Raw genomic sequence first — 144,179 nt, 5'->3', positions numbered from 1 at the left:
GAATCAGAGTGAGCCATACAGCATGGAGTGATGACAGCCAGGAGAAGAGTACAAGGATGCAGGAATGGTAGGCACTGTCAGCGGCTTCAGAGAGAATAAAAAGATGACTAAGAAGACCTGGTACTTAGGGGATCAGTATTTACTGAAGCAAAGGTTTTTACTGTGGTTTGATCAAATGGTCATCTAGGGAATATCCAGTCATGCACGAGTAATAGAGCTGTCAGAGGGATAAAAGTCACTGGATTCTAGAAGACTGGTCAGCTGAGCAGCAAGAAAACCCTACTGCGTGGTAGGAGTCGCATGCTCCAACAAACATCACTGTACAGGCAGACTGTCCATTAGCGAGGCCCGAGGCAACTCACCAAACAGCCTGCTCTGCACGCTGAGTACTGAGCTGGCTGTCCGACCACAGTACAAGGATAGCAACCCTCTGCAGTAGATATCCTTTCACTTCTTTTCAAATTGTGTGTTTTTTTTTCTTTTCTCTAATACAATGTTTATACAGTGTGTGTGTGCGGGGGATAATCAGAAGTTTTACGTATTTGTAGATTGGAACTCATACAGCTTTGGTGACTTGCCCAGGGCCCCAGAACTAGGAAATGGCTGTATTGGTGAGGCCAGGAAAGCTCCCAAGTCAGCAATTACTCTGCCCCCACTGATCCCTTCTGTTTTAGGAGGGTTTTCCCAAAGCCCTGGGTTTCCTTCCTGCTATCGTGCCTGACTAAACTAAATTAAAATCAAACTACATTAAACTAAATGGCTTAAACATAGATCTGTCCTGAGTTGAGAAATGTCAGGTAGGGACACTCTTTACTGACTGGACATCAACTGTCTATAAAAAGAGGAGAAGGGGGAAGAGCAGGGGAAGTGTGGGGGGAAAGAAACCAAGATTTTTATAGTAAGTTCCATTATTTAAGGTCACAAGGATATTTACCTTTTTGCCTATTAATAAAATGGCAGGAAAAGGACAATGATACCAGTCACTCAACTTATTTCCAAGCTGGTAGGTAAGAGTTGGACAATTCGAAGAGAAAATTCTAGAAAATAAGAACCTCTAAGAAATTCCGGGGAAAAAAATAGTTATAAAAGAGGCAATGTGACTACTGAGTGGTGACTTCCCATTGTGGGCTGCTAGAACTAGAACCATCTAGGTGCCAATGAAATTCTCATAAGAGAGCAAGTAACATATGTCACTTTGTTGCACATTTTCCTAATTTAGATGAAAGCAATATTAGCAGTAGGATGTAAAAGCTAAATCCACCAAAACCAGGTATCCTTCAGAGCTAAAAGGAGAGATTTAGGAATCTCAAGGTAAAAGTGGTAGGCAATGCCACTGAAATTAAAAAGAGAATTTTAAAAAAAGTCTATAGACCAAGACTAGAAGATGATTATGTAAAGAATCTTGATACTGAAGCTTATGTAGAAAAAGAAGAGCCAAAGAAGGGATGGTCTGAAAGGGCTGATATCCAAGATCTATAAAGAACTTCTCAAACTCAACACCCAAAAAACAGGTAATCAAGTCAAAAAAATGGGCAGAAGACATGAACAGACACTTCTCCAATGAAGACATATAAATGGCTAACAGACACATGAAAAAATGTTCATCATCACTAGCCATCAGGGAAATTCAAATCAAAACCACACTGAGACACAACCTTACACCAGTTAGAATGGCAAAAATTAACAAGGCAAGAAACAACAAATGTTGGAGAGGATGTGGAGCAAGGGGAACCCTCTTACACTGTTGGTGGGAATGCAAGTTGGTACAGCCGCTTGGGAAAACAGCATGGAGAGTCCTTAAGAAATTAAAAATAGAGCTACCTTATGACCCTGCAATTGCACTACTGGGTATTTACTCCAAAGATACAGATGTAGTGAAAAGAAGGGCCATCTGTACCCCAATGTTCATAGCAGCAATGTCCACAATTGCCAAACTGTGGAAAGAGCTGAGATGCCCTTCAACAGATGAATGGATAAAGATGTGGTCCATATATACAATGAAATATTACTCAGCCATAAGAAAGGATGAATACCCAATTTTTGCATCAACATGGATGGAACTGGAGGAGATTATGCTGAGTGAAATAAGTCAAGCAGAGAAAGTAAATTATCACTTACTTGTGGAACATAAGGAATAGCATGGAGGACATTAGGAGAAGGAAGGGAAATGTGAAGAGGGGAAACCGGAGGGGGAGATGAACCATGAGAGACTGTGGACTCTGAGAAACAGGTTTTAGAGGGGAAGAGGGTGGGGATGGGTGAACCTGGTGATGAGTATTAAGGAGGGCATGTATTGCATGGAGCACTGGGTGTTATATGTAAACAATGAATCTTGGAACACTACATAAAAAATTAATGATGCACTGTATGGCGACTAACATAACATAATTAAAAAAAAGAAGAAGAAATGTGGTCTGAGACATGGTAAGAAAATAAGGAGAGAGGGAGACCAGAAAGATTCAAAACTATCAGTGACTGCTCTCAGGTTAAGGGCTGTTGATTCAAAATACGCCTTGGGATTTGGCAGGAAGGGAATACTCAACCTCAGTGAAAACTTTCAGTGAAGTGGTGGGGAGAAAACCAAACTAAATAAGAGTGAACAATAAGTGGAAATGAATGGAGTGGCCACACCAGGATAGCACCATCTTTTAAGATGTTTGTTCCTGATAGGAAGGCAGAGAGAGAGAGAGAAGAGAAAAGAAAAGCTGAATCGAAAAAAGCTATTTTATAATTGGGAGAAGTGAGCATTGGGGAGGGGATCTGAGGAGAAGGGAGAGCTGAGAAAATGAAGTTTTGGAAAAGGTGGGTGGGCAAAGGGCCCAGTGTAGATGGGGAGGGGTTGGCCCTGGACAGAAGTAGGGGTGTCCCTGCGATAGAGGTAAGAATTGACCAGCATTGTAGCAGGTCATGTTAGAGGTTGGAGCTGCTGCCAGATACTTTCTCTGTGACTGAGGAGCCCGTTTTCACTGAATGGGACTAATGTAGAGGTTAGTGAGGGCCTCACAGAGAGAAGAAAAGCTTTGGATCACTACTGTGGTCAGAGAGAGGGTGTGCGATGCATGTATTGAAATAAATCAGATGATAGATGGGAAAAGCTTCAACTAAGGTAGTGATAGGATAGAGCTAGAGAGGAGAAGGCACTTTAGGAGGACAGGTGTGAGGCAGAGTAGACAGGTTCTGCTGGCCCTATCAGATGTCTGTGCTGTGACTCAGGACACTCAAGGAGGGCTCAAAGTCAATGTTTCTCAAACTTCGAGTCTCGACCCACTAGTTGGGCTGTGAAATCAATTAAGCCTAGAAAAGAACATTTTTGTAAATGAAATAAAATAGGCCAAAAAATATCAGAGTGCATTTACCATAGTAAGGGTAAGTACGTTTCATGACATTTCAGTTATAAATGTAAATGTGTGCCGGGTGGCTAATAATGGGTCAGTAAAGGGTGTCCCTACCTGACATTTCTCAACTCAGGACAGATCTATGTTTAAGCCATTTAGTTTAATGTAGTTTGATTTTAATTTAGTTTAGTCAGGCACGATAGCAGGATGGAAATCCAGGGCTTTGGGAAAACTCTCTTAAAACAGAAGGGATCAGTGGGGGCAGAATAATTGCTGTGACTTGGGAGCTTTCCTGGCCTCACCAATACAGCCATTTCCTAGTTCTGGGGCCCTGGGCAAGTCACCAAAGCTGTATGAGTTCCAATCTACAAATACGTAAAACTTCTGATTATCCCCCGCACACACACACTGTATAAACATTGTATTAGAGAAAAGAAAAAAAAAAACACCACACAATTTGAAAAGAAGTGAAAGGATATCTACTGCAGAGGGTTGCTATCCTTGTACTGTGGTCGGACAGCCAGCTCAGTACTCAGCGTGCAGAGCGGGCTGTTTGGTGAGTTGCCTCGGGCCTCGCTAATGGACAGTCTGCCTGTACAGTGATGTTTGTTGGAGCATGCGACTCCTACCACGCAGTAGGGTTTTCTTGCTGCTCAGCTGACCAGTCTTCTAGAATCCAGTGACTTTTATCCCTCTGACAGCTCTATTACTCGTGCATGACTGGATATTCCCTAGATGACCATTTGATCAAACCACAGTAAAAACCTTTGCTTCAGTAAATACTGATCCCCTAAGTACCAGGTCTTCTTAGTCATCTTTTTATTCTCTCTGAAGCCGCTGACAGTGCCTACCATCCCCAAACTCTTACCCTGACTGTTGTGACTATGGGTTGGAGTCAAAAACTTAAAAACCTACTGCTTAATGTGGAAGACTGAGCAGAAGTTGACATCCGAAGTCAACAATAAGAATATCCGACAATGGGACACCTGGGTGGCTCAGTTGGTTAAGCCGCTGCCTTTGGCTCAGGTCATGATCCCGGGGTCCTTGGATCGAGTCCTGCATCAGGTTCCTTGCTCAGCAGGGAACCTGCTTTTCTCGCTGCCTCTGCCTGCCTCTCTGCCTGCTTGTGTGTACTCTCTTTCTCTCTCTCTCTCTGGCAAATGAATAAAATCTTAAAAAAAATTTTTTTTAAAAATCCGACAAGGAGAAATTTTAGAGGTTAAAGTCAAATATAATCTGAGATTTCTGATTCTTTTTGTATCTCTATTGAGCTCACAGAAATCTAATTTGATGGCTTTAGCTTTGATATCATATGACTAATGTATAATCAGCTGTCTGTTTTGCTTAACTATTGGTCTAACTAGAATTCCTTTTTTAACTGTACCAATCCATGACACTGTTATAAATTAAATTTATTTCTTGGTTTTAGGGACCATTGAGTGGAATTAAACCATACCAGAAATAATTAACCCAAAAGGTACTCATTCTGAAATTTCAAAAAACAATTCTGCTCTCAGAATGACAGGATTAGTTTCACTGATGACATTTTGGGTTTTAAGTGTTAGCCCAGTTTTGAGTATCTCTGATATGCACAGTTCAATGTAGGTTTATTTAGTCTTTGACAAAGACATTGGTCGGATTTTTTAAAAGAAATTCTTTTGAAGCAGAAAATTGACTCAATGTAGATTTTTCACTCTGTTACACATATTAAACTACATTGATTTGGGTGATGGAAAGAGGCAGAAAGAAATGGAGAGGTGTGGGAGAAGAGGCCAATAAGGTTATAAATTTCAAATGACAAAGAGACAAGAGAATATTACCCACCCTTTATTGTCAGAGAAATGGAGTTTTACTCATGCACTTGAAAGCTGAGGGTGGGGTTGCCAGTGAATGCCAAGAGAAATTCTCCTCCAAATGGAGATGAATGGTTCTAGAGGAGACATGAGAGTGGTATGAAGGTAGCTGCAGCCCTAAACAATCCAGTAAGGAAAACACACACACACACACACACCCCACACTCTAGAGTTAAACTGACCTGGCTTCAAATCCCAGCTCACTCACTTACTAACTAGGATCTTAGGCAAATCATTTAACCTCTCAGTAAGTTAGTATCCTCATCAGTTAGTATCTTGGGAAGATAATAATAGACTTCTAAAGGTTATTCTTAGGTGTAAATGAGACAATTCCTGTCAGTACTCAGAGGGCAATGTAGTAAGTACTAGTTCAATGTCATGATTGCATTAGTTTCCTAGGACTGTTCTAACAAAGTACTACAAACTGTGTGACTTAGGACAACAGAAATGTATTATCTCACAGTTTTAGAGGCTAGAAGTCTTAAATCGAGGTGTTGGAAGGGCTACATCCCTGTGAAATCTCTAGAGGAAGGATCCTTCCTCTTCTAGTTTCTGGGAGCCCCAGACGTTGTTTGGCTTATGTCAGCATTGCCCCTGATTTCACACAGCATTTTCCCTGTGTCGCTTCACATAGTCTATCCTCTGGGCACGTCTGTTTCTGTGTACCATTTTCCCGTATTTATAAGACACCAGTCCTATTGATTAGGGCTTACCCTAATGACCTTATTTTAAATTGATTACCTCTGTAAAGACCCAATCTCCAAATAAGGTCACATCCTTATGGTACCGGAGGTTAGGACTTCAACTTATCATTTTGAGGAGAAGACAATCAACCCATAACAATTATTTACTAAGCTATTTTGCTAGAGATATTTTACAAGAGATATCCTGTAAAGGCAAATTGCCACAGACTTATGCAGCCAGGCCTGCAAAAGTATATCCTGTAGAAAAAGAGCACGTACCTCTATTCTGAACCATTTGTTACTCCTGTAACAATCTCAGTTATGCTCATCACAACTGGAAGAGAATTGCTCTTCAGTGGAATTTAAATGAGTATAAATTACACACTTACTAATCAAATTGAATTCTTTTCAACCAATTTCTTTTGTTTTCTCCTTAAATGTTTTTAATGAGTAATATGGACTTTTTGTTGTGCAGTTTTCTCTGCCATAACCCTCATTCTAAACCCATTCTCATCAAGAAAATATAATACCCAAATACTATATATTCATCTCTACTTCATAGGCTTTACAAAATGACATATTTTTATCCAAAGCTGCAACATGCTATGAAGATTTGATCTCCCAACACTGCAGTCATGGGTACACCTATAAAAGCCTTCATATTAAGTTACATAAGAAATAAAATAGGAATATTTGAGGATAAAATGAAGGCCAGTAGAAGACATAGTACATTTATTTACTTGTTTATTTTAGGACTTATTTATTTATTTGAGAGAGAGAGAGCGTGCACATACAAGCAGGGGGAGAGGCAGAGGGAGAGAGAGAGAATCCCCACCCCACTCCTTCCTGAGCAAGGAGCCCAACAACACAGGGCTTAATCTCAAGACCCTGAGAGCATGACCTGAGCTGAAATCAAGAGTTGGACGCTTAACAAACTGAGCCACCCAGGTGCCCCAACACCTTTATTTTTTATGTCAGGCTGTACTGATCCACATTCATTCAAATGTGTCAGTGACTTCTTTTAAAAGAACATGTAGCACAGAAAAAAATATTCATATGCTAATGTGAAGAGAAGAATCAAATAGAGACAAGAAATTAGTTAACTATCTTACAATTTTTTTTGTAATTTCATTTTTTCAGTGTTCCAAGATTCATTTTTTATGCACCACACCCAGTGCTCCATGCAATATGCGCCCTCCATAATACCCATCACCATGCTCACCCAACCCCCCACTCCCCTCCCCTCCAACACCCTCAGCTTGTTTCTCAGAGTCCACAGTCTCTAATGGTTTGTCTCCCCCTCTGATTTCCAACTCACTTCTCCTCTCCATTTCCCAATGTCCTCCATGTTATTCCTTATGCTCCACAAGTAAGGAAACCATATGATAATTGGCTCTCTCTGCTTGACTTATTTCACTCAGCATAATCTCCTCCAGTCCTGTCCATGTTGATACAAAAGTTGGGTATTCATCCTTTCTGATGGAGGCATAATATTCCATTGTATATATGGACCATATATTTTTTTAATATTTTATTTATTTATTTGACACAGAGTGAGAGAGAGAAAGAGGGAGAGAGAGAGTATGAGAGGGGAAAGGGTCAGAGGGAGAAGCAGACTCCCCACACAGCAGGGAGCCCAATGCGGGACTCTATCCTAGGGCTCCAGGATAATGACCTGAGCTGAAGGCAGTTGTTTAACCAACTGAGCCACCCAGGCACCCAACTATTTTACAATTTAACAAGATGAAATTTCAGGCACCAAATGTTTTTTTCCCTCTAAAAAGTACTAGCCAAATGTAACTTCTTGATAGTGCCCCCTACAAAAAAGAAGAAAGAATCCAAGTGTAAACCTACCTCTATTTGTACCATGCAAGTGATCATGAAAATGAAATTACCAATCAAACCTTCATAGAGCAAATCACATTTTCCCTTTGATTCCAACAAATAATTCAGAGATGATTTGTTTTAATTTTTAATTTGTCTTCAGCAGTAGCCAATGCTCATTATAACTATGGTTTGTGTTTACCTCAGTTTTCTCAAGTAGTTAGATGAAAACAATACTATACTCATTAAGGATACATCTGGCCTCAACCGAGGGCCTGCAGTCCTTGCTCATGGGTACAGTAATGGATCAAGGCCACAAGATGGCACTATAAGCAATGGGCTATTGGCGCTTACTTTCATCAGCGTCTACTCTAAAAACTCTTCCAATCTAAGTGGCTCTGAAGTAAACTGAAAACCTCTGAGACTGCAACACAGAAGGAGGATGAGGAAAGATTACATAAATGGAAAGAAAGTAGTTATGATGATTACACAGAAAACACACTCCAGGTGTTCCACTACACCTAAGAAGCCACTTTAAAGACTCCTACTATTTACTGTAATGAACTAGTTACTTGAAAAATGAAACATAAATTCATGAAGGTTTTGTTATTTGATGGGCTAAAGAAAACTTTTTCATAGGTTCTAAGTTACTTAGTCTTTCTTATTTTTAAATACATGGCCCCAGTGAATTTATAGTTGAAGTGCAAGACAGACCAAAAACTAAGAATTGCTAGTTCACTGGATATAACCATAAAATAAACAAGTTTAGTCATCAAGTCTGTGTAATCTGATTGTTTCAGTCAACTAAGCAAGGCAACTGACATTGACAGCTTAGAAAAGTGACCTTCCAGATAAAATATTCTGAAGCCGACGAGGGACTCTTAATCAGAAGGGCATGATAAAGCCAACTCCCAAAGTAGCATCAATTAGTGAAACAAATTAGCAACATATCTTCTCTTAATACACTGGCACTCATATTTCCTTCTTAGAAATTCTTTTACTTAGCAGCTATTCAGTTGTTGCAGGGCTTAGAGAAAAAAAGGAGTTTTTATACAAATTTGAAATGTGCCAATCACTAGAAATGATCTACTCTAATTTGAGAGTGCCTTAATACTATGCTGATTTTAGACTGGGGCTGAGTGGAAGAGTAAAAAAGATGCAGAGCAAAAAAGCAAAAAATTGCTTGCTAATCTAAAAAGATTATAAGAGTAGGGCAAATGAAAAGTTAGATAGTCCATATATAAAAATCTGGAATTACTAATTTTCTTGTGAACTCAATAGCATATTGCTGCAGGTATGTAAGAATGGCATAGGCACGCTTTTTAAAATTTGGATATAATTAAATTATAACATTGTATTAGTTATAGCTGTATAACATAATGGTTCCATATTTGTATATATTACATGTACACTTTTTATAAAAGATGTCATTTATCTATTTGACAGAGAGTGAGAGAAAGAGTCAGAGAGCACAAGCAGGGGAAACAGCAGAGGGGGGCAGGAAAAGCAGGCTCCCCACCGAGCAGGCAGCCTGATGTGGCACTCCAGCCAGAGACCCTGAGATCATGACCTAAGCCATAGACAGACGCTTAACCGACTAAGCTACCAGGCTCTCCATTACATGGACACTTTTAATTGAGTCAAAGCAAACCCAGAAAGAAAGCAAATCAAGGCTATACCTGTGCCTCCTTTGAGCATTTTCAAATTATGGAGTTTTATTCTTAATGCTTTTATTGCTGGTTCCACATTAATTTGCACCCACTTACATGTTTCAGTCCCCAATTAAATCAAAAGTTCCTTGGCCTTAGTAATCTATCTAATTCTTTTGTCCCCAAAGTCATAAAAATAATAATATAATAAAGCTTACCATTTATTACATTCTTATGAGACTCTAGGCATTGTGATAAATAGATATCCTTTCACATAAACCTTGCCAAAAAAATCCCATAAGATTAGTACTCATGCTTTCCCTGTTAAAAAAGAGGAAACAAAGGTAATTTTCCAAGTTTACACAACTACTGAGTCAAAGAGCCAAGCTTTGAATTCAAGAATACTTTACGCCAAAGCCCTGGCTTACCTTGTAGAGCGGAGGTAGAGGTGTGATGCTTGGCAGTGTGTTCCCTGAGGTCTACCCGACTCTAGAGTTGCCCGGCTTTTTGGTCTTGGCACATTACATAGGCATTCTGTGTCCCAATTTAGTTGTTATTAACCACCTTGCAGTTCATACAGTAGAAATTCAAAAACTCTTACTAAGAGCCTTCCAACTACCCTCAGGTACCTCTAAACTGCACAAATAGCCCCTTTTGTGAAATACACTCCAGTTGCTCGAATAAACTAGTAAGTGTACTGGCATTTGATAAGCTGAAATTAAGTACATATTTGATTTTCAGGAGCTCTCCTCCATGGCTTCTGATATGGGACACTGTGTTGTGCCTATTAGCCATTCAGGCTATGGTAGTTCAAGTAGTGCTTTCTTTCTTCAAAAAATCTACATGTCAAGCAGGATTGGCAGCTAAAATGAATGGTGTAGATGAATAGTAAGCCTTTTGGGGAAAATAATCGCTAAGAGTATTGAATTTTAACATTACTAAACCTTATTAATGGATTGCCACAGTTTGTTCCCAAACCAGTTTATGCTACATGGCCAAGAAGAGAGAAAGGAATGGGAGTGTATTACTTTGGTGGTAAGAGCTTGACTCCCCAGCTCCCTGAATGTCTCAACGTGCAAGATGCTGCAGACATATCCAGGGCATGGTGCAAGTTTGGGGCCTGGAAACCTATACTCCTGCATCTATCTGCTCCCATTAGCTGTGTTTGCTTACCACATGCCAGTTGTATTTGTTCCCAAACCTGTCTGGGTTAGTTGCACTTACTGTTAAGTTCAAATATGCTTTTTATAACATAAGCCAAAAAAAAAAAAACAACCAAGAAAAATTAATTATTTTATTTTTTCTAGGAAAATTAAGGGAAGAGCCAAAGAGTTTGATAAAGTTGTGTCATCAATAAGAGCTCTCAAGTTACATGTGGGTAAACCAGCTGTAAAAAATCAGAGAAAAATCATAAAAGCCTATAAGGATTCTCAATTTCTTTAGGTTTCTTCACAAGTTCCTCTTACCTCTAGCTCTATTTTAATCAAACCAAGTGATCAATCATAGATAAAACATTATGGGTGTTGTTTAAATAAGGAAAACAAAGTGTTCCTCTGGTTAGTGGGTCCACAAAGGAAACACGTACCCAACAAGATGAGATTACCAAATGAATGTTCATTAATATTTTAAATTAAAACAAAATGTTTAAGAGGCAAAGAATTATTTCAGTCAATTTGGGGCTTAACTAACCAATTACCAGTCCTGATCATATCAGATAAGAAGCCTTCTTATATATGATTGTGATCCTATTTTTTTATCTAGTACAATCATATCTTTTAGATTATACGGAATATACAATAACTTTAAATTGACATGATTTTACTGAAAGAACTATAGTTTGATCTAAATCTTGGAAACATGTTAACTCTGAAAGCTGAATATAATACTTAGCGTCTAATTTTAGCATCTAATTTTTTCAACAAACATTCCTAAATCTACATCCTTCTGAGTGTTTACAAACAAAGGCAGATCTACCCATTGATATCTGCGTACACTGTAAAATCTCAAGGATTCCATGAAGACCCTCTGTCCGCTAGGCTTACAGGTGTCTACAGTGCTATAGTGCATACTATTGTCTTTACTGCTTTCTGACAGCAGATTTTCCTACAGTGAGTACCAAGGACACAGAAGCCACTAACCCTCATGGGGAAGAAGAGGGAAAGGGACAAAGAACAAGGGCCTCAAAAAGTGTCAATTATATACTCCAAGTTTCATCATCTTCCCTGATGCTCGATAAAATCAAGTATTTTCCCAAGTATTCCACATCACAGAACTTACAGAATCAGTACTCTGAGGAATAGCCAGTAATGAACTGTTTACTGTTTGAACCAAATTTTCCCTATCTCCAAGTGCAATGATACATAGCAAACTGGGTAATCGCATAAAGCAGAGATGTTATATACAAAGGTGTCTAACACAGTGAACCGCTCTGTAAATGTTAGTTTCACGTCCCTGCAGGAGCTATTTTTCTCATCAGAAATAAACAGATGTTTTATTTGACTGGTGGGTGAACAGAAAATGGAGGGGGAAAGAAAGAAGATAGACTGTTGTCTCTAGAATTATTTTGTTTGGAAATAAATATTCTATGTGTAACTATTGTATTAAAAAGATAAGGTCTACTTTCTTCTTATAGAAATTTAGAAGAACTTTCCCTGTTGTGTTTTAATTTTTATCATTGATTATATGTTTTCATTTTTTCCTTAATACTTTGTGTCATTGCAAAAAGAATCAGACAATACTCTTTCACTAGCTTTTCAATGGCTCTAGAACATTCCCTCAGAGTAGTTAATGCTTTTTCCTCCATTGTCACAGTCCATCCATTGAAAGCTGAGCAGCTGTGCAAAACTAGTCACTAGTGAGAGGGGTAAGTACAAACATAATTTCTAGTGAGTTAAACATGAGAAGTCACTGGGTGCCACCACTGCCACACACCAGATCTTGCGAGGAGAAGTTTTCTCATCTCTTTAAGTTCTGTGAGAATCTTTACTCTAAAGCTCTAACTAATTAAAGCAAATCAGATCTGGAGACATAAATAAAACATTGATTTTGAGCCTTCTATGATTATCCCAGGAACTTGAGAATGTCACCTCTACCCAAACTGGGCCTCCGGGAGTCACCTCTCAATGCCTCCATGGATCTGCTGGACTCTGAGGCTGGCACAAATAAGAAACTCTTGGATCTACCCAGTGAAACTTCTCAGAAAAAGGAGTTTGCTACTAAATAAAGGAGTGTAAGCTATTATCATCCACCTTGGAACTTCAGTGGTTTCCTTAAAGTTAATTTTCTGAGATGCCATCCAAAAAATGTATCCATTCCATTATTGCTTTTAAACCCTGTAGATTGAAAGCAAGTCCCTCTCTCTCTGGATTTCTAGACCAATGAGCTGGGCCAGCTTCCCGGGCATTCGACCCGTGGAGTCACAGAGCATCCCATGCTTAGAAGAGTCCTGAGCTTGGTTTAAGACTCCCTACTGTCACAGGCTTAAAATTCTTAATACTTCTTTTTTTTTTAATTTTTAAAGATTTTATTTATTTATTTGACAGAGAGACAGACAGCGAGAGAGGAAACACAAGCAGGGCGAGTGGGAGAGGGAGAAGTAGGCTTCCGGCTGAGCAGGGAGCCCAATGCAGGACTCAATCCCAGGACCCTGGGATCATGACCTGAGATGAAGACAGATGCCTAACGACTGAGCCACCCAGGTGACCCTAAAAAATTCTTAATACTTTTTAAACTAGGGGTCCAGCATTTTCATTCTGCACTGGGCCCTACACATTCTATTCTACACATTCTATTGTTGGTCCTGCCACGGAGTCTGAACTGTCCAGGCCTATTCCCATGTGGGAGCCCATGTTCTCTTAATGTCTATGGCTCTGGGAGTAAGACAAGAATTAGTGCTGGAAGTCAAAAGGGTAAGTCAAGCGAGGTTCACAGAGAGCAGCTATGGAGAAAGCTATTCTTACAACAAATGAGCGGGCGAGAGATATATTGAAGTTAGAGTCTCTGATATTTTCTTGAGGTCTTCGGTAGCCCTGTTATTTTTCCCTTGCTCAATACTAACCAAAGTCTTCCAGATACACCCAGGATAGTGTGTTCTCTGTAGATAAAAACGCACCACTTATGCTTATAAAATTTCAGTATGATAGAGAGGACGGGGAAATAGGCTTTCCTGCTGAACTTTGGTGAGCTCAGAGTCTGATTCAGTTGTTTTGTGCAACATGCTATTAAATGGCCCTCAGTATCCATCAGACAGTCTAACGCAATCAATAGCTTTAGTACTTCTATTACATCAGAAAATACAGAAGAAGGACAATTGAAGCAATTCACTTTGCTTCAAGAAAGATACACTGCAGCTCACTAGAGACGTGGAATGCTGTTTCCTAAAGCAGTTGTCAATCCTGGATGTGGTTATGAGAAAAAGCTACTAGTCATAGCACAGAATGAATGAAGTTCAGAGGAGTACTCCACCCAAGGCGAAATCTCCCTATCACACCCCAAGGTAAGCTATAAATAAGAAAGGAAATGAAAGCTCATTTCCTCTGTAAAACAGGATTTTTTTTTTCCTATGTGTTCCTTCACGCACAAATCAAGGATTTCTGCCATTTACACAGTGGGGAAATGGATCCACTAACTGACCCACTACAGCCCAAATCCTAATAATAGTACTGATGCATTAACAACATTCTTCATTATGTTGACGAATTTCCCCACCTCGAGAGAGCAGCTTTCCTGGTTGGCAGATCACACAATGTTTTATCTCCTTGAATAGTGTTATTTGTCTTGTACCATTCTCAGTAAGTTACTGTCCCTGGTCTGAAATTCCTTCAACCTGAGACCTAGGAGCATCTGTCTCAGTACTAGGAGTCACTAGGATATTCCAGCCCCCTCCCATGCCAGAAAGATGGTGGATCAATGACACATTCTGGTCAAGACTGAATGTAGTCAGAAATTACTGCCATTCCAAGCAGCACACAGCCCTTATATTTCCCAAAATCTACACGAAAAAAAGAACCGTAGAGAACTTCCAGCTCATCGCCACATCTGGCAATGAGACTTCTATTCATATCCTAATATTTCCCATCAGTTGTCTCAAATCCTTTATGGAACAAGATGGAGAAGAAGAGAGGGAAGAGAGAGAGAAAATGTCAACTTTGTGACATTTTGTTCCAACCTAAAAAGTACACTACTACCGTTTCAGCTTTGAAAGTTTGTGTTAATATATTATATTTATAAGCAAAACAGACATTCTTTCTCTGGTAAACTTCATCCCATCACCAATGGAGATAGTGAAGATGGGGGTAACTTAATGTAGTACAAACAACTTATGGTTAGTAGCCATGCACTCACCTCAGAAGGAAACATGAATTATTCCAATCAAATAACAGTTAATGAGAATTCACTTGTGTCTTGAGTTTTCTGCATCCCAGATGTTGCAATTCCACCTTTAAAGTCACAATGGTGACACTTTTGCCTTTGAAATCATGTGGTTGATCAACAACAAAACTTATGGTTTTTACCGTAGAAATTTAGAGCAGTGATTTTCAGAGTTATAAGTTTCTGACAAGATAGTTTGAAAAAATATTTAGAACATAACAGAGCCTTATATTTGGAAATGAAAATATATGTATTGTTTCTATAAAACAAACTGTAAAAAGGGTCATTCAGTAATACCTTCTTGGTCAATCAAGACAGGACTCTCGTAGATTCTTAGGAGGGCATGAGTTTTTTCAAGTGCTGCAAAACATCTACTTAAAATAAAAGCATTATCTTCTTCCTGTAAGTTTCCTGAGTTTCCTTTTCAATTGACTAGGTATTAGAGATGTGGGAGAAGGATCTGGGCCATAATAAAATCTCTTATTGTCAGCTTCAGACTGTGCAAGAGACCCTAATTAAATTTCTAACTCTTCTGTAAATAGCACATTACACTTAGAGTAAAACTTATTTTTAATAATGCTTTTGGGGAGTATCTGATAACTCTTTGGAGACTTCCCAGTTATAACAGACTAAACAATATTTTACTGCTTTTTCCCGAAATTTAAAATAATATGCCTAAATAATCTTCATAAAAATAGTACAGTTAGAACGAACTGGCTGGCTCAGGCGGTTGAGTGCTCGACTCCTGATCTCAGGGTTGTGAGTTTGAGCACCATACTGGGTGTAGAGATTACTTAAAAATAAAAGATTTAAAAAAATAATATGAAAAAGCTATAGATCGATCTTATTTATCAAGTGGGAACCAAACCCAGCAATATATCAAAACAATACACCACCAAACAAGATTCATTTCGGACATAAAAGCAATACAGACCCAAAGTTTACAAGTTTCCAAACAGCATATAAATAAAGTGGAAAGTAAAAATTGCCCAGAATTGGGATGGGGGCTAAAGGTAGGACAAGATTACAGGGTGTCTTAACGACTTTAATTCTGACAAAATGCCTGCAATCAAAAACACTTGAAACACAATGTTTTATGTAGTGAGATGATAAAGAGAAGCTATTAAAATATTCCTACCACTCATACTATTTATATATCATACTATGTGCCTCCTACTTACTCAAAACACATTTTCACCAATATTTTCTATTTCTTAGAGTTGTTAAGACTACACTCCATATAGTTTTACTCCAGAGGTTTATTTTCTCTTAAATACATTGTGTTAACTATCTAAAATCAATGATCACAGTAGATAGTTAAATAGTTGTAACCCCTTTTAAGTTTCTTAAGCCAAGTAGACTACTGATTTGCATACCAATTTTTTGAAGATTCCTCAATTTGACATAATATAACATTGCTCTATCCAAATATCAGCTTGAGAGTGTCAAAACTATGCCAGTCTAGAATCTCACCGAGTATTTTGATGTGATTCCAGCACGACTGAGATTGTCAAAGAACATGACAATATGTACTTTACTTCAATACTGGCTGGAGAACAGAGATTCTTTTTTTTTTTTTAAGTCTCCTTTTTTTTCCATTCTCAGCTCTTATAGCTGAAATATATAGATGATTTTCCACAAATCCTTTTCGCTATGGAAGCAGAAACACTGTAGACTCCTACATCTGTGAGAAGACAGACAAAGAGCACTTGGGAGACATTACACGACTGACATACTAATTGCTTCTGGGGACATTCTTTAATCAGGATTTTCCTGCCCATAAAATGAGGTTCCCCATGTGGTGCTGCTCACCAGAGTGCCAGAGGTGAATGGGACCGTCACTGTGGTCTGACCCTATGTACATTGGCAGCCAAACATGAGCATGGCACAGAGTAAAGCCCAGGATTGGTTGGAGTTTGAAGATACAGATTCAACTCTTAGCTCTGTCATTTTCTAACTGTGTAACCTGGGGCAAATAATTTTAAGTCTCTGAACTTCTCTCTCTCTCTTTTTAGTTGTAAAGTGAAAGTTTGAAGAAAATAATTTCTCAAATGTCTTTGTTTTCTATGATTTTCACACATTCAGAGCAGATGTTTCTTAATTTTCCATGAGGATTTATCAGGTAAGAGATAAGATTCTTATGTTGCCTTTACCTCTTTAACAACTCATTGTTCATCATACATGAAGAACTGTGATTTCATTGTTATGATCTTCAATTTCCCACTGATCAGTTAGCTGTACACTGTGATATAGTAAATGGCATAATTTCTACAATTAACCCAAAGGGTACTCTTTGCTCTGAGCGCTCCTCCTTCTAGTGGGAATAGTCAATGCACTGTTTACAAAAAATGGCAAGCCAAGCAGGAGAGGAAAGCACACTGAAGTCCCAATTCCACTATTAATTTCTTGCTAGATGAGACAGACTGCAGTTATCTCATCTGTAATAAAAAATCTAACAACTGTCTTACCTATCTCATAAGAATATTGACAGAATCATATAGGTTAAATATGTGTGAAGATTAAAGCCTCTGCAAATGTAAACTCTGCTGTTATTATAATGATTGATGCTGCCAATAACTTCTAAGATGGTAAATGGAAAGAACTGGCATGTATCCTGCCATCTTCCAGTTGACTGTCTTGCCAAATATAGCACCAGACCACAGGTCTATCTGTTGGACAAGCTCCCTGCCTTTAGTCCCCATAACAAGTTCAGTACAAACATTTTACATCATTGAACCATGAAGAGCAGAGAGTATTTTTCCAAAGTATTTTTCTGGGAATAATTATGAAGGATCATCTTCCAGGTGAATGGCTGTGACCTTGTACTTCCAACACAAATAGAACTATGTTTTCTATACTGGTCCTAGTGAAGATGTAATTTCAAGGAGAATGACTTACTACTCTGTGCATGGCAGGGGGGAACAATAACCCTTGCTTAACCCAGTGATCTGTGCATAATCTCCCCCCTGGCAACAATTTGAAGACAAGAAATGAAGAAACAGTTTGGTTTCCAGTTTACTTCTACTTAAGAAATCCATGCTGCAAACCAGAGGTTTGCCATAATTTTTACAGTTTTGCTTTCATCTGGATGGGTCTTCAAAGCTAAAGCAACAGAAACTCCCATGACAACAAACCACAAGAATCAGAACTAAATCTTAAAACAGTGGACATTCTGGATCTAGAATAAAATGAATTTATAGTCAGCCTTAAAGAGACAGTAATTCCCATCACCTTATCTCAGAAGTTAAAAGAATAGTAACAGCAAACTCCCATTATGTCTCATGACTATCCAAATCATCAATGTCAAATTGCTAAGTTGAGGCTTTAAAATAAATCTAGAGCCAAACACAAAAAGGAGCAATGGACACTAAAGATTCATCCGAGGACTGTGATTCTCCGTCTTCATGACGGGAGGAATAATTCACAGCTTATTCTAAAGGCTCATTCTGGGTTTGGAAATAGAAAGTTGGACAAAATACCTAGAATAAATTTCAGTTACACTCAGCCACAAGCACTACTGAGAAATCATGACAAACAAAATTGATGTCAGTATTAAAGGATTTGCAGGATTAATTAGAAACACATTGGTTTTTCGTTTTGGGGGGTTTTTTTGTTTGTTTTTTTGTTTTAAGAGACAGAAAGAAAACAGATATGGATAGGTTTGGGAAATGAAGTAAACCAAATAGTCAAGCACTAAAGATGGAGTGAAGACTTCCCAGATGCCATGGTGGACATAATTACCCAGTGCTACAAACTAGGTGGCAGCTTTAAAGAAAAGGTATTGATTTTCCAGTCACTTATATGCTATAGAAAGTGACCCTTCCAAAACACCGAACACACTTTTCAGACAGACAAGCATGTTCCAGCCTTCTGATAGTGTCAATTAATTCTGAGGAATCATTTTAAATTCTCTCCAGTGAGAGAGTTTTGTTACTGCATTTAGTTTCATTTAAATCCCTTTCAAAGAACTGTGTCTAATAGACTTTCAGAGCATCTCTGGGCAGCTCTAACTTACATAACCTCATTTTTCAAAAGTGCTCATTACTTTCTCCCCCTCTTAACATGCTCTCACTCCAGCTCAGGGCCTCCCCGGGGGAACTTTGCTGCCTGCTTTGGTAATATAGTAGTGCCTACCTTTGAGACTTTTTCTCATTTCTAAATGGAGTGTGCAGAATATGAAAGTGGGGGGAGACAATGCTCCTATTGTTGCTGATTGGCAATGGAATCAGAATCTGCCAGTGCAAATAACCTACAATCATATCTAGCCAGGATATTATCCAGGGCACATGTGGGAGAAATAAAAGGAAATAATGGAAAATGACGAAAAGAAATGGCTTCATTTCTACCTCTGATACAGGAAAAAAAAAAAGGAAAAGAAAAAATAAATATCCAAGTATATTTTTTAAAAAATACATTATTTAAAATAAAAATTATAAAGTATGCTACCAAGTCATCTTATGTTCTATTTGAGTTCTCCAAGAATATAATGTAGCTTCATTTAAACCGCATACTCCATAATCCTGCTAAACAACAACAACAAAAAAAAAACAGCCCTCTAAGCTAGAGATAATTCAGTGGAACACCTCACTTCTCTGCTCAGTGAAACTGAACACTATTTGCAAATTCTGACTTGCAAAAAGCAAAAGAAAGCTACAGTCAGACTTATCCTCACTTCCTTTTCATCCTCAAGGGGAAAAAATACATTAAAAACCATAAATGTAAAATGTTTTATTTGTCAGTGAAACACGAAAATGGAATAAAAGGAAAATATTAAATCATCTACTTTATAGTTATACATATATGAAGCCATCATTATTTGTTAATAATTCCTAATTCCTTAGCCTGTTAGTATTTTTATTTTTCTTAGGGACATAAAACTCAAACTTGGTTACAGATATTTATAAAAGGCCAGAATGCCTCCAGCAACGTAATTTAGAAATTACATTTTACTCAGTCATACACTCTCCCTGAAATTTATTAAATATGCAGAATCTCACATTTTATTTAACCAACCATGGATGTACATCAGGAGTATTCATGAGTTTCCAAAGTGAAGATGACATAATAGGAAAATAACAAACATCTGCCAAGCATTCCAACACGCCATAAGAAGATGGGCAGGCAGAGACAACGCCCAAATCTGTCATTTACAAACCAAGTGATCCTGGACACATTATTAAAGTCTTTCACATTTAGTTTTCCCATCCATAAAATGAGGATGATAATAATTATGCACAGGGTTTTTGGAGATTAAATGGTTAAGTGAGATAATGTATGCAGAACACTTATCACAGAGTAAACAATAAATGGTTTTCTTTATTCTTGTTTTCTTTCTAAGAAAAAAAAAAAAAACATGGAGAGATACTCCATGCTCTTTTATGTCTAAAATGTACTTTTCCTTTAGCAAAGATAATGCAAAATTATGTGTGCCCATATAGCGGGGCAGGTCTAATATGTCACTGAGGAACAGACAGTTGTCCTATCAAGAATTCACCCTCCAGGCATAATCAAAAAACCATACTCCAAATGTGGCTATTACAAGTGCTCCAGAGAGTTTCGCCTGCCATTAATAGCACAGTGCTTTGCCAATGTTAAAAATGGACTTTCACTGGTGAGATTAATAGCTTATTAATCAGTACAATGGATATTAGATATGGATGGTAATTACTGAAATTAGTGGTATGCAGGATATGTGCATTGGTAATAATATTCTAGAGACATCCCCCTGACCCTTGTATTAATAAGGTATAAAAATCTAGCAAGTTCCTAATGTGTATCCATAGGGATGGAACCTGAGGCTATCCAATCCTGCCATTTGGTCAAAGGATTCTGGTTGTCTGATGTCCACCACAAGAGCAACAAGATTCTGCTTCTGAGATTCCGAGATACGGAGATATTCTGAGATTCTGAGATATTCAGGTGTTTTGACCATCTAACATTAAGAGAACTTAGACTTCATAAAGCTTATTGAACAGTGTCTGAACTATTTGATCTGACTTGCCAGTAAGTTTTTGTTTGAATAAATGTCTTTATAAGCAGCACAATTTGGTCTGAGATCACCTTTCATTAAAATCAAGTAGGGGGGCACCTGGGTGGCTCAGTTGGTTAAGCAACTGCCTTTGGCTCAGGTCATGATCCTGGAGTCTCAGGATCAAGTCCTGCATCGGGCTCCCTGCTCGGCAGGAAGTCTGCTTCTCCCTCCCTCCCTCCCTCCCTCCCTCTGCTTCTCCCTCTCTCAAATAAATAAATAAAATCTTAAAAAAAAATTAAGTAGGAAAGTTATAGGATAGGGAGTAGTCAACTCCTACTTACTGCAAACTTCTTGGCAATCATTATGATGTACCCAGGTGCTATTATGAACAACCTAACAATTGTGTGTGGCCCAACTGGCTTAGGTCAGTTTGCTTCAGGTTAGTCTTTTTTACTTTTTCTCCTTTTCAAGATATATGTATTTATTTTAGAGAGAGAGAGAATGTGTGTGTGTGAGTGGGGGTAGGGGCAGAGGGAGAGACTCTCCAAGCAGACTCCCCTCTGAGTGCAGAGCCCCAAGCAGGGCTTGATTTCACAACCCATGAGATTATGACCTGAGCTGAAACCGAGAGCTGGACATTTAACCAACTGAGCCACCCAGGTGCCCTAGTCTTTTCTCAAATCAAAAAAATATATTAACTTAGATCAATGGTTAATTCATTCCTTATGGAATGCATACACACATAGGATAAATCAAAGGAGTGGAAATAAAGTGAAATTAGAAATCAAAAGAACACAATTTTTAAAAATTTTAATATTGAAGCTGGTAAAGTTTCAGTGAGTTGATATCTGGCTATTGGCATCATAAAGTAACACCATTTTCTAGAGAGGAAAATAGGTCAAATTTATCATGAGCCATAAAAATAAATGTTCCACCTATAACCACATGAAAGGATGTTGACGTCATTAGCTATCAGGATAAGGCAAATCAAAACTGCTGTGAAATACTCCTCTGTACCCACTAGGATGACTATAATCAAAAAGACTGATAATGACAAGTATTGGCAAGGATAGGGAGAAATTAGAACACTCATACATTGCTGGTGGAAATGGAAAATAGTGCAGCCATTTTGGAAAACAACCTGGTGGTTCCCCAAAAGGTTAAACATTAGAACTACCATATGACCCAGCAATTCCACTCTTAGGTACATATCCAAGAAGAATGAAAATCAGTGGCGGGAGGGATATTGGGGAGAGTATATGCTATGGGGAGTGCTAAGAATTGTGTAAGACTGATGATCCACAGCCCTGTACCCCTGAAGCAAATAATACATTATTTGTTAATTTTAAAAAATGAAAATCTGTATATGAATGTTCACAGCAGCATTATTCGTAATAGTCAAGAAGTAGAAGCAACCCAAATGTCCATCAACTGAGGAGGAATGGGTAAATAAAATGTGGTGTATCCATATAATGGAATAATACTCAGCCAACAAAAGAAATGAAGAAGCACTGATACATGCCGCAACATGGGTGAATCTTGGAAACATTATGCTAAGTGAAAGAAGCCTGTCACTGAAGACCATGTATTGTATTATTCCATTTTTACAAATTGCCCAAATAGGCAAATCCATAAAGAGAGAAAGTACATAGGTGGTTGCCTAAAACTGAGAGGGCTGGGGGCAAATGAGAATGACTGCTAAAGGGTATGGGGTTTCTTTTGGGGATGAGAATTTTCTCAGATTGAGTGCAGTTATAGTTACATGTCTCTACAAATAATCCTAAAACCCACTTAATTGTATGCTTTAAATAAAAGCACTCTATGGCATGCAATTATACCACAACATGGCCATCGTAAAAATTAGTAATGTTCAATCTCTTTGACCCAGTAACCCTAAACATCAGTTTGAACCGTAGAAAATTACCAGTATTTTTGACCTACAAAACAGCAACTTAATATAGCTATCCTAAGATGGAATCCAAGGTTTATTTATAAAGAAGTTCATTCATTATAATTTTATTAGGACATGATTTTTTAAAGATTTATTTATTTTAGAGAGAGAGAAAGCCCACATGAGCAGGCACAGAAGCAGAGGGAGAGGGAGAGAAGGAGTCCTCAAGCAGACTCCCCATTGAGTGTGGAGCCCACAAGGGGCTCGATCCTAAGACCCTAAGATCATGACCTGAGCTGAAATCAAGAGCAGGCCACTCAACCAACTGAGCCACCCAGGAGCCCAGAACATAATTTTGGAAAAAACCTAAATGCTGAGGGGGAAAAAAAAGATTAAATAAACTATTGTATAATTACAGGGTAGAACATAATGCAAACACATAAATTACCTCCTCGAAGAAGTGACAAAATACCAGTTGTGCTACATGATACAAATTTGGAAATATATCTTCATTATAGGCAAAAAAATTAAATATAAGGAAACACACCAAGAATATTAACAGAATTATTTCTGAAAGTGAGGATTATGGGTGATTTTAGTTTTCCCTTTATTGCTGTACTTTGCAAATTTTCTATAATAGACTTGCATTATTCTTATAATTCAAAAATAATCTTTCACAAAAGGAAAGGAAAATAAAACAAGAAAAACTAAGATGTCTAATTCAAAGATAGCCGAATGTACTTGGAATTCTACTAAATTTCACTTTTAACCAAAAGAATTTGACTTAAGTTTTCAAAATTCCTATTCAAGTATTTCAGCCTGTAAGGTGAAAAGAAGAAACCCTGCTGTTTTTTTCAGACAATAACACTAAACTAGTTATTCAAAGATTAGTCTTAATCTGTCTTAATTTGAAAGCTTTGCTAACCAAGAATCCACAACACCCTGTTCTAATTCTTTAGAAATAAGTCTTCCTGCTGTCAAGTGCTTATTTATTTCTTTTTTTTAAAGTGCTTATTTATTTCTGATCTGCAATTGCATATCATCCTCCTTTGTCCAAGCTATGTATAAATCAGAGATAGAGTTTATATGACAGCTTTTTTGTCATTTTGCACTTTTAGAAATGACTTGACTAATAAGAGTACTTCATATCCTGCCAGCTAGTAAAAGCCATAGATGTATCATCAGTCCCTGAAAATCAGAATGTACTGAACTCCTCTCAGCGCCTGACCTTTCCTTCCCAGATGCCCCAGAGTCCTGTCCATCCAGTCTATATCTCCACAGCCTGGCAGTGTCTATTTTAAGGTCATCAAGGCTCTTAACACCCCCAGTTCAGTTGAAGGTAGTTTGATACCATAATGCTAGTGTGATACTCATGAGAAGATACAGCCCAAAGACACTTGAGGTAAATGCAATGAAAAGACAATACTTTCTTGTACTTCAAGTTTAGCACCTAAGGCAGCCTAGAGGGACACACACTTTACGTGAACACCTGGAGTTCAGAGAAAAACAGAAAGAGATTCAATTGAAGAGTCCATCACAATTTATCATAGTTATTTGAGAAGGAGCTCTGGATCAAATCTTGCTCCCTAGTAAAAGATACTATTTTATGGTGAGCCCTTTTGATATTACCTAACCTTAATAAAGCACACTCATATAAGTAGAAGCTACAGAAAAAATTGTTGAATTATCTAATTTATAAAAATTGTACATCTAATCGCTACTTAAAGTTATGTTATATACTTACATATTTACTTCATTTATTGTCTGTTTTTACCATAAGAATTAAACTCGGAGAGGAGGAATTTTTGTCCTTCTTATTCTTGAGTTTAACTCCAGTATTGGGAACCGTGCCTCAAACATAGTGCCTGTTAAGTAGAAGCTCAGTCAGTAGTGAGTGAATGGTTCCTCCACACAATGGAACACTATTCAGCTGCTAAAAATGATGTTTAGATCGATGATCACTCAAAATCCTCTCCATCCTGCATTGGAACAGTTACTACCATGTAAATTATTTAGTTCATTTATTTCATGTTTCTGCTCTTTCATGTTCTTGCTAAATGCAAACTACCCTCCAAGGTTTTGCAAAGTACATGGAAAGACATAGAAAGAAAGATGCTGCATCTAAGCACTTATCATTTCCTTGGTAACTCTTAGAAATATAAAAAGAGGAACTAAGAAAGCAGGAAATTACAAATGCCAGCATTACCAGCCATCTGATGACATCAGAATTTCTGCAAGGGGCCTGCAAACGTACATGCATACCAAGCATTATTTGCATCTGAAATATAAAATGCACCTGGTAGGCACTGCCCTTCATTTTGTCAATTGTTGTATTACTGATTTTTTTTTTTTTACTGCCTGATTATTTGGTCACTATATATTTTCTAAATTGTTAGTCAAAATCCAGCTGCAATCATTAGGGACATGCGAAAAAATATTACACTATAAAATACTAGAACCACTATTAAGAACAAACAATAATCACTTTTGGAATTGTGACTTCTTACATCTGAGATGTCAGACTTGGACTTAAACCTTTGAAAAGGATAAAGATGAAGAGACTTTTGTGCAGTTAGATATGAATATAAGTCAAGCACAAGACCAAATCTGGGACAGAATGACCATTTTTTGTTGAATGTGAACCCTAAGATGGTCCCAACAGGTAGACCTGCTTTCTTACCCTGAAGTTAGACTGCGTAAGGAAGAGGCAGAGAATAGAGCTAAAAGTCCACAAGGATAACCTGAGTTCTGACAGGGTCTGTGTTGGTAATGGTTTTCCTGTAGATCTTGTTTGTTTCTGAACCTCTCAATAAGATATAATCCAGGGAATACATAGAATGTGAACAAATGAGCCTCTGAAGCTCTTGTAGTTTCACAGTGATCATATGGGAACTGAGTAATAGCTCTTAAAAGGCAAACAGTGCAGTGACTAGCCAACTGAAATACAGATAAAGTATTGTGATCAAAGAGTTAGGAGATTTCATCCAGAATTTTCTAGGACTGAATTTTATTAATCAAGTATAACTTGAAATCAAGAGCCTTCTGCGAGGACTTCTAAAACTTTTTTGCTAAACACTGATGATGATGATGATGATGATGATGATGATTAGAAAGAGGGGGAGAGAGAGATCATGGAGGGAGGGGCAAAGGGAGAGGGAGAGAGAGAATCTCAAGCAGACTCCCCACAGAGCACAAGCCTGACATGGGGCTCAATTTCACAACCCTGAGATCATAACCTGAGCCAAAATCCAAGAGTCAGATGCTTAACCAACTGAGCCACCCAGGGACCCCTAAACACTGATTTTTAATTATAATTTCATTGCCACATGATTCTAACTTAATTGGAATATAGGTAGAAACGGGATAAAATGACATAAGAACAAAAAAACCACTTCTTACAATTAGTTAATTCACAGCTCATTTAGCATTTCAGTATCCAAAAGACAATAGAGCATTCATAGAAAGCACATGAACTTACCTGGCGGAATTGCAATAGTATTAGCCATGCATACAAGATATTTTTCAAAATAATAACTATTTGAAAAGTACTTGTTGAAAAGTACCTTTGTATAGAAACTAACTCTTCAAAAGATGACAGAAAAAAACTTGTCTGTCTTGCTTCCCTTAAGCTGATTTTATTAAACTGACTAGCTGTTTGGGGATTGGCTATTATGGCAGAACTAAAGCTTGCAGCCATACCTAAAGACTTAAAAAAAAAAATCAATCCTATGCCAGTCAAATTCCATGCAAGTCACACATCTGTGAGCTGCATTCAGTCTTCTGGGACCCCCAATTTGTCACTCCTATCAGCAAGACATATTTAATTTCCCTCTTCCTCACCAAAATGAATTGTAATACCTTTTGCAACTTTGACATCTCACCAGGATCCTAAACATTAGCTTTGCACAATCAGGAACAGCTTAAAAGTGTAAAGCCAGGAGCTTATCAAATCCTTCCCAGTTCTCGGCTGGAAGTCTCAGGCCTGCTGTAAATAACAAAACTCCAGATTCTGCAAGTCTCATTAACATCAATCGGTGCACCATCCTCAACACCAACTGGCAGGGCAGCATCTTCCATAACGAATTCCTGGAATGTGGCCAGTCCCAGGAAGCAAAGCTTGGCTAGCTGCATCCCAGCTCGGCAGGGTGTCTGGTCATGCTGGCATGAAGGAGAGCAGCAGGGTAGCTGAACATTCTGAATTAGGAGCTGGGGAGTGGTGACCGCACACTAAAGAAACCCTGTAGAGATTAGCTAAAGAACTTCAAGCTACAACTGCTTATGTGTCAGCTGTTGGAAAGTGAACACAATAGACATAGTCTTTATGCAACACTGCAATAAGAAATAGCTCCTTTGGGGACCAGGTGTGGGTAACCTGGGAAAGGCAGGTGAGAGCCCATGTTCATTTCCATAGTCCAGGTTTCATCTGGCCTGCCCTTACACCTTGATAGATCATCAGTGTTTGCTCCCATCCAGGTCTCATTTTATTCTGCAAAATAATGCCTCTCTTCACTCACCGAAGAATACCAAAGCGATAAATTAATTGGATGCAAGCAGCATAATCATACCACCTAAATCAGCTAGCTTACACATATCACTGAAGAACAGGGACATTTGCTAGAAACCCACGAAGTGAACCAGGGAATTCCAATCATCTCCTTTGTATGATCTGTCTTTGTGTGCACTTCCAATGTGATTTACAGAACTAGTAATTTGTCAGTATGTAATTTAAATTATTAATATGTGCTTATGGTAGACTATTATTTCACTCAAAACTCTAACCACTGCTGATAAAATTGCTGCTATTGTGCTAGAATTTTAAGGAGTATGATGATTTTAAAGTCATTAAAAGTGAAATTTTTACGTAGGGTCTGGATGACTCTCTGTCAGGTGAAGATTCCTGCATTGGATGAAGGCAGGGTTGGTGGGAATTATTTTGATGACCTTTCCAGGCTTTTCCATCAACTTTATGTGATACAGCACAGCCACTGAAATATAGGCATTGAATTTTCAAGAAACACAGTATGATCTTATGCACAATTGCGTTAGATACATAAATAATCCAGAAATGAATATACTACATTTAATTTTCAGTTTATCCTGGGCAAATAACTTACTGATTCTCATATTGTAAAACGTTTGGAATTATATCAAACACAACACAGCTGATACTCTCCAGAAGTTGACATTTTAAGATATCAGGATCTACAAATCATATTACGCTAAATGTGCAATAAATTTCCCACTATCCATACAAACGGTGGCATAGCCGTTATATGTATAAAGTAAAATCACAAATAAGGTTCAAATGATTTTAGTCTTACTTTGAAACAGATGACAACATTTCATGAAGTTCATTTACTGGCAAGTGCTACCTTAAGCACTTTACATCTCTATCTGTTTTATTCCTCACCACAATGCTATTATGGAGGTTCTCAGGCTAAGAAAAATCGAGCAACTTGCTCAAGGTCACTCAGCTAAGAAGCAGCAGGGCAAAGACTTGAATCTGCTTTGGAGACTATCTGATTTGGAGTCCCCTACCTAGCACTGAGTTAGGGCCTTCCCGTCCCCTTCCTTGTTCCCTTACTTGCAGGCCATACTGAAAGTTATGTTGCTTAAGTTAATACTGGTGAGTGTGGGAGGAGGTTGTCTGAAGCCGGCTGGCAGACTGAGGAAAACTAATTTGAGTTTTAAAATGGGGACTGAACAAAGTTGGCAGCGCTCTGCAAAAGAGAGGTATAGGCAAGCTACTACTATTGTAAATCGGTTTAGTATTCCCAAAAGCTATCTGTAACTTGGAATGAGAGCTATAAAACTTTTCTTGCCCTTTGACTCTGTAATTTCAGTCTTTGGAATATACCCCAAGGAAATAACACAAAAGAAAAAGGTAATTTGTTCAAGATGTTCATTCAGGGGCTATTTTGAATTAGTGAAAAACTGCAAATAACTCAAATTTCCAGTAATAGAACAGTGACTAAGCAAACAAGGTTATGTAGAAAAAGAAAAAAAACCTTCATAATCTCTAATAATGGCAAATGTAGACTACAGTCACATATGGACACATATATGTAAGAAATAACTCTAAAAAGTAGAATACAAATTAGCATAAGCATAGTCTTATGCTGAGACTTTTCTTTTTTCCTTGTGCCAAGTAAAATACTCTGTGCATTAACAATCACACGAGAGAAGTGTAAATATATAAAGATACATATGCCTCATTTCATTGTTGTAACTCCAATAGTGGAACTGGTATATAGGCTGTCCTTAATAAAAATGTATAGACCACTTATATAGAGCTAGTTTTTGAACTGAGACCAGACTGTATCTGGCATGTATTAATGTGCTATCAGTGAGAGCTAATTTTTATGAGGACTTACTATGTGCTAGGTGCTCTTCCAAGTTCTCTCCCTGTATTCTTTCATATAATCCCCCTATAGCTCATGAGAAAAGTATTACTACTATCATCTCTCTTCCAAGAGGAGGAAATTGGAGCACAGAACAGCTAAGCAACTTGCCCAAGGTCACAAAGGCTATGGTAGAGATGGATTTTCAACCAGGGTAGACTGTTGCTATGACCTATATGCAGCCATTATGCCACAACATCTCCTCTTATTTGAAAGAACTTTCTATATCTTGTTCTTTCCTATTAATCATTTCTAGATTTTGTTTTCTGCTTTTCTTCTTCACCACTTCTGTTTTGTCTATAATATATAGAATCCTCGCAGGAAAGAACAATAACCAGATATAGAAGCTGAAGTAAAATACTCTCCATCTAGTGTCACCTGCATGAACATAATCAACTTGCCTGAACTGGTAACACTTCATCCAAGAAGTAAAACTAGAGTAGGGTTTTTAAATCAGGTGAGGGAATTGTAGAGGCTTAAAAATAAAATGCTATTGTGGGCACATGGGATAATTGCAAACGAGAAAAATATAACACATGGAGGAAATGTGATACTCAAACAATGTTGAATCTAAGAAATAAGTTGCCTGAGGATAAGTGACAAATATAAAAGAACATTTAAATCTCTTGGGAAAAATGGTAATTTAAAAATAAAAATCTATGGTTTATATTTACCTAGTATCTTATATTTTACAAAGTATTTGTAATTTATGATCATATTTAATTCTCATGCTGTAAATGGTGAATAGTATAGTTGATAGGGAAAAAACAGAGAGTCACAAGATTAAGTGTCTCACCCAAACCAGGCCCATTTGTCCACAGTGGGGCCGGACCTCCGTCCCAGCCCTCATTCTCAGTAGAGCTAAACACTGATGCTGTTCAAGACAAAGCCAGGTGCAGAAAATCATTCAGAGCCCATGGAGCCCTAGGCCATAAGTATATAACCACTAAGAGAAGTCCAGAAAACAAATCTAACATAAGCACAATCAGAGATGAGAATTAAATATATAACAGGATCCTTTCAAATGAAGGAGGCAGAGTAAAGACAGGACTACCATGTATCATCTAAACTGTTTGGGAAATGTGGGCAGGTGGTTGTGTGTTTGGAAAAACACAAAACTCGAATCCTATTATCTGAATCCTTATAAAAGGCACATTATTATAAGAGTCTCACATTTGGTGTAAAATAACATTTTTGCTTTATCAGTACATTCCATGGAAGCATTTGCAGAGTGAATGAGGCAGCCTCCATTGCATACATCCCTAAACGCCCTCACCTTCACCCAACTCTGTCTTATGGAAGCCTAGGCTTTCTTGAAAGATCAGAGCAAATGCTGCCTGTCCTTGAAGCCTCTTCAGGTTCTTCAGGTGAGAAACTTTCCCTTTCCCAGGCATTCATAGCATGTTCTAGGTCATCTTATTGATGATCTTGCCTTCTGCCTTGTTCAGCGCCAGGATGACGTAACACACTTGGGATTTATCTTTGTGCTTCCTACAGCCCCAACACAAGTGCCTTCACACTAGTTTTTCACTGAATCGGTGAGACATTGTCTGAGGTCCTATCAAGCTCTCCCCCATAGCCTCATGAGATGCTTACTACTACACTTATTATTATTATCATCTCTCTTCCAAGAGCAGGAAATTGGAGCACAGAACAGCTAAGCAACTTGCCCAAGGTCACACAGGCTATGGCAGAGAAGGAATTTCAACCAGGGTAGACTGTTGCTGTGCCTATATGCAGCCACTATGCCACATGTCTTCTCTTACTTGAAAGAAGTCTCTCTTTCAAGACATAAACTGCAAAGATTTATAAACCTTTTCTGGGATTTGGGATACTCAAATTTAACTACAGGTATGACCTCAGTAAAGGACTCTCTTCACTTAAAAATCTTGTCTCCTTATAATCATATTTTACTCTGACCTTTTGTACCAGAACATTTGCATTCATTTAATGCATTAGTAATTAGCACTAGCAAATAGCAAGCTCACATCCAGAAGGTTAAATTATAAAGCGTCTTTTTTAATCAAATAGGTATATGGCAGTCATCAAACTTAAACTAATTTGAGATTTGCTTTTACACAAATTTCGTAAATATTCCACCAGATTTTATGCAATATGAAGGTAAGAGCTTCAAAGCCAGAAAGAACTCCAGCTTTTTGAAGAGTGTCTCTTTTAATATGAGCTGGTGAATAAACTGTGGTGAAAGAACTTAAAATTTCAGAACAAAAATACACCACTTCTACTAAAGTCATCTGCTCTTTGGGGACAAAAAATAATGTTTTTTTAATTAGTAATTTAGAATAATGATTAAATAACATTCACTTTATTGAGATTTTTATATAAGAACTGAGAAAACAATTCTTCATAGTAGTTCTGAAAACACAAGAGCAAGTGTTGAGTTTCTGAAACACAATCATCTTCCTAATTCCCTATCTTCCCTTGGGCCATGTGTGGTGGTGGTGTGAGCCTCAATTAAAAAGCTTGCTTATAAGGAAGATAAAGACCAAGGAAAGAATACTACTGAGGCTTGCACTGAAAAGTAAACTAAGAAAAAGATGAAGTAATTATTTTCAATTTTACCACATTCTATAAAATATCCAAAATTTCTATTACATTTTGTGTAACATGAGAAAAAGCTCTTTGATCCATGAATAGGTTAATCTAACAACTATTCACACAAGTCTTGTCCTTTTCAGGGAGAATAGCAATCAATGATCAAGAAGCATACAAGTCACAAAAGGCACGAAAACTTACTTTTTCATCATCTTCAGTAAATGGAGCACCTTCAGGAATCTTATTTATCGCTTGGGCCACACCAATAATCTCACCATCACTACTTCGGATAGGCATGCACAATAGTGACTTTGTCTTGTATCCAGTTAGCTTGTCAATTTCATCATTGAATCTTCGATCCTAAAAATAAGACAGAGAGGGCATTAAATGCATGTGTGTTGTTGTCAGGCAGAAGGAGAGAGAAGTGTATTTCTGTGTATGATGTTTTATCGCCAGGAATTTTACCCGATGAATTTTTAATAACAATACCAGATTTGATTTCATGTTGAAGTCACCAAAGGAACATAAATGAAAATAAATCACTACCATAGTTGTTAAACATGGTCAATGATGAAAAAAACTTTAAACGCTCAAAGTTAGAGAAGGGGCAAGTGTTTGTTTTTTGGATTTTTTTTTTTTTTGAGAGAGAGGGTATACACACTTGAGAGCAGGGGGAGGGGCAGAGGGAGAGAGAGAAAATCTTAAGTAGGCTCTATGCCCATCATGGGGACCATCGCAGAGCACAACACGGGTCTTGATCTCAGGACTCTGAGATCATGACCTGAGACAAAATCAAGAGTTGTTTGCTTACCCAACTGAGCCACCCAGGTGCCCCCCAGGGGGAAGTGTTTTTAGTGGAACTCCACACTATGCTATTAATTCAAATCTGTTATTTCAATAGACAACTGATTATGAAGTATCATAAAATAAAAAGACCATAAATTCATATTAAGTGCTATGAAAAAACATGCAGAAAAGCACCACTTTACTTCTGGTCAAAATGTCCTATGAGAAAAGAACGTATGAGCTTACAATGATACTATTAAAAAAACAAAAACAAAAACAAAAAAACAGTGTCATAAGAAGGAGGAGAGAAAAGGCTTCTTTATAGAATGTCAGCTTAAAAAATGTAGAAGGAATGGTAAATTATATATTATCTATTTCACAACTACCAATATAATAACATATACAAGCAAGGATCACCAATGGATGCTAATACCACTGTGTGAAATGTTATTGTTAAACAGAATATTTACAAAGTCTCAGGGTACCACTCCAATGATTCCCTCTTAAATTCAAAGAGAAAATGATGTCTTTATAGTAAAGACATAGGGTGCACACCATGTTAAACAAGTAATCAAACTTAACATTACCACTAATGAGCCAAAATGTTATCATATGCCTCCTGATGGAATGCAATGTGATGAGGACATCATCAAAAACATGGAGTGTTCTTGTCAAATGTGTAACATTTCCTGACCACTCAGAAAAGAAAACTAAGAAAAATCAGATTATTGGTCATTTTATCAGAAGCCTGACTTGAACTCTTCAAAAATGTCAATATTGAGGATGCCTGAGTGGCTCAGATGGTTAAGTATCTGCCTTCGGCTCAGGTCATGATCTCCAGGCTCCTGGGATCAAGCCCTACATTGGGCTCCCAGCTCAGCGGGGAGCCTGCTTCTCCCTCTCCCTCTGCCTCTGCCTCTCCCCCTGCTTGTGCTCTCTTTGCCTCTCTCCCTCTCTCTCAAATGAATAAATATAATCTTTTTTAAAAAATCAATATCATGAAAGACAAAAATTTTTAATATATAAATAAAATAGGGCCATGGGAGCTGTGCTGGTTTAGAGAAGACTTAAGAGACCTGAAATCTAAATAAAATGTGTGATCCTTCATTGAAAATTATTATGCAATTTCTGGGTGTGGAGGGGTGACAATTAGAGAAAGTTGAACATGTTCAGCGGTATTGTTCTATGAACATATTCAGCGGTATTGTTCTATCAACATAAACTTTCATAGGTGTCATAGTGGTATTGTAATTAAGTAGGAGAATGTTCTTTTTTTAGGGTATACATGCTATAGTATTTTGGTGTGAAATGTCATAATGCTTTCAACTTACTTTCAAATGGTTAAGAAAGAGAAAGAAAGGAGGGAGGAAGAAAGGAGATTGAGAGAGAGAGAGAGAGAAAGAAGAGACTGGCTCTTGAAAAAGGTAACAGAGGGTCTTTGCCCAGCAGGGACCCTGCTTCTCCCTCTCCCTCTGTCTACTTCCTTGCCAACTTGTGCTCTCTCTCCGTGTGTCAAGTAAATAAATTTTAAAAAAAGAAACGAAAAGAAAAGCTAACAGGGACTAAAAATGTTCCAAGGAAGATGATAAACTAGATTCTGGCTCACTACTTCAAGCAAGGGGCTGAGTGGAGTGAAGCTTCTCCCAAGGACTTCAATATTCTTTCTGAAAAGAGACTTAAAAAGCAACAAAGTCCCATTGTCTACTACCATCTAGAGCTACGAATCTCATCTAAGAGTGGACAGGGTGACAGCCTAAAAACCAAACACTGTTGGCCTTCTGATGAGTTATCTCTCTATTATATCATCTTTGTTATCTTCAGTATCACAAGGACAGGAGCCCTTAACTCCATACTAAGACCTGGTTTTGGTCTGGGGACTCGTGGAAGCTACCCTAACCTTAGTCAGGGAGGGAAGAGCCCTGAAGGAAAGAGGGAAATCAAAACCCAGATTAACCAAATCTCCTGCTCAAAATGAGCCTGCAACCAAACTCTCAGAAAAACACAAATTTGTATTAATTTCTTAGAAATTCACTGAGGAACAATTATGCACCAAGCTATGAGCTAGGAGATAGAGCAGGAAGCAAAAGAGGCATCATCCCTGCCTTCACAGAACCTGCAATCTAGTAGTTGAGGCAGATGACATATAAATGTATAATCATGTGTTGTAGTAAGTGATACTAGGAAACGAGCAGGGTGTCATGAGAGAGACTTAATAGGAGGTACCTATGTCTATGGTGTATCTGAAAATAGGACAAGTAAGCTATAGCTTGCATCATGAGTAGGGATTAGCCAAAGAAAGTTGGGAAGAAGTTTCCAGGAAGTTAGAACAGTGCACATGAAGGTCCCGAAGAAGGAAAAAACTTAGTAAGTTCCCCCAACTCCAATGTCAGTGTGGCAAAAGCACAAGGAGTCAAAGGGAGAAAGGAGGGAGGCAGAGGCCAGATGGTAGCAAGCCTTACAGTTTGGAAAGGAGTTATAACATTAACCCTAAATACAGTGGAACATCATTGAAGATCTTGAATCAGAGGATGATATGACTCATTATCCAGCAATTAGCATGCCCTGAAATCACTTATTAGTTTACTTGTTCTCCCTCTGTTAGTATATAAGATCTAAGACAGCAGAGATTTTGTCTTGTTTCCTGCTTCCTACTGGCATATCATAGGTGCTACATAATAGTTTTTTTTTTAGTCATAGGAATTTTTTTTAGGATTGTACTGCAATTATGCAAAATATAGAAAAGTTGGAAAGGACCTAAGGCTCCACATTTCATTGCTTAGTGTATATTTAGAATACTTTTGCACATGTGCAGAAAAGAAATACACAAATGTTGACTGCAACATCAATTATGAAAAGAAAAATGAAATACCATTTCAATTTTGGTCAATAGAAAAATAAATAAATTATGATCTCTTGTTCTGATATCATACTATGCAACAATTTTAATGAGTAAACTAAAGCTGCTTATATTAACATGAACAAATATAAAAAACATGTTAAGTAAAATAACCTGTAATCTTATACCATCTATATAATACCACTAATATTTAAAAACAATACTAAACACTATGTATGGGTTCAAATACGTACCAAAAGTATAAAGCATACATGAGAATAATTAACTCTAAATTTATTTAAGTGGTTACCCCTGGGAAGGAAGGGGGAATAGCGTCAGGGAGGGGTATAGAGTAGGTTTTAACTCTACCAACAATTTTCTTTCTTTAGAAAAAAAATTGTGAAGCAAATATAATACAATGTGAAAATTTTATAAACCTAGAGGGTCTATTTCCATCTAAGTGTTTCAATATTTTATAATAAAAAGTTTAAAACCATGTTTAAAAAATTAAGAACTTTGTGGAAGATAATACAGGATTGGAATATGAGAAACCAATTAGGAAACTTCAATGGTCCAGGCAAGTCAAGAGGATGGTCTGGGTTAAGAGAAAGGCAATGGGGGTGCCTGGGTGGCTCAGTGGGTTGAAGCCTCTGCCTTCGGCTCAGGTCATGATCCCAGGGTCCCGGGATCGAGCCCCGTATAGGGCTCTCTGCTCGGCAGGGAGCCTGTTTCCTCCTCTCTCTCTCGGCCTGTCTCTCTGCCTACTTGTGATCTCTGTCTGTCCAATAAATAAATAAAAAATCTTTAAAAAAAAAAGAGAAAGGCAATGAAGGTAAGACAGATAGGTTGGAAGTTGAGTCTACAGTACTTTCTGATAGATTAGTTGAGGTTGGGAGGGCTAGAAAAAGAAGATGTATCTCTCATTTTAATTTGAGAAACTATATTGACTCATTTAAGAAATGAAATTTAAGAATTTAAGAAATGAAACAGATGAACGTAGGGAAAAAAGAGAGAGGCAAACCATAAAACAGACCCTTAACTATAGAGAACAACCTGAGGGTTGCTGGAGGGGTGGGTGGAGGGTGGGCTAAATGAGTGATGGGTATTAACGAAGGCACTTGTGATGAGCGCTGGGTGTTATATGCAAGTGACGAATCACTAAATTCTACTCCTGAAACTACTATTCAGGAGTAGAATACTCCTATACACTATACACTATATGCTAACTAACTACAATTTAAATAAAAAATTTAAACAAAAAAAAATTGAGAAACTATGGATGAAAGTGCCATTTACTGGAATGGAGGAGATGCAGATTAAGGTGAAAGTCTACATATAGAAACTCAAGAAGGTTGATGAATCAGTTTATTAAGCAAGGTGATGTGCATCTTGTGACCTCGATCACAAGCTGCGTGTGAGAATTACCTGAGAAGATTTTCAAAAGACCAGAGCCTGGGCTCCATTATAAACTGAATCAATGAAATTAGGCATTGGCATTTTTTAAACGTTTATGGGTGATTCTCATATGAGAACAACCGGCCTGAATCATAAGGAGATTAGTTACTAGTGAGATCAATAAAATTCATTGATAGGGAGAGGCCTAAGATGGGAAGAACTGAGGAGAGCACCACACATTCTAGTGGTTGCATATCAGATGGGATGGACTGTGTTAGACTGGACTTAAAAACCCACTCTGGAGTAGACATGGCCCATCTGTTCTTACCTTTGTGATAATTTGTGTCTCTGGAGAAGGGCCTCATGCGCCCAAGTCCAACTCTGTGTAGACCAGCCACAAAGACTGTGGGGTATTCAATGTCAAATATCCAAAGCCCCATGAGAACAATAGACATGGAGATGCTTCAGCATGACTGGGGGCACAAAAATATTAATAACCTTCCTACCACCTCTCCAACTCTCTGTATCCATCTGATAAACTTCTAACGCAAGACGAAAAAATAATTATGTTGACACACGTGGTGTTAATCTTCCAATTTAAAAGCTGTGCTGAAAGATTTATCTCATTAGGTTTTAGTGTTTAAAAAAAAAGTAATTCATCTTAAAATATGCTTTGTCCAAGTCTTCATTACACTATTTATGGGATAATTCTCACAAATTAACTCAAAAACTTGATAGAAGCCATCTAATGGGAGGTGAGAAGAGCTGATATAATTGTACACTTTCTTAATGTATATTAATCTCTAGACTAATTTCCTAATTTTAAAAAAATGAAGAAAGTTGAGCACAAAACTGAGGTATAAATTAATTGTAAGAGAAGAAGAAAACTAGGGAAATAATTAGTTAAAGAAACATATTACTCTGATGTGATATAGGGAAGGGAAGTTTAAAAACAGAAGACAGCAAAAAAAAATAGATTTCACTTGCCAAGCAATGACCACAAATGAGTGTAGTAGTAAGGGAAACATAAGATGTTTTGGAAGATGTAGCTGCAGGCCACCTTTAGTGTAAGGTCAGAAAAAATCCTCCAAAGAAAGTGAAATGTTTAAGCTGACACCCAAAGAATCAATGTCTCAGAAAGAGAAAATAGTACCCAAAATGCAAAGCAATAGAAAACTGGTAAGTTTGAGGAATTGAAAGAAGTTGAAGATGGCTCTCAAATGAAGAGTCTGAGATGGGACAGGAAAAACCGGCTGGAAACGCATGAAGGGGTGCCTAGTGACCTGGTTTAGAATTAATAATTTATCACAGGAAGAGGAGGGCACTGGAGGCTTTTAAGAAAGTGGATGGGAGTGATATAACTGGTTCTTCACTTTAGAAATACCACTCTGGCTTACATGTGAAGAATGGATTGGAAGCAGCAGATCTAGGTGAGAGACAAATGATGGTGGGGGTGATGGGAATGGACTGAGTTGAAAGATATTTAGGTGGTAGAATCAGTAGGACTTGCTGATTAACTTGATGAAAGGTTGTAAAGAGTAAAAAATTACTCCATATGTTAGGTACAGGTACCTGGGTGAGTGGCAGAGTGATTCACTGAGTGAGAAACACAGGAAAGGACAGATTCGGAGGTGGGAATAGGCGTTCCCTTGTATACATTTTGAGGTTTAGTTGAGTATAGGTCATCCACTTGGTGGTATTTCCCCCAAAGTAGTTTAAGAGATAAATAATATATATATATTTTTTTCTTTTTAAATTTCAGGAAAAGTACTTAGAATGGAAAGTAGAGATTGTTTAGGTAAGAGATCAATAACTTTTAACCTGAGGTCTTCAGAAGTTCATCCCACTCAATAGCAAAGACCGCCAAGTAAGGAGGAAACAGGACCAATAAGATAGAAACACTGGCCTATTTACTGCTGAAAATAGCAACTTGAATAGGAAACTAGCAAATGCCTCTAGGTCTATAATGAAATATCACATGGAGAATGGTGTCCAATTTTTACTCATCTCCCTTAGGACAAAAGAACAATAAATGATCTATGACAGGTGAGATTTCTAATAAGTTAAAGTAAGGGCTTCTTTAATAAGGTTGTTAAAATCTGGAATGAGTTTCTCATGATTGTGGTAGACTCTTCTTGCTTTAAGTATTTTTATGTCATAATATTTTTCCTATCTCAAATATTTTAAGTATAACTGCTCTTAAAAAAAAGTAGCGCAGGGATTTTCTCAGCCTTTTGTGCAGACTTATTTTTGCATATGATGCTATGATTTTTAATATTTAAAAGAAAAGTAATAAGGCCAGAAGCAATTTTTGCTTTTTAGCAATGGAACTGAACTCTGCCCACTACAGAGAACAGCAATTTGGTACACTTCTTCCTCAGGACCTGCAGCCTATTCTGCAAGCTCCTCAGTCAAATGTGATGCCGCATAGCACACCCAGAAAATTGGTCTTACCTATAAGATCCACTGGAGGTATATAGAAAGAATGAACTTCTGTAGTCTGAGTTTTCAGGTCCTTAAGAAAAGAGCTATGTTCGCTGCACTCAAGAATCCCAGTCGGCCCCAAAGAGACACAATTTAGAGAAACGTAAGGAGCATCAAAGCAAAAGGGAGTCCATCCCTTTTTTTCATCTTCTCTGAGAAGCCACTCCAGGTTCCCTAAAGCAGGAGCCAGAGCTAAGAATTTTATCCAGGCTTCAGATTCATAACAAGCATGGATCACATAAGATCTCTTTCATCCTCTCTGTATTTAAAGCTTCTCTCCCCAACACTTTATAGTAAAATTTTCCAGTGCTCATGATTAAGCCAAGAACTGGTCTTGACCACCATTTAAACTATAAGGATGATTGTTTTAACAATTTCAACCCCACCTTGGGTTCTTCATAGCCAAAATGATCAAACTTTTCAAGTCTGAGAATGTCCACATGATGATAATCTTGTTTTTAGAACATACATATGAGGAAACACATAAATGCAAAAAGGGCCTATTAATTCCATGATATGTTTAATGAATTCGTATCTGAGTCATTGTGTCCATAAATTACAGAGAAAAGGTGATACAAGATATATGTGTATATATGGTATTTCTTCTTTCTTCAGACACTTATACATTCATAGGAATAGAACAGTGGTTGGCAATCCTTGCTAACATTAGAATCATGTGGGGAGCTTTAGGTAACTACTGTGGTCCTAGCCCCACCGCGACCAGTTAAATCATATAGGTGGGAGGAGGGACTGGATAGGAGATCTGACTTGGTTAAGAACCACTGAATTAGAGGTCCCTTAATAAATCCAAGCCTCCAGGGGTTTGAGGGGAATAGATTATAAACCTCTCTTTAGAGCTTTCAGGACAAGTGCATGTATTACCTTTGTTCTGTTTTGTTATGTTTTCCATCCACTTTCCCCCAAGGCTGAACCTACCAGGCTTGCACACCTTCTCCAGCACCCTACTATTTCACTCCTGCAAAGAAAGGTTTGGATACCAAGTTCAGTCCCATGTTTTATCTACATCTTTTTAAACTGCCATATGGAATTGCAGTGTAGAGAAGCTAATGGAAATATGAACTGTAAAAGGAATAAACCTTGAAACTCAAACTGATAGATTGCCAAACTGTCTGGGGCTTAAACAAAAACTGCTTTTATTGGTATATCAATTAGTAACACTCATTTGATTCTCATTAATAAAAGCATGTCCTTTACATTTACTATTTATCATAAACGTCACTTATTCTCTAGAAAATGCTTAAAAGGCTAAGCTCTCAAAAATTTTGATTCATCTTTAAAGATTTCAAATGTACTATCCTGCTTTTAAGGATTACTAATTGTTCTGAATTGAGGTAAGGCTTGAGATTATAATGCATACAAACAAAGACATAATAACTACATAGCTAATTCTTTGGGCCTCCTAAGTCAATGCTTGCCAAGAAAAGTACAAAATTTTCATTGTTGTTCTTAATATGTATTCACAGAATGTCATTGCCCTCTAGTAAGTAAAAATCTTGTCTCTCTGAATTCTTTCACAAAAATTCTTTATATTTGAATAGTACAAAATATTACCTCAAAATACACATGTTTTAGAGACTTAATTTTTTTAATGGACCTTAAGTGGTATGGTGAGTGGTGGAGCAGTCTGCAAATACATAGAGGTCAGTCCTCTTTGGTAAATGTTTAATGAGAATACTTTCATATAAATATTCATTAAATATTCCAAATTGAATTAGCAGTTAACCTATGCCATAAAAGAATTTAATATGAGAATTTAATATGAGGTTTCAAAACCACTGTTACTGTCTTTTGAACTCGTTATTTGGTGTCATTCTCATTACCTAGTTTCTTGCATGGTTATCCATTTTAGTTATGTTGCTAAAGTCAACTTGGTTTGCTGGTGTTCTTTCTTTGTTCTTCCCTTCTTAGTTGGCACTTTTCTTTGGCCCTTACTATAGTCATCATGGCTATTTTTGTTTATCTTTCTTATGACAAATACAAATGTATCTCAAGGCAAAAGACACAGGACGATGGAAAAACTACAACACAGTTGAAACTAAAACTGCAGATGAAGTGGTACAAAAGAAAATGATGAATTATTAAACTTCTTTAATAGAGAGCACAGATCCTTATTACAAATATACTGTAAGTCTGCAGATATATTGTATGTAGAATTAAAATACAACTCCATGCTCTATAAGTTTTACTGTGTGTAATTAAAATGTCTGAGAAAAGGCCAGTACCTGAAGAGAAAGCTATGCAAAGAGTCAGCCAGAGGGACCTTCCTTCCTATTACAGAGCAGACATCCAAGAACTGCAGTGAATCATGGAGGTGAGGCTATAAGGTAGAACCAGGAAGGTCAAGAAGTCTGCAAATATGAAGAAGGTTTGATCAGCATGGAGTCGTGGTTCAGGCACCAAACAGTCAGGAACCAGGAATACAGGGAAAGCCAAGGACAAGACAGTGATGCATGAAAAACCAGGTCTGGGTTGGGAGTATGAATGTAACAGTGATACACTAGAAACTTGGTCTCACCATTTGTTAAAACCTAACAAAGGGGGTACTTGGGTGACCTCTGTTAAACTTCTATCTTTGGCTCAGGTCATGATCTCGGGGTCCTGGAATCCGGTCCTGTTCAGTGGGGAGCCTACTTTTTCCTCTCCCTCTGCCTCTCACCCTACTTGTGCTCACTTGCTCTCTCTCTCTCTCTCTTCAAATAAATAAATTAATTTAAAAAAAAAAACTTTAACAAAGACCACCTCCAGCAGAAACCTCCTTGTACTTTTCAAACTGTGGGCCATTGAGATAGCCTGAAAAGTGGCCTCAAAATATAACTAATTCATTAGCAAATGTATCAGTCAGGACCTGACCTTTCCCACCCAGGTGTCCTAGTGCTCTCTACACTTTTAGCAGGATATAGCACCAGTCTAAATAGCCCTGCTATTTTTTTAAGCTATCATTGTCTTGGCTATGAAATTTTTTACCATAAAAATTCAGTCCAATTGAACTGCTAGACAGAATGTCAAAGGAATTTGATATTTTCTGAAAATCACAGAGAACAAAGGACAAAAGGATTGCCAAGATACTATAGTTGGGCAACCTTCTCATATAGATGGATATTTCAACTCTTAGAATTTGACCTTCTCCACATTTAATTGCTAAACATCACAACATTATATGTGGCACAGTGTATATAATGCTAGAAAACATCCTGATTTTCCAAAAGGCTAAATATTAGAAACAAAAAATTAGCAGCCTGACACTGCTTCACAAAACAAAATTCTCAACAAACTATTAAACCAGTAGATGACAAGTTTGAAAGAAAGTGATTAAGAACAAATCTTGCAGCCACAAGAGTGTTCAACCACTCAAAGTTCACATTAGAAAAGATCAGGCTCTTTCATTGGGAAGAAGACTTGGAAGTCATATGTCACTACTTCCCTAGGGCTGGTTGGTTCCAAATTCACTGCATTCCCTCTATAAGCCACCATGCCCCTGAAATCCTCTTTTCCTGTCCTATACCAGGCTCTCCATTTCACTGGTGCTCATCCTAGCTTGGCTGCAAGTAAACAGCAGTGCTGAGAGTTCTTGGACACCCCCCCAGAAGTTTTATGGTCATGTGCATCACGAAACAGTGGGGCATGAATCTCTAGCCCTCTAATATGAGATGAAGAGTCATGTATCAAACTGAAGGTGTTGATATGTGGTTAGGTCTCTCAGAGATTTGTTTCCACCTGCACAAATCATTTATAAATAATCTGGACAGACACAGGAGTGGACTCAGCACTCAGGGTATCTTTTCCAGGATAAAGCACCAAATGCTTTCTAAGAAATGCTTTTAAGTAGGAGCCTTCTAGGCAGATATCCTGGAGAACTGAGTCACATTGATTTTTTGCAGGCTTGTCTAAATTATTCCACCTTGGATAGGATGAATTAGCCCCTACTGAAACTGGTCTCCCTGCCTGCTGCCTTGTTCCAGATATTTCCTTGACTGGCTGGCAGAATACCGTAATGGCCTTTTTACAAACTAGATCAAGTCCTTGGCAGAGCCAACCATCACAGTTTTCTGGTCTGGGTTTGGCGGGTTAGAAAGATTAGACAAGGTCAGGAACCATTCTATAACCGTTCCATAAATCTCAATTCACTTTAATAAAATGAGCAGTTTAACCACCTACCATTCTTCCCTGGTTTAGGGTATGCATAGGATGGAACAACAGAAGCAAAATCCACAAAAACCCTGGCCTGCCAAATCTATAAGACTCTTTCATGCTCTCATGGATGAAGCAGTGACAGGCTTCTAATATCAATAGGAACTTCAACTTTAAAACTTCGTAGTGTCTCAATGCCTCTGTTTACTTAAAAAGAAAGAACACCTTATGAGCATATTCCCCCACCATAGCCTACCCATCAACATGCACATATACAAGAACAGCTGATACCTCTGGCTACACCCTACACCCAAACACAGGACACTTCATACTATTGGTCATGCGGACATCAAACAGTTAGGAAAACTGACTACAAGGTGGATCATCAAGTTGGCCAATTTGAAATCATCATGTCAAACAACTGTATCATACAGAATATATCATTTAACTACAATGCACTTTAGTTAGAAAAATAAAATAAAGAAATAATACATTTGAAAATTTAATATACATTGCTGAACTGCTTCTCATTCAGAAAAACCAAAATGGAATCATAAACTTTTTAGAAAATATTTAGAAAAATGACAGGGTGCTGTTATAAGTATTATGTATCAAAACAAGGACAGTTTTGTATAACAGAGTTATAAAGATTCTTTTTTTTAAATTTTATTTATTTATTTGACACAGAGAGAGAGAGAGAGAGAGAGACATCACAAGTAGGCATAGAAGCAGGCAGAGAGAGAGGGGGGGAAGCAGGTTCCGCTCTGAGCAGAGAGCCCGATGCAGGGCCCGACCCCAGGACCCAGAGATCATGACCTGAGCCAAAGGCAGAGGTCCAACCCACTGAGCCACTCAGGCGCCCCAAGTTATAAAGATTCTTAAAGTTTTAGTCTTAAATGCTTACATTAGAAAAGAAAGAAAAGTTCAACTTAATGAAGTGAATATCCAGCCAGAAGGAATTAGAAAAAAAGAACAGCAAACAAAATTCAAAAAGATGAGAGAAGATGATAAAAATAAGAACTGAAGTCAATGAAAAAGAAAATAAACATATAATGAAGAGGGTCAATAAAGGTCCAAAAAGTAATAAAATATACCAATCTAGAGAATATAATCAAAAGGAAAAAACAAGAATTTTTTTAAAAGATTTTATTAATTTATTTGACAGAGAAAGAGAAAGAGAAAGCAAGCACAAGCAGGGGGAGCAGCAAGCAGAGGGAGAGGGAGAAGCAGTCTCCCCACTGAGAAAGGAGTCTGTTGCAGGGCTCGATCGCTGGACCCTAGCTGGGATCACAACCCAAGCAGAAGGCAGATGCTTAACCAACCTAGCCTCCAAGATGCCCCAGAAAGGCATTAAAATTTTTAAGTAAAAAGGGAGTAAATCTATAGTTGCTATAGAGATTAAACAGATAAAATGTTTTGAACAACTCTGTGTCTATAAATTTGAAAACTTAGAAGAAATAAACAGATCCATACATGTTAACAAAACCAACTCTTTAAAGCTTTTAAGAAATTGAATCAGTAGTTTAAAATAGTCCCATTAGGTGTGTGTGTAGGCATGTGTGCACACGCACACACACACAAACACACACACACACAGAGGATCCAGATGAATTTCCAGAAAATTCTACCTTTCAAGCATTAGGAAATTCTAATCTTACACAAACTATTCCATACAATGGAAAAAGAGTCATTTGTAATATAACACATTTCAGAACCAGACAGGATATTATAAGAAAAGAAAAATATAGGCCAATCTCACTTATGAGTGAATACAGATGCAAAAACTCTGAAAATAAACATTTTTATAAAACAAACCAGACAATGTATAAACAGGATAACTTATTAAGACCAAGTTGGTTTTTACTAGGAAATCTAGATTAGATCAATTTAAGTAATTCAGTATATTAACAATTTAAGGTAAAAAAAATCAAATCTTAATAGAAGCCCCCCCCAAAAAATGGATAACCTTCTATATTCATTTGTGATTTAAAAGAAGAGAGCAAACTGGGAATGGAAGTCACTTCTTAACCCAATAAAGGTCATTTCAGAAGACCCAGAGAAACTTCATACCTTACAAAGAGACTTTGAAAGCATCCTCTATAAGCTCAAATTCAAGATAAGGATGTCTGTTTTCATCAACCCTATTCTACATTGTACTAGAGGTCCTTGCACAACAAAGCAAGAGAAAGAAATAAAAGGCAAAAGATTGAAAAGAAACAAAAATGTTCATCATTTGTATATGCTATGATTGTTTAAGCAGAAAGTCTCAAAGGAAAAAAAAAAACCTTAACACATAGGGATTACCTAATACATGTTTGTTGAGGAAATAAGCAATAAAATAGTTGTGCAGATTGAGTGAAATAATCTGTGTCAACTGTTTGGCATATAGTAGAAACTTAATAAATACTACTTTCCTTTCCCTTAAAATTTACATTTTAATTATTTATGTCATGTGGGCAAAAAAAAATTTTAAGTAGTAATTTAATTTAATAAGAGAGATGTTAGAATAAAAATCAGTATACAAAAGTGAATTATATTTCTAGATATCCACAACAATTAGCTAAAAATTAAATTTTTAAAACACACAACTTAAAATAGCAAAAAAACATTTTTAAATATCTACAGTAAAGTAAAAAATGTTAAGCCTTCTATAGAGAAAGCTTAAAAATTTCATTGCAAGACATCAAAGAACAGTGACTAGGAAGATCTGTCATATTATCAGTTAAGAAGACTAAATATCATAAAGTATATTATAATTCTCTCCAAATTGATCTTTAACTTCAGCACAATTCTAACAGAAACTCAACAAGCTGATTACAGAATTTACAGAAAAGAAAGGAAGGCCAATAAAAGCCAAGATACTTCTGAAGAACAAGGTGTGGGGAGGGGTTGGGAGATTCTCTACTAGATATCAAGACTTACTACACCAATGGAAATCAAGACAGTGTGATATTAGTGCAAGCACAGACTAATAGTCCAAAGGAAGAATAGAGGGCCTAGTAATAAATCCATGCCTATATGGAAAAAGAATTTATGACAAAGCAGACATTACAGGTCATGAGAAAAGGTTATCTGATCAATAAATGACACAAGGTCAATTGTTTAACCAAACAGAATAAAACTTGAAGTTGTATCCCTTTCCTATACTCCAACACAAAAATGAATTGCAATTAAATAGTTGATATAAAATACAAAGTTATAAAATTTGCCAAAGACAATATCAAATATTGTCTCTATAAACTTGTTTCTTTTTTTTTTTAAGATTTTATTTATTTATTTGAGATAGAGAGTGAGAGAGTGAGCTTGAGCAGGGGACAGAGGGAGAGGGAGAAGTAGGCTCCCTGCTGAGCAAGGAGCCTGATGCGGGGCTTGATCCCAGGACCCCGGGATCATGACCTGAGCTGAAGGCAGATGCTTAACAACTGAGCCACCCAGGCACCCCTACAACCTTGTTTCTTAAATAAGAAGCAAATAATGTAAAATTTAATGAGAAGATTAATAAATCGCAATAAAACTCAGACTTTATACTCACCATTAAGAATGATAAGCAAGAGTACAGGCAAGATGGCAGAGGAGTAGGGGACCTAAATTTTGTCTGCTCCCAGGAATTCAGCTAGATACTTATCAAACCATTCTGAACACCTACAAACTCAACAGGAGATTGAAGAAAAGAATAGCAGCAATTCTATGAACAGAAAAACAACCACTTTCTAAAAGGTAGCATGTGCAGAGAAGTGAATCCAAGGCAGTATCTGGGGAGATAGGCTGCGGGGGGAGGGAACCTCCATCAGCCACTAACCAGCAAGTGAGAGAGCAGTGGAGAACGAAATCAGAACTTTTAGAAGTCTGCTCTGTGAAGGGACATCACACCAGTGGCTAAGCAGGGGGTGGAATCTTCACTGGGACAGTGTGGTCTCAGGACCCTCAGGGTTAAAGAAAGAGGGGGGTGCTGAGTGTGGCAGAGCTCCCAGGTATCAGAGCAGGGAGGCAGGCTCCAAAGATGCAGCTGAGGAGTAGGTTCTCAGCTTGGGGTTGCCATAAACCATGATCCAAGGCACATTTGGGCCACTGCTCCTCGAGCAGAGACCCCACAAGTAGCATATCCGGGAAGACCTCCCCTTCCTTCACTGGGAGGAGCAGCGTGGGAGTATGCTGCAGGAATAGACTGGGTTTGGAGACTCCAAACAGAGCCATGCACCAGAGATAGAAATGCTCAGTCACAGGCCAGGTGAGTTGGTGCGGCCTGAGACCAGGGAGACAGGAGTGATTGACTGCTTTGATCAGTCAATCAAAAGGGGGACCCAGAGGTCTCCGCTCCTTGGACTTCTCCGGGGCTGGAGATTGGGAGGCAGCCATTTTCACTCCCATCCTCCAAAGCTGTATGGAAAGCGTTCAGAGAACAAAAGCTACAGAGAGCAAACCTAAGTAGATTACTTAGCCTGGCCCCTGGCAAGGGCGGAGCAATTCCGCATTGAGCAAAGACACCTAAGAATCACTGCAAACAGGCCCTTCTCCCTGAAGATCAGCAAGAACACCCAGCCAAGACCAAGTTTACCCATCAATGAGAACTGCAAATCTCCAATGCTAGGGAAATATAGCAGATAAAATTCATGGTTTTTTCCCCATGATTTAAGAGTCTTTTGAAGTTAAGTTTTAAAATTTTTCTTTATTTTTTCTTTTTCCTTTTTTTAAAAATTTTTCTTCTTTCTTATTTTAACCAACATCTTTTCAGTTCCTTTTTAAAAATCCTTTTAATTTTCATTTTTACAGTCATATTCTATCCCTTCATTGTATTTAACCTTATTTTTTGTATATGTATATTTTTTCTTTCTTTAAAATTTTGGGGTACAGTTTCTTCTAACAGACCAAAATATAAATTTGGCATATGACTTTGTTCTAGTCTCCTGCCTGATCACATTCTCTCCTTTTATTTAAAATTTTTTTTCTTTCTTTTTTCTACCAACTTCTTATCAATTCCTTTTTAAAAATATTTTTAAATTTTCTTCTTTACAGTCATATTCCATCCCTTCATTGTATTTCCCCTTATTTTTGTGTATACATGTATTTCTTTCCTCAAAATTTTAGGAGGAAGTTTCTTCTAACAGACCAAACTACACCCAAAATCTAGTGCGGCTCTGTTCTATTCACCAGCTTGATCATATTCTTTCTTCCTCTTTCTTTCTTTCTTTCTTTCTTTCTCTTTATTTCTTTCTTTTTTTCTTTCCTTCTTTTTCCTTTCTTTTCCCCCTGGTTTCAGGTCTCTTCTGATTTGTTTAGTGTATATTTTGCTGGGGTCATTTTTACCTTTTACCATTTTATTCTCTCATTCATCTATTCTTCTCAAGACAAAATGGCAAAATGGAAAAACTCATCTCAAAAAAAAAAAAAAAATAACAAGAGGCAGTACCAACTGCCAGGGACCTAATCAACATGGACATTAGTAAGATGTCGGAACTAGAATTCATAATGACAACTATAAGATACTAGCTGGGCTTGAGAAAAGCGTAGAAGATACTAGAGAATCCCTTTCCGGAGAGATAAAAGAACTAATATCTAACCAAGTTGAAATCAAAAAGGGTATTAATGAGGTGCAATAAAAAATGGAGACTCTAACTGCTAGGATAAATGAGGCAGAAGAAAGAATTAGTGATATAGAAGACCAAATGATGGAGAATAAGAAGCTGAGAAAAAGAGAGATAAACAACTACTGGATTACAAGGGGAGAATTCGAGAGATAAGTGATACCATAAGACAAAACAGTATTAGAATAATTGGGATCCCAGAAGAAGAAGAAAGAGAGAGAGGGGCAGAAGGTATATTGGAGCAAATTATAGAGAAGAACATTCCTAATTTGTGGAAGGAAACAGGCATCAAAATCCAGGAGGCACAGAGAACGCCCTTCAAAATCAGTAAAATTAGGTTAACACCCCATTATCTAAGAGTAAAACTTACAAGTCTCAGAGACAAAGAAAATCCTGAAAGCACTCAGGACAAAAGGTCTGTAACCTACAATGGCATAAATATTAGACTGGCAGAAAACCTAGCCACAGAGACCTGGCAGGCCAGAAAGGACTAGCATGATGTATTCAGAGCACTAAATGAGAAAAATACACAGCTAAGAATACTATATCCAGCTAGGCTGTCACTGAAAATAGACATAAAAATCTTCCAGGACAAACAACAACAAAAGAATTTGCAAACACCAAACCAGCCCTACAGGAAATATTGAAAGGGGACCTCTAAGCAAAGAGAGAACCTAAAAGTAACATAGACCAGAAAGGAACAGAGACAATATACAGTAACAGTCATCTTACAGGTAATACAATGGAACTAAATTCTTATCTTTCAATAGTTATCCTGAATGTAAATGGACTAAATGCCCCATCAAAAGACATAGGGTATCATAATGGATAAAAACACAAGACCCATCAATATGCTGTCTATAAGTAACTCATTTTAGACTCAAATAATAATAATAACCAAAATAAATAAAATCTTTTTAAAAAAAGAATGAAAAGCAAGCAAGAAAGTAGGGAAAGATATTTACAATATATATAACCATTAAGGAGATTGGTCTTCAAAGGGTTCACTGTGAAGCATGTGTGTGCCCCACTGCCCACTATAATCAGTCTCTTCTTTTCCTGGCTACGAGACAAATGAAGGCCCTGGCTGGCTATGTCAGTGGGCTCAATGCCAGAGTTTGTGTGCTGGTGGCACTGGTGGTATTGACCCAACACATATTTACCTTGAAGAGAAGGATACAGAAGAAGATCAAGATCATTAAGATGAATATTGAATAGCTAAGAAATGACTAACTTAAAGTCTGCTATCTTTGTGAAAAGGATACCAAAATTCTAGAAACATCCAGTTCTCATCAAGAACCCTACAAGGGTAGAAAAAAATTGTCTGTGACCATGGTCTTGTCAAAGGAGGAGCTGCCATACTTCTGGTAATAATCGACTTTGATATCACACTCAGGAAATACAAAGGGAAAAGATAATATCATCAACAACTGTAAACTACTTATAGATAAATGTCAAAAAAAAAGATATTCAACTAAAAGAAAAGTATTATGTTATTAAAGTTGCTCTTGTTCTTACCAGAGACTAGAACTATCCTTATATGGTAGAATAGAACACTAAGTCACATAATCTGCCAGTTGAACAAGCTTTATCGAAAGCTAAACTTAAAGAAATTATGGAAGAATCTGATGTCATGTTCAAGGAAGGAAATAAAAATTTATTTGATAAGCTCCAACAATACAATATCCCTGTGTTTATGTTTTCTGTATGAAATAGGTGATGTACTACAAGAGTATTATCATCCAAATATCAAAGAGGTGTCCAACCTCACAGATTTTAATGAAAATAAGGCTTTCAAAGTACAAAGAGGGGGATTAATACACATATTTAACAAAAACAGAATATTTCAATCCACCAAAAGACAATAACGACTTAATGCTTTTGGGAGACTCCCAAGTAGACTTATGAGTGAGGGAGCTAATATTGAATATATTCAGAAACTGGCTCTCTAAATGATGGAATGGGTAAATGTTTAGGAAAGTACCTGGGCTCTTGCAATATCATTTTTGTACAATTTCGTACTCATTCAAGATAGCCAACATTATCCTACGGAAGATTCTATAAACACATATCTTTCAGGAACACCTCTCTCTCATAGAAGCAACTGATACAAAAACTTCTCATCTGCCCCTGGGGATAAAAATACATTATATGTTTATTAAAATAAAAAAATTAATTAAAAAAAAATAAAGTTAATCTTTGAAATAAAAAAAAAAAAACTTCTCATCTGTTCATCTTACTGAAAGGCAGCTATTTATAATATATTTTTGCTCTTGAAGTTTTTCCTTTGTGTTACTTCCACATTTTCAAATACGTTGAATCCAACAGTGGTAAACCCCTTTTTCTCTACCTCTCCCAACACACTTCCCACCATATCTTTTAAACTGGTTAAAAACAAAACAAACAAAAAATTAAAGCCAAAATGAGAAAATAACTCCTTGTTTTCTAAAGTTGATTTTGGAGCTTAATATTGTCAAGCAATATACAGGAATCTTTTTATACAGGGAAAGTTGATATAATTTTGAAAAGAAGTTTTGTGAAATCGTCAAATAACGTGCATGATTTTAAGATTGCTGTTTTTATAATTTGGGTAAATTATGCTTGATGGTATCACCATCTCAAAAAAAAAAAAAAAAAAGAGTCGGGGTGGGGGTTGAGGACCTCTTTAATGACCAGGAAAATACAAATAAAACCACAATGAGATGCAACTTTCAACACAGCAGATTGGCAGAAATAAAGAAGTCTGATAATATCAAGTGTTAAGAATGTGGAGCAACTGAAACCAAACACATGGCTAGAGGGAGTGTAACTGGTGGGACCCTACTTGGGAAAACAGTTTGTCATCAATAGTAAATTTGTTATGTGCATTAACTATGACCCAGCAATTCTACTTGTACAGGTATACTTCAAAGAAACTCTCACACAAGTGTATTAGTTTCCTATTGCTACTGTAACAAATCACCACAAATTCAGTAGCTTAAAACAACACAAATTTATTCTCTTACAGTTCAGGAGGTCAGAAGTCCTAAAATCAAGGTCAGCAGGACTGTGTTCCTTCTGGAGGCTCTAGGGGAGCCTAGAAAAGCACTTCCTTGCCTTTTCTAGCTTTTGTAGGCTGTCTACATTCCTTGGTTCATGGCCGGATCCCCCACCTTCAGATGCACTTCCAAGCAGCGCAGCATCTTCTAATCTCTCAATCCGACTCCCCTCCTTCCGTTATGACTGTGTATCAGGCCCACCCAGATAATCCTGAATAATCTCCCCATATCAAGATCATTAGGTTAATCACATCTTGAAAGTCCCTCTTGTCACATAAAGTAACAGTCACAGGTTCTGAGGACTCTGAGGACTAGGATGGGGACATCCCTGGGAAACGATTATTCAGTATATCCCACACGTAAACCAGGAGACATGTACAAATGTTTATAGCAGGAAAAACAACAACAGCAACCTAGAAGTAACTCAAAAGTCTGTCAACAGTAGAATGGGTAAAGTGTGATATATTTATTCAAAGGAATGTTATATAGCATTGGATATTATTACTATGCATTTCAACATGAATTAGTCTTGAAAACATTATGTTGGGTAGAAAAAGCAAGAAACAGAAAAATATACGTAGAATAACTCCATTTATACAAAGTTCAAAAGCAAATAAAACAAAATTGCATGCTGTAGGAAAACATACATAGGTGGCAAAGCCATAAAAACAAAAGAAAAGCAAGGGAATAAATGCACAGTACTCAGGATCGTGATAACAGGGGTGAGGTTCAGGAAGGAGGACAATATAATTGTAAAGGGGCAACAGAAGACTTCAGGGCTAATGGCTGTGTTCTCTGTTTAAACCTGGTGGAATAGAAGAATGTCCAGTTCATAACTATTCTTTATACTGGGTATATATATTTTCCTTTCCCCCTTGGTTTATATGATACATTTCACAATGTCCAAAAAGAGGAGATGGACAGTACAATGAAAACTGGAGGGCCAAAGCTCCTATCATTGCCAATATATTTGGCACACATTCTGTTACTTTAATTTGCAGAGTTCTAAGGGATACGCTTTGGCAACATACATGAGCAGTTAACAACCGGGATCTCACTATGTTAATAGGAACATTGTGGCTAAACCACGAAATTAAAACTTTACTCCATGGGATTATTGGTACTAAAACTGAATGTTTATTCAGAGGACTACACATACACACAGCCGTTTGTTCACTTTTCTCACTCTTGTACTGTGTGCTAGCATTACCATGTATTACAGATGATCTACTAAATAGGACCACCTTCCTTCTTGACAGTCCTTTCCATCCTTTCCACTGTGTTTTGTCCACAACTTTCATGACTTTGATGTTGCTGACAAGCAATCTTAAATTAAGAATCTAATCAATAAATATAGGTTGATAATAATGTGCAGGCAGACATATTTTTTAACTATGTAATTTCTCCAAATAATTTCTAACTAGATAAAAGTCACAATGAGATATTTTCACATGCAGAAACATTTTTCAGAAGTGGCAGAACCCAGGATTTACTTTAAGTCCATGTGGCAATAGTTCTCCCATTTTTCCATATGTATGACAGATGTCATTGTCAAGGTATCAAAGCACTTAATTCCCCTTTTGAAATACTATCTGTCCAGTTTCACACTTTCCCCATATCTTTTCTGTAAGAAAAGAGAGTATTTCAAGCATTATCCCCTTAAATGTTACCATATATTTAGCTGAACTGCCTATGAATTAAAGGACTCCCTTGAGCATAAGTTTGTCATAAGAGCCATATTTATTATCTGCTAGAAACTTTAGATGGTAACAAAAATAACTTTGCCACATTAAGAAATTTTTCCTGGGGTGTCTGGCTGGCTCAGTCAGCCCAGTATCTGACTCCTGATCACAGGGTCATGAGTTCAAGCCCCATATTAGATGTAGAGGTTACTTAAAAAATAAATTAACTGACTTTTTAAAAGCATCTTTATTCCTATTTTTTAAAAAAAGGAGTTTTTCCTTTCTTTTCAAAAAATTTTAAAGAAACTGTATAAATATTCCTATTCCTTTTTCCTGTTTCTGTAGGGGTCTAAGTGATGAGTATGCTGTCTTGTGTGAGCAAAGGGGACAATTAGTAAGTGTGGTCATTTTCTTACATGAAAATAAGAAAAGGGATATAATACAGCCCAATTGACTTCACATATCACATAATGTTTATACAATAATTCTAAAAATACATATAATTAATGAAATCCATATGAGTTTTATATTTTATCTATTTGTATTATAAAACATCTAACAAACTTTCACTATATATACAATTTGATTTATTTTTCTTTTTTGATTTTTTATTATTATATTCAATTAGCGAACATATAGTACATCATTAGTTTTTGATGTAGTGTTCAATGATTCACTCATTAGTTGCATATATATACACAATTTTAAAGGGTAGGTGGTTAATCAAAATCAATAAACTTGTGTGTGAATATTGGAAGATATTAAAGTGTAGGTAATCAGGTTTATATGCCTTCCATTCAATCTGAAATGGACTTCAGTACACAATTTTTAATATTCAGAATGGTAAAATTGATTTTCAGATCCTGCACGTACATAAGATATTCAGCCATGAAATCTCTAAAATTATTATTATGTCACATAGAAGTTTTTAAAAAACAACAACAGGGGAAGGAGGTCTGTAACCAAAACATAGCTTCTTACTACAAAAGTGCTTCGTATCAACCTTGTACTAAATCACTGTTGGAAGCAACAAGAAATAGATGATTGAATAATTCACCAGTATTGAACCACAGAGGTTCCAAGTAGGCATAACACCCATCTCCCCCTTGACTGAAATATTTTAACGTGGAATGAGGTACCCTTTTGACCCCACTTTTCATTAATGAAGATGTACCTGGTGGGCTTAATTACAACTCAGTTTTGACAGCAGGAGCTAACAAAGGATTTAGGTTTACTCTATTCTGTGGTTCAGAGTACTAAAGAAATATATCCAAAACACCAATGACAGAAGATTCTACTACCTCTAATGGCTCTGTTCTTGTCAATTGGGAAGAACACCTTGGGAATTGCACAGTAGGTGATTTACATGTATGAAAATGAAAGTAATGAGCAGTAAAACAATGACCCAAGGTTGTGGGCAGTAAGTGATTCAGCCTGGGTATTAACATAGGACTGCTTGATTTTTCACATCCACACAACACACAGTGTACTCAGATTTTATATGTCACTTCATCTGAATCTTAATTATAAAAATTTGAACCAACTTTAGTCCAGATCCACGAAGACTAGTAAAGACTTACGGTTGAAATAAAAATTTTCCCTCTTGTATTTCACCTTGTCCTTCTAAATTTGATCTCATGGAGTTCCCCCCCCCCCAACATACACACCAGATGGAAGTTTTAAGGCCCTTAGTAATTCATCAGGACTGACTCCAATTGTGACATGCAGAGTAACAAAATCCTGCATAATTTCCTTGACTTCTCCTCTTAGACCATCCACCCACAAGACATCTGACACCATCTTTTCAGATTGGCCTCTTCCCTGAAAGAGGATCATGGCGGCTTGTAAATTTCCTAGCCACAAATTCTTTCAACTCAACTGAAATAAAAACAGATGAGAAATAATCCCAATAATCCATATTTTTGCAAATAACTGATTTAGAGGTGTACTTGCCTTAGCAGTGATCTGAGATAAAACAAACCTCTTAAAGTCATCACAAGAAGGAATTACACAGCTAAAATACTCTTCTGTGGTCCAGCAAAAATCAATGCATCTTGGCCAAGTTTCTTAATAAATTTCCAAGGAAAGGTTAAGTACTTTTGATAGGTTATGATAGGGAGCCTTAACTCTATTCCTGTCTCCTTTAACAGGCAATTGAGGGCTCAGGACACTGGATCTGGATCAGTGTGTGGTACAGCAGCTGCCTGGTCTCGGCGTAAGGATGTGCTGTGGTCAAAAGGTGGAAGACGATGGCAAACATAGGTAGCATTTGAAAAGAAGGCCAAGGGGCGCCTGAGTGGCTCAGTGGGTTAAAGCCTCTGCCTTCGGCTCAGGTCATGATCTCAGGGTCCTGAGATCTCAGGGACTGAGCCCCACATCAGACTCTCTCTCAACAGGGAGCCTGCCCCCTCATGCCTGTCTCTCTGTCTACTTCTGATCTCTCTGTCAAATAAATAAATAAAATCTTACCAAAAAAAAAAAAAAAAAAGGAAAGAAAGAAAGAAAAGAAAAGAAAAGAAAAGAAAAGAAAAGAAAAGAAAAGAAAAGAAAAGGCCGAATCAGAAAACAGAGAAGAGTGTGTGAAAAAAATCAATCAGGAAAAAAAAAAAGTCAATTAGAGGAGCCAGCCAGAGAGAAACAATCAAGGTACACTGTTTCAAAGAAAAAGACTGGAAAGTTCAGAGCGTTTGGTGGGAGGCAAGGCCTGAAACAATTTCCTAGGATGAAAGGATACTGGCCTCCTTGGCTGTGGATAGTGAGGAACACATTTAAGATGCTGAAGGGGAAGATTTTACAGATTTTTTTTCCTTTCCTTTTACAGGATAAAGATGAATTATAAGCCTTTAAACATATATTCTAAACAGTATTCTCATAAAGCCCATTTCTGGTTATGGTTCATGCAATGCAGCTTTACACTAGTACAATCATACTTGGCTGATATTAGGTATTTGGTATACATTTGTGAAGTGGAATTTAAGAAATGACTTTTTTTTAAGAATTTATTTATTTATTTGACAGAGAAAGACACAGTGGGAGAGGGAACACAACCAGGGGGAGTAGGAGAGGGAGTAGGAGAGGCTTCCCACTGAGCAGGGAGCCCGTTGCGGGGCTCCATGTGGGCTCAATCCCAGGACCCTGGGATCATGACCTGAGCCAAAGGCAGCTGCTTAACGACTGAGCCACCCAGGCGCCCTGGGAAATGGCTTTTTGATGAGAACCAATGCTATTTTCCTCACGGACAGTATCTGTCATGGGCAGATGATTCACACTGATGCCTTATAAATAGCATGAATTCTTTAGGAAATTTCTCCACTGAGCCCTCCTTTTATACTAAATTCAAGTTACTAGCCAAAGCCTGCAGTGTTAAGTGTATGTATGTATGGTTGGTTGGATGGATGGATGGATGGATGGATAGATGTGTGTATGGATGTATGTGTGTATATCTGTGTGTGTGTGTGTGCACACAAAGACAGGTCAGGAGTCTATTGACATTAAAACCTGCCTTGAAGAGAGAGCAGCTACACAATATGGTTTTGCAGCAACAGAGAGTCCATGACTTTGGCTTTCAGTCTTGGTCTTCTGAGCCAGTAGACAGCATCAGGTAGACAATTCATACCAATTACTCTAGCATTGCACGTGCAAATTAGCCTTTAAAAGAGATACTAAAAAATAATAATAAAAAAATAAAAGAGATACTAAAAGAGGTTTGTGATCTGTTTAAATTATAAAGAAACAGACATAATTATGAAATTGATCCTTCCGATAATAAAAATGAATGCTCTCATTTACCAAGAGACTACCATGGGCCTGGTATTTTTTCCAGGTGTTTGACATACATATGATATTCACAGCAGCCACTCAAAGTGAATATTATTGGCCTCGTTACGCACATGAGGAACCTGAGGCTAAAAGAAGGTAAGTAAGTTTACCTAATGTGAGTAATTTACCAATAACTGAGTTAGAGTGCTGACTTGGAGATGCTAGGATCTAAAGCTTAGGCTCTTTTCATATGACTACGCTACTTTCAAGAGTTAGCTGTTTGTGCTCAGGGCCACTGCCTATGTTGCTGTGAAATGCAACTCCACAACCAGGAGATCCATCAGTGGTAATAAACAGTAGTTTATGTTCCAAAACAGTCAGAAGTTAACACTGTCATTCTTCTTGTTCACCAAATTCAACAGGGTGGTCATTCTTTTTCTAGCCTATGATTAAATACTTCAGCAAAGGTTGACTTCTGCAGAAGGAAAGCATGGAAGAAATCAAGTATGCTTTCCAAAAGCTTAAAGCTCATGCTTCATGAAGAGTAGGCACATAGTGAATTGTAAATATCTTTTCCCAGATACAGCTCATTTCACAGAAATGATGAAATGACCCAAGAAAGTGAAGCTAGACTCCTGATTTTACTTTGTTTTCCAAAAGCTGAAAGTTGAAATCTAAGTATAATATATGATTTCCCAATATATTCCCTTGGGTTAAACCCGTCATGATCACAGTCATAAAGGAAGTTCGTGGGAAGGGCAAAAAATGCTGGATGTGATCCCTAAAGTCCTGACTTCCTTGTCCCAGTTCTGCTACTATTTAGCTCTAAAATTCTAGGCCATTTAAGCTCTCTAAGCCTCAATTTCTTCACCTACTAAATGAGAATAATGATTCCTACCTTTCACAGAAGTGAGGATGGACTGAAATAGTATAGACTAAAGCATTGAATAAATCATAAAATGCTACACAAATATGCCACCACATTCAGAATACAGAAGAGGATTCAGACTACAAGCATCAGGATCTCTCCATTTGCCAAAACCTTTCCCCATAAGGCTTGCTTAACATCCTATCTTGTGTTCTGGGAGATTTCCCTAGATGTTATTTCTGGGATGTTATCCCTCACCCCACTTATATTTGATTGCTTCAGTGGGTGTCTGTCCCCAGCAATCAAACCAGTCCATGACTGAAGCAACAGATGTCCCCAAAGAACTTGCCCTCCAGCCAAACAACAAAAAGCTGTTGGGCCAATAAATCACTGTTGTGGCTATAACTTTGATGCCCGACTTATAGTTCACCTACAGCTTCTACACAGTTTCACAGTAAAGAGATATGTGCAATTTATTCCAGGATAATTTGCTTGTTTATATACTCCAGAGCTCCAGGTCACTTCTCAGAGACATGTACATCTCTTACTTTAAAACAGACACACACACAATTATAAGATCTGCAAAGAAGAACTCTATCTCTGTCTTGCAGATTATCAACATGTCTAAAATAGCATGGGAAATTTGTCGACAATTTCCTCTAGTTAATTTCTAATGATGCAAACAGATTTTCTTCACAGGTTTTGGTACCAACCAGTTATGATGAAAAGTGAAAGATTTTCTTTTTAAAGAAACTATCCGTGTTGCACGCTCACAACTCAGCTTCTGGAGAGATCAACTATATAAGCCACATCAAAGTTGCCTCACAACTTCGGTAAAGGGCATCGTGAAAAGATGTTGCTGAGTAGCCTGTTACACAATGTTTATATAGCACAACAGGGGCATCAGATCATAAGAATACAAATTGTGGCTCCAAATAATCTGGGCTTAAACCCTGGATCTCCAACTTATTAGCTATGTGATCTGAGGGAAATTACTTAACATTTCTGTACCTCAGTTTCTTCAGCTGTATGATGGATTATTGACTTACCTTATAAAATTGTTGTGCATAATAAATGAATTAATATATATAAAGTGCTTAAGACAATGCCTGGCACACACTAAGCTCCTTATAAATGTTAGCTATGTTATTTTGCCAGCTCAGGAGTTAAGGGGTTACACTGCATGCACTGACATTTCCTGAGGCATCTCATCCTAAGCTCTCCAAATATGATGCAATTGCTGGGATCACTACATGTAAATAATCAATATCATCTGATGTCCGTGGGTGTGAATTGCTGACATTTCATATTCTGTCAAGTAGTCTTCTTCTTTCATGGACAGTACTGGTAAAAATTTGAACATGTGATAAGAACAGGAGCATAATCCCTAATATGTCCCATAATAGTAAAAGTGTAGACAAAGTCGGACAATGTAGATTTGCATCTTGCCTCCACCACTTACTAGCTGTGTAAACTTGGGCAAGTTACTAACCCTCTCAAAGTCCAGTTTCTTTGTATGTAAAATGTGGAAAGTAATAGTATCTATTTCATAGATCTTTATGAGGATTAAATGAGATAATTATATCTTAGCACAGTGCCTAGTACATATATTCAATAAATGTTAGCTATGGCTATTAATTTTTCTTTAGTTTGGTTAGTCCAGGTGATACAAGTTCTTTGCCTTTGTATTAGCCAAAAAACAAATTATAGTAGCAACTGATACTTTAAGGCTTATAAAAAGTAAAGATGAAATTTACTGGCAGAAGTCTTTTCTTGTGCCATTATAATGTTCAATTTAGTTCACTTTAAGATGCATTTTTTCAGAAGATTTTATTACAAACCTTACAACATAAAACAATTCTGGAGTAGTTGTTAAGTACTTTATAGAAATATGCTGAGAAAGTGATTGAACTCTGTAATAGAATCACCTGGGCTTGGGGCACCTGGGTGGCTCAGTGGGTTAAAGCCTCTGCCTTCAGCTCAGGTCATGATCTCAGGGTCCTGGGATCGAGCCCTACATCGGGTGCTCTGCTCAGCAGGGAGCCTGCTTCCCCCTCTCTCTCTGCCTGCCCCTCTGCCTACTTGTGATCGCTCTCTCTACCAAATAAATAAAATCTTTAAAAACAAAACAAAACAAAAGAATCACCTGGGCTTCCTTTCTACTAAGGCTTTTGTTTGCTTATATAATTTTTTAGAGATTTTATTTACTTATTTGAGAGACAGCATGAATGGGGGAAGCACCAAGGGGGAGCCAGACTCCCCACTGAGCAGGGAGCCAGATGCGGGGCTGATCCCAGGACCCCAGGATCATGACCTGAGCCGAAGGCAGATGCTTAACCGACTGAGCCACCCAGGCACCTGTGTTTGTTTGTATAATTTAAGAATTCAGATCAGAACTTCAGGATGAGAAAATCATAGAGTTAAGATAGAGGATACCATCAAAGTCAGGCAGACATGACTTAAACATGGTTTGCCTTTGGAAAAGCTGAATTAGCCAGTTTATCTTTGGTTCCCTTACTTTTATCAATCCATGAACCTTTCCTGGTCCCATTCTTGCTCTTACCAAGTGGTTGATTTATTCCCATTAGTGTTAACTGTTAACTTGTTCAATGATGGGCTCTCAAAGTTGGAAATTCTTAAAGTTGGAAAAGCCAGAAATATTGAGGGAAATTAAGCTCTAATAGTAGAATTATACAGGTTGTAAAGTTGTTAATTTGGGACAGAGAACATTACCTGATATCTTTTGTACACTATTGCTATGTCTAAGGTCTCTCTTGTTGTGTAGACTCATTTGTACTCTTAGACTGGAATAATTCTGCTGAAACTTTCTTTTTGACTTAGAGATAAAGAGGCTCAGATCCTACAACAAAACAGTTGGCTATATCCTCTACTGGAGTTGATGAGAAGACCCAAAAGCAAACCTGAACCCAAATCATTGCTTTCTTAGAGATATCACCCAATGGCATTACCAAGGAATGGCTTATTCCCAACTTTCCCAAAGATATATAAAGACAAGGTGTTGCTACTCAAGTAGAGCTCTATTACAAATCTCTTAGTCTACACCTCCAGCCAGATGGCAGCCCTGAGCCACCCAGGGCTCATTCTGGAGCAGCAACCAGTAACTATCGAGTGACTCGGGCATGTGGCTCATTCAACGCTAAGCATGTCTTGTTAGAAAGATACTAATTGTTCAACTTGGGCAGAGGTGTTTTGTAAGGTTTTTCCTCTTCCTTTCCATAATTAACATGAAATTTTAGAACTGGAAACCTTAGAAATCATTTTCCTAGCCCTCTCATGTTACATATGAAGATTCTGAAATCCACAGAGAGCAGGTTATCTGTCCAAGCTCCCATGGATGACAAGTGCAGAGCAGCCCAGATCTGTGTCCCCCTCCTATTCACAAACCTTCCATCGTTCATTGTCTTCAAAGTGTCCCCATCTTCCTATCTGACCCCATCCTCCTAGCCACTGCTATCCAAGACAGACTCCTTGTCACTTCATAAAAATCATATGTGGAAATTGATTATGAGCAGAATTAGAGATACATTTAAGGCAGATTCAATAATGTAGTTGAAATATAATGGTGACTTGCACTGGGGCTGTGGCAGCAAAGATGGAGAGAAGTGGATAGACTTGGTATCTCTGTTAGAGTAAATCAAAAGAACTTTCTGATGGATTTAATATGTTGGTTGAAGAAAAATAAGGAATCAGAGAAGATGCCTAAGTTTCTGGCTTGGATAACTGAAGATAAGGAAGATAAAGCAGGAGAAGGAGAGTGTTGGGGCGTTGAGTGTTCTCTCAATGTTTCAGAAAAAATAATCTATTTGAGAGGTGGCACGGCTTCTGTGAGAGGAGGAATGACTGGATTCCATGAGAATAGATTTCCCTTAACCTTCCAGCCTTTGGGCCCACCCCTTGCTCCTCCCTATGAAGGCATGGTAACTTACCTGATTAGTATGCAAGGCCCAGCCCCTTGCTCTCCTTAATCTTCTAGAGTCAGGCTACCCACAGAAAGCATTCCTCTACTCTGTTCCTTAATGCTGTAAGTTTCAAAGGAAGAGGCCCTTATGTGGAGAAGATTGTAAGCATCTAGTATTGTCTGTATCTGGGAGAGTAGGTCTATTTAATTTTGGAGATGAATATTGTAAGCTTTTAAATATAAAGCCATACCCCAGAATCTGCTCGACAGATTATAAATGTGATTTTTTAAAAAGATTTTATTTATTTATTTGACACAGAGAGAGATCACAAGTAGGCAGAGAGGCAGGCAGAGAGGGGGGGAAGCAGGCTCCCCGCTGAGCAGAGAGCCTGCTGTGGGGCTTGATCCCAGGACCCTGAGATCATGACGTGAGCCAAAGGCAAAGGCTTTAACCCACTGAGCCACCCAGGCACCCCATAAATGCAATATTTTAATGTCCCATTTCATCTTCTGTCTTCTCACCCATCTCAGCCAACTCAGGGCAGGAAAGAGAAATGTTATGTATTGGGTCTTCTCAGAGTCCAAGAATGGGAGAGACAGTGATAGAGGAACACACTCATCTTAACTCTGACACTTATGGCCCCGAAGCCTTAGGAAAGGGTCACCAGGCTTGCTTTAGGAAGCCTCTGGCCTATGCTTTAGCTTTGTATCTTTACAGAGAACTTCAGAATTAAAAATGCATTCATAATAAATGGATTCGTTTATCAAGGAAGGAAAAAATTATCTTTTATAAAGCTGGATGATTAAAAAAATACACATCCACACATAAGTCGGGCATTACTTTCTGCTAGAAATAATGAAGCCAGATGCAGGTGTTAAGATCCAATGCGGTTTTCAGTCAAGAGAAAATATCAGCTCTAGGAAACAGGGCCACACAGCTTATAAAGTTTGGTTAACTTTCCTTTGATGGATTGCCGTGGAAGGGCAACAGCAAGTCCTGTGGCTGAATTTTACAAATGACTAAGCGAGTTTCGGAGCGTTAATACATCGGGGAAAAGCAATATAATAACAGAGGTGATTAAATCCCACGTGCTTCCTGGTGGATTCAGGAGGATGGAAAAGATTTCTTTTCTGTGTACAAAAGGGGAAAAAATAACGCCGCAGGAGACATTCACTAAGAGGAACTTCAGGTTAACAGAGACAGGACCTCGAACAAGCAATCAGCCCGAGAATTCCTGGCATAGTGACTTCGGTGTTGCCCTTGCTAAAAGTTCCTGGTAGATACTAATCTAAGAGGTATACCAAAGAAATAGCATTTATCATTGTTCTCATTTTAATAAAAGGCTGGATGTTATATACCAATTGTTTAAATACGATTTCCCCGTCACTTGTTCTACTTAGAATGGACTCAAGGGGCAAGGTCTTTCTCATATTGCCAGGCACTGACTCTCAGGAGATAAATTACAACCAAGGGCCACATGGGATAACAGTTTGAAATGTAATTAAAATCGTGTGTTTTAAAAGAAAAATATTTCATGTATCTGATTTTAAAGTTAAAAAGGAAAATACAATTACAGGCCCCATAGAAGTAAAAAGGAAATTCAGTTGTTTTCGGAGGGAATCTGTGAGACTTAAAAATTTGCTTGGGAAATTAAAAACTGGGAACAAATACTTATTCTCGTGTTACAGCCATTTTGTGTTAAGGTCAGTAATGTCAGGGAGGGCCAGAAACAGACACGGAAAAGAGAAGATAGAATAAGACGAAGGGGGACAGGCAGGGATGAAGGACGGGAGGTGGGGTGGGGAGGACAGAAAAGGCAAAAGGAAGAGAGAGGGTAGTTGGGAAGAACGAGGCGAAGCCATTACTCAACAGGAAGACAGGTGTGACATGCCAGAAAAGAGGAAATGGAAAGCGCAGGATAAAGAAATGGAGAGAGGAGAGGTGAGAGGTTGAAGCAAGCCAACAGTGAAGGGAACTCTGAAATACGTTAGGTAAATGTGTTTGTTGATACTGTTGTCCCAGCGAGCTCTGGAGCATCAGCGATTGATTGTGATTGTGATTGCTGTCTTTAGAAATGTCGTTGAACTGTTCAGCACAACTGGTCACGGGTGACCCCAGAAGAGTTGCACACTTACCAACGGACCAGTACCATTTCCTAGGGTAACGAGAGATAACCCAAAGCAAAATATCCAGAGTCTAAAAAAAGAATCTGACAATCTCAGAGGATGCTCCCTGGAAACAAGTACAGAGCAGAGAAACGAGAACACTTGTGGTCCTTTGGCGGGAGACAGAAGTTGTGGTGGTGACGCATTCGCTTTCATTAAAGGCTTGGTGCTGGGCTGTCTACATTATTTTGGTTTAAATTACCACCCCTGAAGTAGAGAGCTCCCAGTCTGACCTTTTACACTCTCCCTAGTGAATCAATCTGCCTGGCCTAAAAGTCATCATCACTGCCATCTAAATAACCATATGAAAAGAAGAATACATGTGCTTTGCTAATCACGGTTTTCCCAAGGCCCCAGGCCTGTTAGGTTAGTTGTAGCTGATACCTTTCTTCACTTGCTTTCATCCTCCCAGCTTTGCTAATTCCTCTTCTCTGCTGGTAAGGGATGAATTGCTTGGTTCCCTGTGCCTTCACTTCTGTAAGTGATTCACAGCCTGGACTGTCAAAGCCTTGTACCTGACCCCTTCACCTGGGAACCCAACCCAGCCTTATGTATGAGAAAATGAAACGACCCTTGTCCTATGAAGTGGCCTAGCTCAACCTTATCAGCTAAACCCCTGGTCTTAATACGACCTTATAACTTAGTCCTAGTACCTAAGCCACTTGCCCTACTGACTGACTTCTTGTACTCTCCTTTTCCTCACTTATTCACATAACAAGTGTTTATTGAATACCTAGCTACTACATGCTAGGTACTATGCCACATGCAGGGAGTGCTGTAAAGCTGAGAAGGTCATAGTATCTGCCCTCAAAGAGCTCACAGTTTAATAGAGAGAAAGAGGTGAGCCAAAATTAAAATGATCAAAAATGGAATAAATAGCAAGAGTCGTTTGGGTGAAGTGTTACAGAAGTAGATAGAAAAATAGTGAACTTCCATGGAGAGTTTGCCATCCTCATTATTCTTATAGATAAAAACATAGTATGGGCACCAGCCTGGAATGGCTTTATGGGTATGCATCCAGTATGGGCACACTGAGCCCCATGCTAAAAAGGGTCCCCTATACACACACTTGAAGTTTAAGGTGAATTTGTGTTTTGTCCATGAAGTCTGATGAAGCATGCCCCAGGGCTGCACACAATCTGGCTTTCTGATGGGTTTTCAGCCTCCTGTTCCCGGCCCCAGCCCCAAGACCTCTATCTCTTTCTACCCAGGATTGCAACAGGGTCAGGTTGATGGGGGTTGGGATGGGAGGGTGCTCACATTCTGCTGTTGCCCTCCATTCCCAGTGAGGTTGTGGGCATGGGTATGAGGAGAATCAGGAACCTACGGTGTGTCGGGGTGGAGCAAAGCTCTGGTTGCTTCCACTGTTAACACCATAGTGTGCTCAGTAAGCAGCTCTGCGGTGGCCTCCCACCCACCCCTGATCCACGTACGAAGGCTGTTCTGGCACCGAGGCTGCAGTCCTTTGGGGTGGACCATCGGTTGTGGGCAAGGGTGGCCGGCCTCAAGAACCCCATTCTTACTTTTCACTGGGTCCCATGGATTACATAGCCAGGTCTAGCTCCATCCCTGGTAACCTTTAGACCTTTGAGATTAGAGACCACAATCTCCTCAGCCAATTTCCCACCTACAGAGTCCTATCCTCCAATCCATTCTCATCAATGGAAACTGAAACTGCAAGAATCCTCTCTCCATGTGTTTCAGGTCCCTTTTCCAAAGCTTGTTTTCCCGCTCAAATCTTGTTCTGAGCAATTAGTCACACACATGAGCAGCAGCCTGCAACAACCAGCAGAACCCTCTGGAGAGGACGGCTTCCCACTTGACGATCCTATACTTCAAGCTGTAGATGATGACTAGATGGCTCTTGGTCTTTGATCCACTTTGGGGCGGGGCTAAGCTATAGTTGCCAGCCTCCCTGCAGTTGCGTATGGCTACATGCCTGGGTTCTGGAGCCTAGGAAGACCACAAAATGGGAGCAGGAAATAATGTGTACCAATTCTAACCTGACCCACAAATCCTCCCCCATCACTTGTCCATTTCTGTCTCCCCTCATCTGCTGATCACACATTGAAGCCCCATGCCGCGTTGTGGAGGCAAGAAAGAATGCCCTCTTGGAGGACGGCTGCCCGTCAATCAGCAAGAGCTGCTGAATTTCCCAAGAGAGAAATAAGTTACCGTTGTGTTGCCACTGAGCTCACGAGGTGTATCTGCTAAAGTAACTACAGTGACTTTATTAATAAATACAAATGGGTGGAAATTTTTGAAAAACATATAAAAGAAAACACAAAAGAGAAAAAGAAGCCCACCTCTATTAATGTTCTCATCAATCATCTTCTGGCCTTTCCCCATGCATTATTCCAAGTACTTTTTACTAAGTCCTCACAATGTAACAAACAGCATGTTAAGCACCTTTCATATATAATGCCACTTAATCCTGACAACAACCTTTTAACATAGGTATCATTATCCCCATTTTAGGGCTGCAGATACTAACAATTACAGAAGTAAAATACGATACAACTCTCAAGGGGGTGGGAGTGGGAATCAAATTCGGTCTGTCTGATTCTGAATCCAACCCCTCCCTCATGGTTTTGTTGTTGTTATTGTTGTTAAGAAAACCGGCATGCTATTGTTTATAGATATGCTTCATTCACTTAATATTTTGTGGGCAACTTCCTCTGATTAAATGTTCCATTTTATGATGTACTACAATCTATTTATCCAAACATTTAGTTGGGTGCTTAGATTGATAAGCTTACACTATTATAATTAACACTATCATGAATATTCATATCCACAAGTCTTTGCACATACCCATAAAAATTTCCTTAGAATGATCTGGAATTGCTAAATCAGAAGTTGGAGCTATTTTTAAGGCAGTACATGTATATTGCCCAACTGTCTTACATCAGTGATTTCTAAAAGGGGGGAGGAGGATTTTGCCCCCAGGGGACATTTGACACTGTCTAGAGACATTATTGTCACAACGGAGCAAGCATCTGGTGGGATTCCAAAACGTCCAAAATGTCAAGAGTACCAATGTTTAGACACACTAAGCTACATAATGGTTTCATCAGGGCATGTCACTCTGAAGACAAAACAAATGCTATAGCATGATTCTATATTACTTACTATACTGATTCTACTTACTATATGCCAGATACTGTAGTAAGTGCTGAGTTAGCATTCAAGGAGGAGGGTTGGATCAACAGTCAAGAGTAAAGAAAGGAGGTGGTTTGGAAGTAAACTGTACCTTCATTCGCTAGAGAGATAACACCTCTATTTCATTTTATACCCTCATATCTTTCCATATCATCTTCATCAACTGATTTCCATATAGTTTTGCATTAAATTATACAGTCTCACAAAGTTGCCACAAGAAATGATTAATTTTGCCACATCACTACCTACATAAGTGCTTGATCCTTCCAAATTATCTCTAAGAATAAAATCGGTTGTTTCTTCAACAGAAACTCAAGGTCTTAGGTATAAAACATCCCTACGATGACTGTGGCTCCTCTTTCCCTGGCTGACCTTTTTGTTCTTTAATTTAACCTGGCAGATCATCTTGATTTGGTTAATTCAGAGGTGGAAAAATGTTTTCCTGCCCTTTCTATTTTAAATTAGCACACAGTCCCTGAATGCCAGTTCCTTGCTGGCTATCAATGGGACTCACAGCAGGCATGGAAAACATAAAGGGACCAAATCAGAAGCTGCTTCTCTGTTTCCTCATTTAAGACATGGATGGCAAAGAGAGAGGGGAAAGATCCTTGGATCTTGGACCCCTTGGATCCCGGCTGTGCTATCAGCCTCCTCTCCAGAGGTTCTGTACTCCTCAGCCTGCTTGGTCAACGCTTGGCAAATTCATTGCCACCAGCTCCTCCCTTTTTTGCTTCTCTGCATAGTAGTCTCTGGGTTATAATAAAAACGGGATGCTATGGCTGTCCTGGACATAAAGCCAGGCTCAAAGAAGAGGAAGTAAGGAAAGAATCTGACCCCGCTCTCACATACCTGAAGAGAGAAAAAGGAACCAGCCTTAACAGATGCATAAAGCATAGACCCTATCAGTTAGTGCTTCTCTAGAAGCAAAAAGAAGAAGCTAAGGGGGGGAATGCGGATGCTCCATAAAGGTGGCCATTAGGGATGGGATTATAGCCTCACCTTTCCAGTGAAATATATGCAGAAAAACCTAGACTGGTTTCCTTAGCAACCCTGAGATAATCTTTCCCACAATGTCCCAAGCCTACAGTTCTTAATTCCATTACAGATGTTATTAAAACTTTAAATATGTAATCATGCACATTAAGTTGCCAAATACCAATGAAAACTGTTAGGTTATTAAACTGTATACAGCCATTTAAATGAAAAAGGAATAACATCTAATTTCTTTAAATTGAAAAAAGTAAAGGTTAAGACATTCTGACAATCTGATAAATATAGGTAGCCTAAGTACAAGGATAATGCATAACATAAAATCAACAACATATCTAAACAGAAAAACATAAAAAAACCCATCTTTGAATAGTCAACACATTTAAAATAAAATTGTGTCATAGATTCCACCTAGCCTAATAAATTTTTAGAGCTTGATTATAAGCACCATGATTTATTATTCATTTACCCTTTAATGTCAGCTGCTACAATTTATTTTGTTTACAATTACTAGATCCAAACACTGTCATTTAAAAAAAATCTTTAGGATTTCAAGAATAAAACTACAAATGGTCAATCTGGAGACTTTATGGGGGAATTTCTAGCACAGAAACCCAATGTATACTTTTGGGATTACAGGTTACACTAGAAAAATAGGCATATTCATTAGTTGCAAAAAAAATTTAACATAACTATGCTTGTCATATGCACGATATGTATTATGGCCAGTAAATCCTGACAGTCCAAAATTCAGTTAAAGCATTTGGTTACTTTGCATTTTGAAGGAATCATCACCTATGTATAAGGCATCATGTCTATATGGTACTATCCTGAAATGTGCCTAAGATTTGTTTCAATCCAGTATTGTAAGACACGCAGATATGGAAATCATTGTTTTGAAGGAGAAAGGTTATACTTACAAATCCCCAAACACAGGAGGCATGGCACACCACGCAGGGCCCCATGGGGGAAGGACCAGAGTCAGTCAGGAGGCAGAAATGGAGAGAGAAGAATATGGCCCAGAGCCTTTATTGGGATTCTCTTGGGAAGAAACTGCAGAGGCAAGATACGGTCCTTGGGTCAATTGGGTTTTGGGTAGTGTGAAGAATTTCAGCAGGCTCCGGACTCTGGAGGTGGTCCCTAGTTGTCTGGGACCCAGCCCTGGGGTGACATAAGCAGGGGGAATCGGGCTTGGTGTGTGAGTTTGATAAAGGAGATTATTGGGGATGTGGCCTCTTCGGGCTGGTTGGTTTGTACAGCACAGGTGCACCTGCAGGGGAGTCCTTTGCTCTCTCTAGGAATTAGCTACCCCTCAAAGGGGCAGTCTTTGCAGGATCAGGGGCTCCAAAACCAGAACATCAAGAATATGGAAAATAAGAAAATATGGTTAATACAGTTACTACCACATTTTAAATCAAATTTCTCCTTTCATGCACAAGGACCTTTCTGGGGCCAGGCCCTGTGAATAAAGCCTGCTGGACTGTGTATTTAAAAATATGAATAAAGGGGCACCTGGGTGGCTCAATGGGTTAAGCTCTGCCTTTGGCTCAGGTCATCTCAGGATCCTGGGATCAAGCCCCACATCGGACTCTCTGCTTAGCAGGGAACCTGCTTCCCCCCACCCTCGTCCCCCGCCTGCCTACTTGTGATCTCTCTCTCTTTGTCAAATAAATAAATAAAATAAATAAAAGTTTAAAAGTTTTAAAAAAATGCATAAAGTCTTACATTTCTTACTTTATCCTTTTGAATATTCTTTCTTGTTATCTCATTAGAATCTAATATTGGTTTTAATAAGTAGATCCTTACAAAATCCTATGGAGTAGACATGTCCAGACATATTATTCCTTTATTATAGCTGAAAACACTAAGGCAGAACTGGGAATAGAACTCAAGATTATCTCCAAGTCTAGAGCAAGTTCTATTACATGCTGATGGCTTTTACAGTTTAACAAGATGATTAGTAATTGATGAATTCATTTCTCAGACAAACAGGTTCAATCAGGTTGTTTAGGGAAAAAATTCCATTAACTGGTCCAAAGTCATCTCTTCCCTGTTAGGTGTGTTTGGTCCAGATTGCCTCCTATAGAGTTTCTTCTGGGAAATAGCATATTGGGAATAAACAAAACTACTTGGACAGAACAAGACAGCCAAATACCAATATGGCATTTCTGAACTCATTTTCAACAGATTTCAGTCACTATTTTCTATATGCTCATGAAATTCAATGTTCAAATCAAAGATGGGTATTCCCACCTGACATGGTCTACACTCACATTCCCAGTGAGTAAAATAAGAAATAACCTGATGACTCTGGATAGTCCCCATTTGGCTCTCCAGAGGCTCTTGGAGGGGCTCTGCTCTGTGCCAGAAGGCTGACTGCTATGAATCGCTGTGCCAGGGAGGACTCCCTTTGCCCTCTTGGTTTCAACCAACCCTGGGTTCAACCACTGAGTGACACTGACAGGAGATGAGGGTGTGAGGGGGGTAACATTTCCTGGTTCCCTCTCCTCCAGGTCATGCTCGTCAGTGGCTGAGCTCCTCTCCCTCAGGCCACAACTCTGGTTGGGTGGCCCCTCTCCCACAGCTGGAACTCTCCCTCAGCATTCTGGTAGTTGCCCCCTCCGCTTCAGATGTAGGGGTGGTGGTTCATATCTATATACCAAGGGTAGTTGTATTATTTTACCATTAACTACTTTGTTATTTCAGCTGGGAGGAGGGATGGAGAGGTGGTGTAGCAACCGGCCCAGTTTATTGATGCTAACTATATGGAATAGAAGGGAAAGAGAGAGCTCTCACTTGGACATGCCCCCATGGGCATCTAATAACTATATCTGGGAATGAGCAGTTTGTAAATATAACCATCTCAGAAGTCGAATTTTTTGAGACTTTTTCAGAGTATGGGAAACATAAGAAATGTAATCAATAAACCTGGACGTGCAATGTTGCTAGAAAATAAATAATTACAAGGTTAGTCAATATAATCTCTCATGTCTGAAAGACTTTCAGAGAAACATTCTAACATCTATTAGACCTTGTCCTGGAAGGAGTGTTTTACCTTCAAGAAGTTGTATTGAATGAATGAGGTAATCATGAGAAAACTAGAAAATTCAGTTGGCCAGAATGGCCATGCTCCATCTTCTGCTTTGGCCAAGAAGGAGTTGGCAGCGGGCTCTTGCTAGTTTAGTATTTGGCTAGTGGCAGTCTATTTTCGCCATGGTTTCCACATGGAATGAAGTAAAATTTAAAAATAGATAAATAAATAAAAATGAAGGGGCTGGGGAGACAGGGGTCCAGCAACTAATAAGAAGATCTGATTAATGCAGACAAGAAATTCAGGTAATCGGCCAGTTATCTGGGCTTCATAAGCCCTATTTAAAAAAAAAAAATCTACAAGAGATGCCTGGGTGGCTCAGTCATTAAGCGTCTGCCTTCGGCTCAAGTCATGATCCCAGGGTTCTGGGATCGAGCCCCACATCGGGCTCCCTGCTCAGTGGAAAGCCTGCCTCTCCCTCTCCCACTCCTCCTGCTTGTGTTCCTGCTCTTGCTCACTCTCTCTCTCTGTCAAATAAATAAATAAGTAAAATCTTTAAGAAAAAAAATATACAAAATCAGGTCTAAAGAGTAAAAGACGTGCTCAGGGGATGAATTTCCTGGTTTAGCTCTCTATATGGCTTGTGCAGTCTGAACTTGGTGTTTAGAGGTGGTTGAATTGACCACCTAAAGGGGGTATCAGTGTAACTACTCTGTTGAAAAGATTTGCATTAATCCATCTACGACCTATTGCAGAATATGAAGTGAAGAAGTCACAATCTCGATCTTGAGGAATTCATGGTCAAAACGTCACGTCGTATCCAAACAGTAATAATACTATGAAAATAGAAATACATTAAAGCATTATGGAAGATCAAAGAGAGAGGAATCTTGTCTAGTTTGGGTGGGATGGGGCAGGGATTAGCAAGAGCTTCATGAAGTGGGGCTTTGAGGGGTGAGAGGATTTAAACTGGCAGAGAAAAGGAGAAGACAAAGGGACAGTTGTGAGTGTGCATATAATAGTTAGTGGTCAGTAGAGGACACACCGGGGATGGTGGGCCTGAAGGCTCTGCGGTCCAAAGATCTCCTTTGGAATCCCATCTCTTTCACCACTCACCACCTGAGTGACTTTGAGCAAATCACTCAACCTTTTCAAGCCTCAGTTTCTCCTTCTATAAGAGGAGGGCGGTAATAGCTACCTCTGGGAATTGTCAAGAGGATTAAACAGACCATGCTTGCTAATGAACTAATGCCTGTCTCATAATTAGTGCTCCATAAATAGAGTTATTATTAATCCACAGTGGAGTTTCAGTTTGCCTTCTATCATTACACTTAAATTCTTAAAAAATTGACACCCTTAAAAAGCTCTCAAAGATTCCTCATTTTTTCATTTAGATAAAAAAGATTCCTTGTACTGAATTTGCAGTAGCCTAAAGCTATATGTGATGATGGGAAAGAGAATTTATGATTAACGTATAAAACCACTCTTTAGTCAGTGAAATCAACCAATTAATAAGAAACCATTGGAGTTATAGAAAATGCACATTTTTTTAATACCAGGAGGACTTCTTTACTATTTTAATCCCCAAAATAAATAAAAATAAATTTAGCCTGAATGCCTATAAACGGCCAGGAACCAACGTTTCTCCTAAAATATTAGAAACCCAACACACTCTTTTATGACTAAACGGCTTTTTTTATGATTCAAATTCCATTTTCCAAAAGAACGTGGTTATATTGCAAAACACCACCCTTAAAATAAGTAACTAAAGTAGCAAGTAGTGGACGTCAAGGATCTGGTTGACTTTCCTGTAAAACAACTCAAAGCTATTTCAGAGGAAAGCTTCATATGACTTTTCAACACTATATTAAACATGAAACACTAACTTCCAAATTAAGCCAGCCTTGCAAATAAACAGGTGACCCAAACCTCAGGAACCAAAATAAATTGGTCAGATTAGTAAACATTTAGCTTATGGGTTGGGAAAAAATTAAGTTAACCTTAAATTACCTCCCCAGGATTCTGTAGGAACTGTACTTCTCTGTAATCTATCCTCATGTACAGAGCAGCAAAAGCAATTTGTCACTGTGTTTATCATGATCATGTGTCTGTCAGGAGAGGGGCTGAAACAGCAAATGCTTCCTGCTTCAAGCACAAAATCAATTCTGGTTCTGGCCTAGTGAACATGTTTGTGGGCTTAGGGGAGTTTTGAAAATGCTATGTGCAAGGCTGAAGTAAGAATTCAGGTAACTCCTTTTAAGTGTTGGGGTGGGATCAACGCCTGCCTTTCAAGCAAATCTCAGCAACTCAATCACGGGACCACAGACCCATGTCTGCGAGCAGTGGCTCATCAGGGAATGAAGCATACTACTCACTGAATTTCTAGGTAAATGAAATCAATCCTTTCTAAAGCCAAACACATTGAAATATAGTTATTTTAGTGGAGCATATTCTAAAATGAAATTCACTGACAGTGAATTATAAAATATCATTATTCATATTCTTATTTAATACATAGAATAAATATGGCAATATAGTAGAATGCGTTCTTAAATACAACTTGGGGATCATTTTTGTTTGTTTTCCGTCACTTCTCGTCAAGGATAAGCAATCAGCTCTCCTCTCTTCTTGTATTAGGAGAAGGCAAAGGAAGATTTGAATGAGAAACTATGGAGAAAGTGTAGTCCTGGCAGAAAGGAAGAAAAACACAGAAATAGAAAAGCACAATCCAGGCATTGAAAATGGCACATAATTTAATTAGAATGGAGCTGAGGCCATGTGAGAGGAAGCAGTAGACACTAGGCTGAAATAAAATTGAACTTCTCCACCTAACACTCCAAATGACTCAGACTCAGGGCCAGCTTCATGGACACGTGACTGGTACAGTTGCCTAGGGGCCCCCTGCTTGAGGTTTAATTCTGTACTATACGAAACCCTTAACAATTTTATCTTTGAATTTGCGCTAAGTGAACTCCAGTGGAGCAGGGGTATATGACCCTAAATCTTGAAGCGTTGGCTCACACTCAGTCTTTGCCCGATTGCCTGCCCAGGACTGGTTCTTGGTCATTTACCCATGCTCTGTTGTGTCCCGGGCCTCCCTTGGCCTCCCACCTCATCACCCTCCCCTTGTGACCAGGGACTACAACCATGCTGCCCTGGTTGAGTGAGAGGCCAATACCCCACATCTGCTATTGCCCTCTGCCCCTGGTTGGGATCTGGGTGGGAGTGTGGGGAGGGTCGGTGCATGTCCCATATCAGCACAGAGAAGAGCAAGTTTGTGGTCACCCGCACCCAGAGCTGGCAGCATTATGACCAATTAGGCAGGGAACTCAGTGAGGGCCTCTTACCTATCCCTCAGTTAGAGTTTCTCAGCATGGAGGTCTGAAATCACGAGGGAGCTACCTGTCTGCTGCGGGTTGAGACAGCATACACTTGGGAAGAGAAAATTAACTTCACCCCCTGCCAGGCTCCTGCACTACACTCCACAAATTATGTAGCTGGCTCTACTTAGAATCTTTACTCACCCAGTTTCTTTTCCTGTTATTGATAACCGTGTCACCCTTCTCCATATCACCCAGGGTATTATTAACTTCCCTTCCTCCTAGCCCAACCCCACACCTGCAGAACATCTTCCTTCCGTCCCCTGCTGCCCATTCCCACTGTTCCTGCTTTAGTTCAGTTGTTCATCATGGCTCCACTAGACCATCATAATAGACTGTTAATTATTGCCATAGCTTTGAGCCTCCCCCTGTTCAATCCATTGGCCACTGCCACTAGGTGACCCAAAACACCACCCTGGTCCTGCTAAAATGTTTTTAAGGGCTCCCTGTAAATGTTGGTCACTGACTATTAGTAAAATTCAAATTCTTTAGTCACCATTCAAGGTTCTTTCTACTTTTGTCCTCATCTTACTTTTGCATGTTCATTGTATAGCATGGACAATACTCTGGCCAAATGAAACCATTCACTGTGCTCTATGTATATTTTGTACTTGCTTATTACTGTGTCTCTGCTAAAGCCATTTTGCTGCACCAGGATCACGACCCCCAGGCCCACAACCATCTCCAATGGTGAAATCTAACCCTTTTTTCAGCTTGAATGGCTCCTCCTCTATGAAGTCTTCCATCATGATGCCAGTCATAATGGGACTCCATTCTCCCTGTGACTAATCATTTAGTTTGCAACATTTATTAAGTACAGCACTTGGTATTCACTTGTTTGTGTATAGTATATGCCTCTCAAACATAAATGTTTGGAGGGCAAATATCATGTCCTCTCACTTTTGTAGACCCGCCAGTCCCCCTACCCAGGCCTTAGTCCCCCCACCAGGCCTTAGGTATAATGCATGCTCGGTGTATGTTTGTTGGAACTAATGAATAAATGAATCTGTAGTGTAAACAGATGAGGTTTTCTGAAAGCCTGGCACACCTGCAACCCTTCTGCGTCATGCCCTTTCCTCCTCCCAGTTCACCTAACAAAACATCTTGGCTGCTTTTCAGACCCAAAGCCCATCAAACACCTGTATTGCCATTATCAACACTAACAAAAATATCATCTCACACTTTTTATTAAAGTTTAAAGTGCTATATTCTGAATGCTCAGAATAATCTCAAAGAGAACACCTGTTACTTGAGTGCTCTTATTTTCAACCTCTTGAGGGCAATTTTTTCATTACTATATTAAAGTGGGTTGTTAAATAACTTATAACTGTTGGAGAAAAAAAGGTAAATTGCAGTCACTATGATCCATACAGGATAGCTAAAATGAATTTCTATCCACTTGCAATTTTTTTCCTTCTAATTTCAAGTCAGTTTTTTTAGATGAATTGAGGAAAGTAATGAAATAACCTGAGGAGGTTTTTTTGCTGTCAAAACTTGTATTCAACTTTAGCATTTCATTAGTCTACTCTTGACTCCAGAATGTCATGCTTATTATCATAATTCCAAAAGTATCTTTAATGCTTTTCCCTCACCCATATTCTGAACCCACAAAAATCATTAGTCTAATTTTCAAATGATCAAATTTTGAAACTCTGCATGTAAAAATTTCACCTCCAGAAGAAGAAAAAGAATGCTAGTTGAATCTGAGCAAGAAACACCTTAAAAACATAGTAGGTAATAAAGAATCAGAGACGATGGTTATATTTTTACAAAGAAACTTCAGAATGTTTATATATGATCAGAATTATACCAACACTGTGATAAAAGAACATGCATTTGAAAGGTTGTCAGTTTCCATTAAGAGAAACCTGTAAGAGTCAGAAATGGAAAGGATGGGCGGAAATGCTAGAATTTAGAAAGGATGCAGCATTAATACAACTTCATAAAAGTTTTATATTGTATGAGTTTCTAAAAGGAACAAAGCATAAAACATTTGATAGGATAGGACAATGTCAAGAGTTATCAATCACATTTAGAGGAATCTAAAGTAGAGGGTAGAAGGGTAGATATTTCTAACTTCTTGAATGTAAAGATGGTTCTAAAATACTTAATTTAAGGATGGAACATGGCTCAGGGCAAGAGTAGGTTGGTCAAAATTGCTGAGTCCACATCTCAGTCCCAGATCAGGAGAAAAACAATTGAAAATGAGATAAAGAAAAAGAATTCTAGCAGACTAATATCACCATTATCATCATAAATTGTTACCATTTCCTGAGCAATTGCAATATGGCAGGTACTGTTTTAGGGGCTACAATGCAAAACTCATTTTACTTTCCAAACAATTATCTTATCTTTGCCATATAGATGTTATTATTCCCATACTGCAGATGAGGAAACTGAGACTTAGAGATTAAGAAATTCTCCCAGGTGACATTCATGGTGACTGCATATTATGGTGTACCATAATAAAGGGGAAAAAAAGTAATTTTTTAAAAGAAGAGTAGCATAAAAAATGAAGAAAAACACACCAGGTTAATATTATAATATATATAATATATTACATATAATATAAAGAAATATATATAAATATATATTTATATATATATAAAGATATAAATATAAAGAAATGTATAATAGAAGCCAGTGTTGAAAGAAAAGAGAAACTTCCTGACCAGGTCGAAATGAAGACAAAGCATGACACAGACAGATCTCAAATTCTCAGCCAATATCACACCCTCCCCCTGCCTGCCTTTTGCCAATCCTCCCAACAACCTCGTATTCTCCATAGCCATCACTGCCACCCTGGGGGCTCTCCCTTCCCACTGTCAGCTTCCAAATATCAAAGGCAACTTTGCTTTACATTCTGTCCAGAGTACAAGTAGGACCCAGAAGAAATATCAGCTGCTACAAACCCGATTGTCTGTAACTCTGGTAACACCTCTAGCCACAATCCCATGCAGCAGGAGGACAAGCCAACTGCTGAGGAAGCTGGGATTTCTGCTCCGGAAGAAAAGATGGTTATGGGGACAATATTAAATACAAGCTGGGAGTTGAAGGAGGAGAGCAAGAAATAAAGACTATAGAAATGGGAGAATATCAGCTGGGAAAGAATGAGAAAAGTAAAGGCAATGAAGAGAAAGACTGCAATTCTGGGTTCTAACAAGTGCCGTCCACCTAGGAAGGGATTTTTCCCCCCAAACATACAATAAGAATGTGGAATTAATGGGAAGGAAAATACTTTGTGATTGTTCAACTTTTTATAGAATCTTCAACATAGCAACTGTTAAATGTTTTCATTTCTTCTTTTGGCTTTTCAAGATCATAGAGAAACAGACACTTGTGAAATTTCACTCATTGGTTGCTTGACCTAAATCTATCAGCCTTCAAGAGGGTATAATGAATAAGGCACCTAATCAATAACAAAAGGTTAATGAAGATGGTATTTTGACAGGCATCCCCGACCATGAAAGTGTTATACTGACAGACACCCCACGAAAATGTGAAACTCGGTTTTAGTCCAAACTAGTCCATTTTCTATGTAAAATTGTCAACTTTCAGATGAAATAGAGAAAATTTTGCCCTCATTGTCCTTCCCGCCACTATTCGCTATTCTGATCAACAGCTACCGAAGTCTAGAGAAACAGGTAGCTCTCTTAGACCCTGAAAGAAGTGCTCAGCAAATGACCATAAAACTTTCATAACCAAGGATAAGAACTTGTAATTCTCAGGAACCCTGAAGAAGTCTCATAGACACCACACCCAGGTTCATCATATTCAGTGAAGAGGCACTACAGAAATTAGAACTGACGGGCTTTTGGATCTGGCATCTAATATCAAGTTCAAATCGCCGTGAAAATGAAAGGCTTAACAATACCAGAAAACAGCATGTTGGGGTTCCTTTCCCACTTGAAACTAGCATGTTTACCCTACTGATTGCCTTTGGAGTTGTTTCAAAAAATTATCAATATTTATTTGTTTGACAAACTAAAATTCTACTTGCTCAATCCGGTCAAAAGCTGCCTGCAGAAAATGCTATATTCAAACCTCAGGATAAATAATCCCTCTATTTGTCCAACCTTTCTAAACTCAGTACCAGAAACAATTAAAAAGGCCCATTCTTCCTCTGATTTTCCTCCTCTCTTCTACTTTCCTGCCTTGAAATGTATGCAACTTTAAGGTAAGGGATGTGAAAGTAGTTTGGTACTTTGTTTCCTGTCCAACTTCAAAAGAGAATGAAACTTATTACAGTCCCAAAAGACATCAGAGACACCAACATCCCATTTTCTTCTAACACTAGTATTCTGGAGCAGACATTTTTTTAAGCATCTCACAACTGCAGTCTAAAACCATACACTGATATGCTTAAAGACAAGGAATCTTGACAGAGAAACATGTGATATTATTGAATGCAAAATGATCCTTGTGACCTATGAACTGTTCACAACCCACTGTGTGTTAGGAAAAGACCATTATATCAAAGATGGTGTAGTAACATTCTAACTGGTCTAAACTCAGAAGGAATTTAAGTAGCAAGATTAGTATTGTAAAGAATCTAAATTAATGTGTTCCTGGATGCCAAAGGGTAACAGAAGGCTTAGCTCCCAAGCCAGTGGGGCTCTGGAAGGGGGACAATGCAAAGTCCTACCTGGTAGGCATCAGGAATGTTGACCGTTTCTCCATGCTCCCCGACATAGCCAATGATGCCTTTGCCCCAGGGGACCTGCACCTCGTTTGAGTTCTCTGTGCTGCTGCAGGGCAGTAGTGGGGTTCCTGCATGTACATCAAAGAATTTGGAGACCAAGCTCTTCTTGCCAGCAGCTGCCCCTTCCACCAGGAAGAGAGAGCAGCGGTCAGCATCCACCATGAGGCAGACAAAGATGAGGATCTTGTAGCTCAGGCTGGTAAGGTCAAGGTCATTGGAGATATCCTTGACCAGTTCCAGGAAGAACTGACGCTCATTATGCTTTTTGAGGTGGCACTTGTAGTCCATGGCTGTAGGGGGGTACTGAGGCAGATTCACCCTCGATTCCAGCAGGGCGCTGAGAATGTGGGCCGTAGTGGGGGGCAGGGAGCTGGCCTTCCGGAGAAGTGCCCTCCGCCGCACACTGCTCAGGGGCTCCTGGGCCCGGGAGGTCACCTGTTCATCGTAGGTCCTGTTCACGTGGATGGCCTTGGAGCGAGCAAAACTCTTCCTTAGCTCTTTCTGAGAAGCTCTCCGCTGCAGGCTCCCATCGCCCTGGCTGCCACTGGCCCAGCTGGGACTCAGGGTAACCCCACCACAGTCCCCGCCGCCCGGAGCGGGCTGGCTGTTGGCAGAGCTATTTGGTCCAGTGCCACCACCAACACGGCCGCTGCCTGCGCCACCGCTGTGAGCCACACTGCTCGTGCCGGCCACTGTGGGCCTTGTGCCTACAGCCCCCTGACTCTCCCGGTGCCTCTGCAGCCACTTCTCCACCATCTCCTGCTTCCCCTTCCGCATCAAGTAATCTTCGAACAACTCTGGGTGTCTGTCCAGGAAAGTTTCCACCTCCCCAAAGTCCAGGTGGGAGGCTGTCATGGTCCCAGACACAGCTTTCACTGCCACTCTACACTTGGACCGAATGTTTGCCTACCCTAGCCCTCTAGCAGGTCCTGCACATGTCTATCCCCACCAGTATTCCCAGCTCGGTGCGAGATTCTGCGGAGCAGCTGGGAGATGCCCCTTCCTTCGGGCTCAGAGAGTGGCTGGCAGGAACCCCACCCCCTCGTCCTGCTACTCCTACTCCGCACAGGTGCCCCCACTGAGCTGCTGCCGCGGCCACAGTTCCCGTCTGGAAAATCGAAGCTATCGCTGTCCTCGCTCCGGCTGCCGCCGCCGCTGCCGCTGCCGCTGTAACCGGATGAGTGGACCACTGTGAAAGGGAGGTAGGGCAGGACACGCCCCTGAGTGAGGCACGGAGCCCGGAGGGAGGAAAGGGGAGGGAGGAGGGAGATCAGGCGCCGGACCAGCCAAAGTCCACCGCCCAAGATGCCAGGCGGTTCCTGGAAGAGTCTTTGGACCGCCGGAATCGGCGCCTGGGAACGCGGCCGACTCGTGATTGGAACACGATTAAAGGGGGAAAGGCAACCTTGTTCCTTCCACCTCCTTCCTTCCTTACCTCCCCAGCCCTCCCAATTCCCCGCCCCTTAATCCTCCAGCGTTTCCAGGAGGCCCCAGGGGAGCCCAGTGGGAGCCCAAGTACGAGGAAGTGTTGGTGTTTTGCAGGCATCGGACCCAGAAGCTGACTCCGAGGAAATGAGGATGCTCAGGGAAAGGGGGGATTATTTTTCTGGGATGTGACTGTGGATCGTTGGTTCCTACGATTCCTGGGACTGCCCGCTAATACTGCCCAGCTCCTGTGGGCGGTCAGCAAATATTAATGGAACTGGATTTCCCCGAAATGAGCAAATGAAGTCACCCATCTAGTTTATGATTTTAACCAAATTCATGGACATGGGAGAGTGGGTAAAGATGGTACATGGAGGGAGGATGTAAAACACAGTTCTTTGGATTAGGGCTCCCTTGCCTTGCAGGGGCATGTAGCAAGGTGGACTTCAGGGCCTCAGGGGGCTTCCTTCCAAGCCAGTCCTGCATGTCATGGGTAGTTTCTCTTCTTTTCATGAATGACTGACCATATCTTTCTTCTTTCCCCACTCAATCTGAAAAGGCTACCAATGCTCCCCTTCCTACCAACACCCTAGATCTTGTGGGTAAGGATTTCTCCTCTCTGAAAAGCTTTTCTTTCTCCAGACCTAGGGATGCTCCAGATCTGGCTTGTCTCAGCTAGTTAGACTGAGAATAACATCAAGTTTCCATTGGACCTTTTCCAAACCTAGTGGTTAAATGTAGGTGATTTTGCAGGAAAGAACAGCAGGCTGATAACACTTTCTTAATGCTCAGGGGTCTCCTCTCTGGTGAGAAACAAAAGCAGACTGGGAACTATCCAGTTCCCTGGGACAGCAGGACAATCCAGACATATCCTTACAGAATGCCAGCAATGAGGGTAATTGAGAAGAGCTAGAGAGGAAGCAAGCAGTGACTTTACAGTGCTGCCCTGTGGCAGACACACACAGAGGACTTACGCAGTAAGTGTAAGTCTTCTTACAGTAATCTTACAGATTACTGCCCAGAAGATGTTCTCAGAGCTAAGCATATAAGGTGTATCAAGCATTCGCTATGTATTGATCCCTTTATTTATTTTCTTGAAAGTAGGCTCCATATCCAACATGGGGCTTGAATTCACACCCTTGAGATCAGCATGCTCTATCTACTAGCACTGATCAGATTATGGTTTTTTTAAAAATATTTTTTTAATTTATTTGATAGAGAGAGTGCACATGTGCATGGCGGGGGGCGAGGGGAGAGAAGGGGCAAAGGAAGAGGGATAGAATCTCAAGCAGACTCTGTGCTAAGCCAGATGCAGCGTTGGATCTTATGATTCCTGAGATCATGACCCAAGATGAAATCAAGAGTTGGACACTTAAGCAACTAAGCCACCCAGGCACCCCAGCATTCATCACTTTAAATTAAGAGTTTTGTTTACAGGCACCTGGGTGGCTCAGTGGGTTGAGCCTCTGCCTTCGGCTCAGGTCATGATCTCAGGGTCCTAGGATTGAGGCGTGCATCAGGCTCTCTGCTCAGTGGGGAGACCACTTCCCCCTCTCTCTCTGCCTGCCTCTCTGCCTACTTGTGACCTCTCTCTCTCTCTCTCTGTCAAATAAATAAATAAAATCTTAAAAAAAAAAAAAAGAGTTGGTTTATCCTCACAACAGACTTATCGTGGGGCGTCTTCTCCTACTTTAAAGATGGAGAAACTCTGAGAAGTTGAGTATCATACCCAAGGTGCACAGTCACTGGGTGCCAGAGCTGGGGTACAGATCCATTTAGTTTGGCTCCAGAGTGGGGCACACTCTCAGCCAAATCACCAGACTGTCTTCCACCTGTATCAGCTGAATCCTATCAGTGCCAGGATTTAGGTTCATAATAGAGATGCAGGGACCAGAGCAGAATGTTCTCTAAACACTCCTCTAACAGCACCAGGACTTGCACACAGGAGGAGGAAATACTCTAATTCAAAAATTCCAAATTTCCCAGCTTAGTTTGCATGACTAAGAACATGGCCTTTGTGGGGCGCCTGGGTGGCTCAGTCGGTTAAGCGGCTCCCTTCGGCTTAGTTCATAATCCCTGGGTTCTGGGATCGAGCCCTGCATCGGGCTCCCTGCTCAGTGGAGAGCCTGCTTCTCCCTCTCCCTCTGCCTGCCACTCTGCCTGCTTGTGCTCTCTCTATCTCTCTGTTAAATAAATAAATAAAATCTTAAAAAAAAAAAAAAAGAATATGGCCTTGGCACTGAAAATACAACTATGAACAAAACAAAGACTCTGCCTTCATGGAGCTTACATTATGGTGGGGAGACAGCCAATACACAAATAAAAAAATAAATATACAGAATAAGAGAACATTGGTAATAAGTGCTGTGAAGAAAAACAAAACTTGGCAAAGAATTAGATAAAGGGATAAGGCAGTGGCAAGATCTTTCTGAGGAGGGGACATCTGAGCAGAGATCTGATGGAAATGAGGGATGAGTTATGTTGATATCTGGGAAAAAGAGCATAACAGGTAGAGGAAGCAAGTGCCAGAGTTGAGGGATGCAATGGATTTGGAGTATTTAAGAAATAGGAGGAAGACCACCTAGGAGACACTGACTCAAGCACAAAATATTGGTAGTTTGGAGATGTAGGCTGCTAAGGAAATAGTGGTGATCAAGAATTAAATTTTCAAAGACAATTAGCACAGTGCCTTCTACATAGAAAGTACTCAATAAATGTTAGCTGTTGTATTACTTTTATATTATCATTGTTATCATCCTAAAGTGATAGTGTACGGAAGCCTCACTGCACATGATCACATCTCTGTTAACTTGAGTGGAACATCAGTGAAGATGGTCAAAGTGGTGTGTGTGCTGGAACTGGCTTGCAAGGGCTCACAGAGCTTATTTTAGCCTCTCTTTCCAATTCCATGTTCTGTGGCATTATGCAGTTTGCAGTCATCCATGATGGGAGTATTTACATGATAGATATAAAAAATGCTACAAATCAGGATTTTTTTTTCCACATTGCTTGCTGTTAAACATTTACCAACATTCAGTGAATACAATTCAATTGTTCATCGACTTATGAATGGATAAATAAAATGTGGTATATCCATAAAGTGGAACATTATTTGGCCATAAACAAAGGAAGGATACATGCACTGTATAGGTCACAACTTGGAGGAACCTTGAGAACTTTAAGTAAAGTGAAAGAAGTCACTCACAAAGGACCACATTTTGTATGATTTCATTTATATGAAATGTCCACAATAGACAAATCCAAGGAGACAGAAAGTAGACTACTGGTTCCCAGGAGATGAGGGGAGAGGAGAAAGAGGAAGCAGATGACCACTAATAGGTACAGAGTTTCTTTTTGAGATAATGAAAATAATGTTCTAAAATTAATTGTGGTACTGGTTATACAGTTCTGTGGCTACACTAAAATCCATTGAATTGTACACTTTAAACAGATGAATTGCATGGTATGTGAATTATATCTCAATAAAGCTATTATGAAACAACAACAAAAAAACTATTTACCAGGACAAGACTGGTCATAATACAGCAGCAATGTTGTACATGGAAGTAAGAAAAGCACTGAGCATCCTCAAAGAAGGGAGAGAACAGCCCTGGTCTGCTTGGAAACAGGTTTCATAATTAGCCATTTCTTTAACCCCATCTTCCATGTATTTGTTATAAAAGCAGTTGTTAGCATTTATTGTGTTCCAGGCTCTTAGAGGAAAAAGAGACTAAGACAAACCCTCTGCCTTTGATTGAGTATCTCACAGTCTACAGCACCAAGAGCAGTGGGAGTAGAGAATACTGGGTAGGGTGGAAAAATGAATTGAGCATTTGCGGCTTGGTCTTGAATTGGCTCCAACATTTTCCCTGGCTTGGTTTATGAGGTTACTGAAGGAGTCAATGGTTGAGGAAGAAAGTAAGAAGGTGACAGGGAATACTCATAAGATAGTCCAGAGGGCTGTGATGGAGGGCTATCAATGGAGAGCTATATTATACACAAATAATAAGATGTATGTTGATGTGGCCTCAATTGCCATTTCCTCTTCATTTTCAATTTGTAGAATGGTATGTGTATTAGTCATGGTGCCAAGAGAAAACAGAGCAAACTCAAAATAATTTCAAGAGGGTTAATTTATAAGGAGACTGATTACAAAGGTGGAATATAGGTAAACCACTGGGATAGGGAAGACACTTGGGACTTAAGGCAAGAGAGAAATCATTAGCTCCAGACCTGATGGGAGGCAGAAGGGGAAGGTAACCAGGACTGGAAAGGACAGAGACTTATATAGTAACAACTGCATTCAGAGGAGTAGTGACAGCCTATCAAAAGACATCAACAGCTCAAGTTGACCTCAAAGGAGGAATATCAGAAATAAATACTTTGAACTCATTCTCCCTCCCTCCTATCATGACTAGACCCAATTAGAAGCTAGAATGTTAGAACAAGCTGGAGCTTGTTCATAGAATCCATTTGGGTCATCCTTCCCAGGTAGAGAGTAGCAGGGACAGAGAAGGATCTGTATAAACTATGGAGGGACAAATGGAAAATATTTGGCCCAATATGGAATCTTGAAGATGTCCCCTTATGAAATAATGGATGCTATAGCTCTAAACAATTTTCTGCAATTCTGCCCTCTTCTCTGCATAATTCTGCTAATTCCACCAAAACTGTCTGTAATAGATTCTATAACATTTGTAGTCAACAGAACCCTACTGTAGGACACTAACCCTGAAAAGTTATGCTATTGTGATGATAAATCAATCAGCTCAAGGAAGAAGCTCTACAGACTCCCACTCTATCTACCCCCTCTCCTCTCCAAGACAGAACTATTGCCCCAGTAGCCTCTCATGGGAAAATGGAGAAGATAAAAGGGCCTTCCCACTTACAGTTTTTAAGAATAAGGTCTTCCTTTTTTTATTTTAAAGATTTATTTTTTATTTTTTTTTAAGATTTTATTTGTTTATTTGACAGACAGAGATCACAGTAGGCAGAGGCAGGCAGAGAGAGAGAGGGAGAAGCAGGCTCCCTGCTGAGCAGACAGCCTGATATGGGGCTCGATCCCAGGACCCTGAGATCATGACCCAAGCTGAAGGCAGAGGCTTTAACCCACTGAGCCACCCAGGCGCCCCAGGTCTTCCTTTTTGATGCAAGTATTCATTACTTTATTTATTTATTACTTTATTACTGCCATTGTCAATTAGAATTTATTGATTGATCACTCTTCCTGTCAAAGCACTGGTTCACATGCAAGATAATTTCTGTTATTCCAAAGGAGGCCCATTACATTTTAGCACGAGATGAAGCTTTAGAGATCATCTAATAATCTACTTTCACTTTGCACACGTGGAAACTGAGATCTAGAGCAGACATTTAACTCCTCCAATGTCATCTGCTAAGCACAACCTCTGATCTGCTCTCGGTTCCATCCCACCCTTACCAACAATCCAAACTTGAAATCAGTATCTTGAAGCCCAATGAATTTCTGTCTCCTAAGCTTGTCTCCTAATTATTCCATCTCCTAAAACGGACTTTCACTATGTGAGCAATAGGCATCATCAAATAGGTTGATGCAATTTTCAAAATGAAACATTGACTTCAAAAAAATTTAAATGGACGTATTACTTTTTAGGAAATAGAGGTCCATGGGATCAAATTTTTAAAAAAGGGTTATTCCAATTCCAAAAAGATTAAAGTTCTCAAAACTGTAAGTTTCACACAGATATTTATATTTACCCTTAGAGGAATTTAATACTGGAATTTGTCCATGGTGTATGCCTAATCCAAAACCTGAGGAGTTGAGTTATTTGGGGTTTTCCAAGAAACAGAACCAATAAAACCAAAAAGTATTATATCCATATACATACATACAAACATACATTTATTATAAGAGACTGGCTCACATGATTACGGAGGCTATGATATGCTGCCAGCAAATGGCAAATCCAGGAAAGCCTGTAGTATAAGGCAAAAGAATAATATAAATCCCAGTCCCAGGGCAGGAGAAGATGAGATGAGGTGTTCCGGCTCAAGTGATAAGGCAGGAAAAAGGGCTGACTTCCCTTTTGTTCTATTTAGGCCTTCAATGGAATGAATGGGTGGTATCTAATCACATTGGAGAGGGCAATATACTAGTCCTCAAATTCAAATGTTAATCTTATCTAGAAATACCCTCACAGACACCCAAAACAATGTTTAATCTGGGTACCCTGCTGTCTACTCAAGTTGACACATAAAATTAACCAATGTAGGTACATGACCTGGTTTTAAATTTTGTAAGCACTTTCTTCCCCCATTCTATTTGTGTAGAATCTTAACATGTGCCTATATTTAAGTCATTATTCCCTATCCTAGTAGTGATTTTATCTTAATCCAGTACACTTTTGTAACCCACAGTAACTCACAATAGAATAATAAATTTATAAAGTAACTGCGTAGGTGAATAAATGCCACACGGGGTAAATTAGATTAGCATAAAGGTGAAAGTTACTTTCTCCTTCATATAAAAAGTGCTGCTGCCACACTGCTCTTCTATACAAAGGCTTATCAAGCTTGCATCATACTGGTTAATGTCCCATTGGCCAAAACCAGTCATATAGCCAAATGGAGAGTCAGGTAGAGGAATGACAAGAATATGAATACTCACAGGTATGGTTTATTGGGAGCCACTGATTTAACAGTTAACCACGCAAGCTCCCTCCTAAATCCCCAACCCACATTTCCAACAGCTACAAAACATTTGCTCCTATAAGCCTCACAGACACCTCAAATTTATCATTCCCAAGATCACTCTCATTCTTCCCCATCTTAAACAGTGAACCTGAGGATTACTTTACCTCAGAAATTTCTTTTTGAATCCAGCTTCTCTTCTCCAAACCCACTTGACTTAATTCAAGTCTTAATTACTTGTCCATTCTCTAACAAACAGTGTCATTCTCCACATAACCAGTATAATAATAGCATAGCCTTTCCTATAAACTGTTATTTCTAGGATTAAGTCCTTGGCAAAGATGTACAGTGGGTTGAATGGGAACCCTCCAAAAATTATACTCTCCCAGCATCTGTGAATGTGATCTCATTTGGTAAGAGGGTCTTTGCAGGTGTAATTGAGGATCTCAAGGTGGGTCTAAATCCCATGACACTTTTCCTTCTAAGATAGAGAGGAGAAGACTGGGACACATAGAGAAAAGAAGGCAATGTGAAGACAGAAGTAGAGGTTGGAGTAATGAATCTACAAGCCAAGGAACACCAAGGATTGCTAGAAACCCACCACAAGCTAGGAAAGAAGCATGAAATGACTTCTCCCTCAGAGCATCCAGAAAAAAATCAACTTTCCCAACACCTTGAATTTGGAGTTCTGATCTCTGGAACTATCAGAGAATGAGTTTCTGCTGTCTTAATCCACCAGGTTTGTGGTAATTTGTTACAAGAGCCCTGAGAAGCTAATGGAAGATCCTTTATCACTGCATCTCTGTTTTCCATCTCTCTTCTTTGCCTTATCTTCTGCTACTCCCTGCTGTATATTCTCCATGCATACGGATCCCTTATCCCTTCTGGGATTTCTCCTGAAATGCTCTTCTCCCCTCTCCTGCCTCTCAAACTTCTGTTTTTCCATTAAGACCTATTTGAAATGTCAATCCTCTATGAAGTTTTATCTGTTTTCATATTATGAAACTGTTCTGTCTTCCAGTGTGATCTATCCTCCTGGTTCCACATATTTTGGTCAGATATCTGCTATAAATCATGTAATATTTGTTCAACCCAACATGGTGTATTTAATTCTCTGTTTAAAAAAAATTTACATTAAAGCACATTTCCTTGCTTTTTTATCTTTTTCTTTCAATTTAGAAATTGAAACAACTCTGATCAATAAGCCTACCTGTATTCATAATTATATTAAAGAATAATAAGTACGTAGCAGGCAAATTTTTTTAAATTTCAAAGATACCCAGGTGAACATCATGACCAATGAAGGTAGAAAAATAAGCTTCATATGATAAACCAAACAAGTATTGTATGATATTACTCATATGTGGAATCTAAAAAAGTCAAACATGTACAAAAAAAGAGAGAGAGAGAATATGTGTAAAATAGCAGTTACCAGGGGAAGCAAGATGGGGGATAAGATCGATGGTGTTTAAGGGTATAAACTTGTAACAAGTACTAAAATAGCCACAGAGATGTAATGCAAAATTTATTGAACATAGACAGTAATATTGTACTACAAGTAAGTAACATTGGGACGCCTGGGTGGCTCAGTTGGTTAAGCAGCTGCCTTCGGCTCAGGTCATGATCCCAGCGTCCTGGGATCGAGTCCCACATCGGGCTCCTTGCTTGGCGGGGAGCCTGCTTCTCCCTCTGCCTCTGCTCGCTCTCTCTCTCTCCCTCTCTCTCTCTCTGACAAATAAATAAATAAATAAAATCTAAAAAAACAACAAAAAAAAAAACAAGTAAGTAACATGATAAATATCACTACAACCACAACCATATTATGGTATGATATGATATCAAAGTAACATGATGTATCCCTTTAATTTACACAATGTTGATGTCAAATTTACCCAATAAAAGATAAGAAAAGAGAAAAATACACTACAATATTATGCCATAAGTGTTTTAGATATTGTTTTCTTCTTAAAAATAGATATTTTATCTCAGAAGAAAAATTAGCAATAATTAAAGTATCTTGCTGAAGAACGATTTGTTGATAAAATAAGTTGATTGGCTTTTAACTATTTCAAACTATTTTCTCTAATTTGGAAACTCAAATGTAGTTGAACATGGACAGATTGAATATTTTTAAAATACCTTGAATCTTTATAAGGTAACTTTCCTACAAATATCTTAAACTATCAAAGGCTGAGTTAGATATTGAGGATACAAAATAATGTAAGGACATCCCTTTCCTCAAAGAAAGTTTGCAGTCTAGCTAAGGAGACAGAATATTTATACTAAAGTACAAATAACAACATAAGATACCACTGATTGAGTATAACAAACAACGAAATCTGTATAAGAAATCACAAATACTCTTAAGTGCCATATGATACTGTTTATATTCAATAATAATCCATAAATAGTATTAATATTCAAAGTGTAGATCTATTAATAATCAGAACAAAAGGCGGAAAAAATTGGGGGAAAATTCCACAATGAATAATTCAGTTTTTATTTAAAGAACTAATATAAAAGGAGGGTCCAAACAAAATTCAGCAATACCTTAAAAGGATCGTACACCATCCATGATCAAGTTGATTTATCTATCCCAGGGATGCAACCAATATCCACAAACTAGTCAATGTGATAGATCACATTAACAAAATACAGAATAAAAATCATACAATCATCTCAATAGATACAAGAAAAAGCACTTAACAGAATTCAACATCCATTAATGACAAAAACTCTCAACAAAGTAGGGATAGAGGGAATGCACCTCAACGTAACAAAGGCCATCTGTGACAAGTCCACAGCTAACATCATTCTCAGTGGTGAAAACCTAAAAGCTTTTCCTCTAAGATTAGGAATAAGACAAGGATGCCCACTCTCACACTTTGATTCAACATGGTATTTTGGAAGTCCTAACTAGAGCAATTAGGCAAGAAAATGAAATAAAATGCATCCAAATTGGAAAGGAAGAAGAAAAACTGTCACTATTTGCAGATACAATAATATTATATAGAAAACCCTAAATACTCCATCAAAAAACTGTTAGAACTAATACATTTAATAAAGTTGCAGGATACAAAGTCAATACACAAAAACCTGCTGCATTTATACACACTGGTATAATGAATTATTAGAAAGAGAAATTAAGAAAACAATTGCATTTCAATTGCATCAAAAAGAATAAAATAACTAGGAATAAATTTAACTAAGTAGGTGAAAGACCTATATATTGAAAATTACAAGGGGCGCCTGGGTGGCTCAGTGGGTTAAGACTCCGCGTTTGGCTCAGGTCATGATCTCAGGATCCTGGGATGGAGCCCTGCATCGGGCTCTCTGCTCAGCAGGGAGCCTGCTTCCCCTTCTCTCTCTGTCTGCCTCTCTGCCTACTTGTGATCTCTCTGTCAAATAAATACATAAAATCTTTTTTTAAAAAAAGAGAAAAGAAAACTACAAGATATTAATGAAAAAAATTGAAGATACAAAAAAATGCAAAGACAGTCCATGCTCAAGAACTGAAAGAATCGGGGCACCTGGGTGGCTCAGTGGGTTAAGCCTCTGCCTTAGGCTCAGGTCATGATCTCAGGGTCCTGGGATCGAGCTCCACATCAAGCTCCACATGGGGCTCTCTTCTCAGCAATCTCTATCAAAATTCCAATGGCATTTCCACAGAAATAGGACTAATAAATAATCCTAAAATTTGTATGGAATCACAAAAGACCCCGAATAGCCAAAGCAATCTTGAGAAAGAAAAACAAAGCTGGAGGCATCATGTTCCCTGATTTCAAACTATATTGCAAAGCTACCATAATTTAAAAAGTATGGTATTGGCATAAAATAAGTCAAGCAGAGAGAGTCAATTATCATATAGTTTCACTTGATTATGGAGCATAAGGAATAACACGGAGGACACTGGGAGATGGAGAACAGAAGTGAGTTGGGGGAAATCAGAGGGAGACAAACCATGAGAGGCTGTGGCCTCTGAGAAACAAACTGAGGGTTTTAGAAGGGAGGGGTGTGGGGGGTTGGGTGAGCCTGGTGGTGGGTATTAAGGAGGGCACGTATTGCAAGGAGCACTGGGTGAGGTACATAAACAATGAATTTTGGAACACACACACACACACACACACACACACACACAAATTAAATTAAATTAAATTTTAAAAAAAACACCAGACATATAGATCAATAGAACAAAATAGAGAGCTGAGAAATAAACCCATGTTTATACGGTCAATTAATTTGCGACAAATGAACGAAGAATACACTGGGGGGAAGGACAGTCTCTTTGATAAATGACATTGGGAAAACTGGAAAGCCACATATAAAAGAATGAAACTTGGAAACTGTCTTACACCATTCACAAAAATTAACTAAAAATGGATTAAAGATTTGAATGTAAAACCTGAAACCATAAAACTCCTAGAAGAAAACATAGATGGTAAGCTCCCTGACATAGGTCTTGGTGATGATTTTTTCTTATCTGATATGAAAAGCAAAAGCAAGAAAAGTGAAAATAAACTAGTGTGACTATATCAGACTAAAGAATTTCTGCACAGCAAAGGAAATCATCAATAAAATGAAAAAGCAACTTACAGAGTGGGAGACAATATCTGCAATCATATAACCAATAAGGGGCTAATAATCAAAATTTATATTATATAAATATATATACATATAAATTATATTATAGAATTCATATCACCAAACAGCAAAACAAAACAAAACAACCCCACAAAAAATCCAATATTTAAAAATGGGCAGAAGATATTTTTCTGAAGACCTACATATGGCCAACAGGTACATGAAAAGGTGTTCAACTTCATTAATTAATGAATTAATTAATTCATTAATTAATGAATTAATCATTAATCTTGCAAACCAAGACCACAATTAGATATCATCTCACACCTGTTAGAATGGCGGCTAACAACAAGAAATAACAAATGTTGACAGGGATGTGAAGAAAAGAGAACTCTTCTGCACTGTTGGTGGGAATGTAAATTAGTGCAGCCACTATGGAAAACAGTAAGGAGATTCCTTAAAAAAATTAAAAACAGAACCGCCATGGAGCACCTGTGTGACTCAGTCAGTTAAATGTCTGACTTTGGCTCAAGTCATGATCTCAGGGTCTTAGAATCGAGCCTCCTGTTCTTCTCCACGCTCAGTGGGGAGCCTTCTTGCCCTCTCCCCTACTCTTAGCCCCTCCCCACCACTTGTAGGTACTTCCCCTTTAATCTGAGTCCCAGAATGAGAAGACACTTTGAACAGAGCTAAAGCTGGCCACAGGATACATGCCCCATAAATGAGCAATAAAAGTTTTGGTGTTGTAAGTCTGTAAGATTTTCTTATTATAGCAGAGTTGACTAATACAGAAACACTACCTAGATGTAGGGTGCTGCTCTATAACCCTGTCTTTAGCATCAGATAATGGGTGGCATGGAAATTGTTATGTAGAGATAGAAAAATGGTGATCCTTATTATGTAGGGATCAGGTATTAGGTGAATGAAATTGCCACCTGCAATTATTTGAATGACAGGTAATAAACTTAATAAATTTATGGCTTTGGGTGAAGAGAAACAAATGGTTGTACAAATAAAATACACTTGAAAATGAGAGATCTGGTCTAATATCCCAAATTTTATAAATAGTGCCCTTTTCTGCATCCCTTCCTGTGCCATCTTAGTGCCTGTCATCAGCTTTTGTGCCCTCATGCAACACCCCACCCCCATGGTGGTGCCCACTCCCACCTGCCTCTACTACCATAATATACTGTGCTTAAATGAGTCTCCACTTTGTGGAGAATGAGGAATTCAGGCTAAAGAATTGCATGAAATTGTGATTTTGAACTCACAAGTTGATGATAATGATCACTGAGGGAAAAATATAGAGAAGAAAATTTGATTCTTAATTCTTCCCCATGTTAATATTTTAGAAGAATGTGATGATGAGGGAGAATAAGCAAATACTCTGAAAATCATGCTGTATTATCTACAACTTCCTGTGGGACACAAGGATTCAATTTAAAAAATAACTCTTCTTGAAAACTAAATAGTATGTTGTTTTCCACAAGAACCACTGACTAGAGGTTTTCATCTGGAAAGTACTTCACTCACTAGTATAAAAAATTTAAGGGGGGGTACCTGGGTGGCTCAGTGGGTTAAAGCCTCTGCCTTCAGCTCAGGTCATGGTCCCAGGGTCCTGGGATCGAGCCCCACGTCAGGCTCTCTGCTCGGCGGGGAGCCTGCTTTCCCCCCTCTCTCTCTGCCTGCCTCTCTGCCTACTTGTGATCTCTGTCTGTCAAATAAATAAATAAAATCTTAAAAAAAAAATTTAAGGGGCACCTGGGTGGCTCAGTGGGTTAAGTGTCTGCCTTCAGCTAAGGTCATGATCTCAGGGTCCTGGGATCAAGTGCTGCTTGGGATCATGCCCTGCATCAGGCTCTCCGATCAGCAGGGAGCCTGCTTCCCGCCCCTCCTCTGCCTGCCTCTTTGCCTACTTGTGATCTCTGTCTGTCAAATAAATAAAAAAAATCTTTTAAAAAGTTTAAGAACACAGCAACTAACAATGTTTCCTGCTTTCTGAAGAGTTCCCTCTGTTCCTTTTGAAACACACAAGTAATTGCCTAGTTAACTGATCTCACATTTTTACTTTAATTAAATGACACAACACTTAATTCCTCCAGATCCCTATCAAGATGTATTTTAGAATTGTCTATGGTCAAAGCGGTAAGTCTTATATAATCATCCCACTGTCTGTAATACTTTTCAAATATATTTTTATTGATATGTAATCAGCATAACAATTCCTTTCTACCAAAGTTTCCCAGTTCCTGTTAATGGTCTATAAAACAAAGATACTACTTCTTCCAGATTTCATAAACATAGCAATCTGTTCTCTGATTAATGTGAACCTTTTTTCTATTGAATCTTTAATTCAAGTTTAGGAGACAACAGACTTCAGTAACTTGACAACCTTAGATGGTTGTAAAGTTCACTATTCTTTCCTTTGCTCTGTTAAAGTACCCCAAATTTAGGTTGGAGAGTACCTAGAGAGTAATCCCTTGGAGATTCCTGTTATTGTAAGAAGGCGTGTTGCACACAGTCCCTGTTTCAGTTAGGGTTCGACCAGGGATGCAGAACCACTGTAAGAGATGTGAATAAGGGAGTTACCAAAGAAGACCTTACACAATTTGGGGAGAAGCTGAGAAACACAGGTTCAGAAGTGAGCACCTAAAGGATCAAAGTCACTAAGACCACAAAGGAGATCTGGTGAAGCCTATGGAAGGTTGTTGGTTGGGCATTTGGTGACGGGTCTAAAGTTACTGTAGGGCAGACAGGAAGGAGAGCTGGGAGCAAAGTAGGCAGAGTAAGGACAAACCTGTGAGAACAAACTGGTACCATTTTGTCTGTTTCTCATTCCAAACCTTTATTATGTGGTTGGCCCCAGATTCAAACTGAAAGAGATCTGGTATAAGTTGGAGAAGCTGAGGGCCCAGCTGCTGCCCCACCACATGAAGGCTCCTATCAACAGATTAGTGACAAGTCTGAGTTGCACCCGGGGCCCCGCACTGATCTTACAAATGTTAAGGCCTTTGTCTAACTCCACTGCTCTCTAAACCTTAGGCAGATTTCTCATGTGACGAGTCCTAACCAGGAACCATACGGAGAAGAGAAGTCTGGCAAACACAGTTGACACAAGGTAAATTACACAGTGCCCAGAAGTCCCTTCATGTAAATTGACCCTAAGATGGATTTAAGCCTCTCAGAGATCACATATATTCATTCAATAATAAAGCCTATCGTAGTACAGAATCTTAATTACTGCATTTATTTGCAAAATTTCCTCCAAACTTTTTTTTTTTAACTACCAGCAAAGAGGTATTTATTTTGCTGACTAAGTTAAACATAAATGTAAAGCAACATTCAACATCTTACCAGTTTGATTTTTTAAATGGAAGAAATCTACTTAATGCTTCTCTATTTCCACCCAACTGCCCTTTACCATCCCAGCTCTCCTCACACTATCTTCTTTCTGCTTCTCCTATGTCAAAAAGTATTTAAACTCCAAACCTAAAACCTTCCTTCTTGCCTCCCTGCAATGTGGCCTTTTGTCAAAGCCACCAAGTTCATCTGTCAGAGTTGTGTAAATCTGAGCTATAATTACAAATATGAATTAAGTTCAACTTCTTTCTTACAGTTCTCTGTCCAGTGTAAATTAAAATATGAGGTATGTCACCAAATTCTATATTCTTGTCAACCCAACTCAGCTGAGACTGGTAATATCCCCAATACACTCTTGGAGTCCCTACAGATGTCTCTGCTCTCATCAAAGAATTTCTCCTAGGAGAGTAGCAAGCTCAGCTTCATCTGAATTTGGTCCCCAGGGACACACTCTTCTATTCAGTAGTGGCACTGAGCTTCCACTTGCCAGAAGCATTAAAATTGAGTCAAAGCACTTAGTTGACATGATAGAACCTTCTGGAAATCACAGCTTTTTCAACCATGTACCCCTCACTTTGGAATTTTTGGTTAGGGTAACTTCCCAGTAGTAGCATTTGCTAATAATTTAACTAACATATTATCCCCATGACATGGTTAAAAGTCACCAGGAATTGGGGCAGAAGATCCAAATGCTGGTTCTGGCACAAGTCTCAGTGAGAAGGTAAAATGTACATTATAGGGGTGTATTGTGAATTGTCAGTTAAATAATAGACATCATATTCTCACCCATAATGACCCCCAACTAGTCCATTATCCATCTCCTTGGTAAGGAAATACCTTCTCTTTCTTGCACTGGGCCATACATTTGGATAATGGAGTGCTTGTAGGACTGAGGAGTCATTTCAGGGGCCACCTCACACCACACAGAGCCACTGTTCCCTTCCCCACAGGCCCTGCGATGGACCTGCTCCGCCATGTCTCATAGCCACTTATTGTGAGGTGGGAGGTCTTTCCACATCAATGGTAAAGGTTATTTTTTTTTCTTCTCCCTCTTTTACAGGGTACATGGTATCCCTCCATGTAGTCCAGACTTATATTACTCAGGATTAGAAAGGTACCATAAAAAGATTAATGCAAAAATATTATATCTTATGTAACATAAATTCTTATTAACATAGAACATGCTTTTCTCCTTCTCTCTAGGTTTTATCTCATGTCACTCATGGTCAACAATTTGCTTTTCATTCCAATCATATTCCTAAGGTAAGATCAATTATTTGACGTCACTTTCCTGACCTTTTTTTTTTTTAAAGTTACTTGTAATAAAGTTATAACTACAAATATAATAAAGTTATAATAAAAGACAAACACATAACCAAACATAGCTTAATGAAAACTAAAGCTAATGTCTGCTATATTTACATATAGATTACAGAGAAATAAATACATAGAAATTATTTCCATCATCAATAGCAGTTGCTAGGTTTAGAAAATATTTTGTGCATGTAGGGATTACTGTAGCACAAAATATTTCAGTTTTCTTCCCTCTCTTCCTCAATGCTGACCTTATTCACATCCCTAGTGAGCAGACTAAAGTCAATTCAGACTCGGAAAGGCATTGATCAGTAGATTACACACAATAAAATTTTCAACTTTTATTTTTAAATGTTAAATTTACTGCAGGCTGATCAAGAAAAATTAAAATGACTTCTTTAAACATGCAATATTTAAAATTGGAAAATTTTGGCTTATAACTAATATTTTTTTAAGTTGCAAAAGCATTTCATGAAGACGTTGCCTGTTTCAAATATTGAATAAGATCTTCTCTCTCACTCTTCTTTTTAAGACCAGCAAAGACCATTTTAGTTCCAGGGATATATTTCTTTGGGTTCTCCAAATATTCCATCAGAGTTTCCTCTCCCCAGATAACACCTATAAAGGTGAAAATAAGTTTTAAGTTTGTGTAGTTATATTTGTAAGGCTTACTTTCTGATGTGACCTATATATGTGAACAAAAGATTACTCTTGGATTCAAAAGGAAGACTCATTATTGGGAATACTTACAATTTCTGACCTATAAGAGAATTCTAAAATTAGTCTTTGGTGCTCTACTCTTCCAGTTCCCTATAGAAATCTAATATCCACATGCTGTTCAGCATGACACAAAGTACACCAATAAACTGCCAACCTAGACATGTTGGACCTAAACAGTATCCCATCCTCCTACAATCACAGAGTTCCTTCTAGAAGAGATCTTAGAAATTAATCCAACCCCTCACTTTTCAGATGAGTAAATGATCCAAACAGAGGAGAATAATTTGCCCTAAGAGAAAAGATGACTTAAAGTCAAGAATCTGTGACTGCTAACTCATATTTTCATGTTTTTTCTTCCAATAATTGCATGTTGCCTCTGTCCAAATCTCTTGTCAAAAAGCTATGATTTTAGGAAACCAGTTTTACAATGAGGGAAAGGTTGTCTCTTCCGTTTTTTCCTTTCTAAAACCAGTCAAAAAGAATATGGACAAAGAGAAACAAATGCTAACTCCACCTCTGATCAAATATTGAGGGAGCACCTATTACTTCAAACTTCATATAATCAGAAGACTACCAAAAACATAAAACCTGGACCAGAGTAAGAGGACACCTGTCACTAATGATCTCAAAAGAAGAGTTCTCCAAAGTAGATGATAAATTGTAAGGGGCAAATCATAGTCCTCTGGCCCAAAAAGAATATAGTGTATATGAGCTGACTGTGAAAGTCTCCCTAAATTCAATTTGACAGTATGGAGGGCCAGGGGAGCCAGGATTAAAGAATAAACATAGACATGCCACTTTAAAAGAAGCATTCTACCTTTTGATTTTCATTTGCATGGAATATCTTTTTCCATCCCTCCACTTTCAGTCTGTGTATGCCCTCACATCTGAGTCTCCTGTAGGCAGTATATAAATAGGTCTTGATTTTTTTTTATTCATTCAGTCACCCTATTGTGGGTGCCTTTTAACCTACAGAGCCACCCAGGCACCCTGTGGGTGCCTCTTAAATGGAGCATTTAGTCCATTTATATTTAAAAGTAATTACTGATAGGGTATGTACTTATGGCCATTTTGTTAACTTTTCTGATTGTTTTTGTAAATCTCTTCTATTCCTTCCTTCTCTTGTTCTCCTCCCTAGTAGTGTGATGGCTTTCTTTAGTGTTACACTCGGATTCCTTTCTCTTTATTATTTTATATAGCTATTATTGGTTTTTGATTTGTGGTTACCTTTAAATTCATACATAACAGCTTATGTGCATAGCAATCTATATAAAGTTGATGGTTCTTTAAGTTTAAACACTCTAAAAACACTAAATTTTTAATCCCCCCTCCATGTTTTATGTATACAATGTCATATTTTATCTTTTTATTTTGTGTATCCCTTGGATAGATGTAGATATAACTGATTTTACTACTTTTGAGTTTTAACCTCCATACCACACTTAAAAATGATTAACCTACTGCATTAACTATAAGGCAAAGGAAACAAAAGCGAAAATGAACTTTTGGGACCACATCAAGATAAAAGCTTCTGCACAGCAAAGGAAACAGCCAACAAAACAAAGAGGCAACCCACAGAATGGGAGAAGATATTTGCAAATGACACTACAGACAAAGGGCTGATATCCAAGATCTATAAAGAACTCCTCAAACTTGACATACACAAAACAGATAATCATGTCAAAAATGGGCAGAAGACAGGAACAGACACTTCTCCAAAGAAGACATACAAATGGCTAACAGACACATGAAAAAATGTTCATCATCATTAGCCATCAGGAAGATTTAAATCAAAACTATATTGAGATACCACCTTACATCAGTTAGAATGGCCAAAATTAACAAGACAGTAAAAAACAAGTGCTGGGGAGGATGTGGAGAAAGGGGAACTTTCTTACACTGTTGGTGGGAATGTAAGTTGGTGCAGCCACTTTGGAAAACAGTATAGAGATTCCTTAAGAAATTAAAAATAGAGCTTCCCTATGACCCTGCAATTGCACTATGGGGTATTTACCACAAAGATACAGATGTTGTGAAAAGAAGGGCCATCTGTACCCCAATGTTCATAGCAGAAATGATCACAGTCGCCAAACTGTGGAAAGAACCAAGATGCCCTTCAACGGATGAATGGATAAAGAAGATATGGTCCATAGATACAATGGAGTATTATGCCTCCATCAGAAAGGCAAACACCCAAATTTGTATCAACATGGACGGGACTGGAAAAGATTATGCTGAGTGAAATAAGTCAAGCAGAGAGAGTCAATTATCATATGGTTTCACTCAGATGTGGAGCATAAGGAATAAGACGGAGGACATTGGGAGAAGGAGACGAGAAGTGAGTTGGGGGAAATCGGAGGGGGAGACAAACCATAAGAGACTGTGGACTCCGAGAAACAAACTGAGGGTTTTGGAGGGGAGGGGAGTGGGGCGGGTGGGTGAGCCTGGTGGTGGGTATTATGGAGGGCATGTATTGCATGGAGCACTGCGTGTGGTGCATAAACAATGAATTTTGGAACCCTGAAAAAAATAAAATAAAATAAAATAACTATATTTTCTTTTAACCGTGAAATTTTTTCCTTTCATAATTTTCTTACTTTTAGTTATGGCCTTTTCTTTCCAGTTAAAGAATTTCCTTTAATATTTTTTTATAAAGCTGGTTTTTGTTTGGGAAATTCTATCTCTCCTTCTGAATGATAACTTTTCAGGGCAGAATATTCTTGGTTGTAGGTTTTTTCCTTTCAGCACATTGAATACATTGAATACACTTCTGGCCTGCAAAATTTCTCCTAAGAAAAGAGCTGATAACCTTATGGCATTTCCCATATACATAACTTTTCTTTTTTTCTTGCTGCTTTAAAAAAAAATCTCTTTATCAGTACTTTTTGCCATTTCAGTTATTGTGTGTCTGGGTGTGGACCTCCTTGGGTTCATCTTGTTAGGGTCTTCTGTGCTTCCTGGATCTGAATGTCTGTTTCCTTCCCCCAGATTAGGGAGATTTTCAGCTATTATCTCTTCAAATAAGTTTTCTGCACCTTTTCTTTCTCCTCTTTCTGGAATCCCTACAAAGCAAATGTTATTATGCTTGATGATGTCACAGAGATCCCTTTACCTATTCTCATTTTTTGTTTTTCTTTCATCTTTTTGCTGTTCAGCTTCATGGCTTTCCATTATTCTGTCTTCCAGATCACTGTTAGTTCCTCTGCCTCCTCTAATATGCTCTTGATTTCCTCTAGTGTATTTTTTATTTCAATTATTAAATTCTTCACCTCTGATTGATTCTTTTATATTTTATATCTTTGTTGAAGTTGAGGCTCCTAAAGTTAAGCCCCATTTATTTTCAAAGCCAGATGTTGTGGGGATTTGTCTTCCAGTTTGAAGACAACCTTGTGCCAGGGTTGCCTGGTATGGATTCTGATCCTCTTGCTTCTCTGTACTTGTGATGTTTCTCCTATTGCATGATGGGGGTTTGGTTCTCAATCATGTTTTCACCCCTTCTTTCACAACCGTTTTGATGTGGCCCTCTTTCTATGATTAGTCATGGGAGGTCTTTTCTGCCAGTCTTCAGGTCATTTTCAGAGTTAGTCACACAGTATATTATCTCAGTGTGTCCACATGGATGAGGTGAGCTCAGGATCCTCCCACCTTCCTAAGACTTCCTGAATTTGGCCTTTTAAAATTCCATATATAAATGATATTACACAGTATTTTTTTCTCTAACTTATTTCACTCAGCATAATGCCTTCAAGGTTCATCCAAGTTTTTGCAAATGGCTGGATTTCCTTCTTTCTCATTGCTGAATATTCCATTTTATATATTTATCACATCTTTCTCCATTCATCTATTGACAAACACTTGGCTTGTTTCCATAGCTTGGCTATTAAAAATAATGCGGCAGTGAACTTGGGATGCATATATCTCTCCCAGATTCTATATTCGTTTCCTTTGGATACGTACCCAGAGATGACATTACTGGATCATATGATAGTTATTTTTACTTTTTAATGAATCTCCACACTGTTTTCCATAGTGGCTGCCCCAATTTACATTTCTACCACCAGTTCACAAGTGTTTCCTTTTCTCCACATCTTTGCCAACACTTCTTATTTCTTGTCTTTCTGATGAAAGCAATTCTAACAGGCATGAGGTGATATCTCACTGCGGTTTTGATTTGCATTTCTCTGACAATTAGTGATGCTGAACACCTCTTCATGTACCTGTGGTCGAATTATATGTCCTCTTTGGGAAAATATTCAGTTCCATTGCCGACTTTTTAATTGGTTCGTTTTTTCACTATTGCGTTGTATCCATTCTGTATATATTTTGAACATCAACCCTTTATCAGATACATAATTCACAAATATTCTCTCCCATTCTATAGGCTGCTTTCTCATTTGTTGACTATTTATTTTGCTGTGCAGTAGCTTTTTTTTTTTTAAGATTTTATTTATTTATTTGTCAGAGAGAGTGAGCACAGGCAGACAGAGAGGCAGGTAGAGGCAGAGGGAGAAGCAGGATCCCTGCTGAGCAAGGAGCCCGATGTGGGATTCCATCCCAGGACCCTGGGATCATGACCTGAGCCAAAGGCAGCCGCTTAACCAACCGAGCCACCCAGGCGTCCCTGTGCAGTAGCTTTTTAGTTTGATGCAGTCCCACTTAATAACTGTTCTTGTTGCTTGTGCTTATGGTGTCAATATCCAGAAGATTATTACAAAGAGCAATGTCAAGGAGCTTTTTCCCTATGTTTTCTTCTAGAAGTTTCACAGTTTCAAGTCTTATATTTAATATACTTAAGTCTCTAATCCATTTCAAGTTAATTTTTATGAGTGGTGTAATATAGGGATTCAATTAGATTCTGCTACTTATTATGTAAACAGTAGAACAAATAGTAATATTATATCCCCAAATCAGTCACCAATAGTATTTAAACAATCTTAGAGAAGTTTTATTACTAATTTTTAAATAATGTTAAAGACAAGCCTTCTATCCAGCTTTTAATCTTTGACAACAATCTACAATAAAAGATATATTTGTAATCTGTTTTTTTTTTTAAAGATTTTATTTATTTGAGAGAGAAAGTGATCACAAGCGGGGGGAAGAGGTAGAAGGAAAAGCAGACACCCCGCTGAGCAGGGAGCCTGATGTGGGACTCGATCACAGGACTCTGGGATCATGAACTGAGCTAAAGGCAGATGCTTAGCTGACTGAGCCACTCAGGTGCTCTGTAATCAGTTTTTTTTTTTTTAAGATTTTATTTATTTATTTGACAGAGAGAGAAAGATCACAAGTAGGCAGAGAGGCAGGCAGAGGGAGGAGGGGAAGCAGGCTCCCTGCTGAGCAGAGAGCCCGATGCAGGGCTCAATCCCAGGACCCTGAGATCATGACCTGAGCCGAAGGCAGAGGCTTAACCCACTGAGCCACCCAGGCGCCCCTGTAATCAGTTTTAATATTATTTCTAGTCAATGCTAACAAGCAATAAAACCCTCAAAATACTGGGAATTAGAGAAATAAATATTACCTTATAACCAGTCTATAAACAACAAAAGTTGACTGCTCTTGTAATATGATAACAAAATAATAAAATAACACTATAGAAAAATATTACTTTAAAAACTACAGAACCGGGACACCTGGGTGGCTCAGTTGGTTAAGCGGCTGCCTTCGCTCAGGTCATGATCCCAGCGTCCTGGGATCGAGTCCCACATCGGGCTCCTTGCTCCGCAGGGAGCCTGCTTCTCCCTCTGCCACTCTGTCTGCCTGTGCTCACTCTCTCTCTCTCTCTCTGACAAATAAATAAATAAAATCTTTAAAAAAAAAAAAACTACAGAACCATACAAATTGAAATAATAAATCCAAGTTTCAGACTGATTTATTCAATATTCTATCAACTAGAAATCTTATTGCAATAAATGCAAGTGAAATTTGACCCTAACTGCCTGAATTTGAACAGACTCCATAGTCCCCACAATTCTGTCCTCACTTTAGACACCAGGTACAAGTCTGGGCTCCCAGGCCATCCCAAATTCTAACCAACTGGTTATAAATTTGAAGGTTCCTTGGACCCCCTGGTTGATAATTTGCTAGAAAAATACAGACCTAAGAAAAACACTATATTTAGTTACACTTTTGACATAAAGGATACAATTTAGGACAGGGAGATAAAGAGACCCATATGATGAAGTCTGGGAAAGTTCCCAAACGCAGAGCTTCTGGGTCCTGTCCCTAGGGAATCCAGACTCATCACTCTTCTAGTCATTGATGTGCCCACCAACCAGGAAGCTCAAACAGAACTTTTATTTGGGTTTCCTTACATAAGATGCCTATTGAATCATTAGCCATGTGACAAACTGAATCCCCAGCTCCTCTTCCCTAACCCTGGAGGTTGGACTGATAACTCAACTAGCCCAAAGCTCTAAGTCTCTAATCACACAGTTGGTCTTTCAATCTTGGCCACTCCCATCCTTAAACTATCTAGGAGCTTACCATAAGTCATCTTATTAGCATAAACTCAGGTTGTGGTCCAAGGGCCCAAACTTAAATAAAAGAGACACTCCTTTCACTTGGGAAATTCTAAGGTTTTAGAGATTCCCTTCTAGGAACCCAGGACAAAGACCAGACAAATTCTTTATTATAGAATACCTGTTAACCACACTTTTAAAAAAGATTTTATTTGGGGCACCTGGGTGGCTCAGTGGGTTAAAGCCTCTGCCTTCGGCTCGGGTCATGATCTCGGGGTCCTGGGATCGAGCCCTGCATCGGGCTCTCTGCTCCGCAGGGAGCCTGCTTCCTCCTCTCTCTCTGCCTCTCTGCCTACTTGTGATCTCTGTTAAATAAATAAATAAAATATTTTTTAAAAAGATTTTATTTATTTATTTGACAGAGAGAGAGAGAGATCACAAGAAGGCAAAGAGGCAGGCAGAGAGGAGGAAGCATGCTCCCTGCTGAGCAGAGAGCCCCATGCGGGGCTTAATCCCAGGACCCCGAGATCATGACCTGAACCAAAGGCAGAGACTTAATCCACTGAGCCACCCAGGCACCCCTTTTAATCACATTTTTGCACATACTAAACACAATGATATTGTGTTAATAATAATTACATTGATATTTAAAGATTCTGAAGCACCCTTGACCAAAGATTAAATTTTATTCTATTTTATTTTAAGTATTTTACCAATTATCTATGTATTTTACATGTATATAAGGTCCTTTATTATGGATGTTCCTTGAATAAGGATACATTGTAGTCTTAACCTCTAGTACCTCAGAATGTGGCTTTATTTAGAAATAGGATCATTGCAGATGTGATTAGTTAAGTTGAAATGAGGTCATACTGTAGTAGGATGGGCTCCCAATCTAATATGATTGGTATCCTTATAAGACAGCCCATGTAAAGACAGAGACACACATGATCATGAAAGGACCAAAAATGGAGTTTTGCAGCCGAAGGCCCAAAACACCAAGATGACTGGCAAACTACCAGAAACTAGTTAGAAACAAGGAAGGATTGCCCTACAGGTTTCAGAGAGAGCGTGGTCTGCCAACACCTTGATTTTGCACTTCTAGCCTCTATAACTGTGAAACCATAAATTTCTGTTATTTTAAGCCAGTTGATTTATAATATTTTGTTACAGGAGCCCTAAGAAATTAATATAGTCCTCAAATTCTTACCATATATTCCCCCCCTCCACTCCATCCTTGTTTGCTCTGAAACCCAAGAAAAGTCTAGGGACCAACAACTTCCCCAGCTCTCCATCCTAATAAAGTGTATTGCTCTCAACATTTCAGAAAGATGAAAAGCATTTTCTTTTCACATAAAAAAAGCTGTGAAAATCCTACATGTGCTAATTTTGTTTTAACTAAACCATTTGACTATAAACAGGTCCCTTTCCCTAATATTCTACATAACAAAAATTTCACTATACCTCACCTATCTGTAGAATAGGACCTGACAATTAGCTTTTTCAACTATAATACAAATGCCTGGCATTAAGTGGTTTTTTTTGTTTGTTTGTTTGTTTGTTTGCCAAGGCATCTACTTCAAACACATCCAGTCTGAATAAACACACTGCCAGTTACATGAGTAGATAGAGCCAAGTTTCCCCACAATGAACTTTCCCCCCCTCTTTTTTAAAGAAGGCTCTGGTAGACCTCGATAACTACATTTGAGGACTGTTTTTCCCTTCCCATGCTTCAATTACCACTCTTATGTTTTAAATTCACCATTAAAGAATGTACCTGTGAAAGAATGTACTTGCTTTTACTCCGATAAAAGCAAAACACCAGGTCTCCTCACTAGCTCCCTCTCACTCTCTCTCTCTTTTCCTTTCAACCTCACTATGTGGTCCCAGGCATGTCATGTAACCTCCAGGACTTGTGAGTAAAAAATTTTTCTTTTCAAAGTTCCCTGATGGTTGATAGTAGGGTGCGTCTTTCAATCATAATGAGAACCACAAGGTCTGGTCTAGCCACAACATTGACTTTGGTTGGGGAAGTATCTGTAGGGGTTTACTATAAGTAATATAGGCCCAGGTGAGTGTCCCCAGGCATTTCTAGTCATAACATCACTATAGATAGACTGAGACAAACCCAAAACACCATCTTGCTAGAAATATTAATACAGGTTAGAATAAGTAAAATCCCTCCTTTGACAAAATACAAGCTATTACATTTGCACCAAAATAATAATAATAATAATGCACAAAATGTCAACTCCCTTCATTAAACCCTTCTCCTCCAATATAGTCCACAGAGCTCAATTAAATAAACACCACACAGCACTATAAAACCCATTAAGAAATTTTAAAATACCAAATTCAAATCATGTCTGAAGAGAACTTACAGCAGCAATAATCTATATTTTAAACTTCTCCAAACACCAACACCAGACAAAGACACCACAAGAAACTACAAACCAATATCTCCTATCACTATAAATGCAAAATTCCTCAACAAAATACTAGCAAACTAAATCCAATTCACATTAAAGAATTACATACTATGACCAAATGGGATTTATCCTAGGAATGCAAGGATGGTTCAACATAAGAAAAACAATCAACACAATACATTAATAGAGCAAAAGGAAAAAGAATACATGATTATTTCAAAAGATGCAGGAAAAAATTTGACAAATTCCAACACCCTTTCGTGATATAAACACTCAATAAACTAAGAATAAAAGATAAGTTGCTTAACAAGAAAACAGGGATTTTTGGAAACTCCCAGCTAATACCATACCCAAGGTGAAAAGCTGAAAACTTTCCCCTAAGATCAGGGGCAAGACAGAGAGGCTCATTTTCACCAGTTCTACTCAGAATTCCACTAGAAGTCTTAGCCAGAGCAATTAGGAAAATCAAAAGCAATAAAAGCCATCCAAACTGGAAAGAAAGATGTAAACTACCTCTATCACAGATGATATGATTCTACATATAGAAAATCCTGAAGGAGCCACAAAAAATCTACCATAACTAATAAATTAATTCAGCAAAGCTTCAGGGAATAAGATCAACATACAAAAATCTGTTGTGTACTATATATAAGCAATGAACAATTTGAAAAAGAAATTAAGAAAACAGTTCTACTTATAATAGAAATTTAAAAGAATAAAATACTTAGGCAAAATTTAACCAAGGAAGTAAAAGACTTGTACACTGAAAATTATAAAGCATTTCTGAAAGAAATGAAAGGAGACTTAAATAAATGGACAAGCATCCCATGTTCATAGATTAGAATATTAATGTTGCTAAAATGGCAATACTCCTTGAAAAAATCCACAGATACAATGCAATCTCTATCAAAACTCCAAAGGCTCTTTTGCAGAAATGGGAAAGGTTATCCTCGAATTCACAGAACTGCAAAGGGCCCTGAATAGCCAAAACAATACTGAAAAAGAAAAACATAGCTGGAGGGCTCACACGTTCTAATTTTAAAACTTACCACAAAACTACAGTAATAAAAACTGTGGTGTTGTTATAAGGATAGATACATAGACAAATAGAATAGAATTGAATGTCCAGAAGCAAACCCTAACATATATGGCCAATTGAATTTCAACAAGGGTATCAAGACCATTCAACTAGGAAAGAATGTCTTTTCAAGAAATGGAGCAGGGTAACGATAACCACATGCACTTGATCTTTTTTTTTTTTTAAGATTTTATTTATTTATTTGACAGACAGAGATCACAAGTAGGCAGAGAGGCAGGCAGAGAGAGAGGGGGAGAAGTAGAGTCCCCGCTGAGCAGAGAGCCTGATACAGGACTCGATCCCAGGACCCTGAGATCATGACCTGAGCCGAAGGCAGAGGCTTTAAACCACTGAGCCACCCAGGTGCCCACATGCACTTGATCTTAACCAAAAGTCTGAGAAGTGATGGATAACGACATGCAAAAGAATGAAGTAGGTCTATTCCCTCACTCTCTATAGAAAATTAAGTACAAATGCAGCAAAAACCTAAATCTAAGGACCAAAACTATGAAACTAATTGAAGAAACATAAGGGCAAATCTTTATGACCTCAGATTTGGTGATGGATTCTTAGATTTGATGTCCCTCCCCAAAAATCAATAAAAATATAGATAAATTGACTTTATACAAATTAAAAACTTCTGTGAATCAAAGGACATTATCAAACAAATGAAGACAAACTACAAAAGAAGAGAAAATATTTGAAAATCACATATTTGATGAGAGATTAACGTCCAGAATACATAAAGAACTCTTAAACTCAACAATAAAAAAGACAAACAAGTCAAATAAAAAAGTAGGCAGAGGATACAAATAGACATTTTTCCAAATCTACAAATGGCCAACAAGTTGTTGAACAAAAAAATTTCATCTGAGTGAATTTAAGGACCAAATTGACTTTATTCAATGATTCATCAATCAGGCAGCATATAGAAAGGAATTCCAACAGGCTACAGAAAGAGAAAGGTTTTTAAAGATAGAACAAGGAAGTCATAAACAACAAGAAAGACTTATTTCAGACAAATTCACCTCCTTTAGGGGGACAAAAAGATCTTACTAGGTGGATTCCAGCACCGACCAGGAAATTCCAGACTAACCAGTTAAGATTACATTCCTGGGAAGAACTGAAACTACAATTAAGTTAGGTATTAAGCCCTGGTTTAATGTTGTGGGCCTAGTACAGGTGACTCTATTTTGGCTCTGTGGTTTTCTTTTTAACAAAGCATACTAAAACATGTTTAACAGCATCATTCATTAATGAAATGCAAAAAAATCATGAGATGCCACTTCACGCTTACTAAGATGGCAATTTTAAAAAGAAAAAGAAAATAACAAAGCATGGGAGAGGATACAGAGAAATAGGAATCTTGCATCACTGATGATAATGTAAAATGGTATAGCTACTGTGGAAAACAACTGCCTTTCCTCAAGAAGCTAAACATAGATTTAACAAATGACCCCCAACATATATATAGATATATATATCTTTACATATCGAAAAGAACTGAAAACAGGGACTCAAGCAAATTCTTATTCAAAAATATTCATAGCAGCATTATTCACAATAGGTGAAAGGTGGAAATAATCCAAATGTTCATCAACCAATAAATGTGTAAACAAATTGTGATATATACATTCAATTGAATATGATTAACCATAAAAAGGAATGAAGTACTGAGACAAGCTACAACTTCAATGCACCTTGAAAACATGCTAAGTGAAAGAAGCCAAACACAAAAGGTCATATTTTATGATTCCTTTTTATGAAATATGCAGAACAGGTGAATCCATAAAGAAAAGAAGCAGATCAGAGTTTGCAAGAGGTTAAGGGTAGGAGGAAATGGGGAGTGTTTATTAGATGTGCACAGGGGTTCTTTTCAAGCAACAAAAAAATTTTAAAACTACAGACAGGTGTTGATTATATAATACTGTAACTACACAAAATGTACTGCTTTGTACACTTCAAATTGGCTAATGTGTGAATTTCACTTCAATAAAAAGAATAAAAAGGAACAAAAATAAAATAAAATAAAAAAACTTTCCAAATAGTAGGATTGTAATGATCTGAAATTTGGGCCAGTTAGAAATGCTAGGCCTCCAAGAACAGTTCAAAATAGAGTTGCAATCTATTTAGAGTTGCACCCTATTTTTTGAAGTAAATGCTATGCATATATGGATGTATGGATGGATGTGTATATCCAGGAATAATAAAATTCTCTGCAAAGATATTATAGTTTTTCCCAGCCATTTTCAATTTCACACCTAAAATGCCTTCTCATTTTAACTGCCATCTACCTACTTTCCTCCAACAAAAAAGTCATTGAACATAATTTTTCAAACTATATAATATCCCTCCACTCTGCTAAGAATCACTACTACAAATAGAAAACTACCATTATGCCATTAAAATATGATTTGATCTTTTTAATTTAGCTCATGCTTTTTCTACATAAATGTGCTGCATAAAATAGAAATTCCTCATATAAATAAAAACCTATGCCATAGAGAATTGCTAATTCCTCTGATCAAAAAAAGACCAGTTATCTAAATATAGATCTTATAATATAAATCAATATTTCAGTAATATAAACATAAGGATTTCATTTTTTATGCTATAAACTAGGAAATTATTATAATATCAAATGAGGTGCTTTTCTTTCTTTGCTACAAAGTTTCCGGTTCTCTCCCACAACTGCCCAGGTTTTACCTTTGTTTTTGTTAGCATCTGAATAAGAAAATCCTGGTGCTTGTCCTGTTTTTCGTCCAAAAAGACCCCAGAGATTTGGACCAATCTTGTGTTTTCCACCTTTTTCCACTGTGTGGCACTGAGCACATTTTTGAATAAAGATCTTCTTGCCTGCTTCAGCATCTCCCATTTTGTTCTGCAACAAAACATTAAACCACAGTCCAAAAAAAATCTTGATTTGCAAAGCTGGGGAAAAAAAAATGCCAACACTTTGAAATGAATACTAATGATATTAAACAAAAACGTATTTAAAGTATGCATCCTTTTAAAGCCTGAGTGCTCAAAAACACAAACAGATTATAGCATCCAATTTTATAAAGACTTAATCATCTCATTTATCAGATTTATTTTAAATTTTGATTTATAGATAGTTCAGAAACTTATGGTATAAGCCTGGTTTTACTTCAGCCTTCAAACAACTATAGTAATTCATCTAGGTCAATTATATTCCACTTTTTTCTTTCCACTTCCAGAAAGCACATGTGCAAAAAACAATGCAAGGTTTCTAAGTCTAATTTGGCATCTCCTTGTTTAATAACAAGAATAGAACATTTCGTAAGTACTCATATGCCTGCAATAATAGCCTGTAAAATTAAATATCAAACAAGAGAATGAGGCCACAGCAGGTTATACATAACACGTAATTTCTCATTTACTTTATACTCTCAGCTATAAACACATCTAGCAGATTAGATTAAGCAGTATCTCAAAGCAATTGAATACCATTATTGAGTTCAGTCAGCAGTAGTACGTGTTTAACACTAATGTAGTGGAAAATACAGTTCCAAGCAGGGAAGATTTTATGATACAGTGATATATAAAATAAAATTTGTACAAAGATATTTTGGTTAATACTACCAAAAATTTTGTTGCATAACTAAGTAAGTGTCTCCTTCATCTAAAATTATGTAAAAACTAAAATAATTTTAAACTACATTAAAAAATGTAGTTTGAAATGCCAACAAATATAGTACCTAAGTTTTGTTTACCTGCTCTTTTTGTTTTTTTTTTTTTTAAGATTGTATTTATTTATTTGTAAGAGAGAGAGACAGAGAAAGTGTATGCAAGAGCAGGAGGAGTGGCAGGCAGAGGCAGAAGGAGAAGCAAGCTCCCTACCAAGCAAGGAGTGCAATGCGGGACTCAATCCCAGCACCCCTGGATCATGACCTGAGCCGAAAGAAGGCAGACACTTAACTGACTGAGCCGCCCAGGCGTCCCCTGCTCTTTTTATTTGAAAAATTAGATCATGGACAGTAGGTGTTGGGATGGATTTCAATATGAGATTGTATTACTATTAGAGAAATCATGAAAATAACCTAATTCCCTGACAGTACAGTTTGAAGCACATTTTTGCCTTTATAACTGTACTGAGAAATAAAAAATGTTTGGTTTATTCTGATAATATTGGAAAATATAATGTGTCTTAACTGAAGTGAGCTATTACTCAGAGAGGTCAGTACTTCCTATACAGTAACCTGCAAAATTAGTATCTCTCTAATTTCTTCTCTTTTTTTAATTGAGAGAGTGAGCACACAAGCATGAGCCACGGGAAAAGGGAGAGAGAAAGGGAGAAGCAGACTCCCCACTGAGCAGGGAGCCCAAAGCGAGGCTCAATCCCAGGCCCATGGAATCATGACCTGAGCTGAAGGCAGACACACCTAACTGACTGAGCTACTGAGGGGCTCTGGTATCTCCCTAATTTCTTTAAATCTATGTGGAAACCCAAAATAGTGTCAATAATCCACTTAAAGGGAAGACAGAAATTTTCTTTGGGCAGACTAACAACTAAGTCTTAATCAATGTTTTAGGTCTGATAAAAAGCAGAGTAAAAAAACTCATTTATCCAGAAGAAGCTTACTTTTAAATTCCAAACTTCACTCAAAACACTGCATTCAATTTCTACTTAAATGAGTTCTATCAGTTCACGTATAGGTACAGAATTCACTGAACCTTTGAACAGGGGCCATTAAGAAACTTTAGTCACAAATACAAATTTTTGGACTTTAGCAAAATGCATTCACAATAATCATAAAGTCCATATCATACAAATAGGAAATGTCATCTAAGTACTGTTAAAGAATCATTTCCAATTTTTATATAAAGCAAAACAATCAGATTGAGTCTTATACCTATTAAATGTTATGGATAATTCAAGAAACCAGACATTTGTTTAAAAGAAAAAAAATCCTCTTTCCCCAAATAGATTTCACATACAATTCTCTTATTAGAAAATGTCTATTGTCACTGTTCAAACTACCAATATTTACCATGTGAAGACACTGACTGCTGCCATCTTTAATCACAGTTATGTAAGTACATATGACCATCTGCAAAGTGCACTAAAACCAGTAAATTCAGCAGTGATAGCAAGGGATGGGGGCAGGAAGACTAGGAAGGATAGCAAGCGAGTCAATTTTATCCTATAATCATCTGGCACTCTAACAATATTTCGTTATTAAGAAGAAATATAAACCTCTTCAACCTTAGCCACAACAACTTCTATCTAGACATGTCTCCAAAGGGAAGTGAAACAAAAGCAAAAGGAACTATTGGGACTTCAACAAGATAAAAAGCTTTTGCACAGCAAAGGAAACAGTCAACAGAACCAAAAGACGACCTACAGAATGAGAGAAGATATTTGCAAATAACATATCAGATAAAGAGCTAGTATCCAAAATCTATAAAGAACTTATCAAACTCAACATCCAAAGAACAAATAATCCAATCAGGAAATGGTCAGAAGACATGAACAGACCTTTCTCCAAAGAAGACATATGAACAGACATATGGAAAAATGTTCAACATCACTTGGCATCAGGGAAATATAAATCAAAACCACAATGAGATACCACCTCACACCAGTCAGAATGGGTAAAATAAATAAGTCAGGAAGCAACAAATGTTGGTGAGGATATAGACAAAGGGGAACCCTCTTACACTGCTGGTGGGAATGCAAGCTGGTGCAGCCACTCTGGAAAACAGTATGGAGATTCCTCATAAAGTTAAAAATAGAGCTACCCTACAATCCAGAAAGTACACTACAGGGTATTTACCCCAAAGATACAAATGATCTGAAGGGGCACACACACCCCAATGTTTATAGCAGCAATATCCACAATAGCCAAACTATGGGGAAAGTCCCGATGTCCATCGATAGATGAATGGATAAAGAAAATGTGAGATAGGTATAGATATAGATATAGATATAGATATAGATATAGATATAGATATAGATATAGACATAGATAGATATATAATGGAATACTACTCGGCCATCAAAAAATAAAATCTTGCCATTTGCAATGACATGGATGGAATCAGAGGCTATTATGCTGAGCGAAGTAAGTCAATCAGAGAAAGACAATTATCATATGATCTCACTGATATGTGGAATTTAAGAAACAAAACAGAAGATCATAGGGGAAGAGAGGAAAAAAATAACAAGATGAAACCAGAGAGGGTAACAAATCATAAGGGACTCTTAATCATAGGAAACAAACGAGGGTTGCTGGAGGAGGGAGGTGGACTGGGTGATGGACATTAAGAGGGCATATGATGCAATGAGCACTGGGTAGTATGTAAGACTGATGAATCATAGGCCTGTACCTCTGGAAAAAAAAATTAATAGAAGAAAAAAAGATGAGAATAGTACATAATAAAGATATTGTTTCATGAAAAAAAGAAGAAATATAATGTCGTACACCTAAAATTTGTATAATGTTACATGCCAATTTTATCTCAATAAATAAAAATTTTCTTAAAAAATATTTTTGCGTATTTCTCACTGAAATAGGCAAAGATATGACACCTGGTATGAGAATGATCACTCTTCCAAGAATGAAGTAATTCTAATGATAAATAGGATAAGAGTAGCAAACACTTATGCATGCTTCTGTGGGCCAGGCATAGCTAAGCGCTTTATATATTATTAATGCATTTATTCCTCAGACCAGCCATGTGAGATAGATACCATTAATATCTCTGTTTTTACAGCTGAGGAAAATGAGGCACACAAGTTAAGCGGCTTTAAGTCACAAGCTGGTGAGAAATGGAGAGAGATGGTGAAAAGTAAGAGGAAGAACAATTTTCAATCTCTTTTAATTTTAACAATTCCCTTTTAGGAACAAACTAAGTAACCTTGGGTTGAACAAAATGTTTGACACACTGCAGATGCTTAAAGAGAAGTAAGTAAAATGCTCTTCAGTGTTGGTACATACCACTGCCACCTCCAATTTTGCCCGGAAAAGGGGGATGTGGTAAGAACAATCAAGGCACCAATAAAGCTTTCAAGATTTACAAAACCCACATAATTGGAAGCAATAAAAGTGGGAGGAAGAACTCACTGGAATAACTGGAGGATGAATACTACACAGACTAAAAGATAAAGTGGAATTCTGCTGTTGCAGCGGAAGTGGAATGCATCAGAACGATGTGACCGTGGGTAAATGTCTATGAACCCCCTCTATCCCCCACCCAGCCACCCAAACACAGATGTCCACAGCCTTTCCCTCTTCAAATCTGCTGTGCCCGAATCCCTAAACTGGAGTAAGAATCCCGCTTTCCAAACTGCCAGTCTCACAGTCCTTCTTGCCACCACTCCCACTTGGAGGCTGATTTCTGCCAACCGTGGGCGGAAGGCTCTGCCCCGAATCGGTTCCACACAGAAATCATAAAAGCTGCAGACAGGCCCCTCACTAGAAATAGTTTTATGCTGCACTTAGGGACACGTAGACCCCAGCAGGAGGGCTAAAGGGAGCCTGTTAGATAGTCCTTTCTGAGTAAACCCCAGCCCAAATTGCTCTGGCCCATAACCAGGGCTTAGATCACATGGTTGCCAGGCCCACTACTTCCCAGCCAATTCTGTACCTACCAGAGGTCAGCGGCTCCACCCACCACCTCCCCGGGGAAACTCTAAGTAGTCACCAGGCCTATCTATGTCAGGCCAGAGCCTGAGCTGCAAGTTTGGGGTTGGCGATCCCAGAGCAATGCCTCAAACACCTGCACTGGAAGCCCAGCCCAGCATGTGCTTCCGGTGGACGCCAGCCAATAGCAGGCCAGGCTCCATCCGCACTGCTGATTGGCTCCCAGATCCCGCAAGTTGGCAATTCTCTCAGGAGCTTGAAGACGGTCTTGCTGGGCAGTTGCAGGCTGAAGGGAAACTGACTAAGTGAATGTCTAAGTGAATGACTAAGTGAATGTCCTTTGAGCACAGCAGCCCCAGGAGCATCTTTTATTTGTTTAGCTTTTGCCTAACCAAAGAGCTAAATTATCTATGCATATTGACCGCGTGTCCCAGTTCTTGCTTGAAGCAGGAACTCAACGTTTTATGAATGGTCCATTAGCATGTGATTTTAGGAATCATATCGTGTCAACAAAAGAATAAAACAAATAGGATGGGCAAGGCACTGTGCCAAGCAACTTGGACAAACACTGAACTGCAGCTCCAATTTTCTGAGTTACAATTCATTTGGGACAAGATTTAAATACTTTGGGGCGCCTGGGTGGCTCAGTGGGTTAGGCCTCTGCCTTCAGCTGAAGTCATGATCTTAGGGTCCTGGGATCAAGCCCCACGTTGGGCTCTCTGCTCCTCAGGGAGCCTGTTTCCCCCTCTCTCTCTGCCTGCCTCTCTGCCTACTTGTGATCTCTCTCTGTCAAATAAATAAATAAAATCTTAAAAAAAAAAAAGTTAAATCATTATGGGGTGCCTGGGTGGCTCAGGTCATGATCCCACGGTCCTGGGATGGAGCTCTGCATCCGGCTCCCTGCTCAGTGGGAAGCCTGCTTCTCCCTCTCATACTCCCCCTGCTTGTGTTTCCTCTCTCACTGTGTCTCTCTCTGTCAAATAAATACATAAAATCTTTTTTAAAAAGTTTATCATTATAAATGAGCTACATTAGGGACGCCTGGGTGGCTCAGTTGGTTAAGCGGCTGCCTTCGGCTCAGGTCATGATCCCAGCATCCTGGGATCGAGTCCCGCATCGGGCTCCTTGCTCCGCAGGGAGCCTGCTTCTCCCTCTGCCACTGTGTCTGCCTGTGCTCGCTTGCTCTCTCTCTCTCTCTCTCTCTGACAAATAAATAAATAAAATCTTTTAAAAAAATAAAAAAATAAATAAATGAGCTACATTAGGAAAAAAAAACAATAATATAAGAACTGACAGCAAGGTTGCAAGCTGTTTGCTAATTGCCAAAAACAAAAACAAAAACAAAACAATGAAGTATGACTAGAAACAAAGAGAATTAGAACTGAAGGAGCAAGAAAGGAGATATGGAGGGAAGGACTGAAAAAACGACAAGAAGATGAAAGTTTTAAAGACAGACAGGTCAAACTTAAATTTGTATTTAGGAAACCATGAGAAAGGAAATTTGTTTACCTGTGGTTACATAATTACTTCAGTGAGACATATATGGTAAGGAGACAGAGAAATAGGAATATTAAAAATTTTTTAATTGCTCAACAAAGTACTTGTAATAGTGACAATTTTGTGTGTTAGGTAAGTGGGAAGTTTACCACAGTCAAGTTCTCCAGAAGTCTGTCCCATATACTTTTATGATTGAAATGATTGAATTGTTCTGCGTGGGCACTGTCTACTAGACACAAGTAACTTTGAGTACTTGAAGTGTAGCTAATACAACTGAGTAACAGAAATTTTTATTATTTTATAGTTAATTTTAATTAATTTTTATTTTAATTTAAATAGCCACAATTACCAGATGATTGAATGAAGGTAGTCTAAGAGATACCTATGCATCTGTTCTATGATCAACATATTTAAAAGACATATGTCATCAAGTTGAATGAAAAGGGGGTGTGCCTGGGTGGCTCAGTTGGTTAGCAGCTGCCTTTGGCTCAGGCTATGATCCCAAAGTCTTGGAATAGAGCTCCAAGTTGGGCTCCCTGTTCAGCCGGGAGCCTGTTTCTCCCTCCCCCTCTGCCACTTCTCCTGCTTGTGCTCTCTTTCTCTCTCTCTCTCAAATAAATAAATAAAATCTTAAAAAAAAAAAGTTGAATGAAAAATACCAGGTTTGGGGGGCAACAAGAATCAGGTATTAAATATTATTCTCAAACTCAAACAAAAATATGTAAACTCAAGAAAAGGAAGGAGACTACCATTGCTCTAGTGCCTACCACATGCCAGTGTAGGTGCATTGAATACATTCACAGTAGCTTGTAGCCTTACAGCTGGGAAAAATGGACATTCTGGACCTTATTCATACAGAACAATCTGAAAATTACTAATTGATTTACCACTAAATAGTGGTAAAGCCTATTTAAAAATTTCAAATAAGGCAAAACATTTTTTACTGAAATATAATGTATGAAGACTAATATTGATAGCCAGTAAATATAATTGTAATTATATCATAGTTAAAGAAATTTTGGAAAACAATGACAAGAATTTATTATTTTCTCTTTGCATTTCAAAAATAAGTTACAATATCATCTCTTCTTTAAAAAAAGAAATTTATAAGAATTTTGGAAGAAAAGCATCAAGGGAAAACTGGATTTTATGTGAAATCAACAAAAGTGCTTATCATTTAAACAATTGTGCATTATAGGCTACATGTTGTAAAGCCTTGAAAAAATTTAATCTGCAAATGCACAGCACATCTTTTCTCTAATATAACACCGATTAATAATCATTGTTTCAAACCTCAGAATTTTCACCTGTTTTAGCTACATGTGATTCATGTTCAAATATGATTTTATATGATTTGACACATGGCAAAACTGTCACTGAGTGATTAAAAGTGTTCTACAACTGATTGTATAGTTGCACAATGCTGTGAACATATTAAACGCCATTAAACTGAACATAAATAGATGAATTGTATGAAATATGAATTGTGTCTCAAGGAAGATGTTTAAAATAACTAGATGGAGAAGTCATAAAGTCATTAGAGAAAGCAAATTTCTTATTTTCCTTGCATATGTGGTATTTCACATGACTGAGTTTTAAAGAAATTTTGCTTTCCCAGCATTTCCCAATATTTCTGTCCTGGTTTTGTTTCATGCAATCTTTTCTCTCTTCTTTAAGAAAAGAAATTAACTGCTCTAATCATCAGCCTCAAATTTTCAGGATATCAATCAGTAATTTTGTTTGACAAAGAATAAAAGTTGCCCAGTCTCTACAGAGCAAGAAAATTATACATTTTCCACTAGATGGCACTGGTGTGCAAATAGTGTTGCTAGAAGCTTCAGATTCTCACAGCAATAAAATTATTAACATTGCCACATTGTTTTTATTCACTTTGATTGGTTTGGGTAACATAAAAAGAAGTGGAAAATTAAAACAAGATACTTCTTTAACTTGCTAAGATCCAGGGCAAACAGAGTCCTTACATTACAGATACAGGATATAATGCGAGGAAAAATGATCACAATCTTCTGTGCTACAGCCATAGTGAGAACCCACAATCCCTGACTCTTAGTTGCTATCATACAAGTATACAATATAAAAAGTGGGAGAGTGGATACCCTCGTCAAAGGGAACAAGAAAATTCATCTCCATTGTGCCATTGTACACATATTAGCTCATCTGATCCTTAAGCTATAAGCTCCATATATATTATTTCATAAAATCCTAAGTATATAAACCCAATCTATTAATTTCATAAGAGAAAGAGAAGGATCATTTTGTTTAATACCATATCACTTGAGTAAAGCACAGTGCCCAACACACAGTAGACAGTCAGAAACATTCGGTCCTTAAATAAATGGATGAATTAACTGAGCTTAATAACTACCCCATTTAGTAGGCAATGTTATTTCTCCTTGCAGCTGAGGAAACTGAAGTTGGAAATATGAATTAACTTATCCAAACTCACACAGTTCAGTGGCAAAACCATTTAACACAATCCGACATTATTTTGCACTATATATTTACATGTAATTTTTCCACGATAGAAGAAAGCTCTATGAGGACAGGGAACAGGTTTTTCCTTTTCCCTATGGTGTATCTAGCTCCTTAGACAGAGCTGGCACGCAGCTGGCACACAATAAATAGTATTTATCTGTTTGAGCTCAAAGCAACCCTGATCTTGAGCATTCAAAAAGTTCTGCTCCTGGACCACATTCAGTTTCATTCTTTTCATATTATTCCAACTCCACTACAAAATCCAGATCTTGTTTCTGGATTTCTGCTAGGTTTCCCACTGACCTGTCCTCAAGTCCCTTTAACAAGAAGCCTTAGAAGTCAGTAAGCATTCCCACTTTGCTTCTCCTAGAGATTTCTCCTAGTCCCTATAGCTGAGCAGTCCACCCTTTCAGCCCTCAAATCCCCAGGGGTGCTTGTGGGAGTTGAGCACATCAGCAGACGGACCTGGTTCTGGTTTTGGCTCTGTTATTTGTATCCCTACTGTCTTTGGCTATTCCAAAGGCCTCGATTTCCTCATCTCAATTTTCTCAACAAATGAGGCTCGAATTGGATGATCTCGAATAAGACTATAGGGTTTTTAACTTCATCCTATAAGTGGTCATATATATACTCAGCTCATAACCAAGATGGCAAGTTTTGAGGGGAGAATGCTTGGGCTCTAGGGGTGGGAATAAAGCCAGCGCTGGGAAAGTCTGTGCACCAGACAGGGCTGTTTTGGCCAGAGGCAATGCGGATGGCACCCCTGACATGTGAGCCTCGTTTCCGCGAGATTGGGCTCCCGGACCAGGTCGGCCTCCCCACCCCCCCGCATCGCTAGGGGGCGCTGCAGGCCGCTCCCCGGAAGCTGGTTCCAGACGCTGGTCCGGCGCCCGACTCTTGCGTCTTCCGGAAGCGGAGCGCCGGACCCGCAACGGCTGACCGCGGGAGCGGCGGTGGCGGGCCCAGCAGCAGCGAGGAGACCTTAAGGGGACCCGGACCTGGCTCCCGCGCCGGGGTGGAGCGCCATGGACGAAGCAGCCAGCTGTGCGAGCGGCGGAGGCTTCCGCCCGGGCGTGGACAGCCTGGACGAGCCGCCCAACAGCCGCATCTTCCTGGTGATCAGCAAGTACACGCCGGAGTCGGTGCTGAGGGAGCGCTTCTCGCCCTTCGGCGAGATCCAGGACATCTGGGTGGTGCGGGACAAGCACACTAAGGAGTCCAAGGGCATCGCCTTCGTCAAGTTTGCCCGCAGCTCGCAGGCCTGCAGGGCCATGGAGGAGATGCACGGCCAGTGCCTCAGCCCCAACGACACCAAGCCCATCAAGGTGCTGGTGCCCGGGTTGGGGTCCTCGCGCGAGTGGGTAGGGGTGGGGCTTCTCGCGCCTGAAGCTGTGTCAGCGTGGGGTCGAAGTAATACATCCGCTCCCTGGGGTGGCTTGGGCAGCACCTGGCCTTCCGGGGACGGGAGGATGGCGTTCGCGACAGGGGTGCGGGGTTTGGGCTGTGCGGGAAGAACGACCGCCCGGACTTGGGCAGCACAGCTAGGGTGACTGGACCTGCCCCCACTCGCGCTGTCACTGCCCCGGAGCCCTGGACTCCACCGCCCACTCCTGAAGCTCCAGTCTTATAACCCCGTTTACATAAACACGGGTGTTACTGTTTTCGGTTTTTATTTATTTATTTATTTATTTATTGCTTTTCTTCAGGTTACTACTGAGCTTAACAACTTGATAAAAGTGTGTTAAACTGTGGCCTCTCTGGTGCTGGGCGTTTGCCCAGTACCAGACGAAAGGGTACATGTAAATAGTGTGTGAAGGTGACTATAACTGCTGCTATTGCGTATTTGTCACACTGTTGTGTGTGTGTGTGTGTGTTTAAGATTTTATTTATTTATTTGACAGATCACAAGTAGGCAGAGGGGCAGGCAGAGAGAGAGAGAGGAGGAAGCAGGCTCCCCGCTGAGCAGAGAGCCCCAGTTGTGTTTTTTAAGATCATCTTAACTAAGCCCTCTTTGTGAAAGTAGTAATACCTTACGTTTTGGTATTGCCACTTTTCTTTGAAAGCAACCAAAGTAACCTGCCTTAAGCAGGGCTAAATCATCGTGATGGTAGTATGGTTGTATTGTTGTTACTAAATGCTTCTTTGTGTAGTCTTAGTTCACCCTGGAGGCGTTTATATTGTTTCAGCACTTAAACTTGTGTAAAATTAAGATGACTGGCAAGTGGCAGGAAGGGTAATTTTTGAGAGTTACTTGACTTAATTTATGCTTTTAGCACAGTGCTTTGCAAAAGATAGGCCCTTAGTATATCCTTAAGGTCAGTAGTAGCCACAGTGTCATTCCTTACTGGCTGTGAACTCAGTTCCGGACCCAGTCCTGAGGCTCTGACAGTTACTTCAACAGTATCCTCACCTGTCCTGTAATTCTGTTTGAGACTTCCACAAAATTCCCTTCTCCCTTGATGTTTTTTTCCTTTTCTTCCTCCCATTTACTACAGAAAACTGGTAAGAATATTATTAATATTGACTCACACAAGTGGAAGACTGAGAGATATATCAGTCTCCAGAAGTCTTACCTATCCCTCCATCCACAAAAGAGAATGAGCCTAGGAGTATATCAGCATTACAGTAGACCATAGACATTCCCTTTATTTCCACCTCCCCAACTCTCTGAAATGGAGTAGAACAGGTCATTAATAAAATTTATTGTAAGGCCACAGCATATGCTAGATCAGGGGTTGACAAACTTTTTCTGTAAGAGGACAGATAGTAAATATTTTAGGTGTTGTGAGCCACATACAGTCTCTGTGACCTATTGGTTTTGTTTTTTTTTTTTTAAGATTTTATTTATTTATTTGACAGAGATCACAAGTAGGCAGAGAGGCAGGCAGAGAGGGGGAAGCAGGCTCCCTGCTGAGCTCTGTGACCTATTCATTGTTTTTTTGTTTTTTTTAAGATTTTATTTATTTATTTGACAGACAGAGATCACAAGTAGGCAGAGAGGCAGGCAGAGAGAGTGGGGAAGCAGGCTCCCCACTGAGCAGAGAGCCTGATGCGGGGGCTCGATCTCAGAACCCTGGGATCATGACCTGAGCCAAGGCAGAGGCTTTAACCCACTGAGCCACCCAGATGCCCCCGACCTATTCGTTGTTTTTAACAGCCCTTTAAAAATGTAAAAAAAAAAATTTTAAAAAATTTTTAAAAAAATGTAAAAACCAACTGGGTGGCTTAGTCGTTGGGCGTCTGCCTTTGCCTCAGGTCATGATCACATCGGGCTCCCTGCTCAGCAGGAGACCTGCTACTCCTTCTCCCACTCCCCCTGCTTGTGTTCCTTCTCTTCGCTATCTCTCTCTCTCAGTCAAATAAGTAAATAAAATCTTTTAAAAATAAATAAATAAATAAAATGTAAAAACAATTTTTAGATCATTGGCTATAGAGAAACAGGAGGCTATGGTTTGCTGACTCCTGTCCTAGATTGATCATTTGTATCTCCTTCTAATTAAATTAGCCAGAGAGGGTTTTTATACTTTGAGTATAACCACAGAGGTCTGTGGACAACCCAAAAAATGCCCCCAATTTTAAACCTATATAATTCCCTTTTCTTGATTAAATTCCTACAAGAGAAGTGAAAGTCCCAGCACTGAAATGTACCCTCCCTTTTAGCCACAGAGAAGTTATTCCCCAAAATAATTAAAGTTTAAGTTGTTTTTTCACATTTTGGTCCACTCAGTTTTAGCCAGAAGTTTGTTGCAGTGCAAAACCGAGCTAGGCAGTCTAAGTTCATTTTCAGTGGGTTCAGCTTGGGTCTGTCTTCCACTGGATTGTAGTTTTTTACTTTTGTTTGTTTTTGTTTCTTCTGTACTTCCAGTTAAATTAATTCAGCTTCAACTTCTTTCATATAGTTTGCTTTTGCAAAGTTCCAAAGGATCTGTAAGACAGATAAGAAAATTATAGCCCCAGGCCTACAGCCAGAAGACTGGCTAAGTAAGAATTATTCTGTGACCAACAACATTATCTTCAGCTCTGTAAGAATACCTCTTATTTAGAGCTTGTAGTCTGAACTTAAAGTCTCAGGAGAAATCTCCATTAAGTGGTTAATTATACATGTGTTCTTCTCAGACACTGCCTGCCTTATTGGGAATTTGAAACACTCCAGTCTTCTAAAATTTAGAAGTTTGTGATCTGATGACACCTCTGGTCTCAAATCTTGAGACTCTTGAGACTTGAGACTCTTGAGACTCTTCTTTTCCCTTTTTCTTCCTATATTCATAAAGGTTTCCTATTTCATTTACCTATTGATCATTCATTACTGATATATCCCCTAGACTGACTTTCTAGTGGGTCATTTTTGTATTGCTTAGTACTGTATTACTAATACCTCATACACTGCTTGGCATATAGCATAAGTTTATTGAGGGAGTAACAGTAGACTCTTATTTAGGAATATGTCTCCAGCTGTATCTTGTAAACAAGGTCCTACACCTCTACGACAGCTGTTTTCTAAGCAAATATACAATCTTCTGTTTCAATACTTTTGAAATCTCATGACTTATAAGTTCTCAGTCCTCTGGGTTGCTGCCTCCTCTGGAATTCCATTTCAATGGTATACAGCCGCCACTCCCCCTTTAAAGTAGAAGAAGAAAAAAGAAACCTTAAGGGCTTCATGTGGTGATTTATGTTAATTTTATTACATGTCTTCAAGTAATAAAAAACAAAACTAATCATTAAAATTCTTATCCTTACAGCTCTATAAACAAATCCACAATCCTAATTAGAGATTTTAACATTCCTTTAGGATAATATAAAACTGTAACAATTTTATAAAGTAATAAGTAATAATCTCATATCATAATCCAAGTAATAATAATCTGAGTAATCTAATGTCACAGATGATGTTTCAGTAAAAGTAAATTGCTAATAGTAGAAAATGGAGCCTCAGTCCGGTACATTTTCTTCCTCACATAAATCACTTGGTCACTGAGATTATCCAGAATATGATTATGCTACCTTTTTTAAAGGTTCATATTAAAAAGAAAACAATTAAAAATAATTACATTCTAGACTTAAACCCAACTGTATCAATAATTACATTAAACATAAGTAGATTAAACATGCCAATTAAAGGCAGAGATTATCAGGATTTAGTAAAAAAAAGAAAGACCAAACTAAATACTGTTTAAAAGAGACATGTAAAGTATAAAGATACAAAGTGGTTGAAAGTGAAAGGATAGAAAAAGCTTGGGTGATGTCATACAAAATGGTGTTCAACTCAAGAAGTATTAACAAAGATAGGGCAACTTCATGGGAATAAAAATGACAGAAGTACATAATGATCCCACATGTTTATGGAGCCAATAATACAGCTTCAGAATACAGGAAGCATCATTTTATAGAACTAAGAGGAGAAAGAAAAATTTGCAATCAGGTTTTTATACTCTTCTCTTAGTATCTGATGGAACAACTAGACAAAATCAGTAAAGATGTGATACTTAACACTTTAATCACTGTAGTTGGCATTTATTGGACACTGTACTCAGCTGTTGCAGATACACATTCTTTTTCAGTGCACTGATTTGCTCTTGGTAAACCAAAGTGCAAAAGTAAAAATACATTTGGAAAAAACAATGCAGACATTGGTATTATCTCATATAAAAAACACACTGCAAAAAAAGAAAAAAAAACCATTGTAGTAAAGATTACTTTAAAAAAACTTTTGACAAAATCCTATTACATTGTGTTTATCCTAACATGCATCTCATAATAATAATGAAGTAAGTATACCTAAGAAATAGGAAAACAGTTAACTATTATTTTTGGGATTTTGTTTGTTTCTTAGGTTTTCATTGCTCAGTCCAGATCATCTGGAAGTCATCGTGATGTTGAAGATGAAGAACTCACAAGAATATTCGTTATGATACCAAAGTCCTACACAGAAGAAGATCTACGGGAAAAATTTAAGGTAGTTATGTTTTCTAATCAACTAGCGTCTGTGGTAACTTAGAATCCTAAATTGGTTGTATGGTTACTAAATCTTAAGTGTTGTTTGCATTAGGTCATTAGATTGTTGCTAGAGAATTAAATAACTGTTTTTAAGTCATCTATTTCCATCTAGTTTTAAAATATTAAACCTAGAATAAACCCCAAAAAAACAACATAAAAAAGTGGAAAATATAAATGATGGTGTTTTCTCTGCCTTTAAGGGAAACACGGATTCAGGAAAATAAAGTATAAAGCCTGGAGTTTTAAATTAGGTCACATACCCAGTAGGTGGTGGACCAAGATTTAAACCCGTGCTGTCTGAATCTGGAAGCTGCTCTTGCTCTTTACACTTTCAAATACCCTCTCACCACTCTGTTGCTCTCATGTAGAGGGGAGTCAAGTAAGCCTGAGTGTGTGAACTGTATTATCTAGTATTTATTCTAAGCCTGTGGCATGTTGATATACTTATTCACAGAAAGGCTCATCCTTTATGGAATATTAGTCCTAAAATTAAGCCTTTGAAGTTTTATTTATTTTATTTATTTTTAAAGATTTTATGTATTCATTTGAGAGAGAGAGAGAGGGAGAGAGGACACAAGCAGGGGGAGAAGCAGCGGGAGAGAGAGAAGCAGCGGGAGAGAGAGAAGCAGATCCCCGCTGAGCTGGGAACGCAGCATGGGGCTCAATCCCAGGACCTAGAGATCATGACCTGAGCTGCAGACTTTTAACCATCTGAGCCACCCAGGCGCCCCCGAAGGAGTTCTATTTAAAGGGAAAAAAACTACAGCTCTGAACCATATAGGAAGATTATAGTCAATGAAATTTAAAGATAATTTTAAATCTCTTTTTAGCTATTGACTTTTATATACATGATATACTTCCACAAAAATTATTAAAAATCAATTCTTAAATTATTTTGAGTTGTAATTTTTTATCCTTTTTCTACTAAGTTTTCCAATACTATGAACCAGGTAGGCAACAAGCAAGAAAGAAAAGAAACAAATACGTAATTTCCAAACTTTCTCTGTCCTACCCCAAGAGTTGAAAAAATAACAGCTATCAAACATATATATTCCAAACTTCCTCCAATAGTAAGAACTTTTTATCTTTTTCTGAGTGAACAAATATGACATTTTTATCCAAATGTATAATAATTAAGTTGTTAATTGGTTACATGAGAATTTTATAAAATAAATAATAAACACTAGGAGGGCGCCTGGATGGCTCAGTTGGTTAAGCATCTGACTCTTGACTTTGGCTCAAGTCATGATCTCCAGTTGTGAGATGGAGCCCTGCGTCAGGCTCCTCACTCAGCTCAGAGTCTGCTGGAGATTTTCTCTCTCCCTCTCTCTCTGCCCCTCCCCCTGCTCGCACACACACTGTCTCTCTCTAAACAATAAATAAAATCTTTTTAAAAATAAATAATAAACACTAAGAATTTATATCCCATATTTCTCCATGGAATGACTTTCTGAGCACGCCAGTGTTTTAGTGATATACATTGAGAAGCTCCTCTTCAAAGGAATACAGTTACATCCTGTTAGAAGGCAAACAGCTGTAGCTAATGTTTAGTGTATCCCAGACACTTTAGGTCTATTAGTTCATCTAACTCTTAGCTGAAGGCAGACGCTTAACAACTTGAGCCACCTTGGTGCCCTTCATTTAACTCTTAAAATAAGTAGGTACAACTTTTAGCCCCATTTAGCAGGTAAAGAGATAGGCACAGAGAGGATAACTAAACTGCTCAGTTAATAAGGGACTGAGCAGGGGCGCCTGGGTGGCTCAGTGGGTTAAAGCCTCTGCCTTCGGCTCAGGTCATGATCCCAGGGTCCTGGGATCGAGCCCCACATCGGGCTCTCTGCTCGGCAGGGAGCCTGCTTCCCCCTCCCTCTCTGCCTGCCTTTCTGCCTACTTGTGATCTCTGTCAAATAAATAAATAAAATCTTAAAAAAAAAAATAAGGGACTGAGCAAAAATTTGGATATAGAAGGTTCAATTCCAGCTTGTGATCACCACTGACCAAGACTTTGAAGCTTTCAAAATCATTTACACATTTTTACTTGCCCTCCATGACATAGGCAAATTATTTGATTCCTCAAAGACCTAGTTTCTTTGTCTGTGAGATAAATAGTATAATATACATCCATATATATAACATATATTAGTATATACATAAATTTTATGTGTGTGTATATCTATACATACATACGTATTATACATATATCCTTGAGGGATTATTGTAGCAATAAGGTAATATATGTAAAGCAAATGCTCAGCAAATGAAAATGAAAATCATTAGTTTGTGACATTTTGATTCTATTATTAAAAATGGCTATAAATTCTAATTCTGATTTCTAGTTTTGCAAATAAGGAGCACAAATAAACTTTAAGTTCTGAAATAATCTGTTCAGTTATTGATTTTTGACTCCTCTAAGATCATTTCTTTTAACTCTCATAGGTGTATGGAGATATCGAGTATTGCAGCATTATTAAGAATAAAGTAACTGGAGAAAGTAAAGGTTTGGGCTATGTTCGATACTTAAAACCATCACAGGCTGCCCAAGCAATAGAAAACTGTGATCGAAGTAAGGATGTGTTCATTTAACATGTTAAAGACTTTTTAAAAACTTTTAATTATTCTAAATAACTGAATTTAACATGTGGTTTTACTAATAAGCATGCTTGCTAATTTAATCCTAGCAATGCAAGTTTAAATATATGCATATACCTAGGATGAAAATTATTTTGGGATTGTGATTAAGCTTTCATTGAGGCACTGTCTTCAAGAGAAATATGAGCAACTGCATCAACTTAGCAAGTGAAAATACTGTTGGCACATTTTGGTTATTATTTCTATAGTAATTTAAAGTTTTTAAGTATTAAAAATTGACTTACCCTTTCCAGCTTTTAAAAAAATTTTTTTTCTTTATTTAAAAAAACCTCAAGTTTTCTCGTATATTTGTGCATATTTAAACTACACCTTAAATAGAATTATGTATATGCTAATAAACATAAAGGTTAAGGATGGGACTTAGTATAAATTTTGCCTACATAGGTAACTAAATATATATTAGGTTAATTTTGAGCTAGAGTGACATGAATTGGATCTTATGCTGTTACTGCTATATATAATGAAGAATAAGAATTTTAAAGCAGCCAAGGAAAATATCCTTTGTTGTCATACTCCTAGTTATATTGACCTTTAGAAATGAGGATTAGTTAAATTAGTAGGTTTTAGGATATTATAAAGATCTCTATGCACTGGAAAGAATTATTGCTGATCAGTAGAATTCTTAAATAACCCTAAGGTACATATCAAAATTTCCTCTCAGATCCTTCTGTATTTCTCAACCAGCCAGCATTAATTGAGTACCTGTGGCATACTCAGCAGTATGTTAAGTAAAAAGATACAAAGGGAATAAATATATAGCTTTTAAGGAATTTAATTATATTGGGTAGCCAAGCTCTAATAGGCAAAAAATAGTTAAAGAATAATAGAAGACTTTTTTAAAAGGCTCTTTGAAAGCAGGAGTGTTTTATTTGTCTCTTTCTCTCATTCCTAGTACCTAGTACAGTTATAGACCCTCTGTAAAGATTTATTGAGATCTCTATCAAAGAAACTGCCATTTATAATAGACTCAATAGAAATTTTCCAAATGAGAAAATGTTCAAAAATGTGTGGTCCAGCAGTGGTAGAAACAAGTGCATTGAGAACATGAAAAAACCTCTGTACACAGAGGTAAGAATGACATCTGGTATAGAGTAGGCAGGACGGAAGGTGAGAGCAGTGCTAACAAAGGCACAGAGCTGGGGGTAAACATGTCTTTGCTTAATACTGTGAAGGCAAAAGTCTGAATAAGGCATAATTAATCCTATTGAGTAATTAGGAGACAAAGTTAACTAAGTCCATTGGCACCATATATGGGAGGTTATGAAGAGTTCAACCTCAAGATTCCCTTGTAGACTGCTTTAAAAGGAGAAAAATAACTGTTTCAGGACAGTTGCTCTAACCACAGTATCAGGGATGGATTTTCAGAGAAAGAATTCAAAGTGACTTGGTTTTATCCTTTTTGGAGCCACTGAATAATATGATGAAAGCTCTGAACCCTCTTTGAAATATGCCCATGTGCACATATACATAAGTGTATTGTTTAAAGTTGCAGAGAGTTCATGGAACCTTCCCACTTTTTGAAGCTCATCTTCAAACCCCTACTTAAAACCTTTGATCCAGAGGCAAAGAGACCAGTTAATGAGTTGTTAGAATTAATTGAAGGGAATCTGACTTAGAAACAAAGGCAAGGAAGTTAGAGTAAAAGACAACATCTTGTAAGTGTATTTCAAAGGAAGAATCTTGCTGACAGGTTGAATGTGAAGAGCCCTATAGGATTTTGATGTTGAGCCAGGGGAACAAACCAGGATGTTATTTGTAATAGGGAGGAGACTGGAAAGGATAGGGTAGAACTGCTGATCTTCAGTGTCTGCCTTGACCATAACTTGAGATTCTTGCCCTTTTTACTTATTTTTTACCATCTTCCAAAAAGCAAAGAAGTAGGTGTGGTACAGAATCTGGCCTTTGTGTAGATTTTGTTTTGTACAATTATAGTTCTAAAGCTAAGTCAAGCACTAGCAATAAAGTATATTTGCAGGTGTGCTAAATTTGCTGTGGACTTTGAAAGTCATAGATTCTCTTTTTCAGGTTTTAGGGCAATCTTGGCTGAACCTAAAAATAAAGCATCTGAATCCTCGGAACAAGACTATTACAGTAACATGAGGCAGGAGACATTGGGACATGAACCTAGAGTAAATATGTTTCCATTTGGTGAGTAAGCTATCCTTTCTTTTAATAGTGTATGTAATATATACAGTCGGATTTGGATTTTATAAAATATTCTTTTATCAGTAGTCTGTAAATCTCACTTAGTGAATAAAAGTTAATGTGGGGTTTTTTTTGAGAAGTTTGTCATGACTCCTCATGGTCTTATTTAACACTTGCATATTTAACACTATGTGTAACATAGAAAACTAATTGGAAATTATACATTATATAAGCATTGTGTATTATATAATACATAATATATAAGCATTGTTTATAGAATTCTATATAATTTCAGTGGTCAGTTATGTATTATCTAAATATTAAACTACCTCACTGCCAATTTTTTGAGCAAGCTTCTGCCTCTGTTAGGACCCAAAAGTATGGAAGACCTGTACTGATATCCCCGCAGTACAGAGTCCTAAGATTTTATCCCTAAGGTACTGCTGCTTTAAAATTAGGGCTAGAGAAAGGAAAGGAATGACAAACATAGAAGTTAACGAAAGGGAGAAGTGAGTGATAAAAGTAAGTCCTATAAGTATTATTTAGCATAATCTTTGTTTTAGGCAAAATACTTGCCATATTTTGCAGATTTGCATACTAAACATATTCCTCTGAATTTATACTACACATTTCTGCTTATATTTCTGTGTCAAAAGCAGGAGAGTGGGACAAGTTGTCTGTTTTCACACCATTGGTCCATTCTGATAGTGTTAATGGCCAAGAGCATGCTACAAAATATAGAGTGCCTTGGTCAAATGCAATGGACTTAGTGACAGCTCATCTTACTTGTACCTAAAATGTTAAGTGAATTCTTGAATGTGTAGAAATTAAAAGATGTACTTTTCTTTTTATACTGTTGGAGAACAACAATCTGAGTTTTCAGGTTTTGACAAGAATGACAACAGAGGCCAAGAAGCTATCTCCAAACGCCTGTCAGTTGTATCAAGAGTTCCTTTCACTGAAGAGCAGCTTTTCAGTATTTTTGATATAGTACCAGGATTGGAATACTGTGAAGTTCAACGAGATCCTTATTCTAATTACGGTAAAATAATGTCTATTATTTTTTAATATACTGTGTTTTGTTAAAATGTCTTTTCTCTAGTGGTGCTTTTTATGTCAAATAGTCTTTCTATGACAGTTTTTTTTCTTTTTCTCCGTTTTAAACTTTAAATTACAGTGATACCTTAACAAATAAACCCCTGAGAATATATCTCCTTTATACAATGTCACATATTTTTGAAAAATATTTTAACTCCCACAAAATAGAGCATTCTGTTTCCAGTTGTACAACCAAAATACCTCAGAATGGGGTCCCTGTACTCCTGATTAATGTTAGGCAAAGTTCTGAAACCCTTCGAAGTTTCCTCCTCATCCCTAAGTGTCTCTCTCTTTTTTTGTTTTTTGTTTTTTGTTTTTCAAACTTTGTACCCAAAATGAAACTCCTTCCCTTCATTTCAAGCATTTAATTGCTCTACTTCTCTCTCTACTTCTTCCCAGTCTTAATTGAAGCAAGGCTCTGGGGCGCCTGGGTGGCTCAGTCATTAGTTAAGCATCTGCCTTTGGCTCAGGTCTTGATCTCTGGTATCGAGCCCCATGTCAGGCTTCCTGCTCAGTAGGGAGTCTGCTTCTCCCCCTCTCTCCCCCAGCTTGTTCTCTCTCTCTCTCTCTCTCAAATAAATAAATAAAATCTTTTTTAAAAAATTTGAAGCAAGGCCCTAATATCAGCCATTTGAACTTATTAACTAGTTAATTGACTAAACCTAATATCTAGTGTTGGCTTAGCCATCTCATAATTTTTTAAGTTTTTTTTTTAAGGCTTTTTAAAAATGGAGTTATCGTGGCATAATGGAAAATGGTTGGCATTCCATTTCACATCAGACTCAGGTGCAAATCCTAGCACTGGCATGTAGCTCTGAGAACTTGACAAACTGCTTATCCCTTCTGAATCTCTCTCTCTTCATCTATAAAAGGGGATTATTAATACCCTCTCTGTCAGGGTTAGATAAGAATTAGGAATGCTGTATGTAAAAATACCTAATGCAAGTCCTGGCACATGATAGGCACTCAGGAAATCTCAGGAGCTTATTGGTTTGCTTTAGGGAATTAGAGATGAGGGGTATATTTGGCATATATTTGGTCATATTTGGCATCTGTTCTAGTACTATGGATAGACTCGATTTAGTCCTTACAGGGTGTGATGGATGTAAGGGGAAGTAGAAAAGTGAGTCAAGTCATCAGGGCTGGTAGGCCTGGAATGGTGCCACTCTTCACCCAGATACATGCACTTAACTCACTATTACTCTACCCAGCCCTAGTCTTTTAGCATAACTGCCCATCTGAGCCTACTTTGGACCATCTCCAACCCTAACCTTAGACTATCATTCTGTATTCTGATTCTAAAGCACACAGTTTGTGGTTTTTGGCACATTCATTGTTATGTATAATTCTGTTTGTTTTGTATTTCTTTCCCTTTTATCTGATATGTTGAAATGTGTTCCTCTACCTTCTGTAACTTTTCTCTGGTTGAATGTGTCTGATAAAAAAAAAATATGTGTTATTGGGACACCTTTTTATTAATAGAGGTATCATCATAGAGTTCTGCCTGAATTAGTTTTATATGTTCCTTTGCTTTCTGAATTTTAATTTCATTAAAATTTTGGGGTGCTTCGGTTTAGAAAGGAACATGAAATTATAGCAGTGTTTTCCCCCAAGTGGGTTATGTTATATATATGGGTTATATATTCTATATATATTATTTTATATTATATTATATCATATTATATTATATGTGAAGGTTATATATTATGAAAACCTTTTGGTTATGTTATAAGCTCTTGGGCTATCCATATATGGACTCTGGTATAAAATTATCCCCCCACTTTAGCATCACCCTCCTGAATTGAAATCTTTCTCCTTACCTGAAAGCTCTCCAGAGAAGTGTGAAATATGTGACTTCTAATCTGAGAGCCTCTGTTCCCTACCTTTTGTTTTTTTATAAATATCACTTTTACTTTCTCTAGCACTGCAGCGATCCTGATAACTGTATGTTCTTATCAGACTGTATATTCTCCTCATTTCATTTCCTACTCAGTATGATAGGGAAAATTTTAAAATTTCAAAGCAGATTTCGAAGAATAAAAATTTAAGAAGAAGTGGTTTTAGGTGTATCTATCGTATAAGAAACACCTGTATCTTAAAATTAAATTCATTGGGCAGAACTTGCTCCAATAATTAACATTTTCCTTAAAATATGTTTATATTTTTGCCAAAGTCTGCTTTAGACTTTGTAGGAACATAGTTGTTGTACATATGTATAAGAAAACTTTGTTTTCTGGTCCCTTTGCTGTGTTTACTAGTTGTGTGATACCAGACTATTTCTGTATTGCTTCATTTTGTGGCAAGACAGGCTTTAGGTACCCTTTCTTTTTCTTTAACTCCTGATATTCTCTACTTTGTTTTAGGTCATGGAGTGGTTCAGTATTTCAATGTAGCATCAGCTATTTATGCAAAATACAAGTTACATGGGTTTCAGTACCCTCCTGGGAATCGGATAGGTGTTTCCTTCATTGATGATGGGAGTAATGCAACAGAGTAAGTACCATCTTAGGAGGGTCTAAAGCAGAGTTCTGGGTGTACATGATAGGACTTGAAGAATAAGAATGGAAATCAGTTAACCTCTTGGGTGAGGAAGTCACACAAAACAAGTTACGGGTAAGAAACTGAATGTTTCTGGTTTTCTGTAAATCATCAGTTCTGTTCTTTAGCCTTCTTAGAAAAATGGCAACGCAGATGGTAGCAGCACAGCTTGCATCAATGGTGTGGAATAACCCAAGTCAGCAGCAATTTCTGGTAAGTAGGTGAGAACTTAACCTCTATGATACATCAGTAGGTTATAAAATAAATGTGGCCTTTGTTTATTACCTATGTAAGAAACTGTTCAGAGCTACGGTACAAAATCACATAGAAGTCATGATGTAGATCTCTTTAGCTCTTGGCTTAAAATCCTTACAGTGCAGTTTTTCTTTTTCTTATTTTGTACCTAACTCTTCAACAGCAATTTGGAGGAAATTCTGGATCACAGTTGCCTCAAATCCAGACAGATGTTGTACTTCCATCATGCAAAAAAAAAGCCCCTCCTGAAACTCCTGTGAAAGAAAGACTTTTTATCGTGTTTAATCCTCATCCTTTACCTTTAGATGTATTAGAGGATATATTCTGGTAAGAATTCAATTCCACAAAGTTATGTTTTATAATATAATTTATTTAAAACAGTCATTTAAGCCTTCTCACAAACTTGAAACTTTCTATATCCAATACTTAACAGATAGAAATGATTTGTTCTGCAGTTTAAAAAATTCCTATTTATATCACCTTTTAAAATATATGATCATTTCTTTCTCTTCTTTATTATTTATATATCTTAAGTCTCCACACAGAATTTCCTGTTATTTTGTTTTGAAGATATAAAACATAGTATTGTTTTTGAAAAGTTGCATGCATAAAATGGACAAATCATTTGTTTCTTTATAGAAAATACATATCTGCATAGACCTGCCCTCTAGAATTCTTTTTACATAACTTTTCCTTTGTGATTGTAATTCAACTGAACAGAGTTGAATTATAGAAATAATTTTCTATCAGAAATAGAAACAAAATAGAAAACAACATTTCTATTTTGTTAGCACTCTGTTGGATCCTTAAGGATTATATTGAGTAAACAATTGATTGTAAGTAAGAGTACATAAATATAGAAAAAGGAAGGCTCTTGTTTATTTTTGTGTTTTTTAATAGAACTCCTTTAATCTTAACTTATTTCTTTTTAGTCTTTTTCCTATTTGCCTTATAACAATGTTAGCAAACTTTGAAAAATAGGAAGCTCATTAAAGAGTTGCACAAAATACCAGTAGTTCAAATATTTTGTCTTTTATTTAACTGATTCATGTAGTTTATTTCCTAAACATTTCCTTTATGCCAGGCAGTTGTCATACTAAGTGCAAGAGACATTGCGTAAACCAAACATATGATGTAAATAAGACATAGTAGTTCTTGTCCTCTGAGAGCTAATCTCATGTAGGAGACAAATAAGGAAGTAGGATACTACAACCTAGTGAGGTTGGTGTTGTGAAAAGGAATATCCAGGCTATGAAATACGTAAGGGGAGTATCTACTTCTAAAGCTCTAAGAAGCAATGTATAATGGAGACCTGCAGATGAAAACAACTTAGAGAAGAAAGGATGTTGTGGGGGTGGTTATTCCTGTAAGAGAGAATGTGAAAGGAGATGGTTAGAATATGGGATTTGAAAGGGAGGGTGAAGTGAGAGAAGACAAGGCCCATCTCAGGAAAAGCCCACAGGCTATGTTGGGGAGTTTGTCCTTACCCTGGATAGAATCCTTAGGGTGGAAATGATCATATCTGTGTTTTGGAAAGATCACTAGGAAGGTAAATAATAGATTAGATAGGGACAAGCCCAGAGGGCAGGGAAACAAGTAAGGAAGTTAGAGCATTCCAAGGAAAAGATAATGACTGACTGAATGAGGAAAGAGACCTGAGTGAGCATGAAAAGAACTTGACTAATAGAGCACGTGTTTGAGAAGGAAGATTGACTTGATGGGATGTGGGGAGAGGAGTGGAACTGAAAGGTTGTATTTTTATCAATTTCATTTTTTTTTTTTTTTACTTCATTTCAGTCGTTTTGGTAACCTAATCGAAGTTTACCTTGTGTCAGGAAAAAACGTGGGGTATGCCAAATATGCAGATAGAATAAGTGCCAATGATGCCATTACTACTTTACATGGAAAGATCCTAAATGGAGTCAGACTTAAAGTTATGCTGGCGGATTCCCCAAGAGAAGAATCTAACAAACGACAAAGAACTTACTGATTTTTGAGGTAAGCCCTTTTTAGTCTGAATTTTAATAACACATTGGCCAGATAGTATAACAAGAAGAATATGTATGTATAGAGTTTCTTTTTAGGGATTTGGAAGTTGTCAGTTAGAAGCATTGTGACTTAAAGGTTGACTAATAAAACCACAGGTTGGGTTAATTTCACAATATATTTTTTAAACTTGAACTTTATAAACTTAAATGTTTTTGATGTTTACTGAGAGAATGTTTTTGCCCTTCTATGAAATAAAATCAGCTTTTAATGTAGAAAATTAAACAGTGGGTTTTTTTGTTTGTGAATATCTTAAATACTAAGAATTTGACTTTTTACCATATGTTTAGCTAACCTCAAAATTGAAATAGTTCTAAAGATCTTTAACTTGAAGGATTAATGTCTTGAGTTAAAACTTAAGGTAATTTATAATAACCTTTATAAAGAGTGTTTTGACATCTCACTAGTGAAATGGCTAAAAAGCAGTTCAAATAAGATATCTTTTCTGGACCTTTTGAACCTAAATGCTTTTCTCTGGACTTGAATGTGTGAGTTTGCGAATTAAAACCACATATTCAAAAAGTATTATTATATGTATATATGTATTAAAAAAGGAACCCTGACAATTTACCCAAAACTCTTGTCTATTATAATAATACATGCAGCCATATGAATTCCTTTTTCTTTTAGTTTTCAGAAATCAAACTTACATTTCTTTTTCTGTGATAGTCAACACATACCTCCATGGCCGAGGGAAACATTCTTTAAAGTAGAAATGTTCAACTCTTTCACTTTTGTTATTCTGGCAGTGAATTCTAAGTTTCAGGAGCAGCTGAGAGTTTTTCCCACACATCCAGCTTCCCAAGCCCACTGCTAATCAGCAAGCCCTTAAGATTGTCTTGGAAGTTACTGACTTGAAAGCCATTTTCTTTTACCTTTGTTTTCTTTATGACCAATTATGGCGACTAGGAACTGTCAGAATGAATTGTCGCAAGCCTTATTGGTGATGACCCTTTTTCTGATAGAGCAAGTCAGGTGATTAGTTCCTCCTTCCTAGAAGGCAGTTGGCAATAGGAAATGCCCGTTGGGACCATTATGAATAATCCTAATTTAGAAATGTCTTGAAATGTTTTATTTAGTTACAAAACTCATTTCCATTACCCCATACAATGTACAAATATTAAAATGCCAATGAAAAAGAATTAGCAAGTCCTTCTCGAAACAAAGCTGTCTTTTTACATTTACAAATAAAATGTTAAGACCTGAATTCTGGCTAGACAAGCTATCTTCTAAAATAGCTAAAATGTGTTTGTGTCTGTGAATATTTTATCATATAGCTAACAATTCTTTTATTCAAAGAATCTTTGTTTTTAAAAAAGGACAGTAATACTAAGTTCTTAATATGGGGGAAATACATGAATTACTCCTGTGGTTGAACCTTTCCTGTGATTATTTGTATAGTACAAAAATATTAAACTTAAAAATTAGAAGATCTGCCTTGGAATTCTGTCAACATTTAACTGACTGTGATTGGGCAGATCTCTTCATCTTTATGAGGCTGATTGTTTTAATAGGGTTATTGAGAGAAAATTAATTGGAATTCCTTATGAAATATAATAACGTTTTGCAAGTGTGAGCTAAAACTCTTGCCTTGGTGATTTCAGTGAATCTTTGAGATGTCATCTTATCAAAATGGTCAGAAACTAAAAGTTTAATGGTACAAAATATGGCCAGCTGGTGCTGTGCAAATGAAGCTTTATAATACCACATTTTTCCCTGTAAAAGTGATATACATTCATCCCGTTCCCTACATTAGAGGAATTGCATATTCTTCAGCATGACTGTTCTTAAACTACAGATCTATCCTCTTTTCCTTTATTGAACCGTTGTACCTATTTAGAGCGAAGATAAAGTTGGGTCAGGTTAGCTGAAAATGGTAGGATATAACCAGCTGTATTGGTTTTGAATGTTTTGGAAGTTGCAGGACATTTTTCAAATTTATTTTTGCTGTAGATTTTCTCTGTACTGTGGACTCCATGAGATTCTTCTCCTTTGTTGGTATATTACATAAATGGTTTGATTTATTTATTTATTTTTAAAGATTTTATTTACTTGACAGAGAGAGACAGCAAGAGAGGGAACACAAGCAGGGGGAGTGGGAGAGGAAGAAGCAGGCTTCCGCTAAGCAGGGAGCTTGTTGTGGGGTCGATCCCAGGACCCTGGGATCATGACCTGAGCTGAGGGCAGACACAGACTGAGCCACCCAGGCACCCCATAAATAAGTGTATTACTTTAAGGTTCAGTAAAATAATATGAAAGAGTTTCTCAAATTTTACATGATTATGGCAATCGAAATTCTTTGGGAGGGGGAGCATTTTTTAATTTGTTTCCTTGATTTCAGGGGACACAAGCACCACTCATAAAGGCTGGTTCCTTTTGTCTCTGAGAAATAGGCCTAGGATTAAGTGAGCTATGCCTTTGAAATAGGGAAAGAAACTGGTCTAAGAATATAACTTTGACAGTAATTGAGTTCTATTTTGAATTGGGTTTAATGTACAAAATATGTTTCTCTTTCTATTTGAGGAAAATAAAAATTTTAGTATTTCAGAGCATCCTGATTTTGTATTAATTCACAGCATTTTCCCTCCAGAAATTCAGTACCTGCTTGCATCATTCTTCTGAGTAAGTTTGGTTTTGCTTATTTGGGGGCATCTATGATTAAGTAAGCAGATAACGTTGGTTACTTTGAAATAAAGGAAATTCCTAACATTTTAGGAATACTAAATACAACAGCTGTTTCCTTTCAGGTGATGATTTTCATACTTCTGTTGTGTTCTTTCTACAGAACAAAGACTAAATAATGACATAATCCTCAGCTGACTGACTGAAAATGTGACTGGACGCACTCCCTGTGGACAGTTGACCGCTTTTTTTTTCATATACCTGATAGTCTGTGCACAACATTGTTTTGTCTGGGGAGCACGGATTGTTGACATGTATTTTTGAATTCACACGTCAGTGCTAAAACTAATATAATAGTTGTTTCTTAGAGCAATATGTTGTTATATGTAGCAGAAATAAAGTTTTCTTTGCTTGACTAAATCATGCCTTATTTATGTGAAAGAAGAGAATAAAACATATAATAGTGTTTAGAATTTGACAAAATGACATATTTCATTGATTTTGAGATGCACCTTTTTTCACATTTTTATACTTCTGAAATTGGAAACATCTTGATATCAATTAGGTGCCGTACTGTTTTTATTTCTTAATGGAATGTGAAATAATGGTGCTTCCTTCGGTCAATTGCATCTTAGATTCAATAAAATATGGTAATTTGCTGCTCAACCTACACATGCAGATTGGCTACTTACTTACACTTAATCTGAGGCAAGAGCCAAAAGACATACCAGAAATATTTTATACTGTATTTTTATAGGTATACCAAAATTTGTTGGTTATTTTTGTAAAGATCTTTGAAGATTATAGAGCAATGGTAATTTTAAAAAAGAGTCTCAGGTTATTATTGATAATAAGTTTAAATAAATAAACCGGACGTTTTCCCTTTATAAAGACAAGATATAATGGCTGCTGCAAAAATATGATGTGTGAGTAATTTCAGAACAGACTATGATAGAATAGTCATTTCAAAAAAAGATTAAAAATTAGGATCCTACTCTGCTTGTATTTTGAAAATCCAAGAAAAATTTTTAGCTGCTCTTTAAGTGAATAATATGTATCAAAAAAGGTGTTAGAAACTCAGCATCTTAAAAAAGGTATAAATGGTATGCAGTTATTAAAACCACTGAATTACTTCCTCATTATGCCTCTCACATTCTAAGTTAAACTAAAAATAATGAAGGATTAAATTCACTGAGCATAAGAGAGTACTGCAGTTTGACATCCCTCCCTTGAAAAATTGAAATCCTTTTTTTGAATCCATAATTTTAGTAAATTTAGATGAGAAAATTTCCAATCTCATCTTCCCAGGCAGGACTGACTGAATGAGAATCTTTGTGAACCAAATGGCATATTTTGAGAAGAAAGTAAATGCTCTCATTTGAAATGGAAAACAAAACAAAACAAAACAAAACCTAAGTGAGGAGAGTTGAGTATTAATTACCAACAGGTAGACTTATTCATCCTAAACTCATTTACTGTGCACATAGTTTCATTTTCACAGGTTGGAACCAGATTGTGCCCCACAGGTTATCAGGCTCTACCACTCAAAGAATACTTGAATTCCCCCAGAAATGTACCTGGCAGCTGGTTAATCTACACAGTATAAAAATAGGGAAAGTGTTCTCTTAACTCGTGCCTGAGTCCATTGCATCGTTGATTAATCCTCATAATTGACAAAATCTGATTCCTCACAATTTTCACCTTTTTAGTCTTCAAGTTTTTCACTGGGCCATTTAGAAGAAGTTGAATCTTTCAGGTGATAGCTATCATATACCCTCCTGAGCTCCAGGTTTTCTGTTTGGCTAAAATAATCCCAATTTCTCCACTCTGCATTTGATGTCAGGGAGCCAGTTTCAGCAACCAATTGTGGTTTCAATAAGGTGTCTTCTGTAGATTTAGTTCCTTGATATCTTCATATAAACTCTATTAAAGAGATTTGTAGCATAGTTCTCTGCCTGCGAAATACTGCTTTTACAGTGCAGCCTTCTGTTGCGTTTTCCAGCTGCATCTCTCAGTTGTCGCTTGTAGTTGAGCCCTAAAAGTGTATTTTTAAAAGCCACAATGTCACATTTTTCTTAAAACCAGGAGGTTCTAAAACCTAAGAAATAGTGTTTAATAATCTAGTGCTCCTATCTTAAATGTTTACTTCTCAAATGCACTTTGGGTATAAGAACGTAGATTCTTAGATGCTCGGCATATGTCAGTTACTAAAACTGCCAACATAGAGGGGTTTTTATTAGGTGTGCATTTAAGCAATTCACATGAATAAACTTCTCTTTGAAATATGTGGTTCAGATATAAATAGTATCTACAATAAACCCTGATCAAAACTTTCTTGTAAATTCATTGTCAGGTCTTTTATGGTAGATTGTAGATGCCGAAAGCGGGTATCAGATTTTCTGTTTGTAGAGCACCATGTCCCAAGCTATGTTCCTTGAAATACTAGTGTCTTGAGAGAAGTCAGTAAGTGTTCTTTAGGGACAAAGTTTTCATGGTCGAAGATACTTAGAAAATGTTTGGTTATTATTGCACAGATTTTTTTGAGCATGAAAATTCCCAGAGCCTTTAATATGCTAATATTTATCATCTCTGTATCTCCAAAAGAAGACCATAGTTTGCACTGGGAAATGTGTTTTTAGAGGCATACTCCTAATAGGCACTGATACTACAATGAACCTATTTTAGGAAACGTTCTTCTACAATATATACTACTGTTTTTGCTCAGTGGTAGTGGTGTGGTTTTATTTATAAGGTTTTTTTTGTGTGTGTGTTTTTTATCCCACTGTAGATAAAAATTAATGCAAAATACTAAGGAAATTATTACTCTAAAATTTTCACGTTCTCTGCATGCTGTATTCTCTTTTAACTTAGACCTACATGATCTCAATGAACAGACAGAAAATAGAAATAAGAGATTTTACCACTAGGTGGTGATAAACATTGCCACTCGGAAACTGTGAAGGGCAGCATTCCTGTGTTATTTAAGGTACTTGAGCATGAAATGACAGGATTTGTATTGTCCAAAGCAGTGGTTCTAAACTTTAGTGTCCACAAGAATTACCTCAGTTATTTGTTTAAGATGCAGGTACACCAAGTCTGCACATTTGGAACTGAGTTTCTCAGTAAGCTTCCTAAGCGATTTTGATAGGATAGTCAATGGAATTGACTTTGTAGTGTACTGGCCTTAAGAGAGTATGTTGGACCTTAAATTGGACTATTGTAAAAATAAGACTTTGAGAACTTCCTGAGTCTTTTTACTTTAACCATTTTTTAGAATTTAGCATCTGCTTTAATATCAGTAAGTAATGAATTATAATAAGAAATTAAAAAACACAAGCGGTCTTAGAGATATATAGCAAGATGTCAGGCCAGCTTTTCATGTTAGCAAATATTTTTTGATGTTTGTATAGGATGGTAATTTTTTGTTTTTTGCCACTCAAAATTTACCTAATTTCATTTCTTATTTACATTTATTTTGAAGTAAATTATTCTAATGAATTATCAAAGATTTTGTCTCTAAGAAGTATATAGATATGTATCATTCATATATAGATATGTATCATGTATGGCAAGGAGCATGTATGGCAAGGAGCATGAAGGTGATGTAATTATCATCGGTGTTTAAAAAACTGAAATAGAATAATCACAGGAGTACAGAAATACACATATATGTATCTGAGTATTTTTACAATCTCAAAGTGAATCTTTTTACAAAATGAATGCTTCTTTTGGTGCACCCACAAATCTTTTATAGGTGCAGTTTAATTTTCAGTAGCTTCTTAATTATTTGCCTAAAACTCAGCGAGGTCAAGAACAAATGAAATATATATATATATGGCCTTTTCATCCAGGGGTATAGCCACCTGCAAATTTTAATTTTTGCCATATGTGGATGGTAAGCTCTATTAAAGTCATAACAACTATTTTTACATATGACTTCAGTAAAGAGAGAAAACATAAAGGTCATCCTTATTAGATAAGTTTCATTTTAATATCCGAATTCTAATAAATGGATTGCATTATTTCCTTTTCTAGAAACAGTAACTCAAGGACACATGGATCCTGGGAGCTGAAGGTATGGTATTACTAGGGGATCAGCTAGAAATATTTAGTTAACATGAAGTTGCAGTTCATTCATTATAAGGACAATGTTTTGACTATATTTAAGGTAGAAAACACTTGTCCTCAGTAGAATATGGAGGTCCCTAATATTATACTTTGAGAAAGTTACCAGGCCCTGTGAAAATTCATTTGAGTGGTTATCTGTCACGGGAAAGAGAGTTCTGTGACTGTCTTCGATGAATTGCAGTTAATGTCTTGATGTCAGGATCCATGTGAGCTCGCTAACCTGCGAGCTGACTAAGGCCGCAACCCCTGCAGTACCCTGGAGACCTCCTTTCTGACAATGCTGCTGCAGAAGTGGTGGAGGGAGGACACCAGGTGTTTTAGGAAAATCATTTTTGTATTTGAAATACAAAAATCTAGTACTGTTTTCTATAGAAACTGGGAAAATGTTGAGCACAATAGGATAACCAAAGTACTTACTCACAGATACTCCTAGGAATCTACACTCTTTTAATTTTCCTGCCTGCACTCCGTTTCTGATTTTGTAGGTGAATGCTGTTGCTGCTAACTGATTTTCTTGCTCACATATTGTCATCATTTTTCAGCATTAGTAATACACTGGTCACAGAATTCATTAGCACAGAGTTCTCAGAGGGTTTCTGGGCTTGTTTGTTCCGTTTGGTTCGGTTTTTTAATGCTAAAAGAATTAAAGTCACCTACTTTAAAGTCATCCTCATTTACTGGAAGATTTGATATACAAAAATACATTATTTAATTTTTTTCCCTTTCATCCTTGACAAAGTGTGTTATATTGGGTTTTGGCACTAGAAAATAGTGTTTACATTCTTAAATCATTGATCCTTTGGCACAAGAAGACTTCCTTCCTATTCCACGTCAGTACATTAGTAACTTAGGAATGTGACACTTGGGGGACAGTGTAGAAGGAGATTGCGATTTATTACTGATAGGACTGATTTTGGGAAGAATCTGCAGGGGTTGCTGAAAACTGGAACTTGCTGACTTGCATTGGCAAGGCCAAAATTAACCAAAAATGGCAAAAAACAAAACAAACAAACAAACAACAAAAAACCATACTTGGAGATTGGGGAGAAAGCACTCATCTTGGTTTTATCATCACAGACTCCCACCGGGGCCCACATACCATTTAGGTACTATCTTGGCTTCCACCAGAAACTCCTAGCAGAGCTCATTTCCTTCCACTTTTACCCTGAATCTGGGAATCCTAGGCATTGTCATGTAATCTTGTCTTTCACCCAGCCCAGTCATATTTCACTGCTATAACTCAAAAGAAAGTATGGGGCTTGGGGGAGAATGAAAGTCGGTTTCCTTTACCATCCTGAAAGATTAGCAGTATACTTCTACTTGATAGCTTTCAGTTACTTGTCATATAGGAATATCATGTCTTCTAGATCTTACTGATATTATTAACTTTCAGTTCCCCCAGGAGCGAGTTTCATATATGATACCAACATTGCCTTTTTGGACCTATTTTCTCATCTAGAAAATAAAAGATAATAAAGGCAGTATAAATACAAACACCCGCAACACTCCTATGCCAGTTTTCTGCAAAAATACCCATGAAACATTCAAATAAAAAACATTATTCATAGACCTTTAGGTAAGAATAGTGGAAACTAGAAGGAATTTTTG

At 38.0% G+C, this 144,179-nt stretch overlaps 3 protein-coding genes across 10 annotated transcripts in view; 1 reads left to right on the top strand and 2 right to left on the bottom strand.

The window, feature by feature from the left end:
* Positions 1 to 80,314, bottom strand: part of PDE11A (phosphodiesterase 11A) — a gene marked incomplete at both ends in the record, with an annotated part of 373,297 nt that extends 292,983 nt beyond the window's left edge. The window contains 2 exons of the mRNA XM_080799405.1: positions 31,732 to 31,890; positions 79,403 to 80,314. Of these exons, the coding sequence (XP_080655531.1) occupies positions 31,732 to 31,890; positions 79,403 to 80,314 (1,071 nt within the window). The remainder of the gene's footprint in view (positions 1 to 31,731; positions 31,891 to 79,402) is intronic.
* Positions 80,315 to 97,277: 16,963 nt separating this feature from the next.
* LOC308339856 (cytochrome c, testis-specific) lies at positions 97,278 to 110,368 on the bottom strand (the record flags this gene model as incomplete). Its single annotated transcript, XM_080798839.1, has 2 exons — positions 97,278 to 97,426; positions 110,200 to 110,368. 2 exons carry the CDS (start codon positions 110,366 to 110,368, stop codon positions 97,278 to 97,280), a joined length of 318 nt encoding a protein of 105 aa, XP_080654965.1.
* A 9,595-nt stretch (positions 110,369 to 119,963) lies between these two features.
* RBM45 (RNA binding motif protein 45) lies at positions 119,964 to 143,564 on the top strand. Of its 8 annotated transcripts, none has more exons than XR_013966523.1 (11): positions 119,982 to 120,418; positions 124,927 to 125,049; positions 127,527 to 127,653; positions 129,765 to 129,887; positions 130,747 to 130,926; positions 133,346 to 133,475; positions 133,649 to 133,733; positions 133,939 to 134,102; positions 135,611 to 135,773; positions 138,398 to 138,443; positions 142,479 to 143,266. XR_013966523.1 is itself a non-coding variant. In XM_080798250.1 (11 exons), the coding sequence occupies exons 1-9, from the start codon at positions 120,119 to 120,121 to the stop codon at positions 135,763 to 135,765; spliced, it is 1,425 nt and encodes a 474-aa protein (XP_080654376.1). In that variant the 5' UTR covers positions 119,982 to 120,118; the 3' UTR covers positions 135,766 to 135,773; positions 138,412 to 138,443; positions 142,479 to 143,564. The 8 variants fall into 8 exon arrangements, 4 of the variants coding, with proteins under 4 accessions (XP_080654377.1, XP_080654376.1, XP_080654375.1 ...); XR_013966524.1 differs by lacking the exon at positions 142,479 to 143,266 and adding an exon at positions 138,607 to 138,861 and having other exon boundaries at positions 135,573 to 135,773; XM_080798250.1 differs by having other exon boundaries at positions 135,573 to 135,773; positions 138,412 to 138,443; positions 142,479 to 143,564.
* Positions 143,565 to 144,179: the final 615 nt, after the last annotated feature.

The sequence above is a fragment of the Martes martes genome (assembly GCF_963455335.1).
Source record: "Martes martes genome assembly, chromosome: 3".
Lineage (NCBI taxonomy): Eukaryota > Metazoa > Chordata > Mammalia > Carnivora > Mustelidae > Martes > Martes martes.
This window is presented reverse-complemented; position numbering and strand designations above follow the sequence as displayed.

Excerpts from the sequence above, each read along its gene's own strand:
- RBM45 (XM_080798250.1), top strand. The coding sequence starts at position 120,119 with ATGGACGAAGCAGCCAGCTGTGCGAGCGGCGGAGGCTTCCGCCCGGGC. Across the intron at positions 125,050-127,526 it reads ATCTACGGGAAAAATTTAAG|GTGTATGGAGATATCGAGTA; the intron begins GTAGTTATGTTT and ends TAACTCTCATAG. Across the intron at positions 129,888-130,746 it reads AGTAAATATGTTTCCATTTG|AACAACAATCTGAGTTTTCA; the intron begins GTGAGTAAGCTA and ends ATACTGTTGGAG.